The sequence below is a fragment of the Ylistrum balloti genome, unplaced genomic scaffold, assembly GCF_031769215.1.
Source record: "Ylistrum balloti isolate Yb309-2 unplaced genomic scaffold, AGI_CSIRO_Ybal_v1 Utg369700, whole genome shotgun sequence".
NCBI classification, from domain to species: domain Eukaryota; kingdom Metazoa; phylum Mollusca; class Bivalvia; order Pectinida; family Pectinidae; genus Ylistrum; species Ylistrum balloti.
Genome location: NW_026781931.1, coordinates 270,348 through 414,526, shown reverse-complemented (window position 1 = coordinate 414,526; position 144,179 = coordinate 270,348). Strand labels below are relative to the sequence as shown.

At 37.3% G+C, this 144,179-nt stretch overlaps 2 protein-coding genes across 2 annotated transcripts; both read left to right on the top strand.

Moving 5' to 3' along the window:
* Positions 1-40,866: 40,866 nt before the first annotated feature.
* LOC132565190 (platelet glycoprotein Ib alpha chain-like) lies at positions 40,867-41,562 on the top strand. Its single transcript, XM_060229821.1, has one exon. It carries the CDS (start codon positions 40,867-40,869, stop codon positions 41,560-41,562), a length of 696 nt encoding a protein of 231 aa, XP_060085804.1.
* An 11,270-nt stretch (positions 41,563-52,832) lies between these two features.
* LOC132565180 (synaptotagmin-like protein 4) lies at positions 52,833-142,378 on the top strand. The gene is made up of 12 exons (XM_060229809.1): positions 52,833-52,957; positions 54,855-55,067; positions 60,245-60,363; positions 109,472-110,569; positions 126,728-126,912; positions 137,138-137,245; positions 137,601-137,785; positions 139,306-139,408; positions 139,722-139,883; positions 140,268-140,497; positions 140,870-141,078; positions 142,236-142,378. The coding sequence occupies exons 1-12, from the start codon at positions 52,833-52,835 to the stop codon at positions 142,376-142,378; spliced, it is 2,880 nt and encodes a 959-aa protein (XP_060085792.1).
* The last annotated feature ends 1,801 nt before the right edge of the window (positions 142,379-144,179 follow it).

The window sequence follows — 144,179 nt, the reverse complement described above, 5'->3', positions numbered from 1 at the left end:
TTCATAGCAGTTTGTATAGAATTTGTCAGGCCCACTAAACTTTGGAATCCATCTTGTTTTTGTGATAAAGTTGATATGATATCCCAGTGGTATTCTCTGGAACATGATTTTTTTATGAAAGCTAAGCATGCTGTTTGTGTGTGTATTACATATATACACCTTGACGATTCATAAAATAGAAGTTTGTATAACACAGCCGGTAGAAGATTAGAATGTGTCGTTTCGATGACTACATGGTCACCTTTATCAAACAAATGACCAGTGTGGAGCTTACTACGACTGATGTATGCGGTGCATGAGATGGTAAGGAATTTACCAGCTTTTTCACCTGCACTATAATCCTATGTACAGTAAGGTTGAAAATAGTGTGACGATATGGTAACCAGATTATAGACCAAAAAATACACCAGATGGTAACAATGTACCGAGGCATGTTTTACAGATCCCAGAGAGGAATAAGAATGAACTTATCACAGTATGTTTTCATGTATTTACATTTAGACAGTAAAGTATGACTTTAATTGACAGTTGTAAGTGAGTAAATCTGATTTTTATTTTGGCGTCAATGTTATATGCAGATTTGTTCAGCAAGGATCAGAAGATATTGACAATCTAGATCAAATGGAACTTTACTTCCTCCTTTGGAAAATTAAAAACAGTCCTTAAATTGACAGTCATATGTTATCAAAAGTTGAATACTTTTTCCCCTCTTCAGTTTGTCATGACATTTTTCTTAAATGATACAAAAATCTTTTGAATTTGCTTGAATATTTGATTTTCAACATTCTGTTTCATTTGATCAAGGTAATACATCTATATGTACTATAGCCACGAGAGTGTTTTCTTCACCATCTGTCACAAGGAACATTGCAATATAACTGGCCTTCCTACCTCTACATGTCATACAGAATGGTAATACATGTGTTGATATGTGCAGCTCCTCACTGTAATATATTCACTATCCACAGCTGTTCAATGATGGACACTTGGAAATTGTACTGAGGATGGACATCCATTTGTATCTGAAGTGAAAGAAATTCCAGGTTAATCTACCTGTATGATACACAGACAGTACCTGTATGATACACAGACTAACAGGTACATGTACCTGTGTAATACAAGGACAGTACCTGTATGTTACACAGACAGTACCTGTATGATACAGACAGTACCTGTATGATACACAGACAGTACCTGTATGATACACAGACAATACCTGTATGATACACAGACAGTACCTGTATGATACAGACAGTACCTGTATGATACACAAACAATACCTGTATGATACACAGACAGTACCTGTATGATACAGACAGTACCTGTATGATACACAGACAATACCTGTATGATACACAGACAGTACCTGTATGATACACAGACAGTACCTGTATGATACAGACAATACCTGTATGATACACAGACAGTACCTGTATGATATACAGACAGTACCTGTATGATACACAGACAATACCTGTATGATACACAGACAATACCTGTATGATACACAGACAGTACCTGTATGATACAGACAGTACCTGTATGATACACAGACAATACCTGTATGATACAGAGAGTACCTGTATGATACACAGACAGTACCTGTATGATATACAGACAGTACCTGTATGATACACAGACAATACCTGTATGATACACAGACAATACCTGTATGATACACAGACAGTACCTGTATACAGATATGATACACAGACAATACCTGTACATACACAGACAGTACAGACAGTACCTGTATGATACACAGACAGTACCTGTATGATATACAGACAGTACCTGTATGATACACAGACAATACCTGTATGATACACAGACAGTACCTGTATGATACAGACAGTACCTGTATGATACACAGACAATACCTGTATGATACAGACAGTACCTGTATGATACACAGACAGTACCTGTATGATATACAGACAGTACCTGTATGATACACAGACAATACCTGTACGATACACAGACAATACCTGTATGATACACAGACAGTACCTGTATGATACAGACAGTACCTGTATGATACACAGACAATACCTGTATGATACACAGACAGTACCTGTATGATACAGACAGTACCTGTATGATACACAGACAATACCTGTATGATACACAGACAGTACCTGTATGATACAGACAGTACCTGTATGATACACAGACAGTACCTGTATGATATACAGACAGTACCTGTATGATACACAGACAATACCTGTATGATACACAGACAATACCTGTATGATACACAGACAGTACCTGTATGATACACAGACAATACCTGTATGATACACAGACAGTACCTGTATGATACACAAACAGTACCTGTATGATACACACACAGACAGTACCTGTATGAAACACAGGCAGTACCTGTATGATACAGACAGTACCTGTATGATACACAGACAATACCTGTATGATACACAGACAGTACCTGTATGATACACAGACAGTACCTGTATGATACACACACAGACAGTACCTGTATGATACACAGACAGTACCTGTATGATAACAGACAATACCTGTATGATACACACACAGACAGTACCGGTTTGATACACAGATAATGCCTGTATGATACACAGACAGTACCTGTGTGATACAAGATGGTTGTGTAAACATGAGGAGTAAATACAGGATAAGATGGTAGTGTAAACATGAGGAGTAAATACAGGATAAGATGGTTGTGTAAACATGAGGAGTATATACAGGATAAGATGGTTGTGTAAACATGAGGAGTAAATACAGGATAAGATGGTTGTGTAAACATGAGGAGTATATACAGGATAAGATGGTTGTGTAAACATGAGGAGTATATACAGGATAAGATGGTTGTGTAAACATGAGGAGTATATACAGGATAAGATGGTTGTGTAAACATGAGGAGTATATACAGGATAAGATGGTTGTGTAAACATGAGGAGTATATACAGGATAAGATGGTTGTGTAAACATGAGGAGTATATACAGGATAAGATGGTTGTGTAAACATGAGTATATACAGGATAAGATGGTTGTGTAAACATGAGGAGTATATACAGGATAAGATGGTTGTGTAAACATGAGGAGTATATACAGGATAAGATGGTTGTGTAAACATGAGGAGTAAATACAGGATAAGATGGTTGTGTAAACATGAGGAGTATATACAGGATAAGATGGTTGTGTAAACATGAGGAGTATATACAGGATAAGATGGTTGTGTAAACATGAGGAGTATATACAGGATAAGATGGTTGTGTAAACATGAGGAGTATATACAGGATAAGATGGTTGTGTAAACATGAGGAGTATATACAGGATAAGATGGTTGTGTAAACATGAGGAGTATATACAGGATAAGATGGTTGTGTAAACATGAGGAGTATATACAGGATAAGATGGTTGTGTAAACATGAGGAGTATATACAGGATAAGATGGTTGTGTAAACATGAGGAGTATATACAGGATAAGATGGTTGTGTAAACATGAGGAGTATATACAGGATAAGATGGTTGTGTAAACATGAGGAGTATATACAGGATAAGATGGTTGTGTAAACATGAGGAGTATATACAGGATAAGATGGTTGTGTAAACATGAGGAGTATATACAGGATAAGATGGTTGTGTAAACATGAGGAGTATCTACAGGATAAGATGGTTGTGTAAACATGAGGAGTATATACAGGATAAGATGGTTGTGTAAACATGAGGAGTATATACAGGATAAGATGGTTGTGTAAACATGAGGAGTATATACAGGATAAGATGGTTGTGTAAACATGAGGAGTATATACAGGATAAGATGGTTGTGTAAACATGAGGAGTATATACAGGATAAGATGGTTGTGTAAACATGAGGAGTATATACAGGATAAGATGGTTGTGTAAACATGAGGAGTATATACAGGATAAGATGGTTGTGTAAACATGAGGAGTATATACAGGATAAGATGGTTGTGTAAACATGAGGAGTATATACAGGATAAGATGGTTGTGTAAACATGAGGAGTATATACAGGATAAGATGGTTGTGTAAACATGAGGAGTATATACAGGATAAGATGGTTGTGTAAACATGAGGAGTATATACAGGATAAGATGGTTGTGTAAACATGAGGAGTATATACAGGATAAGATGGTTGTGTAAACATGAGGAGTATATACAGGATAAGATGGTTGTGTAAACATGAGGAGTATATACAGGATAAGATGGTTGTGTAAACATGAGGAGTATATACAGGATAAGATGGTTGTGTAAACATGAGGAGTATATACAGGATAAGATGGTTGTGTAAACATGAGGAGTATATATATTATTTTATTGGCTGGTGATAATTTATTAGCTATCTTTTGATATTGAATAATCTTAAATGAATGTCCACAGTAACCGAGTCAGTTGTTAACATTTTTTTTTTATCTTGATTCGTATCGAATTAAAAAACAAAACTGTTGAAGTATTGGCTATACATATTTGGGATTGGTCATAATAAAGATTAAGCAGGATTACAAACTTACAATAAAATCTCTTGTTGTTTCTGGCACTGATTCAGTAATACACTTCCTAGATTACAGACATAGGATTTCTGACATTTAAAGAGTACACAGGGGCTTGTTAGGGTCGTTATATAGTTACTGGGCTTTCGTTTTTCCATGCAACTAAATGCCAAATTATTGACTAATTATCTCCCCTTGAATGTGACTAATCATTTCATCACATTAATAACGGAAAATTTATTGAGTAATTACAGATACTTGTGATGTGAACACATGATAATTGGGTGTTGTAATTAAAGAACATTTCTCACTTAAATGTAATTTATTTGTTTTGTTGGAAATGAGGACATTGTACTTAACAGCCAGAAACCATTCCTCTAATCAAAGTCAATATTTAAATCTAGTGTCATGACCTTGCCCTTCGAGTATGATTTAGGAAGAAAGTCTAAGAATTTTTTATTGTATGGAGTCTTTATATACTTTTCTTTGTCAGACTTAAGATCTGAGTCTCTGCTCCATTTCTGTGGTCACCATGGTGATGTCACTGTTATTGGTGAGTGTGTGATGCCATTTCTTTACCTATTTCTGACATCTATAAGCTATATTACATAAGAAAATACACAAATATATTCCACGGGTATATTCACCGAATAAAACATCCATCCTGTAATCAAATGATATGTACTACCATCATCAGTCACTACTTTCTCCATCACCATAAGTTACCACTAACATCATATACCCCACGTTAATTTTGGTTTTTTAAATATTGATGCCATTTCCCTACTCTGGCCATGTACAAACACTAATAGCAATAGACATCCTGACTCCCAGGATCTATACAAACTATACAGAAACTGCCTAAATTCCATAGGCCAACCAGAGTATCATTAGGTAATTTAGACAAATGACATTTCTTTGATAATTCTACACATGATGTGACTCCATATTAACTAGCCATTATGGTGTTTTAGTAGAAGAAATAGTTGTGGTACATTGGTAGTGTATTTTGGTATTTAGACATGATTGAGTCCTTGTTATAAGTATGGGTTGAGTTAGGAATGTCGGAGTGATACAGCCATGTTTGGAGGAGACAACTGCTCTTACTGTTGATAATAAGATGTGAGTACTCTCACTGGTCTCATCATTTTCCTCAATATTCTTGGAATACGATTTGATTTGTTTCCAGCCTGCTAACAAGAGGTTTGTACATCATGACATCTTTAGGTTGTCTCCCTGGATGATTAACTTAAATCCGTTTTATCAACATTCCAAATGTCTATTATGTGAATCAAAGGGTGACCTGATTCTGTTGAATGACTTTGATAATTATTTTATTATCTGTTGGTGGTAAGTCATGTGTAAAGATTCATTCATGGTTTCAGTCTTGCCAGTGTTTACTGGTGCATATGCTTTAAATAACTTCCGTCTTATTTGAATGGAAATGTTGGTTTTAGATAGTTAAGAATAAAGACATTACGATTTGTGATTAAGATGGAGGTGATTGTTTCAGATCTTGAGATATATCTGCTATTTGTTCAGGATGGACTGTGTGTTGGTTTCTAATACCATGGTACACGTACATGGTCAGGGTGTATCTCAGTAAACAAAAGTTGTTGTCTTATAATGTTAGATTAAGATTTTTTGTAAAAATATTAATTTAGGAAAAAATAAATCTTGTCAAAAGGTATGTGAACCTTTGGTTGTTTTGGTGATTTGTTTTGTTGTTATGGTGATATGTTTTGTTGTTATGGTGATACGTTTTGTTGCTGTGGTGATATGTTTTGTTGTTATGGTGATATGTTTTGTTGTTATGGTGATATGTTTTGTTGCTGTGATGATAAGTTTTGTTGCTGTGGTGATACGTTTTGTTGTTATGGTGATATGTTTTGTTGCTGTGGTGATATGTTTTGTTGTTATGGTGATATGTTTTGTTGCTGTGGTGATATGTTTTGTTGCTGTGGTGATATGTTTTGTTGCTGTGGTGATATGTTTTGTTGCTGTGGTGATATGTTTTGTTGCTGTGGTGATATGTTTTGTTGTTATGGTGATATGTTTTGTTGTTATGGTAATATGTTTTGTTGCTGTGGTGATATGTTTTGTTGCTGTGGTGATATGTTTTGTTATGGTGATATGTTTTGTTGTTATGGTAATATGTTTTGTTGCTGTGGTGATATGTTTTGTTGCTGTGGTGATATGTTTTGTTGCTGTGGTGATATGTTTTGTTGTTATGGTGATATGTTTTGTTGTGGTGATATGTTTTGTTGTTATGGTGATATGTTTTGTTGCTGTGGTAATATGTTTTGTTGCTGTGGTGATATGTTTTGTTGTTGTGGTGATATGTTTTGTTGTTATGGTGATATTTTTTGTTGTTATGGTGATATGTTTTGTAGTTATGGTGATATGTTTTGTTGTTATGGTGATATGTTTTGTTATGGTGATATGTTTTGTTGTTATGGTGATATGGTGATATGTTTTGTTATGGTGATATGTTTTGTTGTTATGGTGATATGTTTTGTTGTTATGGTGATATGTTTTGTTATGGTGATATGTTTTGTTGTTATGGTGATATGTTTTGTTGTTGTGGTGATATGTTTTGTTGCTGTGGTGATATGTTTTGTTGTTATGGTGATATGTTTTGTTGTTATGGTGATAAGTTTTGTTATGGTGATATGTTTTGTTGTTATGGTGATATGTTTTGTTGTTATGGTGATATATTTTGTTATGGTGATATGTTTTGTTGTTATGGTGATATGTTTTGTTGTTATGGTGATAAGTTTTGTTGTTATGGTGATATGTTTTGTTGTTATGGTGATAAGTTTTGTTGTTATGGTGATATGTTTTGTTGTTATGGTGATACGTTTTGTTGCTGTGGTGATATGTTTTGTTGTTATGGTGATATGTTTTGTTGCTGTGGTGATATGTTTTGTTGTTATGGTGATATGTTTTGTTGTTGTGGTGATATGTTTTGTTGCTGTGGTGATATGTTTTGTTGTTATGGTGATATGTTTTGTTGCTGTGGTGATATGTTTTGTTGTTATGGTGATATGTTTTGTTGTTATGGTGATATGTTTTGTTATGGTGATATGTTTTGTTGTTATGGTGATATGTTTTGTTGTTATGGTGATATGTTTTGTTGTTATGGTGATATTTTTTGTTGTTATGGTGATATGTTTTGTTGCTGTGGTGATATGTTTTGTTATGGTGATATGTTTTGTTGTTATGGTAATATGTTTTGTTGCTGTGGTGATATGTTTTGTTGCTGTGGTGATATGTTTTGTTGCTGTGGTGATATGTTTTGTTGTTATGGTGATATGTTTTGTTGTGGTGATATGTTTTGTTGTTATGGTGATATGTTTTGTTGCTGTGGTGATATGTTTTGTTGTTATGGTGATATGTTTTGTTGTTATGGTGATATGTTTTGTTGTTATGGTGATATGTTTTGTTGTTATGGTGATATGTTTTGTTGTTATGGTGATATGTTTTGTTGCTGTGGTGATATATTTTGTTATGGTGATATGTTTTGTTGCTGTGGTGATATGTTTTGTTGCTGTGGTGATATGTTTTGTTGCTGTGGTGATATGTTTTGTTGTTATGGTAATATGTTTTGTTGCTGTGGTGATATGTTTTGTTGTTATGGTGATATGTTTTGTTGCTGTGGTGATATGTTTTGTTGTTATGGTGATATATTTTGTTATGGTGATATGTTTTGTTGTTATGGTGATATATTTTGTTATGGTGATATGTTTTGTTGCTGTGGTGATATGTTTTGTTGCTGTGGTGATATGTTTTGTTGCTGTGGTGATATGTTTTGTTGCTGTGGTGATATGTTTTGTTGTTATGGTAATATGTTTTGTTGCTGTGGTGATATGTTTTGTTGCTGTGGTGATATGTTTTGTTATGGTGATATGTTTTGTTGTTATGGTAATATGTTTTGTTGCTGTGGTGATATGTTTTGTTGCTGTGGTGATATGTTTTGTTGCTGTGGTGATATGTTTTGTTGTTATGGTGATATGTTTTGTTGTTATGGTGATATGTTTTGTTGTTATGGTGATATGTTTTGTTGCTGTGGTGATATGTTTTGTTGTTATGGTGATATGTTTTGTTGTTATGGTGATATGTTTTGTTGCTGTGGTGATATGTTTTGTTGTTATGGTGATATATTTTGTTATGGTGATATGTTTTGTTGTTATGGTGATATGTTTTGTTGTTATGGTGATAAGTTTTGTTGTTATGGTGATATGTTTTGTTGTTATGGTGATATGTTTTGTTGTTATGGTGATATGTTTTGTTGCTGTGGTGATATGTTTTGTTGTTATGGTGATATGTTTTGTTGCTGTGATGATAAGTTTTGTTGTTATGGTGATATGTTTTGTTGTTATGGTGATATGTTTTGTTGTTATGGTTTGTTGTTATGGTGATATTTTTTGTTGTTATGGTGATATTTTTTGTTGTTATGGTGATATGTTTTGTTGTTGTGGTGATAAGTTTTGTTGTTATGGTGATACGTTTTGTTGCTGTGGTGATATGTTTTGTTGCTGTGGTGATATGTTTTGTTGTTATGGTGATATGTTTTGTTGTTATGGTGATACGTTTTGTTGCTGTGGTGATATGTACCCTGACTTCTTCGCTCGGAACATCAGAACACATTTACTGTACCACAGGGATGTCAACTGAGTTATGCTGTTACCACAAGCAATATTGAAATGGAACAAAAAACTGAATCGTTCTTAGAACACTGCCAGGTGTTCTTCTGTTGAAAGTTTTTAAGTACAGATATGCTCATATAACATCATCACTCTCCAAAACAGTAATATTGTGTTGGTGTTGTGGGTACTGAATGGTACCTCACCAGACCTAAGCTTATTGTTGATAGAACTATTTTACTTACACAATTTTGAAAAGGTTTCATGCTTCATATAGGAAGTTATTAAATGTTTGTAGTATAGTGATATACAGATGAAAATTGTCGAAACTTTCCTGGAATAAATTTGAGATACAATGTATTACCAACCAAGAAATGTTATTTTACTGTCGGTTTTAAATTCAAGATGGTAACCATCTTGAAAAGCTTCCACTTCTTCTCCAGTGTACTGTCTAGTTGGAACACAATATACAATATTTGTTCTCGAGTGCTGTGAATAGTCACTGCCAACAGAACATGTTTAACCCATGCTTATCCTGTGATATTTACCCTCGAGGTGCTGCCATCCTCTATCCTATTGTGCCAGATTTGTGCCCGTCAGTTCTCTGGGCTTATTTTGTACAAAATAAAGAAAATTATTTCCACGTGGTGTAATTACTATTTCTTAGCAACAAGGTTAAGGCCATCCACTTGACTGAATCCTGGCAGATGAGGTGCTGTATCAGAATGACCATATTAGGTTATTGAAGAGAAATAATATTAGATTGAATCTTCAGGGAAATAAAGGGTCTTACTCTTACAACATATGTAATTGTCTTTGTTGCCAGGTAACTGGACAGTGTCCAGATGCAGTGTAAAGACTGAGTAACCTTATTTGGGTATGATGAGTTGAGGCACTCTGACCTACGTGACTGAAGTGTCATGTGTACTGTGTTACTGAGGATTGTCTCTCATTGTGGAATGGTGCTCCCAAGTTCCTCTTATTGATTAACACTTCAAATAAAGGTCACAATTAGCTAGCTCTGTTATAGACTTGGTAGATTAGTCGTTAATATCAAGAATGAAATATAGAAAAAGGAGGGATATTTACAAGTTAACACCTCAAGTCAGATTGTCTTATCACATTCTATCATACTGTATCACAGTTTTTAGAGTTACCAAGTCACTTAGAAGGAGGTCATTGTCAGACATGTAATCCAGATGTCATTGTCAGACATGTAATCCAGATATCAGACATGTAATCCAGATGTCATTGTCAGACATTTTCCAGATGTCAGACATGTAATCCAGATGTCAGACATGTAATCCAGATGTCATTGTCAGACATGTAATCCAGATGTCAGACATGTAATCCATATGTCATTGTCAGACATGTAATCCAGATGTCAGACATGTAGTCCAGATGTCAGACATGTAATCAAGATGTCAGACATGTAATCCAGATGTCAGACATGTAATTAAGATGTCAGACATGTAATCCAGATGTCAGACATGTAATCCAGATGTCATTGTCAGACATGTAATCCAGATGTCAGACATGTAATCCAGATGTCATTGTCAGACATGTAATCCAGATGTCAGACATGTAATCCAGATGTCAGACATGATGTCAGACATGTAATCCAGATGTCAGACATGTAATCCAGATGTCATTGTTAGACATGTAATCCAGATGTCAGACATGTAATCCAGATGTCATTGTCAGACATGTAATCCAGATGTCAGACATGTAATCCAGATGTCATTGTCAGACATGTAATCCAGATGTCAGACATGTAATCCAGATGTCATTGTCAGACATGTAATCCAGATGTCAGACATGTAATCCAGATGTCATTGTCAGACATGTAATCCAGATGTCATTGTCAGACATGTAATCCAGATGTCAGACATGTAATCCAGATGTCATTGTCAGACATGTAATCCAGATGTCAGACATGTAATCCAGATGTCATTGTCAGACATGTAATCCAGATGTCAGACATGTAATCCAGATGTCATTGTCAGACATGTAATCCAGATGTCAGACATGTAATCCAGATGTCATTGTCAGACATGTAATCCAGATGTCATTGTCAGACATGTAATCCAGATGTCAGACATGTAATCCAGATGTCATTGTCAGACATGTAATCCAGATGTCAGACATGTAATCCAGATGTCAGACATGTAATCCAGATGTCATTGTCAGACATGTAATCCAGATGTCAGACATGTAATCCAGATGTCATTGTCAGACATGTAATCCAGATGTCATTGTCAGACATGTAATCCAGATGTCAGACATGTAGTCCAGATGTCAGACATGTAATCTAGATGTCATTGTCAGACTCCTAACCAAGAGGTCAATGAGAAAATTGTTAGAAATGTCAATACATAGTATATAGTGAACTTATAGAAAGATGTTGGATGGGATGCACACTTTTGGCAGGATGTTTTGGTTTTTGTGTCTAATGTTGATGTTTTTCAGTTAAACCAAGCAGAAAATTTTTTAAATAATCTTTTTATTTTTTTCTTTATTCTGAAATAATTTGATACAAATATATATATTTTTGAAATATACCAGCCAAATCAAATTGTGGATTTAGCTCAGTTTCCTGTTCAACAAACAATCTTTAGTGACTTGCTGGGTTTAAAAAAAAAAAAAATTTTTTGAGTCTCCTGGCTGATTTCTTAGGTATCTCATTTTCTTGTAGAATTTTTGTGACATAAAACATTTAACAAGGCTGTTTTCCACCTTATGACATTACAGGATTTGTTCATGGAAATTAACAGCGATCCTTGTCATTTGTGGTGTGTTTGTTATAACACTATTTGGAAGACTGGTTATTCCTGTTGAAATACGAGAACCACTAGGCTTTGTATGTGACTGTGACCCAGTATTATATGTATGTCTGAGACGGTTGATTCAATTCCAAAGAAAAATGAATGAATTCCAGACTACAAACTTAGTATATTATAGGATTTACAATTGTATTCTATTCAAGTTTATGTGTTAAATGTCCTGAGGTCAGTGTTACAAAGTCCCTGTTGATAAAAGACGTAAAAACAAGTCCTATTATTGCTGGGAAAGCCTTGGGATATACAACTAGTGGGCTGACAATACAACTCTCTCTACTTTTACAGTGACGCTAGTGAACCTGACATTGGAACACCATTGGTGATCAGTGGCTATCCCAGGAAGAGGAGCTGGATTAGGATTCAGATGTACTGTTTTCTGGAATATTAGACATCAACAATATTCTGTGGAATTAAATTACCAGGAATTGTATCTATTGTTTGTGAATGGCAGTACCTGGAGTGTTGGTATATAGATATTTCCAGTATGATATCAAGGTAAGTACATTTATGTTAAAGTTTGTCCTTTCTTAAACTTTAAAGATTCATATGACATTTGAAATGGTTTAGGTACAGAGAAATGTTATCGGTTAGGATTGTGACAAAGATATAAATTCTAGATCATAAATTCTCTCATAACCATTAATTTGAAGTAATGACACTTGTATTTGCTAGGTCAAGTATTAATTGTATGCTCTAAAAGTGTTCTGTTTAAAAAGCAAAAGGCTATTGATGTCTTTGTGATGGCAGATCAGAGCGGTTATGATATAAATTGTTCTATAAAATATCCTGCCTTACAATATATAAAACAAAAATAACAATCATATTAACTTTTGCCTGCTGATCGAGAGAGTAACAATGCTTTGGTAATACTTACTGGGAACTGAAGTATGAAGAATGTCACAGGTTTACTTTACACACAATATACCCGGAAACATGTTCAGATAACCTTCATATGACCTTCACACGATATGTTGACATTATATAAGACCAGTTAGTGTAACGTGGTATTTAATTTCCTGTTTCAGAAGACTACCTTTATAAGTTGTTATACTCAGCTTATTTAGACGTGCAGTATAAGCTGTTATACTGTTAACATTTTTTTACTGTATTTAGACGAGCAGTATAAGCTGTTATACTGTAAACAGGTTTTTTACTGTATTTAGACGAGCAGTATAAGCTGTTATACTGTAAACAGGTTTTTACTGTATTTAGACGAGCAGTATAAGCTGTTATACTGTAAACAGGTTTTTACTGTATTTAGACAAGCAGTATAAGCTGTTATACTGTAAACAGTTTTTACTGTATTTAGATGAGCAGTATAAGCTGTTATACTGTAAACAGTTTTTTTTACTGTATTTAGACGAGCAGTATAAGCTGTTATACTGTAAACAGGTTTTTACTGTATTTAGACGAGCAGTATAAGCTGTTATACTGTAAACAGTTTTTTTTACTGTATTTAGACGAGCAGTATAGGCTGTTATACTGTAAACAGGTTTTTACTGTATTTAGACGAGCAGTATAAGCTGTTATACTGTAAACAGGTTTTTTACTGTATTTAGACGAGCAGTATAGGCTGTTATACTGTAAACAGGTTTTTACTGTATTTAGACGAGCAGTATAAGCTGTTATACTGTAAACAGGTTTTTACTGTATTTAGACAAGCAGTATAAGCTGTTATACTGTAAACAGGTTTTTTACTGTATTTAGACGAGCAGTATAAGCTGTTATACTGTAAACAGTTTTTTTTTACTGTATTTAGACGAGCAGTATAGGCTGTTATACTGTAAACAGGTTTTTACTGTATTTAGACGAGCAGTATAAGCTGTTATACTGTAAACAGGTTTTTTACTGTATTTAGACGAGCAGTATAAGCTGTTATACTGTAAACAGGTTTTTACTGTATTTAGATGAGCAGTATAGGCTGTTATACTGTAAACAGGTTTTTACTGTATTTAGACAAGAGCAGTATAAGCGAGCAGTATAGGCTGTTATACTGTAAACAGGTTTTTACTGTATTTAGACAAGCAGTATAAGCTGTTATACTGTAAACAGGTTTTTTACTGTATTTAGACGAGCAGTATAGGCTGTTATACTGTAAACAGGTTTTTACTGTATTTAGACAAGCAGTATAAGCTGTTATACTGTAAACAGGTTTTTACTGTATTTAGACGAGCAGTATAGGCTGTTATACTGTAAACAGGTTTTTACTGTATTTAGACTAACAGTATAAGCTGTTATACTGTAAACAGTTTTTTACTGTATTTAGATGAGCAGTATAGGCTGTTATACTGTAAACAGGTTTTTACTGTATTTAGACTAACAGTATAAGCTGTTATACTGTAAACAGGTTTTTACTGTATTTAGACGAGCAGTATAGGCTGTTATACTGTAAACAGGTTTTTACTGTATTTAGACAAGCAGTATAAGCTGTTATACTGTAAACAGTTTTTTACTGTATTTAGACGAGCAGTATAAGCTGTTATACTGTAAACAGTTTTTTACTGTATTTAGACTAACAGTATAAGCTGTTATACTGTAAACAGGTTTTTACTGTATTTAGACTAACAGTATAGGCTGTTATACTGTAAACAGGTTTTTACTGTATTTAGACTAACAGTATAGGCTGTTATACTGTAAACAGGTTTTTACTGTATTTAGACTAACAGTATAAGCTGTTATACTGTAAACATTTTCTTATTTGGTTAAATTTTACATCAAGCTTGAAAGTAGAGGAATATTTTATGACTTTATTCAGTCTGTCAGAAAAGTGAAAAAAAAAACCTCTCCAAAACTAACAAAACAGAGACCAAGTTATATAATAGGGATAGTGGTATATACAGGGCTGTACCACACAGTAACATTGGTAAAATCTGAGATATATAATAGGGATAGTGGCATATACAGGGCTGTACCACACAGTAACATTGGTAAAATCTGAGTTATATAATAGGGATAGTGGTATATACAGGGCTGTACCACACAGTAACATTGGTAAAATCTGAGATATATAATAGGGATAGTGGTATACACAGGGCTGTACCACATAGTAACATTGGTAAAATCTGAGATATATAATAGGGATAGTGGCATATACAGGGCTGTACCACACAGTAACATTGGTAAAATCTGAGATATATAATAGGGATAGTGGCATATACAGGGCTGTACCACACAGTAACATTGGTAAAATCTGAGATATATAATAGGAATAGTGGTATATACAGGGCTGTACCACACAGTAACATTGGTAAAATCTGAGTTATATAATAGGGATAGTGGTATATACAGGGCTGTACCACACAGTAACATTGGTAAAATCTGAGATATAAGTCATATACTGTAGGTGTTTTAGATCACACCTGATGTATTGATACAGTTCACAGCTGGTGATACCTGTCTACAGAATGTGGATTGCCTGCTGCTTCGTGTAGTGGATATATTTACTGTTGACAGTTTATTATCCTTAGTTGTATTAGAATTCTCAAGTCCATAGTGATCAACTGAATCAGAATTCACAAGTCCATAGTGATCGACTGAATCAGAATTTAATACCCCAGTTAATGATCTCTACAGACTTCTGTGGGGCTGTCCATCTGTCCATTGGTTTATAGAACATATACTTTTGTAGTAATTCATGTGTAGTCTCGAGGATTTGTACAAGTATCATGGAGAAAATGTGTGTACTAGAGGTGACATGTATTTCGACCTTCAGTCTGGTGTGCTATATCATGCAAAGTCTATAATACCTGGGGCAGTACCAGCTTGTGAAAATCTGTTGCACACTACAGGATGGTCACTTTGACCTATATCTTGGCAATTGACCTTCATGTAGTGACCTTTAATTGAGGAGCATTGGCTATATTTTAGATAAATAATGTGTTACATATATGCATGTACCAAAACTAGGTCACTTAGGAATTCATTTTGACCTTTGACCTTCATAGGGCATGTAATTAAGTTTTTAATTTTATGAAGATGAGGATACTAATTACAATAACAAGTTTTTATCTAGACCAGTACAAAATGTACATATTATTTCTGTGGAAGAGAAAGAAAGATATATGACAGAGTTCTCATGGTGTAGAATATAGTTTTGTTTGTGGTAGGTTTCAGGTTAAAGCTGTTGCTTCAGTAATTACTGCTACATGTGAATTGGTATAGGTAATGAGAGACAGTCGTTTGTCATTGTTATTTGTAATTAACATTATTACCTGTACTGGGCTACTGTAGAAATCAATCCATCACGAAGGACTTCAGTTGCCAAGCGTTAAGGTCTCTGCAGCGTCTTTATCACCATCCTTTCCCCTCTGGGTCACCGTTTCAAGGTGTTTGTGGGGCAGTAAGAAAGTATGACCGGTTCAAGGTGTTTGTGGAGCAGTAAGAAAGTATCACCGGTTCAAGGTGTTTGTGGGGCAGTAAGAAAGTATCACCCGTTCAAGGTGTTTGTGGGGCAGTAAGAAAGTATCACCGGTTCAAGGTGTTTGTGGGGCAGTAAGAAAGTATCACCGGTTCAAGGTGTTTGTGGGGCAGTAAAGAAAGTATCACCGGTTCAAGGTGTTTGTGGGGCAGTAAGAAAGTATCACCGGTTCAAGGTGTTTGTGGGGCAGTAAGAAAGTATCACCGGTTCAAGGTGTTTGTGGGGCAGTAATAAAGTATCACCGGTTCAAGGTGTTTGTGGGGCAGTAAGAAAGTATCACCGGTTCAAGGTGTTTGTGGGGCAGTAAGAAAGTATCACCGGTTCAAGGTGTTTGTGGGGCAGTAATAAAGTATCGGCTGCAGGTTGGTGATTTTTTTCTCCAGAAACCCTTGTCTTTCCTCCACCTTAAATGGTCATTAGTAGGACGTCAAGCAACAGTAAACAAAACTAATCCATCGGGCAGCTACAAAACATTTGGAAGCTAAAGACAATCACCCTCCTTGTGAAGTTTATACTTTAGTAAAGGTAGATTAAAAGAAATGGATATGTAACAGTGACTGAAAACTATCAGAAGAGGTGGGGGGGGGGGGGGGTTGTGCTCTGTTGAGAGTTATATGTTTTATTAGTGATGTCTAAAATGGGTAAGGTGATTTTAAGGACCATATAAGTTTATAAACTACAAAACAATAATGACATTGCTTATTGTTATATTGAACAGTTGTAATGTCACATGTGTCAATACATCCTGGTCTGAACTTCACCTAAACCAATTTGTATGTCATTTGTCTTCTCTTCAACATCTTTTTACTGGAAATTGGATGAAATACCTAGTTTCAATATACACAGGTAATTACACCTCCAAAGTGTGTTACAGATGACTTTCTAATAAGTATGATATGTTATAACATTCGGGTCAAGTTTCAAGGTCACAAAAAGGTAGTGATTGATCCTTTATATCAGGTCAAGGTCATATGTCAATGTCAAGCTGTATGTATGAATGTATGTATGGATGGATGGATGGATGGATGGATGGACGGACGGACGGACGGATGGACGGATCGTAATATTTCATCTGATGTTTGTCTTTGTAAAGATGTTTGATTCTGGACACACTCATGTGGATACTTTATAGAGTACATCCTGACATGTACAGTTAGGCTGGAGTGTTGGATGTTTACTCTCCTGATCTGTTTATATGTCACCATTTTAATGTCAAGCACTGTAGAGTGGTTTCCTTGAGTTTAGATAGAATGATACATAAATATTGTATAATGATGATTGTCATGAGACCATACCATTGACAGAGACGACATTCATGTACTGTAAAGCCTTGGACTGGACTGTGTCTATCTAGACATGCAGTACCAAATGTATTATGATGTGTTGTTATGACAAATTAATTTTCTTTGACGATGCAAACACTATCTACATGATAATAACATTCCTTTGTAACATATATTTGTAGTGTTCAGCATATTTTTCTTCTTTGTCAATTTTTTTCGCTGTTTTCTCAGATGAGAAAGTTTACCTGCAATTCCTGAAATTTTGCCTTGCCTAACAAATTCCTTTAATTTAGTTTAAGCTAATTTGCTTCTAGAAAGTCAATTAAATGTAATATCTATTAACTCATGTACAGTGTAACATGAGAAACTCTTTGTCCTGTAGGACATGGTTATTGTTCTCAACAATTATCATTGCTTCATTTGTCTCTGATTGGTATCTATCCACACCTGTGGAGGAGATCTGTGTGGGATGTATTTACATGGTCGAGTGACAATCATTGATTTGTATAGACTTTTCAGAACTGGGAGAGGTTCTGCTTGGTAACTCTGCAGTAATTAGACAGAGTTGAAGGGAAAGTAGACATAAAATATGTAGTGTTGACAATTTTTATTTCATCTTTGGTGGAGCAGACAAATATTATGTTACACCAAAACAGAAATAAATAATGTATGTACTGATTAGTGTTACAAAGCATGTAGGACATGGAGGTAGAAATTCCTGTCTGATGAGTGGGTATGGTGCTGATGTCAGTGAATACACATCTGTAACTGTGTCATCAAATGGAAAGACAACTGGGGAGGGGCAGGGAGGAAAGGTGGGGGGAGGCTGTAACATTTCTTTAGTATAGCAGAACCTGTCTTATCTGGACTGTAACAGTCCTTCAGTGCAACAGAACCTGTCTTATCTGGACTGTAAAAGTCCTTCAGTGCAACAGAACCTGTCTTATCTGGACTGTAACAGTCCATTAGTACAACAGAACCTGTCTAATCTGGACTGTACAGTCCATCAGTACAACAGAACCTGTCTAATCTGAACCGTACAGTCCATCAGTACAACAGAACCTGTCTTATCTGGACTGTACAGTCCATCAGTACAACAGAACCTGTCTTATCTGGACTGTAACAGTCCATTAGTACAACAGAACCTGTCTTATCTGGACCGTTATAGTCCTTCAGTGCAACAGAACCTGTCTTATCTGGACTGTAACAGTCCATTAGTACAACAGAACCTGTCTAATCTGGACTGTACAGTCCATTAGTATAGCAGAACCTGTCTAATCTGGACTGTACAGTCCATTAGTACAACAGAACCTGTCTAATCTGGACTGTACAGTCCATTAGTACAACAGAACCTGTCTAATCTGGACTGTAACAGGCCATTAGTACAACAGAACCTGTCTAATCTGGACTGTACAGTCCATTAGTACAACAGAACCTGTCTAATCTGGACTGTTACAGTCCTTCAGTGCAACAGAACCTGTCTTATCTGGACTGTAACAGTCCATCAGTACAACAGAACCTGTCTAATCTGGACTGTACAGTCCATCAGTACAACAGAACCTGTCTAATCTGGACTGTACAGTCCATCAGTACAACAGAACCTGTCTAATCTTGACTGTAACAGTCCATTAGTACAACAGAACCTGTCTAATCTGGACTGTACAGTCCATCAGTACAACAGAACCTGTCTAATCTGGACTGTAAGTCAGTCCTGGACTGTAGTCCATCAGTACAACAGAACCTGTCAGAACCTGTCTAATCTGGACTGTACAGTCCATCAGTACAACAGAACCTGTCTAATCTGGACTGTACAGTCCATCAGTACAACAGAACCTGTCTAATCTGGACTGTACAGTCCATCAGTACAACAGAACCTGTCTAATCTGGACTGTACAGTCCATCAGTACAACAGAACCTGTCTTATCTGGACTGTAACAGTCCATCTGTACAACAGAACCTGTCTTATCTGGACTGTACAGAACAACAGAACCTGTCTAATCTGGACTGTACAGTCCATCAGTACAACAGAACCTGTCTTATCTGGACTGTAACAGTCCTTCAGTACAACAGAACCTGTCTAATCTGGACTGTACAGTCCATCAGTACAACAGAACCTGTCTAATCTGGACTGTAACAGTCCATCAGTACAACAGAACCTGTCTAATCTGGACTGTACAGTCCATCAGTACAACAGAACCTGTCTAATCTGGACTGTAACAGTCCATCAGTACAACAGAACCTGTCTTATCTGGACTGTACAGTCCATCAGTACAACAGAACCTGTCTAATCTGGACTGTACAACAGAACCTGTCTATCTGGACTGTACAGTCCATTTAGTACAGAACCTGTCTTCTCTGGACTGTAACAGTCCTTCAGTACAACAGAACCTGTCTAATCTGGACTGTAATCCATACACAGAACCTGTCTTATCTGGACTGTACAATCAGTAAACTGTCTAATCTGGACTGTACAGTCCAATCTGGACTGTACAGTCCATCAGTACAACAGAACCTGTCTTATCTGGACTGTAACAGTCCATCTGTACAACAGAACCTGTCTTATCTGGACTGTACAGTCCATTAGCAGAACCTGTTTATCTGACATCCTTCAAAACCTGTCTTCTCTGGAAAGTCATAGTCTTTTAAATGTCCTCAATTGTGATTATAACTTATAGTCCTTCATCACAATTTGATTATAATTACACAATGACGGCAGAAATTAAATCTTTAATTGTCCATATTGTCAATATATTAGTGGATTGTAACATGTAAGATTGATGTTTAGTGGTTAAAAAAACATTCATTTGTGTGCAGGTTGAGACATCTCATAACCTCAACAAAAAGCATAGAAAACTTTTAAATGTCCTCATATTGTATTTAAAGTTTAACTTATTCCTTCAAAGAAGACACAATCTTATATTATGAAATCCTGGTTTACTTGTTATACTTGATAAATTTAAAACTTCTCTATATTAAAGATTCTATGATAGGAAATGTGAAAGGTTATATTGTAATGGGTTCTAACACCATACACAAGAGCCAACCAGATTTTCTGTGTTTTTCAATTTGTTTAACCTTTTCTTAAATACACCATTGATCTTTCTACAAGTAATGTCTGATCTGAGGAGAAATGGGAGTTGGTTAAATTAGTATAGATGTAATTGAAGTTTATAGAATAGAGCCAATCCTGAAATGTCGCATGTGTAGACTATAGGATTCCGGATGAGGGTAGCAAATGATTGTATAAATATGGGTCCCTGGACACATTTGATGCTAAATATTAGGTAAATCGTGGGCGACTTGTATCTACGTTATATAACACGAGTCTTTTGCTTACCAGATATACAGGTGACTCAGGAAGATAGAAATGTAGAAACAAAATATTTGTAGTCAGTGTTTGTCACATACATCACAAGTCATTGTAAATTTTGATTTTTCTATTTCATTTCTAACGATGTAGTTAACACTTTTAATGACATGTATATATGTATATAGAACTATTTATATTTACAAAGGATATCTAGATGGAAATGATGGTCAAATATTGATGATAAATAAAGTATCTATTTTATGGTATAATGATGGCCCAACAATTGATAGAGAAATTGCTGACCTTTAGTTTCACCTGATGTCCAGGTGTTTCTGATGGTAGATTATCACAGCCTAAGGACAGGTAGTTTACACACACAGCAGTGGACATCTTATTACAATAAACAGGTAGTTTACACACACAGCAGTAGACATCTTGTTACAATAAACAGGTAGTTTACACACACAGCAGTGGACATCTTGTTACAATAAACAGGTAGTTTACACACACAGCAGTGGACATCTTGTCACAATAAACAGTTAGTTTACACACACAGCAGTGGACATCTTGTTACAATAAACAGGTAGTTTACACACACAGCAGTGGACATCTTGTTAAACAGTACACACACAGCAGTGGACATCTTGTTACACAATACACACACAGCAGTGGACATCTTGTTACAATAAACAGTTAGTTTACACACACAGCAGTGGACATCTTGTTACAATAAACAGGTAGTTTACACACACAGCAGTGGTTATATGACACACACAGCAGTGGACATCTTGTTAATAAACAGGTTACACACACAGCAGTTACATCTTGTCAGTACCCACACACAGCAGTGGACATATACACACACACAGCAGTGGACATCTTGTTACCATAAACAGGGGTTATATGATCAATTAAAATTACATAGTGTCAGTACCCTATACACAGACTTAAACTTAAGGCTGTAGGCTGATATACCATTCCAGGATTTTGTGTTACTAGTACTGCAGGTTTTTTCGTTTTAAAAAAGTCTGCTTGAAATTAATGAGTTTGTGTTGTTAGGTATGGAGTCCGCTTGGTGTTTTTGTTACCAGTTTCATATATCAGCAACAAGTGCAGCACACACAGAATGATGGAGACTATTATTTGGTGCTAGACATGTATTGTTATTTCTATAGCAGTCGGAATCTCAGAAACATTCAGAAACCGATTTAAAAATCAATATCTTATTGTCAACTTCCATTTTCAGTGCAATACATACACTGAACATAGATTCCGAATGTCAACAGATTTCCGTACCATGCTACATCAGTGCATAAAAAGTTCATTTGAAGAAATAATGTAGCTTGTCTGTATAAACTAGATATTGTTGGAATGGAATTTAGATGTGTTGAGTGAAGTGAAGCACCAGACAATCCTAAGACAAAAGACTGGGGGCTTTCCTTCTTATTTAATCTACACTGTTCCTTTGACATTTAATTCTTGAGGAATGTTACCCCAAGTTTTATAATAATAGAATGCCTTTGTGCAAGTCTGAGCTTTTCTCATTTTGTTGAGGACAAAGCAAGACATATTCTCCTCCTCTCATATCCTTGAGTTGGTAGTGAGACATATTCTTCTCTCATATCCTTGAGTTGGTAGTGAGACATATTCTCCTTCTCTCATATCCTTGAGTTGGTAGGGAGACACATTCTCCTTCTCTCATATCCTTGAGTTGGTAGTGAGACACATTCTCCTTCTCTCATATCCTTGAGTTGGTAGTGAGACACATTCTCCTTCTCTCATATCCTTGAGTTGGTAGTGAGACACATTCTCCTTCTCTCATATCCTTGAGTTGGTAGTGAGACACATTCTCCTTCTCTCATATCCTTGAGTTGGTAGGGAGACACATTCTCCTTCTCTCATATCCTTGAGTTGGTAGGGAGACACATTCTCCTTCTCTCATATCCTTGAGTTGGTAGGGAGACACATTCTCCTTCTCTCATATCCTTGAGTTGGTAGTGAGACACATTCTCCTTCTCTCATATCCTTGAGTTGGTAGGGAGACACATTCTCCTTCTCTCATATCCTTGAGTTGGTAGTGAGACATATTCCCCTCCTCCTTCTCTCATATCCTTGAGTTGGTAGGGAGACACATTCTCCTTCTCTCATATCCTTGAGTTGGTAGGGAGACACATTCTCCTTCTCTCATATCCTTGAGTTGGTAGTGAGACACATTCTCCTTCTCTCATATCCTTGAGTTGGTAGGGAGACACATTCTCCTTCTCTCATATCCTTTATTTGGTAGGGAGACACATTCTCCTTCTCTCATATGCTTGAGTTGGTAGTGAGACATATTCTCCTTCTCTCATATCCTTGAGTTGGTAGTGAGACATATTCCCCTCCTCCTTCTCTCATATCCTTGAGTTGGTAGTGAGACACATTCTCCTTCTCTCATATCCTTGAGTTGGTAGGGAGACATTCTCCTTCTCTCATATCCTTGAGTTGGTAGGGAGACACATTCTCCTTCTCTCATATCCTTGAGTTGGTAGTGAGACACATTCTCCTTCTCTCATATCCTTGAGTTGGTAGTGAGACACATTCTCCTTCTCTCATATCCTTGAGTTGGTAGTGAGACACATTCTCCTTCTCTCATATCCTTGAGTTGGTAGGGAGACACATTCTCCTTCTCTCATATCCTTGAGTTGGTAGGGAGACACATTCTCTTTCTCTCATATCCTTGAGTTGGTAGTGAGACACATTCTCCTTCTCTCATATCCTTGAGTTGGTAGTGAGACACATTCTCCTTCTCTCATATCCTTGAGTTGGTAGGGAGACACATTCTCCTTCTCTCATATCCTTGAGTTGGTAGTGAGACACATTCTCCTTCTCTCATATCCTTGAGTTGGTAGTGAGACATATTCTCCTTCTCTCATATCCTTTATTTGGTAGGGAGACACATTCTCCTTCTCTCATATCCTTGAGTTGGTAGGGAGACATATTCCCCTTCTCCTTCTCTCATATCCTTGAGTTGGTAGTGAGACACATTCTCCTTCTCTCATATCCTTGAGTTGGTAGTGAGACACATTCTCCTTCTCTCTATCCTTGAGTTGGTAGTGAGACACATTCCCCTTCTCCTTCTCTCATATCCTTGAGTTGGTAGTGAGACATATCTCCTTCTCTCATATCCTTGAGTTGGTAGTGAGACACATTCTCCTTCTCTCATATCCTTGAGTTGGTAGGGAGACACATTCCCCTCCTTTCATATTGTTGAGGTGAGGCTGGCTTGATTTTAATCAAGTATTTTTTTCTCTGACAGAATATTCCAGTATAATTATGTCAATGCTTCTCTCATATCTTTGAGGGCTTATACACTAAAACTTATAACAATGTGAATAAATTGTCAACTATTTCTCATGTTACATAAAAATCTACCCATATTTACCATATATAAGATCCCAAGTCTTTTTTTATATGTAATAAAGTAGTATTTACTATTATCTAAGTCGATATCAAATGAAGTATGTATGTAAATGTTGTCTGCGTATATCGTCGTAAATGTCCTGTAAGGTACTCGGTAATGTGTCTCAGTATTCATTAACACACTTCACCTATTGTATACTGTGCTTCCATTAATATTGTACACATTGCAATGTTTTCATACATTATGACCACGAATAAAGCAAATATTGTTGTGACTTTTATCACCTCCCATTTTACTACGGAATGTTGTTTTCTGTTGATCAGTGTAAAGAGGAGATTCATCACAGGTGGGTAAGGCTGCATTATATCTTTTCATCATTCTACATTGAACTGTCTTACTCTGGAGTGTTAAGAAATCTTTGTGTGGAGAAAATATTTGCATGTTTGAAGCAGGTATATATATATGATTAGCTCTATACAATGTAAAACTTCCTACGTCCTTGACTTATATACATACTTTGAGTGAAATTTGAAGCAGCCGGGTACTGCTATTTATAGAATGATTTTAATCTAAATAATAGGTTAATATTTAGGACAGGTTGAATTAATGTCTTTAGATCAATATGACATTTTCGCTGATAGTCTTAGCTTAGACCTGGACAATGAAATATTGGAGTCTTAAGTCTTGAAATAGTAGCTGTTCGTGACAAGTTGTGGATATAAAAATCCTGGAATGTCTATCGTCTGTACAGAGCTTGTAGATTGATTATTCTGGAACATTGTTGTAGTGTAAATCATAAGTTTGGAGATCTACTACTCCTGTCTGTAATGTTCTATCATAACAGACATGCACCTCTATTGGTCACATGGAAAAAACCCTTACAGACGTGCACCTCTATTGGTCACATGGAAAAAACCCTTACAGACGTGCACCTCTATTGGTCACATGGAAAAAACCCTTACAGACATGCACCTCTATTGGTGATATGGAAAAAAACCCTTACAGACATGCACCTTTATTGGTGATATGGAAAAAACCCTGACAGACATGCACCTTTATTGGTGATATGGAAAAAAAAACCTTTCAGACATGCACCTTTATTGGTGATATGGGAAAAACCTTACAGACATGCACCTCTATTGGTGATATGGGAAAAACCTTAGACATGCACCTCTATTGGTGATATGGGAAAAACCTTACAGACATGCACCTCTATTGGTCACATGGAAAAAACCCTGACAGACATGCACCTCTATTGGTGATATGGAAAAAAACCCTTACAGACATGCACCTTTATTGGTGATATGGAAAAAAAAACCTTTCAGACATGCACCTTTATTGGTGATATGGGAAAAACCTTACAGACATGCACCTCTATTGGTGATATGGGAAAAACCTTACAGACATGCACCTTTATGGGTGATATGGAAAAAACCCTGACAGACATGCACCTCTGTTGGTGATATGGAAAAAAACCCTTACAGACATGCACCTTTATTGGTGATATGGAAAAAAAAACCTTTCAGACATGCACCTTTATTGGTGATATGGGAAAAACCTTACAGACATGCACCTCTATTGGTGATATGGGAAAAACCTTACAGACATGCCCCTTTATGGGTGATATGGAAAAAACCCTGACAGACATGCAACTCTATTGGTGATATGGGAAAAACCTTACAGACATGCACTTTTATTATGCCCCCGCCATTTATGGCCGGGGGCATATAGCGTTGCCCATGTCCGTCCGTCCCGTCCCGTCCCATCGTGTCGCGTCCCGTCCCGTCCCGTCCCGTCCCAAATCAGTATATACCACCTAACAACTTCATTCAGAAGGCAATTTTCATGAAACTTCATACAAATATCAAGTACGGAAAGACCTCATGCAGTTTTGAATTTCTCGGCATTCTATAAAAAGATGGCCACCAGGGGGAGATAACTCAAAAAAGAGGAACATCATCTTATTTCTACATAATTTGGTACTTGTGGGTTTTAAGGCATAAGGAACTAATATACTCCCTCATTTTTTCCAGAGAACAAAATTCCAAATTCATGTACGTTAAATCAACTTGTCAATTTAAGTATGAAACTTAAGTTGTACATAGTTGCATACAAATTAACAAAATCATCTCTTTCGGACCTTTCACTATTATTTCACATGGTGGGGGGGGGGGGGGGGACATGTCTTACAGACATTTTCTAGTTGGTGTTATGAAGAAAACCCTGACAGACATGCTCACTACTGTTACTATGAGAAACAGTTTAACACTCCTTCCCAACATAACCTGTTTATGTAGGTATTTTCCTCATCACATTTTATAACTGAATTAGCGTTATTGGTGAGGTGATGTGTACCCCTATTAACATTCTTGCTGTCTATATACCCTCTTTGTTTTGTATAAAATATTTACTCATTTTTCGTGCTATTGGATAACCTATGTCAATCTAGAAGAATTTCCAAGTTTTTCGGAAATACTACAGGACACACAAAATTACCAAATATTTTGGGTGGGTGTTACACATTTAAATGTCATGACTCTGTGTTGTTGACCTCAAATTGGTATTTTGGGTATTGTCAGAATGTCACATTCTTTGGTATTATACACTGGGTGACATTACAAAACATACTGAGTCTTACAGGCAACCCTCTGTGGTAGACCATTCAGTGAATGACATTACGTGATGTTTAGTATTACAGGTTAGAATGTCACATTGTGGTATTCTACAGTGAGTGACATTATGTGATATTTAGTATTACAGGTTAGAATGTCACATTGTGGTATACTACAGTGAGTGACATTATGTGATATTTAGTATTACAGGTTAGAATGTCACATTGTGGTATACTACAGTGAGTGACATTACGTGATATTTAGTATTACAGGTTAGAATGTCACATTGTGGTATACTACAGTGAGTGACATTACGTGATATTTAGTATTACAGGTTAGAATGTCACATTGTGGTATACTACAGTGAGTGACATTATGATGTATATGTCACATTGTGGTATACTACAGTGAGTGACATTGTGTGATATTTAGTATTACAGAATGTCACATTGTGGTATACTACAGTGAGTGACATTGTGTGATATTTAGTATTACAGGTTAGAATGTCACATTGTGGTATACTACAGTGAGTGACATTACGTGATATTTAGTATTACAGGTTAGAATGTCACATTGTGGTATACTACAGTGAGTGACATTACGTGATATTTAGTATTACAGGTTAGAATGTCACATTGTGGTATACTACAGTGAGTGACATTACGTGATATTTAGTATTACAGGTTAGAATGTCACATTGTGGTATACTACAGTGAGTGACATTGTGTGATATTTAGTATTACAGGTTAGAATGTCACATTGTGGATACTACAGTGAGTGACATTGTGTGAGTGACATTGTGTGATATTTAGTATTACAGGTTAGAATGTCACATTGTGGTATACTACAGTGAGTGACATTGTGTGATATTTAGTATTACAGGTTAGAATGTCACATTGTGGTATACTACAGTGAGTGACATTGTGTGATATTTAGTATTACAGGTTAGAATGTCACATTGTGGTATACTACAGTGAGTGACATTACGTGATATTTAGTATTACAGGTTAGAATGTCACATTGTGGTATACTACAGTGAGTGACATTGTGTGATATTTAGTATTACAGGTTAGAATGTCACATTGTGGTATACTACAGTGAGTGACATTATGTGATATTTAGTATTACAGGTTAGAATGTCACATTGTGTCACATTGTGGTAGTGAGTGACATTAACTGATATTTTGAGTATTACATGTCAGACATTGTGGTATACTACAGTGAGTGACATTGTGTGATATTTAGTACATTGTGTATGCTACACATTGTGTGTACAGTGAGTGACATTGTGATTTCTGTGTGTGGTACCCAACAGTGAGTGACATTACAGGTATTACATTAGAATGTCACATTGTGGTATACTACAGTGAGTGACATTACGTGATGTTTAGTATTACAGGTTAGAATGTGGTATACTTGTGTGATATTTATACATTTAGAATGTCACATAATACATTGTGTGATACCATACAGTCAGTGACATTACCAGATGTTTTCAGCATCACATTTCCAAATGTCACTCTGTGGTATACCCAATAGTGGGTGACATTACCAGATGTTTTCAGCATCACATTTCTGAATGTTACTCTGTGGTATACCCTTCAGTGAGTGACATTACGTGATGTTTTCAGCATCACATTTCCAAATGTCACTCTGTGTTATACCCAATAGTGAGTGACATTATGTGATATTTTCAGCATCACATTTCCAAATGTCACTCTGTGTTATACCCAATAGTGGGTGACATTACCAGATGTTTTCAGCATCACATTTCTGAATGTTACTCTGTGGTATACCCAATAGTGGGTGACATTACCAGATATTTTCAGCATCACATTTCCGAATGTCACTCTGTGGTATACCCAATAGTGAGTGACATTAGGTGATGGGTATTGTATAGTGGTGTATCACACTGTTGTTACCCTACATTGAATGTTAGAGACATGTTGAAGAGCCACTATCAGTAGAGAGTGTCCTCACACTAATCAGTTGTTCCACAGCGAGAGGATGTCCAACAAGGGATTTAACACAGTGTATCTGATATCGCGGGTGTATTGGCCTGCATACCTGTGTGCTATACTGCTGATTACAGGTATGCCAGGTGGACCGTTCACTGTGACATCACAACATTTACCTGTGCTTCCACGTTTACCAGTATGACTTATATATAGACACAATTTTGTATTTAACTTCGTGTCTGTTTTGTAACAAACAACAATTCTGGGAGGATTACTTTTGAATGGGTGTAACTTGTGTTGGTGTGAAGTTTACAGGTGTATGTACCTGTGGAAGTTAACGAGTTGTCTACGGATGTGTGAGAGGCTGATGAATTTACTTATGGTTAACATCTTTATTTCTCAACTTTTTAACTTCGGATGACTGGATTAATGTCATTGGATCTTTAGAGACGACACTGACTATATAGCAGGTATGTACAGATCAATACTTGTCTCTTTTAAAAAGTTAACTTTTAGCTGACCAGGTAACAGTGATGATACTTGCCCATTAGGGTCCCATTCTTACGATACTGTTTCTAAACAGGAGATTTATCTGACGATGTATACAATAAGAGTCAGATTTAGGAATTGTAGGTCTGTGGACCTGTAAGATAATAAAGATACATAGATTTAATAAGGTACTAGGTAAGAGATGACAAAATGTTATAATTTTGATTAGGTTTTAGAGATACTCAGATATATTGTAAAAGACTTCCATGTTCAGTGTACTGGTTAGGTGGCTTGTCATGGTAGACTTTTTAAAAGATAAAAGTTTGTAACTAGTCAAGGTTCTATACCACAACACTAACAATACTCTTATATTGCTATTATTGACCTGTGTAATATACTCAGGTAGGATGTCACCTGTAATCTAAACACCTGTAATCTACACACCTGTTGATAAAGGTAAACTTCTCCAGGTCATTTTATATTAAAAATCGGGCAACATATTGCTGTATATATAATTTGGAAATATACATTCTATTGAACGGATAGCTTTGTCACTGTTTATATTTAATAATCACTTTAAAAACATACTGTATTTTATCTGGCAGGTTTCCTTCATAAATTTGAATTGTTCTGTATGATATAATTCATTGTAGTGTTAATGTGTTAGTAAATAACTGCTTCAGTATGTTATAATCATTTGTCTGGTAATTGTATACGTAACCCTGCTGAACTCAGACAGATGTGACCTCTGTGTCATTTGGTTGGAAATATCGCAACAAAATAATGGGGATCAGACAACTTAGTGCTACAACTTTAAACCACATCAGGATGTCAGCAAATGTACAATGGGGTTAGTGAGTAGGCCTGCCTCATATGTCATAAAGGAGAACTCCATATCTTGTATGTAATACTGGAGTTCTCCATATCTTGCTTGTAAAACTGCAGAACTCCATATCTTGTTTGTAAAACTGCAGAACTCCATATCTTGTTTATAAAACTGCAGAACTCCATATCTTGATTGTAATACTGCAGAATTCCATATCTTGTATGTAATACTAGAGAACTCCATATCTTGTATGTAATACTGGAGACCTCCATATCTTGTTTGTAAAACTGCAGAACTCCATATCTTGTATGTAATACTAGAGAACTCCATATCTTGTTTGTAATACTGGAGACCTCCATATCTTGTATGTAATACTGCAGAACTCCATATCTTGTTTGTAATACTGCAGAATTCCATATCTTGTATGTAATACTAGAGAACTCCATATCTTGTATGTAATACTGGAGACCTCCATATCTTGTTTGTAAAACTGCAGAACTCCATATCTTGTATGTAATACTGCAGAACTCCATATCTTGTATGTAATACTGGAGACCTCCATATCTTGTTTGTAAAACTGCAGAACTCCATATCTTGTTTATAATACTGCAGAACTCCATATCTTGTATGTAATACTGCAGAACTCCATATCTTGTATGTAATACTGGAGAACTCCATATCTTGTTTGTAAAACTGCAGAACTCCATATCTTGTTTATAATACTGCAGAACTCCATATCTTGTATGTAATACTGCAGAACTCCATATCTTGTATGTGATACTGGTGAACTGGATATCTTATTTATTATACTGGGGACATTCATATTTCATGTAATACTGGAGAATTCTGACCCAAGTTCACAGTTGCAGGGCTTCATGATAATGGGAAAAAATCCTGTTTTTAGCTGAGTTCCAATTTTTTCAGCAAAACAGTGATTGAAGGCACAGAGCGTGAATGTGACAAATGAAGCATCAAATTTAAACAGATTTCATATGTAGATTCCAGTTAAATTTTGAGTTTGTTTAGAAAAACACCACTACAGGCAAGTGGCCACATTATCATATGAAGGTATTGTGTTGTCTAAAACACATTTAGGTCATGTGATCTATATTTAGATTATTTGTTTTCCTTAATGTATTTAGGTCATTTATTATTTGTAACATGTTTAAGTCATGTATTCTCTGTAACATATGTAGGTCACATGATCTCTGTAACTTAGTTTGAACTGCATTCTGATTGGCATTGGAAGTGTATTTTCTACGTTGTTTTTCTGTCTGATATTGATAATGTACCTCCAAACATGAAAAAACACAATTAATGAAATTACTCGATTGACCTGAGGTCTGATAAGCTTTGTCTACTGTGATCCCTAATCGAAAGCCAAAATGTAAACAGAAAACAGAACTGGTTGAGGTCACAGACACAAGGGGGTGATCATCAGCTGTAGACTGACAGTATATTATTGTAGTTATGCTTCAGGTCTGTTTTTGGCACACTACATAGCTTAGCTACAGTTGCATGGCAATGAATCACCCCAGTCAGATTGTCCAGCACCCAGACATTCACATCAGCTAGTTCTCACCAAATTCTGTCAGTTTCATTCACAACCTGGTCAGTGACATTCTGTTAGGTTGATGCCAATTTCTCGGTGCCAACCTCATTTCAGTGTAGGAAGGGATGTAAACTGATTTGAATTTGACTAGTGATATAGTCCGGGTTACCTACATGCCAAGGAGGAGGTGTCAACCATTGTCTGAATATAGCCGTCATTATCAGCACTTTCTACATGTACTTGTCGTGTGCCACGTGTACTTTCCAAACTTTACAAATGAAATATCAAAATTCTGCTAATAGATCTATATCTATGTCACACTACAACAATACAGATCGTAAAAATAAATTCAGATTGTCCAAGATCAGTAGACATGTGAAGTTTTTGTCATACAAAGAGCTGCTTACTGGTCATACTTAAAATAAGGGAAAGGTTGAACTCTGCCATAAGGTGAGGTTCTCTTTCTGCTTTTCATAGATGTAGTCTTCAAACATAACATTTCTACAGAAACATGACCATCTACTGGGAAAATTAAATTAATTTGCCATTTGTTTTCCTTTGTGTTACAAAAATCATTGATTCAGCAAAACTGTTCAGAAAATCAAAGTGAAAGAAATGTTCTATCAGCATACGATGAAACTTTTCAGGTACAATGTATATGTTGTGGTTCCTTAAACTGGTTTATTCTGTTAAAACAGCAAGATTTGCTTCCATCCAACTTTTTAGTTCTTCTGTTGCCAATGATTGAATGTGGAGGAATGGTGAGGGGTGTTGTAACACAGGAACACTAAATTTACTTTTGTTTTAATTTTAGATTTAAGTGAGAGCTCATCTTTCCCATTACACAGGAACACATCTGATTTCATTTTCAAAATTGAGAGAGGAAAATTAATAAATTGGAAGCTGCAGTCAAAATTATTAATGTAAAAATTCATTGTTTGAATTTGGTTTGTCTTTGTGTGTATACAGAAATTTATTGACAACCATTGATGTACTGTAGTGTTGTGACAGTGTTTGTTATACTGTTCACAGAAGAGTTTTCTTCCTTTAGTGACATTGACTTGATTGAGTCAAAAGACTCCATGTGTCTAAAAAATTAGGATTGATTCACTTTTAGGAAAAGCTGTCAAAGTTGAAGGTCATGGTTAGAGATAATTATTTGTTGGACAAGACAGTAACTCCTTGGTTATTGATAGACATGACGGTTGTATTAGATCTCCAGCGTTAGAGGGTTCTGTGGCAAAAGTCAAACATTAGCTCACAGAAGCCATTTATCATCTTCAAACAACCCATCTAATTGTACAACGAGAGATGATAATGATAGTACACTTTGGCAGAAGAATTCTCGGCTTCCTCAGAGAAATATTTTTATTGATACCTAAGCATGTTTTACAATTAATGTGTTTATGTTTCAGATATTATGCAAATCAAACATGTATGTGATGTCTACAGAAATCATTGGGATTTTAGATTAGCAAATAAAAATGTTTTTGATTAAATGAATAAATAAAATCAATAGATTAAATAAATACTAGATTATGTCCATGTAGCCGTAACTAACAAGCTGTAGTGTCACAGTTTATACAAAAGGACCAAATTTGCTTTCCATACAAATGATACGTTACTGAAACACAATAATTAGATATTTCCTAGATGAAAACAAAAGCAGATGTGATGGAATGAAAGTGATGTTCTGACCTCTGATTGTCTGTTGAGCTAAAATTAAGTACTCTGTTCCACGAATGATGATTTTATCAAGAAATTGTTGGGTTATGATATTGCCCACATGTCCCGGGAGTAAGATTCAAACTTTTATATGATTAGGAAAGGTCTACATCATCTACTGGTAGAGGTAGAGAATCGTGTGTATTAGCAATTTGCTGTGGTATTATGAGCAATATAAATACTTCATCATCCCGGGCAGAACTGTGACAGTCTTGGTTTGAGAATTGTTGTGTACAACATTTAATGGACATCTGCAGACTTCAGACCAACAGACAGTGACTCTACAGAACAACAGACAGTAACTCTACAGAACAACAGACAGTGACTCTACAGAACAACAGACAGTAACTCTACAGAACAACAGACAGTGACTCTACAGAACAACAGACAGTAACTCTACAGAACAACAGACAGTGACTCTACAGAACAACAGACAGTAACTCTACAGACCAACAGACAGTAACTCTACAGAACAACACACAGTAACTCTACAGAACAACAGACAGTAACTCTACAGAACAACAGACAGTGACTCTACAGAACAACAGAAAGTGACTCTACAGAACAACAGACAGTGACTCTACAGAACAACAGACAGTACTTCTACAGAACAACAGACAGTGACTCTACAGAACAACAGACAGTGACTCTACAGAACAACAGACAGTAACTCTACAGAACAACAGACAGTAACTCTACAGAACAACAGACAGTAACTCTACAGAACAACAGACAGTAACTCTACAGAACAACAGACAGTGACTCTACAGAACAACAGAGAGTGAATCTACAGAACAACAGACAGTTTCTCTACGGAACAACAGACAGTAACTCTACAGAACAACAGACAGTCGCTCTACAGAACAACTAGACAGTGACTCTACAGAACAACAGACAGTAACTCTACAGAACAACAGACAGTGACTCTACAGAACAACAGACAGTGACTCTACAGAACAACAGACAGTGACTCTACAGAACAAAAGACGGTAACTCTACAGAACAACAGACAGTAACTCTACAGAACAACAGACAGTAACTCTACAGAACAACAGACAGTAACTCTACAGAACAACAGACAGTGACTCTACAGAACAACAGACAGTAACTCTACAGAACAACAGATAGTGACTCTACAGAACAACAGACAGTAACTCTACAGAACAACACACAGTGACTCTACAGAACAACAGACAGTAACTCTACAGAACAACAGACAGTGACTCTACAGAACAACATACAGTAACTCTACAGAACAACAGACAGTAACTGTACAGAACAACAGACAGTAACTCTACAGAACAAAAGTGACTGTACAGAACAACAGACATTAACTCTACAGACCAACAGACGGTAACTCTATAGAACAACACACAGTAACTCTACAGAACAACAGACAGCAACTCTACAGAACAACATAAAAGTGACTCTACAGAACAACAGACAGTGAATCTACAGAACAACAGACAGTAACTCTACAGACCAACAGACAGTGACTCTACAGAACAACAGACAGTGACTCCACAGACCAACAGACAGTGACTCTACAGAACCACAGGCAGTGACTCTACACAACAACAGAAAGTGACTTTACAGAACAACAGACAGTGACTCTACAGAACAACAGAAAGTGACTCTACAGAACAACAGACAGTAACTCTACAGAACAACAGTCTACCTTATACATTATACTGTGTATCTTGTGGGAGTCATTATCATTCATTGTTTTTTGTTGTTTAGTATGGTATTGACCCCTAGTATTTATGTTAGTGTTTCAAATTTCCATGTATATGTTACAACTAGGTCAGTTATAATTCTTTCAAAATTATCTATATTTCTTCTAATGATGCTATTTTGGGAAGCTTACAATAAGGTAATATATATCCTTTAACCAGCTAAGGAATAAAACTAGAGGTTATAAGATTAATCAGAGAACATGTGATTAAAAACACAGGTCACATATATGATTAGCCTGCCATGGTAAGCTATTCAAATTGACCTATGTCCTTGGTTCATCCATCCATAAACACATCTTATTATTATTATTTCTTGAGAAGTATTAAATGGATCTTTCTCAGATTTCATGTGAAATTGCTTGTTAGTACCTGGTTGTGCCTGTTTTGGGACTGATCAGAAAACAAAATGGCTAACAGATGGATGGCCATCTTGGATTTTGACAATGGAAAGTTGTCTTCACTACTTCTGGAGAAATACTGAAAAGATCTTTCACAAATTTTATATGTGTGTTCCCCTTGGTCCCTAGTTGTGTTTTTTTTTTATTTGAAACTGATAAAACAATGAAAGTGACTTACTGGATGCCATCTTAGATTTTTACTATCAAAGTGTGTTATTGCAACTTTTTGAAAAGTACTAATTTCAAGTGTATGTTTCCCATGGTCCCTAGCCCCATTTGAATTTTTGAACTGGTCAGAAAAAAAAAAAAAATGGCAGACAGGCAACCATTTTGGATTTTGCATTGAAAGATTAGTATCACTTTTTCTAAAGAGTAATTTTTCAAATTTCATATAATTAAAAGCATTAACAGAGGAAAGAAGGGAAAAGATTAAACTTTTAAAGAAAAACATAAAGGTCAATGATAGGCAACAACATCTCTCTTGGATCTCTTGATAACTGAAAAATCATCTTGTTATACCTTAGGTCAAAGTTCACATCCATTAGATCAAAGATGATGAGACTCAACCCAGGGGATGTAAGATGAATTCAGGGGTTATGAGCTGAAACAGGATTGTGAGATGAAATCATGCAGTGGTTAATGTGAGATAAAACCAGGACTGTGAGATGATACCACACAGTGGTTAATGTGAGATAAAACCAGGACTGTGAGATGATGCCACACAGTGGTTAATGTGAGATAAAACCAGGACTGTGAGATGATACCACACAGTGGTTAATGTGAGATAAAACCAGGACTGTGAGATGATACCACACAGTGGTTAATGTGAGATAAAACCAGGACTGTGAGGTGATAATACACAGTGGTTAATGTGAGATAAAACCAGGACTGTGAGATGATAATACACAGTGATTAATGTGAGATAAAACCTGGACTGTGAGTGGTTAATGTGAGATAAAACCAGGACTGTGAGATGTTACCACACAGTGGTTAATGTGAGATAAAACCGGGACTGTGAGATGTTACCATGCAGTGGTTAATGTGAGATAAAACCTGGACTGTGAGATGATAATACACAGTGATTAATGTGAGATAAAACCTGGACTGTGAGATGATACCACATAGTGGTTAATGTGAGATAAAACCAGGACTGTGAGATGTTACCATGCAGTGGTTAATGTGAGATGATCCAGAGGTATGTTATATGAGGTGCTGGCTGATGCAGGAAGATAAAACCAGAGCTAGATGACAGTTGGTTTAGATAGGAGTTTGACCTCATTGTAGGGTCACTGTGACATGAGATATTTACAGATAAGTTTTATCAAGTGTTCCTGTTTATATGGGAGGCCTAAAATCTGAATATGACTTCTTAAACATATTTCCTCAAATAATAAGATAATATACACTTATTTTCTTAACCAAAGAAATAACCTAAAGCTATTGACTGGGAGGATTTCCATTGTGGTGTGACATTCCCAGGGTTGTAACTGTACATAATGACCCCAGTCTGTGAATAGAATTCTGAATGAGACAAATGGATGTGGTATACCAGTCAACCAGTGTCTCCCGAGTAGCACAGAAATACAGCAGCAGAACATACTAAGCACTATTTACTTGTAGTTCACACTAATTTTATGTTAATCTTTGTAATTGTTTTCCTGTTTTTCTATCTCAAGCCTGACAGATTTCAGATACATATTACTAGAAGGTCTGAAGTGAGGTTGATTCTAACGTGATATAAGGGGACTTATCAGGTGTTAAGGTGAAGGAAAGGAGACTTACCAGGTGTTAAGGTGAAGGAAAGGAGACTTATCAGGTGTTAAGGTAAAGGGGGACTTATCAGGTGTTAAGGTGAAGGGAGGGAGACTTATCAGGTGTTAAGGTGAAGGGAGGGAGACTTATCAGGTGTTAAGGTGAAGGGAGGGAGACTTATCAGGTGTTAAGGTTAAGGGAGGGGGACTTATCAGGTGTTAAGGTGAAGGGAGGGAGACTTATCAGGTGTTAAGGTTAAGGGAGGGAGACATCAGGAGTTAAGGTTAAGGGAGGGAGACTTATCAGGTGTTAAGGTTAAGGGAGGGAGACTTATCAGGTGTTAAGGTTAAGGGAGGGAGACTTATAAGGTGTTAAGGTGAAGGGAGGGAGACTTATCAGGTGTTAAGGTGAAGGGAGTGAGACTTATCAGGTGTTAAGGTGAAGGGAGGGAGACTTATCAGGTGTTAAGGTTAAGGGAGGGAGACTTATCAGGAGTTAAGTTTAAGGGAGGGAGACTTATCAGGTGTTAAGGTTAAGGGAGGGAGACTTATCAGGAGTTAAGGTTAAGGGAGGGAGACTTAACAGGTGTTAGGTGAAGGGAGGGAGACTTATCAGGTGTTAAGGTTAAGGGAGGGAGACTTAACAGGTGTTAAGGTGAAGGGAGGGAGACTTATCAGGAGTTAAGGTTAAGGGAGGGAGACTTATCAGGTGTTAAGGTTAAGGGAGGGAGACTTATCAGGTGTTAAGGTTAAGGGAGGGAGACTTATCAGGTGTTAAGGTTAAGGGAGGGAGACTTATCAGGTGTTAAGGTTAAGGGAGGGAGACTTATCAGGAGTTAAGGTTAAGGGAGGGAGACTTATCAGGTGTTAGGTGAAGGGAGGGAGACTTATCAGGTGTTAAGGTGAAGGGAGGGAGACTTAACAGGTGTTAAGGTGAAGGGAGGGAGACTTATCAGGTGTTAGGTGAAGGGAGGGAGACTTAACAGGTGTTAAGGTGAAGGGAGGGAGACTTATCAGGTGTTAAGGTGAAGGGAGGGAGACTTAACAGGTGTTAAGGTGAAGGGAGGGAGACTTATCAGGTGTTAAGGTGAAGGGAGGGAGACTTATCAGGTGTTAAGGTGAAGGGAGGGAGACTTATCAGGTGTTAAGGTGAAGGGAGGGAGACTTATCAGGTGTTAAGGTGAAGGGAGGGAGACTTAACAGGTGTTAAGGTGAAGGGAGGGAGACTTATCAGGTGTTAGGTGAAGGGAGGGAGACTTATCAGGTGTTAAGGTGAAGGGAGGGAGACTTATCAGGTGTTAAGGTGAAGGGAGGGAGACTTAACAGGTGTTAAGGTGAAGGGAGGGAGACTTATCAGGTGTTAAGGTGAAGGGAGGGAGACTTATCAGGTGTTAAGGTGAAGGGAGGGAGACTTATCAGGTGTTAAGGTGAAGGGAGGGAGACTTATCAGGTGTTAAGGTGAAGGGAGGGAGACTTATCAGGTGTTAAGGTGAAGGGAGGGAGACTTATCAGGTGTTAAGGTGAAGGGAGGGAGACTTATCAGGTGTTAAGGTGAAGGGAGGGAGACTTATCAGGTGTTAAGGTGAAGGGAGGGAGACTTATCAGGTGTTAAGGTGAAGGGAGGGAGACTTATCAGGTGTTAAGGTGAAGGGAGGGAGACTTATCAGGTGTTAAGGTGAAGGGAGGGAGACTTATCAGGTGTTAAGGTGAAGGGAGGGAGACTTATCAGGTGTTAAGGTGAAGGGAGGGAGACTTATCAGGTGTTAAGGTGAAGGGAGGGAGACTTATCAGGTGTTAAGGTGAAGGGAGGGCGACTTATCAGGTGTTAAGGTGAAGGGAGGGAGACTTATCAGGTGTTATCATAAGGTGTTAAGGTGAAGGGAGGGAGACTTAACAGGTGTTAAGGTGAAGGGAGGGAGACTTATCAGGTGTTAAGGTGAAGGGAGGGAGACTTATCAGGTGTTAAGGTTAAGGGAGGGAGACTTATCAGGTGTTAAGGTGAAGGGAGGGAGACTTAACAGGTGTTAAGGTGAAGGGAGGGAGACTTATCAGGTGTTAAGGTGAAGGGAGGGAGACTTATCAGGTGTTAAGGTGAAGGGATGGAGACTTATCAGGTGTTAAGGTGAAGGGAGGGAGACTTATCAGGTGTTAAGGTGAAGGGAGGGAGACTTAACAGGTGTTAAGGTGAAGGGAGGGAGACTTATCAGGTGTTAAGGTGAAGGGAGGGAGACTTATCAGGTGTTAAGGTGAAGGGATGGAGACTTATCAGGAGTTAAGGTGAAGGGAGGGAGACTTATCAGGTGTTAAGGTGAAGGGAGGGAGACTTATCAGGTGTTAAGGTGAAGGGAGGGGGACTTATCAGGTGTTAAGGTGAAGGGAGGGAGACTTATCAGGTGTTAAGGTGAAGGGAGGGAGACTTATAAGGTGTTAAGGTGAAGGGAGGGAGACTTATCAGGTGTTAAGGTAAAGGGAGGGAGACTTATCAGGTGTTAAGGTGAAGGGAGGGAGACTTAACAGGTGTTAAGGTGAAGGGAGGGAGACTTATCAGGAGTTAAGGTTAAGGGAGGGAGAATGGTGGATTTATGCAATCATCTAAGTTTCACAGTTTAAGATCAGGATCATCATCCTATAAGTTTAATCACTCAATGTTATCATCTTAAGGTGTAGCCAGTACTTAGAAACGTGTTGACTGAGATGAAGACAATCCTGAATATGATCAGTCCAGAGGTTAATGGTAGAGTTGTTTCATGTATACTCAAAGCAGATACCAGTAAAACTATCGATAAGGCATGTTCTTCTTATACAATTAAGAAATGATGAATTTTGCAAAAACAAAATTAATCCTGCTTAGGAATTCTGTTCATATCAAAACTTTAATGAATTTTTGTGTTGTACATCTTGTCACGCTTGCATCAGATTATTTCTGACATTTTACACGATTGTTTAACAGAAAATTTCTGAAAACTCCACCTAGTGATCTGATGTGAGGAGAATATGCTGGTAACAGGTGTAGGTACTCCCACTTCATACTCATATAATCCTGTATATCAGTCACTGTGTGGGACCTTATACTAGTGTACATTATAATTCTATTGTTTATCAGTCACTGTGTGGGACCTCATACTAGTGTACGCTATAATTCTATTGTTTATCGCTATAATTCTATTGTTTATCAGTCACTGTGTGGGACCTTACTAGTGTACGCTATAATTCTATTGTTTATCAGTCATGGTGTGGGACCTTACTAGTGTACGCTATAATTCTATTGTTTATCAGTCATGGTGTGGGACCCCAACAGTGAAATAGTTACATCAAACCTTACTAGTGTACGCTATAATTCTATTGTTTATCAGTCATGGTGTGGGACCTCATACTGATGATGGATTTTTTTTACTGTACCAAATAGTTACACCAAACCCAAACAGTGAAATGGTTACACCAAACCCCAACAGTGAAATAGTTACACCAAACCCCTACAGTGAAATAGTTACACCAAAACCCAACAGTGAAATAGTTACACCAGTCCCCAACAGTGAATTAGTTACATCAAACCCGAACAGTGAAATAGTTACAACAAACCCCAACAGTGAAATAGTTACACCAAACCCCAACAGTGAAATAGTTACACCAGTCCCCAACAGTGAAATAGTTACACCAAAACCCAACAGTGAAATAGTTACACCAAACCTCAACAGTGAAATAGTTACACCAAAACCCAACAGTGAAATAGTTACACCAAACCCCAACAGTGAAATAGTTACATCAAACCCGAACAGTGAAATAGTTACACCAAACCCCTACAGTGAAATAGTTACACCAAAACCCAACAGTGAAATAGTTACACCAGTCCCCAACAGTGAAATAGTTACATCAAACCCGAACAGTGAAATAGTTACAACAAACCCTAACAGTGAAATAGTTACACCAAACCCCAACAGTGAAATAGTTACACCAAAACCCAACAGTGAAATAGTTACACCAGTCCCCAACAGTGAAATAGTTGCACCAAACCTCAACAGTGAAATAGTTACACCAGACCCCAACAATGAAAAAGTCACACCAAACCCCAACAGTGAAATAGTTACACCAAATCCTATCAGTGAAATAGTTGTCACATTTTCCTGAAAGTGAAATTGGCTGAAATACCTTCATATTGACAAGGATTAAATGAAAACGACTAATTATCTTAGCAGTTTAGCTGATGGGTTTATGACCTTACAGTTGGGTGGTGGCTTGTCAGATTACTAATTGTTAGTAGTCCAGGGTATTATTCCACTGTGTCATATTATTACAAATTAGCTGTGACTGAGGTTTATTATCTCATTAATTAAACATTTATAAGCTGCTGGCAGACAGGGGATTCATTTCTGATGATCTTTATTAGATATCATTGTATCAAAAATACACAGGATTTACTTCTACATCGCGCTATTGATATTTTCATGGAAAATCATTCAATTTTCACCTATTGACATCGACAATGACCTCTGACCTTATATTCTTACCTACCCTACGTGATATAATTGAAAATGCATTCCATGTGCATAGAATTCTTATCTCACACCGAGTATAAGTCTGAATCAGGGACAAATATCAATACCTATAAATTAGAATATCTCAGGTGTTATGATAAACCTGCTGACAAAAACACATGGTGGGATTACACCCTCTCACTCGTATAAGTTAAAAAGCTGATGGGTAGATGTCTACGCTGACAAAGATTATCTCAGCTAGGCCATCAAAGATATGTAAGTAAATAGTGTGAGAATTTTATTTCATTGACAGGCATGACAATAGCAATGTATTTACACTTATGTGTAGATTTTCATCACTGTGTACTGAAATATTTATATCTTCATGTCCTCGCTATTTTTTGGTAAGGTTGAATTTAGTGATACCCTTATACATGACATTGTGTCCTGTTACAGCCCATTGTACCATGTCCTTTACAGCCCATTGTACCATGTCCTTTAAAGCCCATTGTACCGTGTCCTTTACAGCCCATTGTACCGTGTCCTTTACAGCCCATTGTACCATGTCCTTTACAGCCCATTGTACCATGTCCTTTACAGCCCATTTTACCATGTCCTTTACAGCCCATTGTACCATGTCCTTTACAGCCCATTTTACCGTGTCCTTTACAGCCCATTTTACCGTGTCCTTTACAGCCCATTGTATCGTGTCCTTTACAGCCCATTTTACCGTGTCCTTTACAGCCCATTTTACCATGTCCTTTACAGCCCATTGTACCGTGTCCTTTACAGCCCATTTTACCATGTCCTGTACTGCCCATTGGACGGTGTCCTACCTCAAACTTATTTCCTCATTCATACACGCATTGATAGAAAACCATTGCATCAGTCTATTCAATGACTTCACTCTATAGGACTTCAGTTCTTAAAGCAATTTGGTAAGACTATATCTAGAGTTCATTTCCACTAATAACTTTGAATGAGTATGTTTTACGAGGTTCTATGGTGAAGGTCGAGGTGTACTAATAAATTTTTTTTCGAAAAAAACTTTTAACCAGTTCTGGGACATCCTTAACTAGGAACTTAATTTCTAAAGAGATTTTAATCAAACTGTTTTATGAGAATATCTCAGGATTCAAAGATCAAGGTCATGCTATTAATAGAAGTTTATTACACAGAAGTACTAATATGCATGAAACCAAGAACATTCATGTCTGTAGACACTTTCTGTGGTTGTAATTTTGGGTCATATTTTAGCTTGTCTATTCAGAGAATGGCGGGGGGAGTAGGGAAATGGGGAGGGGGGCACAAACATAGTCACCCTGGTGTCAGCAGCAGCCTCTTAAAATGTTGGAAGATTTTCCTAGCAGTATTATACTGGATCATCATTATCAGAAAGTGTTGATTGTTAGAAGATTAAAGCATTTATATAAATCATTATATGTCAAACCATATTTTTCATTTCTATAGGGCCCAAAAGCGGTAACTTTCTATTTGTGAATTTTGTGAACAAGTCTTAAATTAAATTGTCCTGCAAGTTTTTCAAGTAGTATTGGATCACTTAAATGTTAAGGGAGTGTTGATAATCAAATAATTTGTTATTGATTACAATTTTTATCAATAAGAAGAACCACATCCATCATATTTATGAGGCAGAGCAGAAGTTCATTTCTATATCAAACTTAATGAGATTGATATTAAGGTTTTCCAGCAAGTCTTTTACATGAAGTATTAGATCACCGATGCCAAGAGGCTGTTGATTATCAAATAGGATTAATATGATTTGATTTCAATTTGTTCATGTTTATGGGGCCAAATATTGTACATTAATGCCCAGTACAAGTAATGACAAGAATGTATACTCTTATTGTGCAAGCCTAGTCATCACAAGAAATAGTTGTAACAAAAATATTGGGGTAGGCAAACTTTAATTAGATACTTTGCAATGTAATTGGAAATATACTGAGAGGAAAAAGAAACGCAATTAGCAGAAAGTTAATATTGTAAATTAAATCCTTGATATACACCCTTGAAACTTGACAAATGTGTGCATTTGAGTTAGGTCCCTATGGTACCGTATTAAAATCACCGATGCATAACTAAAATGCACACACTTCTTGTACAAAAGAATAAGAGACAAAAGCATGATATCTCGAACCCAGTATAAAGGATTGGTTCAAAATCTGTGTGTGCGAATCTTCAGACATATCCATCTTGATTTCCCACATTTTAAACATAAACAATTCACAGTAAAAAATGCCACGACTGTCCGAAGTTGACGGGGCTCGTGCCATTGCACTTCTTATGCAAGGTACCCCGCAAAATCAGGTCGCTAATCAATTTAGAGTCCATCCATCGAACATTTGCCGTCTCATCCAAAGACTACATGCTACCGGAAGGATTGCAGACTGTCCCCGAAGCGGTTGCCCTCATGTGACGATGCATCAGCATGATAGGGCAATGAGACTTTCGCACCTACACAATCGCACGGAAACAGCAAGGAACACAATTGGGTGTCATCATGTTCCAATTGATCCAAAGACAGTGCGTACTTGCCTGTGTGCCTTCGGTCTAAGATTGCTGCGGCCATATGTTCAACCACAGCTTAATGCGAGGCGACGTGCCAGACGAATGCAATGACTGAACGCACATTCTGTAAGACGCTTCCCAGTGCAATGTTGGAGAAGGGTCCTGTTCTCAGATGAGTCAGGTTTTCGCTTTACCGGGCTGACGACCGACGTGTCTATAGACGTACCCACGAGCACTATGCAGATGCTTGCGTGATAGAGAATAACTGCTTTAGAGGAGGATCGGTCATGGTAAGGGGAGGGATTGGGCATAGTAGCGAGGGTTTGTTGTGGTTATCTCGCAGCAAACAATGTCCCCACCCTAGACTGGCCCCCATAGAGCCCTGACCTCTCCCCAATAGAACATTTATGGGACGAGTTGGACAGAAGGATAAGACGTAAACCGAATCCTCCAATCAACGTCGCTCAGTTGGTGTTGGCGCTGGATGAGGAATGGAATCGTATACCAACGAGGAGGGTCAATATCAATTCAATGCACAAAAGGGTTCGTGCAGTAACTGCAGCTCAAATTTGAAAGGTTTACTTAACGTACACAAATGAAATTCTCTTAGATGACAGAGTGGTCAACTATCTTCCAGTTACACCATAATTATATTCTAAAACCCATTTTCCCGTAGTTGACCTTGAAATTCCTAATTGCGGTTTTTTTTTCCTCTCAGTATATGTTGTCGAATATACAAAATCTTCAACAATAATCCTTTACAAAAGCATAACACATTATCTTCATATGTAAGCAAGGGAGAACTTTAAAGAAAAAATGGGTGGGAAATCCAGACTGGTACTGTAACTTCTCTTAAAAATAAAGATGAATATAATATTTTCATCGACAAGGGAAGTAACTCTAATTTACAAAATTCCCACTTATAATGTCTCTTATGAAAAACAGAGAGATTATTTGATGAAAGATAAAAAAAAAATAATTTAACAGGTGCTATGTTATTTTTTCCTAAGAACTCCATGTAAATGTTTCTCAGTTTTGTCCACCTTGATGTAAAGATGGGAAGGGGATAGGGGAAGGAGACCTAATGCAACAGTGGTTATATGTTGGTTGTGCTTACACAAGTTCAGAGGCGTGATCACTATTTATTTGTCAATTTGTCATTAAAGAATCGAGGAAAGGAACTTTAGGTGTTGTAATGGGTCCTAACGGGTCCATCAGGTTGATATATTGTTTCTGTCTAGTGTGAAATAGTAACAGCCTGTTCATGTGACTTTTTTTCTAGCTGTTTAAGAGAGAAAGCTGCTTAAGTGCAGTGAGGAGAGTCTGATGATGTAGCGGAGTCAGACTGGTGTCTGGTCAGGGTTTTAGAGTGTCTAGTGTCTATACATAGTGGGAGAGTCTGATGTTGTAGCTGAGCCAGACTGGTGTCTGGTCAGGGTTTAGAGTGTCTAGTGTCTATAGGTAGTGAGGAGAGTCTGATGATGTAGTGGAATCAGACTGGTGTCTGGTCAGGGTTTAGAGTGTCTAGTGTCTATACATAGTGGGAGAGTCTGATGTTGTAGCTGAGCCAGACTGGTGTCTGGTCAGGGTTTAGAGTGTCTAGTGTCTATAGGTAGTGAGGAGAGTCTGATGATGTAGCTGAGTCAGACTGGTGTCTGGTCAGGGTTTAGAGTGTCTAGTGTCTATAGGTAGTGAGGAGAGTCTGATGATGTAGCGGAATCAGACTGGTGTCTGGTCAGGGTTTAGAGTGTCTAGTGTCTATACATAGTGGGAGAGTCTGATGTTGTAGCTGAGCCAGACTGGTGTCTGGTCAGGGTTTAGAGTGTCTAGTGTCTATAGGTAGTGAGGAGAGTCTGATGATGTAGCTGAGTCAGACTGGTGTCTGGTCAGGGTTTAGAGTGTCTAGCGTCTATACATAGTGGGAGAGTCTGATGATGTAGCTGAGTCAGACTGGTGTCTGGTCAGGGTTTTAGAGTGTCTAGTGTCTATAGGTAGTGAGGAGAGTCTGATGTTGTAGCTGAGTCAGACTGGTGTCTGGTCAGGGTTTAGAGTGTCTAGTGTCTATACATAGTGGGAGAGTCTGATGATGTAGCTGAGTCAGACTGTTTTCTGGGCAGGGATCAGGGAGTGTGTCTATGATACTGAGGAGAGTCTGATGTTGTAGCTGAGTCAGACTGTTTTCTGGGCAGGGATCAGGGAGTGTGTCTATGATACTGACAAGAGTCTGATGTTGTAGCTGAGTCAGACTGTTTTCTGGGCAGGGATCAGGGAGTGTGTCTATGATACTGAGGAGAGTCTGATGTTGTAGCTGAGTCAGACTGTTTTCTGGGCAGGGATCAGGGAGTGTGTCTATGATACTGAGAGAGTCTGATGTTGTAGCTGTCAGACTGTTTTCTGGGCAGGGATCAGGGAGTGTGTCTATGATACTGAGGAGAGTCTGATGTTGTAGCTGAGTCAGACTGTTTTCTGGGCAGGGATCAGGGAGTGTGTCTATGATACTGAGGAGAGTCTGATGTTGTAGCTGTCAGACTGTTTTCTGGGCAGGGATCAGGGAGTGTGTCTATGATACTGAGGAGAGTCTGATGTTGTAGCTGTCAGACTGTTTTCTGGGCAGGGATCAGGGAGTGTGTCTATGATACTGAGGAGAGTCTGATGTTGTAGCTGAGTCAGACTGTTTTCTGGGCAGGGATCAGGGAGTGTGTCTATGATACTGAGCTGTCAGACTGTTTTCTGGGCAGGGATCAGGGAGTGTGTCTATGATACTGAGGAGAGTCTGATGTTGTAGCTGAGTCAGACTGTTTTCTGGGCAGGGATCAGGGAGTGTGTCTATGATACTGAGGAGAGTCTGATGTTGTAGCTGTCAGACTGTTTTCTGGGCAGGGATCAGGGAGTGTGTCTATGATACTGAGGAGAGTCTGATGTTGTAGCTGAGTCAGACTGTTTTCTGGGCAGGGATCAGGGAGTGTGTCTATGATACTGAGGAGAGTCTGATGTTGTAGCTGAGTCAGACTGTTTTCTGGGCAGGGATCAGGGAGTGTGTCTATGATACTGAGGAGAGTCTGATGTTGTAGCTGAGACTGTTTTCTGAGGGATCAGGGAGTGTGTCTATGATACTGAGGAGAGTCTGATGTTGTAGCTGTCAGACTGTTTTCTGGGCAGGGATCAGGAAGTGTGTCTATGATACTGAGGAGAGTCTGATGTTGTAGCTGAGTCAGACTGTTTTCTGGGCAGGGATCAGGGAGTGTGTCTATGATACTGAGGAGAGTCTGATGTTGTAGCTGAGTCAGACTGTTTTCTGGGCAGGGATCAGGGAGTGTGTCTATGATACTGAGGAGAGTCTGATGTTGTAGCTGTCAGACTGTTTTCTGGGCAGGGATCAGGGAGTGTGTCTATGATACTGAGGAGAGTCTGATGTTGTAGCTGTCAGACTGTTTTCTGGGCAGGGATCAGGAAGTGTGTCTATGATACTGAGGAGAGTTGTAGCTGATGTCAGGGAGTGTGTCTATGATACTGGGAGAGTCAGGGATCAGACTGTTTTCTGGGCAGTGTGTCTATGATACTGAGGAGAGTCTGATGTTGTAGCTGTCAGACTGTTTTCTGGGCAGGGATCAGGGAGTGTGTCTATGATACTGAGGAGAGTCTGATGTTGTAGCTGAGTCAGACTGTTTTCTGGGCAGGGATCAGGGAGTGTGTCTATGATACTGAGGAGGGTCTGATGTTGTAGCTGTCAGACTGTTTTCTGGGCAGGGATCAGGAAGTGTGTCTATGATACTGAGGAGAGTCTGATGTTGTAGCTGAGTCAGACTGTTTTCTGGGCAGGGATCAGGGAGTGTGTCTATGATACTGAGGAGAGTCTGATGTTGTAGCTGAGTCAGACTGTTTTCTGGGCAGGGATCAGGGAGTGTGTCTATGATACTGAGGAGAGTCTGATGTTGTAGCTGAGTCAGACTGTTTTCTGGGCAGGGATCAGGGAGTGTGTCTATGATACTGAGGAGAGTCTGATGTTGTAGCTGAGTCAGACTGTTTTCTGGGCAGGGATCAGGGAGTGTGTCTATGATACTGAGGAGAGTCTGATGTTGTAGCTGAGTCAGACTGTTTTCTGGGCAGGGATCAGGGAGTGTGTCTATGATACTGAGGAGAGTCTGATGTTGTAGCTGAGTCAGACTGTTTTCTGGGCAGGGATCAGGGAGTGTGTCTATGATACTGAGGCAAGTCTTATTGGTGTATCATTTTATTAGATATAGCTTTCACATGTTTGGCCCATGAATATGAATACACAAGTTAGCATACATTCCAAATGTAATGAAATCCATGTATGCCTGCAAATATAATTTTTGGGATATAAATCTAGAAATATTTGAAATTATTGTTGTCAGAATATGTCAGTTTATTAAGTATAGACATAAATATGACGACAATATTGACCTTCAGGCCTAAGATGTGTAAAAATTATTCTAATTATGGTGAAACTTCATGGTTAATTACTGGAATACTCAGCCCTGAGACAAATACATCTCTTATAGAGGTATGTACAACATGGTTAATACAGGTTAGACCATTTACAAACCAATCCATAACCAAGAAGTACTAACAAGGAATTCATTTATTGTACACTTTAAATAATGGAATGTTCGACTGTCAGGAATCACTTCTCACTAAAGGTCATTTGAAATGTTTCCTAGAAACATAAAAGGGCCCTTGATAAATACCTGATGTTTGTTCACTTCACATGATATTTAAAACATTACAAATGACACACTGCAATAAATAGGAGACAGATGTTCATATCCCACAGGGTTCTATATATTGTATTTCGTTCAGTATCGGTGTACTTTTGTCACTACAGAGAATATGAATTTCTCTTTTATTTCATTCTGTCTGTAATTACAATATTGATCTAATTTTAATTTCAAATAAGAAAAAAAAAATGTGTACATTTTGTACATAAATTAACTCACTAGTGACAAGAAATATTGGTCCCCAGGGTCTGGTGTTGGTATCAACTCAACCAGTTGACATTTAGCCACTTAAACATCATCCCTGATAGTTAACTGTTTGAACAAGTTTCAAATTTACTCAAATTTAAAAATGTGTTAGAACTGAGAAAAATCACAGAATGTGGAGTTATTGTAGTAGACTGGTTGTCAACAGGATTGGTGAGGATATGATTCTGTTTGACCTTTGAGTGTACATAGACAATGGTGTACTAATTGGCCAGTTGATTGGTACTGCTGAATATTATGTGCCTATAATGAGTCTGTACAATTGTGTTCTTGGCTTTGGACATGTCCCAATCGACTAGTCACATCCCATCACTCATCCGTCCTCTAAATTAGTGTTTGTCTGGTACTGAGAGCACTGTCAATAGGATCCACCTTTTATTATGAAATTTGAAGTATTTTGATTGGAGCTGTATGTGGATTTTACCTGAGATTCTATTCACAATTAATTGTTGTATTGTTTAATCAATAGACATGTTCTCATTAGCTCCTAGCTGTAGATTAATTAGTGTACAGTGTTCAGGGATAGCACGAGAAGTGTTGTATTACTTGTATGGGTATTCTACACAGCATGGTATCATTCCAGTGTCATCATTTTTCTACTGACTTTGATAAAACTGGATGCAAATGTCACATGTGAGATTATTTACACGGCTAAAGCTACCATTTACTGAATATTGAACTGAATATGTGTGTATTTCATCTTGTCCGAGTCAATCTGATCATGTTTATGATATTGACAGTAAAATAACAATAATGCTACAGTATCATTACATTACAAGTGTCTTTGTTTCTCACATGTTTCCGGTGTTTCTAGCCTAGTGAGATTCTCTTAACATTATATAATGACGAAGACACATTAATTTTCTTATAATTTGGTTTGATGTTTACATTAAATTTTCTATAAATTACTTGTAAGGCAAGTAAAATTGAAATGAACAGTATTTCTACCATGATCTCCAATGAAATTTTAAAAATAGAAGAACACATAAGAACTATTCCACTAATATAAGAAGTCGTGAGGGAAATTCTGTTTTGCCAATGGTAACTGGTTTTATTTTCTATAAATATTTGTTTCATGCCTTGGTTGTAAATTTGTGTAGCACAGAATGTGTCTATGTTATGTTCACAGTTAATGAAAGTGATATACAGTCGTATGTCAGTTAGGAACCAGGATATGGCCTAGCTGTTGTATACAAATTGTGGCTATGTTACCACATCAGCAGTATCAGATGCTACACTGAGGTAGATGTTTAAAGATAAATATCACCGTAAAGCCATTAAGTTTTTATTTTGTGCAGTATTTATGATATGAAAAATGAAGAATTTGATTAAGATTTTTGAAGTGCAATAGTAACTGTGTTTGTTTATCTTTGAAATATTTTACTTGTTCAGTAATCAATAATTTTGGGATTGTAAGCAGTTATTTACTTATATATATCAGGCTTTGATGATGTTGTTGTATAAGGTCCTCGGTTACCCTGCTGTTTATTATGAAGACTATATGTCAGCAATATTATTGTAACATGGTCATTTATATGCAGGGGTGGATACGGTATTTCATTGTGATTTATTAACCAAGCTGTATAAAGTGGTAGCTGCAATGGTAGCTGCATCAGAAATGGGGCATACGCTACAAAGTCATGGATTAATCTAGAGTTTGGGAAATATTACCCATTGTGGAAGAAGGTAAATTTTTAGGTTATTTTGAGAAATGGAAGAATTTCAGACATTCAGTTAATAAGTGAGATAGGATAAATATGACATACATGAAGATTACAGGAATGAAATATGACAATGCTGAGGTTAGACTGATATTTCTTTTTCATGATCGCATGATTTGAAAACATGTTAAATAAAAACATATTAATTAGCTCTGTTTTTGGGAAAGTTTTTATTATATTAGGAAATTTCTACTATGATTTCAGTATATTTTCTTTATGAGTAATTGTTTATATTGAGAGGAGGAAACAAACCACTTGTGGAATACAGCCATTTTCTGGTAGTAAAATTGGTCTAGATTAATCACTGTATGTTTTCTTTTACAGCTCACAAGGTTTTCTAATCTACTTGGATATGCTTGTTTCATGTTTTTTAAGAAAATGGTTTCTTTTGTACAATCCCTTGTTACTGACTTTCTGTGTAGCTCGAGGGGGCTACTACTGCACAAGAAATGTGCATTTTTATAACATACTGTAAAAATTCTAGATATCGCGCCCAATTGGCAAATTAGAGCAATGATGGGTTTGTGTCTCCACAGTTATTTGTAGATATACAAACAACATGCCAAAATTACAATCAGCATCGTCATATTATTGTACATTACTTTTGATGTCAAAAATGCTAAAATAAGATTACTACTAAAAACATACAGAATATCAGCTGTATCAAGTCCTGTAATGTTTATTGATATTTCATATTACTTACATAATCATGTCCTAACCTGATGTAGGGTTGATTAGACTCGTGTGTTTTGTTTGTAGCCCGACATATGACTATAGGTATGGATATATCACCAATGATGTTAAGGAAATATATACATCTCATGAATTTCTTCTCTGATAGGTAATTTTATAGGTAAATCTAAACATGCTTTTTAATTGAGTTAGTATATTTGGATGAAAATACCTGAAGTAATTTCCGTACTAAATAAAAAAAACCCCAACATTTTAATTAATTGTGTATCTATTTAATTTCATGTCTTGAATAGATATGTGTTGACTTGTTGTGATCAATTAGAGGATTACATTATCTATATGTATATAGGCACAAGGTTTTGATTAAAGCCCTGAGGTGAGGAGAAGTATAGACAGCAGGGAATCTGTGACAACCGTATAAACTCAGTCAGCTAGAGTGTTGTCCTATGTAACCTCAGGTGAGGTACGTAAATTGACACTCCGTATCAGAGGCGGTTTGCGTTTCTCAGGAAGCTCAGTAACAGACTGGTTTGTGCTGACATCGTTGTGTCCTTGGGAAAGAGACTTTGCCTTCATTGCTCTGTATGGCATGTGATGGGCCTTTCTTATGTTGTTCAGTGAGGTTCCTTACAGCTCCATATTGACACTTATTACATGGTTTAGGAGTTTACATTCTCAAACAGTTTGTGTAATATGAATATATGGACTTGCTCACCTTCCATGTAACATGGAGATATGGACTCTCCACCTTTTGTGTTACTCAGATGTATGTTTTTCCAACCTTTTGTTTAATAGATATATGTAAGCACATGACATAGATACCATTTTCTATATAACTGTTCCTATGTAAATCCATATTTTCTTTTATTCACAGGGTAAACATGTGTTATTTCTCAGTAACAAACATCTGAAGGAAGGAACACCTGGACTAAGCACACCTAAGTCTCCAGGTGTCCAGTGTCCAAAGGTGTGACAACATGGAGAAGATGACCATGGATAATTTAATTGATGTGGATGGTCTGTCGGAGGAGGAGCGTGCTGTTATTCTCAATGTCCTCAAACGTGATGAGAACCTCCGCCAATCAGAGAACCAGAAAATTGGGTAGGTTTATTATCATCATGATGTTAACAGTTGTCTCCCTGGTAGCCTACTGTTAGTTTTTTCCTGTGGTAGCATACTGTTAGTTGTCTCCCCTTGTTAGCCTACTGTTAGTTATCTCCCCAGGTAACCTACTGTTAATTGTCTCCCTGGTAGCCTACTGTTAGTTGTCTCCCTGGTACCCTACTGTTAATTGTCTCCCCTGGTAGCCTACTGTTAGTTGTCTCCCCTGGTAGCCTACTGTTAAATGTCTGCCCTGGTAACCTACTGTTAAAGATCTCACCTGGTAGCCTACTGTACATTGTCTACCCTGGTAGCCTACTGTAAATTCTCTCCCCTGGTAGCCTACTGTTAAAGATCTCCCCTGCTAGCCTACTGTACATTGTCTACCCTGGTAGCCTACTGTAAATTGTCTACCCTGGTAGCCTACTGTTAATTGTCTCCCCTGGTAGCCTGCTGTTAATGATCTCCCCTGGTAGCCTACTCTAAATTGTCTCCCCTGGTAGCCTACTGTTTGTTGTATCCCCTGGTAGCCTAGTATTAATTGTCTCCCCTTGTAGCCTACTGTACATTGTCTACCCTAGTAGCCTACTGTAAGTTGTCTACCCTGGTAGCCTACTGTAAATTGTCTACCCTGGTAGCCTACTGTAAATTGTCTTCCCTTGTAGCCTACTGTACATTGTCTACCCTAGTAGCCTACTGTTAGTTGTCTCTCCTGGCAGGCTATTAATTGTCTCCCCTTGTAGCCTACTGTAAATTGTCTCCCCTGGTAGCTTATTGTTATTTGTTTCCCCTGGTAGCCTACCGTTAGTTGTTTCCCCTGGTAACCTAATGTATATTGTCTCCCCTGGTAGTCTACTGTTGAAATAAATACTATAAGAAAAAATTATTCCTGATGTACAACATCTGTTATAAGCCACATAGATTTCTGTACTGTTGTCAGGTGATGTGATAAAGACAATCGAATTACTGAGTAAATTGAGGTGCGTGCCATGGTGCTATGTCTATTATTTCTCCCACCTTGTCTCAAATTTTCTTTAGCCTTTAGCATGTGGCTCTGAATGGATATATACTTCAAGTTCCACCAGAATGGCGGTTGGGGATTATATGAATATCAAATTTGTCAGTGAATGACCTTGCTAAAGTGTCAAGGTCACAAGGGTCTCACAAGAAACTTTCAGATTGTCTTGATGTACTGATTTATGATATCATTTCCTTATGGAAATGGAAAAATTAGATAACATGAATATAAAACTAAATACACTTTAATAAAGATATATTTAATCTCACATAATCTGCCCTATCCAGAAAAATTGCCTTTACTGAAAGAAAATTATTGCAAAATACAAAATATTGGCTATTGAAGATGGTCTATAGCTGATTTTCAAATATGAAAAACCAAGACCTCTCTCAAACATTTATGTGATCCCAATGTCAAGACCACACTTAATGATTTTTATCATATGTAAGCGATTGTGTAAGCAGACCTGCCTCATTCATGTTGGATTCATGAACTTCACAAAGGCTCATGTAAAGCATGTGGTTAGTCAAGTTGACCTGTATCAAAGCTTCTTACTACCTGTCTTATCAAGGTACTGGATCATATGTATGAAAATTTCAGTTAGTCTGAAGTCAAGATGAAATATGCTGAGGATAAAAATGCGAGAAGTATTGAATATTTCCTGTCTATATATCAAACTGAATGTAGACCCACTACAAAACTGAAAATTAGGGACATGTCTGACCCCTTCATCAACTACTAACCTTAATTTTACCCTTCCTTTTGACTGAAGGTGATAGCTTTGAATCATATTTTGTATCAGCTTTGATAAATATGTTTGACTGAATCAACAGTTGTCATCAGTTGCCATGGGGACTCACAATTTTATGCTTGTTACAGGCAATTACGGCTGGAGATCCAGTCCATACGAATGAAAAGTGTCCTTAGGGATGGGGATGACCTGTCTAAAATGTGTGCCCGTTGTCATGGTGAACTTGGCTTCCTGTTCAACAGAGGCGAGATTTGTCCCTCTTGTCATTTTAAAGTGTGCAAGCTTTGTCAAGAGACCTTACTGAATGGCAAGTGGCTGTGTTCCTTGTGTTACAAACAGAGGTAAGTAATATATGATATCCATATTACAGTGTTTAGGAAACTTACCCCATGCCTGGTAATAAACCCACCAATACCTATTGCTGAACTAACAAACCATTACCTTGTAGTAAGCCCACCCCCTACTTTTGACCCTGGGCTTATTAAAGGATAACATTACCAGTTATATAAAACATCAGAAATAAACCAATAATAAATATCATATAATGCTTTTTTCTGACATCTCTGATGCAACCCTTGTGAGCAATGCTCAGCATACCCAAGGATCTCTTTATCCAAATGAAGACAAAGGATCTAGTTATCCAGGTGAAGGAGCAAGAATCTATTCATCCAGGCAAGGAGACAACAATCTATTTGTCCATGCGAGAACCCAGGATTCATTCATCAAGGACAGGGACAAACAGGCTATTTATAGAATTTATGGGCCATGGATCTATTCATCAAGAGATGAGTCTGGGATCTATTCATCCAGATGAGGACAAAAGATCTAGACAAAGGATCTAGTTATCCAGGTGAAGGACCAAGGATCTATTCAGGTGAGGGCAGAGGACTTGGTCATCAAGGCCAGGATCTATTCCTCCAGATGAGGGGCCCAGGATTTATCTATCCAGGTGAAGGACCCAGGATTTATTTATTCAGGTGAAGGGCCAAGGATGTTTTCAGGCAAAGCTCAAGATTCTATCTATCCACGCAAGTGCCAAGATTCTATCTATCCACACAAGGGCCAAAATTCTATCTATCCACACAAGGGCCAAGATTCTATCTATCCACGCAAGGGCCAAGATTCTATCTATCCACACAAGTGCCATACAAGGGCCAAGATTCTATCTATCCACACAAGGGCCAAGATTCTATCTATCCACACAAGGGCCAAGATTCTATCTATCCAGACGAGGGTCTAAGGATCTATTTATCTAGTTAAGGGCCCACGATTGATCTTGGAGGGGGTCCAGGATCTATTAATCTAGTTAAGGGCCCACGATTGACTCATCAAGGAGGGAGTCCAAGATCTGTTTATCTAGTTAAGGGCCAGGATTGATTTATCTAGAAGGGGGTCCAGGATCTATTTATCTAGTTAAGGGCCCAGGATTATTCATTAAGGAGGGAGTCCAGGATCTGTTTATCTAGTTAAGGGCCCAGGATTGATTTATCTAGAAGGGGGTCCAGGATCTATTTATCTAGTTAAGGGCCCAGGATTATTCATCAAGGAGGGGGTCCAGGATCTATTTATCTAGTTAAGGGCCCAGGATTGATTCATCACGGAGGGGGTCCAGGATCTATTTATCTAGTTAAGGGCCCAGAATTAATTTATCTAGAATGAGGTCAAGGATCTATTTATCTAGTTAAGGGTCCAGGATTGATCTTGGAGGGGGTCCAGGATCTGTTTATCTAGTTAAGGGCCCAGGATGGATTTATCTAGAAGGGGGTCCAGGATCTATTTATCTAGTTAAGGGCCCAGGATTATTCATCAAGGAGGGGGTCCAGGATCTATTTATCTAGTTAAGGGCCCACGATTGATTCATCAAGGAGGGAGTCCAGGATCTGTTTATCTATGTGAAGGTCAAGGATCCACTTATTCATCATATCAATTTGTATTTGTAAATCCCAGATGTATAGAACATGTTTTCTGTAAGTAGTAACTGGAGGAAACCAATAGACATTTCGAAAATGATATGAAATAAATTTAGTAAGGTTGGTGTGAGTTGTTCTAGCTTGAAAAATTGTTCGTGCTCCATAAATGTGTAGGAAATCCTCGTTACCCTAAAACTGATTCTGATCTGAAGCAATTGGAATGAAATGCTTCTTTTCTGCCAATTATAAATGATAACCCATTCAGTTGATAGTATTTCTTTTAGAAGCTTGAATCTGTATGATTGAAGAAGAGAGATTGTTGTCCTGTTGATGAATCAGCTGTGACTATTGTGTATAAAAAAGTACAACCTTTGGGAATGAAAAACAAGCTTTGTGCTTTGCCACTTTTTTCCTTAATATTGATTTGTTATTGTAAATGCTCAGTGGAGCTCTAAACAGATTCCATTAAAGTATTTGTACCTGTTATCTACAGCACTACAGGTATCGGGTGCAGGGGGTATAACTCTTCCATCCTTGTTAATGTTTGGCTTATACATACACATCTTATGTACTAAAGCATTGATGCCTTGATGAAGTCAGGAACTCTGGTATTGTTTCCACAATGGAATCCAAATTACTTTACAGAAGTTTGATCAGTTTGGGAATTTGAATGAGAATGGTAAATAATATTTGTGGTATTTAAGCAGTGTTTGGTTGGAAGATAGCTATTAAAAGGTGTATTCCCAAGATTTTTCTGACTTCAACAAAGGTCAAGGAAGAGACCAACTCAAAGTCTTTGTGGTTTTTTTTCCACAGCAGAATCTAATATATGTACATGAGTTTCCCAAGAGTAAAGCTTTAAATGATAACCTAAATTATAAGTAAATATCTGGTCGTTTACTTGTACAGCTTTCATTCAGAGAGATTGTACTGCTGATGTCATGACTGGTCAATGTGAACTGTTTTATGTTGTACTTTATGCTCATTGAATAAACAACAGAACATTATGAAATTTAAGCTGTCTGTTCTGCCATCCATCTATAATCCAATGACATGTTTGAGTCATACATATCAATTTCTGATCACTTAGCTCAGCGTCAAGGTAGCACTGAGGCATTACAGGTCAAATTCATTGTCCTAGAGCAAACTTTATTCAGTTTAAGGTCAATAAAATGTCATATTCAATAAAGCTAGGCCATGTGTTCTGAATCATGAATTAAGTCACATTCACAATGGGGTCAAACACAAAGTAGATTGTTCATCAAGGCTAAAGAAATTTTAGCGCATCATATCATCACATGGTGGGCTATTCAAATTGTCTTGTGGCTGTCCACGTTTTCCTGAAAAGTGTTGGATGGATCACAATTCCATATGGAGGTACCCCTTGCTCCCCAGTTGTGCCACTTTTATTTTCGGGATTTATCAAAAAAAAAAAAAAAAAATGGTTGACTGGTGGTGATTTTTTATTTTGACAATGAAAATTCTGTTATCACTTTTTCGTGAGAAATACTTGATGGATCTTTCTCAAATTTTATACAGATATCCCCCTTGGTCTGCAGTTGTGCCCTTTTGATTTTTGACAGATCAGAAAAACCAATTAAGCGACAGATCACCATCTAGTATTCAATATATAAAGATTATTATATCTATTTCTTAAAGAGAATTTTCAAATTTCTCAAAATTTAAGAACAAATAAAGTCCAAACAGTAGTGGATGTCATGATCCCCTTGGGATCTAATTTGTTTGTAATAAAGAATATAAAAACATATGTTTGCTTGTCTATACACTTCATTTTAAAATGGCTTCTCAGCAAGTACAGACCAACAAATAAATTCATTTATCATTAATTTTTCTGAGACATTAATTTTTGATGATTTTGTGAGTACTCAAAATCCCTGAATTTATATGTTCATGAACTGTTGAAATAGGTTGAAGAAGATCCATTCAGTTTAATTTATCCATGAAGTCAATTGTGAATTCGCAATTATTACAATCTCCTTTTGTCTGGCATTTGGCATCATGTGTTCACGTCGAGACCTTGCAGCCTCTTGTATTCAGTATAACTTACCTGAGGTGATGTCAAGCCTTAACAGCCTCTTGTATTCAGTATAACTTACCTGAGGTGACGTCAAGCCTTAACAGCCTCTTGTATTCAGTATAACTTACCTGAGGTGACGTCAAGGCTTAGCAGCTTCTTGTATTAAGTATAACTTACCTGAGGTGATGTCAGCCTCTTGTATTCAGTATGACTTACCTGAGGTGATGTCAAGCCTTAACAGCCTCTTGTATTCAGTATAACTTACCTGAAATGATGTCAGCCTCTTGTATTCAGTATAACTTACCTGAGGTGACATCAAGGCTTAGCAGCCTCTTGTATTCAGTATAACTTACCTGAGGTGATGTCAAGCCTTAACAGCCTCTTGTATTCAGTATAACTTACCTGAGGTGATGTCAGCCTCTTGTATTCAGTATAACTTACCTGAGGTGACATCAAGGCTTAGCAGCCTCTTGTATTCAGTATAACTTACCTGAGGTGATGTCAAGGTTTAACAGCCTCTTGTATTCAATATAACTTACCTGAGGTGATGTCAAGCCTTAACAGCCTCTTGTATTCAGTATAACTTACCTGAGGTGATGTCAGCCTCTTGTATTCAGTATAACTTACCTGAGGTGACCTCAAGGCTTAGAAGCCTCTTGTATTCAGTATAATTTACCTGAGGTGATGTCAGTCTCTTGTATTCAGTATAACTTACCTGAGGTGACATCAAGGCTTAGAAGCCTCTTGTATTCTGTATAACTTACCTGAGGTGATGTCAGTCTCTTGTATTCAGTATAACTTACCTGAGGTGACATCAAGGCTTAGAAGCCTCTTGTATTCAGTATAACTTACCTGAGGTGTTGTCAGTCTCTTGTATTCAGTGTAACTTACCTGAGGTGATGTCAGCCTCTTGTATTCAGTATAATTTACCTGAGGTGATGTCAGCCTCTTGTATTCAGTATAACTTACCTGAGGTGACATCAAGGCTTAGAAGCCTCTTGTATTCAGTATAACTTACCTGAGGTGATGTCAGCCTCTTGTATTCAGTATAACTTACCTGAGGTGATGTCAGCCTCTTGTATTCAGTATAACTTACCTGAGGTGACATCAAGGCTTAGCAGCCTCTTGTATTCAGTATAACTTACCTGAGGTGATGTCAGCCTCTTGTATTCAGTATAACTTACCTGAGGTGACATCAAGGCTTAGCAGCCTCTTGTATTCAGTATAACGTACCTGAGGTGATGTCAGCCTTTTGTTATCAGTATAACTTACCTTAGGTGATGTCAAGGCTTAGCAGCTTCTTGTATTAAGTATAACTTACCTGAGGTGATGTCAGCCTCTTGTATTCAGTATAACTTGCCTGAAGTGATGTCAAGGCTTAGCAACCTCTTGTATTCAGTATAACTTACCTGGGGTGATGTTGAGGCTGCTAGGCCTCTAGAAGAAATCATGATGAATCTAATGTCCTTTTATAAAAATCTCATTCAAATACCTTACTAGTTTAAGATAGGTTTAAGTGCAAAAGCAGGATAAGTAGTATAAAAAACACAATCTGTTTATTTGTCTGCAGGCAGCTGAAATGGCTTCAGCAGGGTGGAATGCAAAGTAACACAGGACTGAAGCGCTGGCCTTCAGGAGCAGACCTGGTCAAGGCATCCATACGTAAAACTTTCGTCATTGCAGATCCAGGTGAGTCCTGATGTACCAATTACATAAGCATCTGATCAAAAGAAGAATATCACATAATCCTATTGTAGCCAGGTCCAAGTTCAAAGGCTGGTTAGAGATAACTAGTAGTTAATGAAAATTTTCAGACATGAATCAAACAAAGTTGGAACCATTCTTTTTCATTTTACAGCTCTAGGTTTATGGAGACAGATCAGATTGATATGTTTTTAGTGTGAATTTCGCATTTAACACTTTTTTTGGTTCTGTGGTAGCAATTTAAATTTTTTTCACTATTCACTGGTTAACTCTATCTAACCTTTGGTCAGCCAGGGCGTGGTTACACCTCTGTTGTGATACCAAACTCCATCTTTTGTTAGTTTAAGTACCCCGATTGGCTTTGTGAAATCTCTGATAACCATTCTTGCTGTGGCACCTTTATAGAAAGGAAGACACACTACAAAGTGAATCAGTTGATTTGGATCAATTCAGAGAGAGTATCACACATATCATAATATCATGAATGAGACCCAGAACATATTTCATTGTCATTCTTTATAAATAGATCCTAGATATCATTTGTACCTCTGTATCTTATACAATCTGTAGCTGTGTTCTGTTCAATTGATATCTAATCACTTCTGGGAATTGAAAAACAGCTTTGAGGAATTCTAATTAAATATTAAAGCTGCTGTGTTAAATTACATAGCTTGATGGTTTTATTGGTGCAGAATTAGACAATTTCTGTTAGAGATTTCAGAGCTGTGAATTAGACAATTTCTGTTAGAGATTTCAGAGCTGTGAATTAGACAATTTCTGTTAGAGATTTCTGAGCTCTGAATTAGACAATTTCTGTTAGAGATTTCAGAGCTCTGAATTGGACAATTTCTGTTAGAGATTTCAGAGTTCAGAATTAGACAATTTCTGTTAGAGATTTCAGAGCTCTGAATTGGACAATTTCTGTTAGAGATTTCAGAGCTCTGAATTAGACAATTTCTGTTAGAGATTTCAGAGTTCAGAATTGGACAATTTCTGTTAGAGATTTCAGAGCTCTGAATTAGACAATTTCTGTTAGAGATTTCAGAGCTCTGAATTAGACAATTTCTGTTAGAGATTTCAGAGCTCTGAATTGGACAATTTCTGTTAGAGATTTCAGAGTTCTGAATTAGACAATTTCTGTTAGAGATTTCAGAGCTCTGAATTGGACAATTTCTGTTAGAGATTTCAGAGTTCTGAATTAGACAATTTCTGTTAGAGATTTCAGAGTTCTGAATTAGACAATTTCTGTTAGAGATTTCAGAGTTCTGAATTGGACAATTTCTGTTAGAGATTTCAGAGCTCTGAATTGGACAATTTCTGTTAGAGATTTCAGAGCTCTGAATTAGACAATTTCTGTTAGAGATTTCAGAGCTCTGAATCTATTCTGTACAATGTTTTATCAAAGGATTTATCAGAGTATTGAAGTTTCTGAACATGTTGTTGGGTGTGAAATATATAACATTTTTCATCGATAAATCATCTATATTTGAAAGCATTGCTCTCATTCAACATCATACACATGTATTATTCACACTTTCGGCATCTGAAACATTAACTTTGTAGTCCACTGTACCATACTGGCTGTCTGTGTTGATAAATTTCATATCATACCAACTAAATTAATTTGTAAATGAGTTGGTTGGTAATTAATATGTAAATGATTTGGTTGGTAGATATACCAGTATGGACTGGTTTTTTATGATGTAAATTGAGGTACTGGAAACCAGTTCTTTAATAAGTTCCCTTGTACAGACAATTCATATAGAATATTTAATCATATCTGTATTATACACTGTAATACAAGGGAGATAACTTCACTGATTGTTATAAAGGTTGATTCATGTGTATAACCCTATACTATATCTGTATAACCCTATACTCTATCTGTATAACCCTATACTACATCTGTATAATCCTATATCTGTATAACCCTATACTCTATCTGTATAACCCTATACTACATCTGTATAACCCTATATCTGTATAACCCTATACTCTATCTGTATAACCCTATACTACATCTGTATAACCCTATATCTGTATAACCCTATACTCTATCTGTATAACCCTATACTACATCTGTATAACCCTATATCTGTATAACCCTATACTCTATCTGTATAACCCTATACTCTATATAACCCTCTACTATATCTGTATAACCCTATACTATATCTATATAACCTTATATTGCTATAATGAATGTGACATTTGAAACAGGTAACACCTCTAATATGGTCTGTGGGATATTGATGACATCATTAGAATTTTTTTTAATGACTACCAATTTTTTTAATTGCGCTGAGATTTAATGAATGTTAGCTAACAATGAAAGCAGGCTTGACAACAGAAATCAATACATTGGGCAGCTGTACTGGTATTTAGTGACAACTGTAGGTATAATGTTGGATTACCATTTTCATCACCAAATCATGCACAGGGGAATTATCTCTTATCTACAGTATCAGAATATGTAATAAATATGTCGACAGTGATAATTAGTTGGTAGGACTGTAAATAGGTCCCTGGATAGGGCGTGATGAGGTCACAAGCATTAGCAATGATTAAATGAGATTAATGTTACTTTGGCTGATTATACCAGGCTGTGCACCCATTTCCTTAGAAAACTCCCATGGACTGACACCCAAGTTCGGTCATTGCGAATGATTTTATTCCATTTGATGAAGATATTCAAATTTACTTCATTTTATTTTTATTTATCCTCAAGTTTTCCTTTGAAGATATATATCATTTGATATGAAGTTGATAGATTTAAATCTCTTTTTCAAAAGTATTACCAAACACGTGGTGTCAGATGATATACAAGAAATCTCACTTAAACTGATAATTCCACTGTGAGGCCTTTTTGATCTAAGTACCTAGACAGACATTTTGGGAAATAGCTTAGTCTTCTTTTACATGTTAGGTATTAGTTCAATAAGATAACATCAGGGATAATCAGTAACCCCAAAAGGTCATGATCGGCTGATTTTGAATATTCCAGAGTATGGAAACCCTGATTCTGAAATTGTGCATAGAACAGCACTTAATTCTTGTGTTTTTGTTTGTTTAAATCTGTATATGTTAGAATAGGGATAATTCCACGAAGTGTTTTGAAAATTTTGTTGATATATCATCATGATACTGATGCAAATAGAGCCTTTTTACTGTTTCAGCTACGTTACCAGTAAAACTCAATTTGTGGTAGTATAATCATGATACACGGTCATAAATTTCAAAATGCAGTAGCTGGGTTATCACCTAGATATATTAGCAGTGAATGGACTAAGGAAGCCATCCAGCAGGTAGTATTTTATCACTAAATCAAATGTATTTCCTACGTTTGAAATTTTTATTTTTGATCATGTTCTGTTAAAGGTAAAGCAAGGGCAATTTTATTTTACAAATACCTAGTTAAGGCAAACAAATTCTGTCTGATCAAATGCCTGTTATAATAGCAACAAATCCAAATATGATTTACAAATTACATATCTGAAAAGTAAGGAATGGAACTCTTTAGCTGAAAAATTGATTAGAAGATAAAAATTAAAAAAAAAAATGAGAATAAAAATCAAAGAGAGTTTTGAGATGCTGAACTGTTATGATTTGAATGTAAATTTTGAACACAAGAGACCAACATCACTGCTACACTGGTATTCAGGTGGTAAAACCAATTAAAAGAAAAGTGATTTGATACCAGAAAAACCCATTATATTTGCTGGAAACTGTTACATGCGCAAAGAAGACTGTGGAGACTATGAATATTTTATTTCAAAACTATCAATTTCCTATGCACACAATGACCTAGCCAGTTCTAAAGAGATTATGGATACTGTTTGATTTGTGATGGTCCCTAGTTAGATATTGACCAGGGTAGACTACTGTGGTGTCTATACTACAGTGTTGTCAGTACTGTTGCAGGCCTCCATTGTCCAGACAACCACTAAACACACAATTTCCTTTTAGCACTGCTCATTTCCAACTTGTTCAAGACTAGTGTTAACACTGACAATACCCAAGCTCATCATGTTCGAAAAGAGAATCGCAGTCAATGCTGCAAACAAGTGCTATTAGTGTCATCCACTAGGGATAAGATTCTGTGATATTGATTTCAAACAGCATAGATCACTTCCAGGGGAAACAACCAATCAGAAAACGGCTCTCATCTAGCTTTTGGTAATGAATACATACTACAAAAGGAGTTTGCATGGTGGAGTACAAATGTCTCCAACACTCAGGTGATGTGGAGTGATGAAATTAGTCATATTTAATTAATAACAGTTGTTCTGTTCTGGAAAGTATAGAAGTCTTCTTTCACTCAATTAGTATATCACTAAATTATGGCTGTGTTGACAACCTTTCCAATGGATATTGTCATGGGACACTGCCTCTCGTCAACCACAAATGGATTACTATCAGATACGAAGATAAACAGAATTTGAAGTGTCTATACTGCTTCCTTATCACCCTGTTCTGTTAACACATCTAACACAATGCTGGAGCGATTTCGAATGCTAATTTTGGAAGCCACCGCAGCCCCTCAAGGTTTGTAAAAAGCACCTGTTTTTATCTACATAGACCTGACAGTTGTCCTTTGATGTCACTGACAGTGTCCAGGTGTCAAATATTACCATGATGACACTGACAGTGTCCAGGTGTCAAATATTATCATGATGACACTGACAGTGTCCAGGTGTCAAATATTACCATGATGACACTGACAGTGTCCAGGTGTCAAATATTATCATGATGACACTGACAGTGTCCAGGTGTCAAATATTACCATGATGACACTGACAGTGTCCAGGTGTCAAATATTATCATGATGACACTTACAGTGTCCAGGTGTCAAATATTACCATGATGACACTGACAGTGTCCAGGTGTCAAATATTACCATGATGACACTGACAGTGTCCAGGTGTCAAATATTACCATGATGACACTGACAGTGTCCAGGTGTCAAATATTACCATGACAACACTGACAGTGTCCAGGTGTCAAATATTACCATTATGACACTGACAATGTCTAGGTGTCAAATATTACCATGATGACACTGACAGTGTCCAGGTGTCAAATATTACCATGACGACACTGACAGTGTCCAGGTGTCAAATATTACCATTATGACACTGACAATGTCTACCATGATGACACTGACAGTGTCCAGGTGTCAAATATTACCATGACAACACTGACAGTGTCCAGGTGTCAAATATTACCATTATGACACTGACAGTGTCCAGGTGTCAATTATAAACCATATAAACGGAAAGACACTTGTTCTAACATTGATATCCTGCATGGTGTCTCACACAGGATGTGTGTCTTAATGATAAAGAGGTGAGAGAGTTATCCCACAAAAGTGTTCCACATAGGGCACCTTTATATATGTAAGATACACATATCTCATATAGGCTATCATGTCACCAATGTTACCTGTAGATAATGAAGCCACCTCCATTACCTGTACTTAATGAAGCCACCTCCATTACCTGTATTTAATGAAGCCACCTCCATTACCTGTACTTAATGAAGCCACTTCCATTATCTGTACTTAATGAAGCCACTTCCATTACCTGTACTTAATGAAGCCACCTCCATTACCTGTACTTAATGAAGCCACTCCCATTACCTGTACTTAATGAAGCCACTTCCATTACCTGTACTTAATGAAGCCACCTCCATTACCTGTACTTAATGAAGCCATTTCCATTACCTGTACTTAATGAAGCCATTTTCATTACCTGTACTTAATGAAGCCATTTCCATTACCTGTATTAAATGAAGCCACCTACATGATAAAGTCTGTCCCGCAGAATCCTGGCTGTAGTGTGGTACAATTTGTCCCTTAGAACACTTCCTGTATTGAGGTACAATTTGTCCCCTGGAACACTGGCTGTATGTGGTACAATTTGTCCCCTAGAACACTGTAGTGTTGTGCAATTTGTCCCCTAGAACACTGGCTGTAGTATTGTACAATTTGCCTCTAGAACACTGGCTGTATATTGAACAGTTGTCCCTAGAACACTGGCTGTATATTGAACAATTTGTCCCCTAGAACACTGGCTGTAGTGAGGTACAATTTGTCCCCTAGAACACTGGATGTATGAGGTACAATTTGTCCCCTAGAACACTGGCTGTAGTGAGGTACAATTTGTCCCCTAGAACACTGGCTGTAGTGAGGTACAATTTGTCCCCTAGAATACTGGCTGTATGTGGTACAATTTGTCCCCTAGAACACTGGCTGTAGTGAGGTACAATTTGTCCCCTAGAACACTGGCTGTAGTGAGGTACAATTTGTCCCCTAGAACACTGGCTGTATGTGGTACAATTTGTCCCCTAGAACACTGGCTGTAGTGAGGTACAATTTGTCCCCTAGAACACTGGCTGTAGTGAGGTACAATTTGTCCCCTAGAACACTGGCTGTATGTGGTACAATTTGTCCCCTAGAACACTGGCTGTATGTGGTACAATTTGTCTCCTAGAACACTGGCTGTAGTGAGGTACAATTTGTCCCCTAGAACACTGGCTGTATGTGGTACAATTTGTTACCTAGAACACTGGCTGTAGTGAGGTACAATTTGTCCCCTAGAACACTGGCTGTAGTGAGGTACAATTTGTCTCCTAGAACACTGGCTGTATGTGGAACAATTTGTCCCCTAGAACACTGGCTGTAGTGAGGTACAATTTGTCCCCTAGAACACTGGCTGTATGTGGTACAATTTGTCCCCTAGAACACTGGCTGTATGTGGTACAATTTGTCCCCTAGAACACTGGCTGTAGTGAGGTACAATTTGTCCCCTAGAACACTGGCTGTATGTGGTACAATTTGTCCCCTAGAACACTGGCTGTAGTGAGGTACAATTTGTCCCCTAGAACACTGGCTGTAGTGAGGTACAATTTGTCCCTTAGAACACTGGCTGTATGTGGTACAATTTGTCCCCTAGAACACTGGCTGTATGTGGTACAATTTGTCCCCCAGAACATGAGCCGTATATTAGACATACAATTTGTGTTGGCTATATTAAGGAGATAATGACTGGATCGAGTAGGATGTGGTATGTAGGCTAATGACCAGTATATTATTTCTCTGAGAAAAGAAAGATCAATTTCATGTTGGGAAAAGAGTGATCAAGTCGACCATTTTTATCATTGAGGTGAGAAAAGAGTGATCAAACCAACTGTTAAATGATTTATGTGAGAAAAAATCTTCTTTCATCAGAACGACAACATGAAAGAAATTAGGAAAACCTTACAAAGAATAGACTGCGTTTGTCTTTGTTTAACCTTATTATAGAGTATGCTACATTCTGTTAATTACCTGGAACCATTTTGCTGTTACATTTCATCTGTCATTGACGTTATTTACGACCCTCTCGGGTTGGAATTATTTACCACTCTCCAGGATGTAATAAAAGTGCAAGGGATTGATTGTGAAAATCATAGTTGTGACTTTCAATCTATATACATCCTTTTTGTTAAGGTTTCGGTAAAGTTGGAAAAATTTGAACCATTTTTCTTTGAATTACTTCAATTTTTATCAATGTTTGAGATGGTGTTGCAGGGCTGTTTAGTTATGTTGTCAGAATAGACCAAACATGATGCTTTACTTTATAAATGATAGGTATAGGCCCAGGGTGATCTCAGAGGTGGAGTACGTTCACTCAGACAGGACAAACAAATGTCATGGGGGTTGTTGACTAAGGTCACGGAGACTTTGTTTATAAATACTCGATAAACCCACAGACGAGTATAGGTTATTTACTGCTCTGTTCATCATCATAATGGAGGACTGCATCCCATTGTGCTCAGTATTTGACATGAATGCTGGTAAATAGACTATAATGAGAAGAGGAACGATAGTTGTAATTTAAAATATTGGCTTTGCATGTGAAAGCAGACATAACGCTATTGATCTTTATTACTGGAAAATCAATATGTATGATATTGTCCAAAACATACATCATAAAGGTTTCATGAGTATGGATTGCTCTGAGCAGCTGAGTGCTAAATCTAGTGCTGCTGTACTGTTTAAAATTTGTTTAATTTGTGTGAATAACATACCCAAGGGGGTTTCTCTAATAGAAGTTGAAATGGTAGTAATGACTCTTTGATGATGGTTCTTTACGGAAAAAAACTGTGGGTTTAAAAGGGAAACAAACATCTTTACATCCCTATTAAAAACTGGTGTGACTGGATTTTGTAACAATCCTGTTAAAAGTTGGTGTGACTGGGTTTGTAACAACCCTGTTAAAGCTAGTTTGACTGGGTTTGTAACAATCCTGTTAAAAGCTGGCGTGACTGGGTTTGTAACAATCCTGTTAAAAGCCAGTGTGACTGGGTTTGTAACAATCCTGTGAAAAGCCGGTGTGACTGGGTTTGTAACAATCCTGTGAAAAGCCGGTGTGACTGGGTTTGTAACAATCCTGTTAAAGCTAGTTTGACTGGGTTTGTAACAATCCTGTTAAAAGCTGGTGTGACTGGGTTTGTAACAATCCTGTTAAAAGCTGGTATGACATAGTTTTTAACAACCCTGTTTAAACTGATGTGACTTAGTTTGTACTGTCCTATTACCATAACTCTGGTGTGACTGAGTTTGTACCCAGTAGAGAGAGTTCTACCCTTTGAGGGGAACTAGGTCACCCCCTCATGTTGCCAGATAACATACATTGGTCGATGAGACAAGGCTTAGTGATGGAAACAGTCATGGAGACAAAAAACCTGTAACAAACCAGCCCATCAACCAACATACATGTTTATTGTGCAGGTAAATATGTACATTCTGTGTTACAGAATAGCTGTAGTACTATATGTCTGTAGAGTACAGTATTAAGTGAGTTTCCATAGAACTGTTGAAGGTTACAGCCAAGCTTGCCTCTGATGTGATAGTTTTTTGTCGCCATCAGGTTCTGGTTTTGTGTCCTAGTCTTCTGATACTTGGGTGTGAAAGCAATGTCTTATCCTGATTTAGCTTCCATGGATTGGCATTTCTCCAGGGGCTGATGTCGGTCAGACCATCTAAGACTACTCCAATTGTTAGTTGATCTTGTCAACTTTTGTATCTGGTGTCTGCAGCCAAACTCTTACTGGGTGGATGATAGTTACATCTCACCATTTGGTTTGAAACTAAGAAAGTACTTCATTAGACAAGAAGCAGTGATTCTGTACCTACAGGAAACATAAAAACAAGGACAAAGGGTCAGGAGGTTCTGTACCTACAGGAAACATAAAAACAAGGACAAAGGGTCAGGAGGTTCTGTACCTACAGGAAACATAAAAACAAGGACAAAGGGTCAGGAGGTTCTGTACCTACAGGAAACATAAAAACAAGGACAAAGGGTCAGGAGGTTCTGTACCTACAGGAAACAATAAAACAAGGACAAAGGGTCAGGAGGTTCTGTACCTACAGGAAACATAAAAACAAGGACAAAGGGTCAGGAGGTAGGCTTATTACAGGATATTAAATTCCGGGAGTCAACACATTTACCTTGAATTACCAAAATTAAGGAATAATCTTCTCATTAGACAACGAAAAGCCAGGTAATAACATCTAATAAAACTGAGTCCAGTATATTACTTGATGCTCCAGGAAAGTAAGACAGCCCCTGATATGAAGTATTGCCTGTTTGTATTATAGGAACGGCCATATTTGTGAAAACTATTCTATTTTTGGAACCTTAGTTGCTGTTGTGTCTGAAATTTATCTTATTTACTGAGTATCTCATGAATTCTGCTCATACACTTATATATATACTGTATATATTTTAAATTTTATCTTAACCAGCCTCTCCTTATATCTGAGATGTGATCACCATATTTATCCATCAATGACCACGTGTCTGCTAATTAGCCTATCCATATCGTTTCCTCTTCAGTAGAACTACAAATGGATGGCATTTCATTGTCCTGCAGTAGGGTCATGACCCCTGACTTTGAGGTAGATAATTTGACCTCTTGAGTTATGATAAGTACAGTAAACACTGCCTTTTTATCTAGACAGACTAGTCCTGTCATCCATTTTATCTATCTTCTCCGACAGTACTCTATGACTTTTCAGTGGTGTTTCACCTGCATGGTTTCTAAACATAAGTTGTGGCATTTTCCAGGGTTTTTTTAAAGTCTTCTTTTTTGTTAGAATTTGTTTGATTCTGTGAATTCAGAAAGTAAATCTTTAAGGAATAAAAACAGTTAATGCTGAATTGCAGACATGCTGATTGATTTTGTAGGACTTCTGTCTGAGGAATAATGACCTAGCTAGGTCGAATGGAACTCTTCAGTAAAAAAAGGTTCAGAAGACAAAATAGAATACATTAGGACTGATGGGAGTGTTGTACGATAATAATGGTCCTTAACAGTATGTCTGGCCTGCTTCTTAGAATGTATAAAAACCTCCATAAAGTTTGATTCAAGACAGATACGTAAGGGAAATTCTAAACCACAGAGTGAATCAGACACATTTAGGTTTTTTCAGGCAAAATTTCAGCCATGTTAAATCAGTTTACAGTCAATGTTTTCAATTTATTCAAAAAATTTTTCATACCTTTCCAAATCTCCTCCAAAAGTACCTGAGTTTGGGTTTCTGTTCACTCCTCTATTGTTTTATTCATTAACCTGATCAATTTACACTTCCTAGTAACTGATGTTTTACACTTTGTTTCTAAAATCAGCAATTCTCATTAGAATTTAAAGAAGTTTGTGTGATTAGTTGGTGTTAAATTAACGGTGGTACAGAAACATCATTCTCCTGATGTCAACACAAGTCTGCTGCTGGTTGATTGTATAAGTACATCAATATTTATTGTATAATAGACTTATAAACAAAAAGTACAGCAGGATTGAACATTTTGTCACACTGATTCACTCTAGTTTTGTATCAATGTTAATATGTCTTAGCTTCACTGATCTTCTTTGTTTTGTTTGAAATATTCATTGTCCTGTTAGAGTGTTCCATGAACGTCGCTTTTAAGTTTATAACAACAGATAAATAGTTAACAAGAGTTCCATCATGTCACGTTATTTGTCCAGATGTATATAGAGATGAAAGACTCGTTTTGCAGTAAGTGTGTCAGATCTTTGATATGTCCTGTGTTAAATTTCTGTTGTGGAACTTTGCTTAGATACAGCTTTAGGTATGAGTATATTAGAGTACAGAAGCCTCCACAGTATACGTTTGTTGACAGTCAGGTGGCAATATCAATACTTGTTTTGGGGGAGTGTCTTTGACTTCTCTCAAATTAACGTGAAGTGTTGGGGAAGTGTCTTTGACTTCTCTCAAATTAACGTGAAGTGTTGGGGAAGTGTCTTTGACTTCTATCAATTTAATGTGAAGTGTTGGGGAAGTGTCTTTGACTTCTATCAATTTAATGTGAAGTGTTGGGGAAGTGTCTTTGACTTCTATCAATTTAATGTGAAGTGTTGGGGAAGTGTCTTTGACTTCTATCAATTTAATGTGAAGTGTTGGGGGAGTGTCTTTGACTTCTATCAATTTAATGTGAAGTGTTGGGGAAGTGTCTTTGACTTCTATCAATTTAATGTGAAGTGTTGGGGAAGTGTCTTTGACTTCTAGCAATTTAATGTGAAGTGTTGGGGAAGTGTCTTTGACTTCTAGCAATTTAATGTGAAGTGTTGGGGAAGTGTCTTTGACTTCTAGCAATTTAATGTGAAGTGTTGGGGAGTGTCTTTGACTTCTCAATTTATCAAATTTAATGTGAAGTGTTGGGGAGTGTCTTTGACTTCTATCAATTTAATGTGAAGTGTTGGGGCAGTGTCTTTGACTTCTATCAATTTAATGTGAAGTGTTGGGGTGTCTTTGAGTGTCTGTTGACTTCTATCAATTTAATGTGAAGTGTTGGGGGAGTGTCTTTGACTTCTATCAATTTAATGTGAAGTGTTGGGGGAGTGTCTTTGACTTCTATCAATTTAATGTGAAGTGTTGGGGAAGTGTCTTTGACTTCTATCAATTTAATGTGAAGTGTTGGGGAAGTGTCTTTGACTTCTATCAATTTAATGTGAAGTGTTGGGGGAGTGTCTTTGACTTCTATCAATTTAATGTGAAGTGTTGGGGAAGTGTCTTTGACTTCTATCAATTTAATGTGAAGTGTTGGGGGAGTGTCTTTGACTTCTATCAATTTAATGTGAAGTGTTGGGGAAGTGTCTTTGACTTCTATCAATTTAATGTGAAGTGTTGGGGGAGTGTCTTTGACTTCTATCAAGTTTAATGTGAAGTGTTGTTGGGGAGTGTCTTTGACTTCTATCAATTTAATGTGAAGTGTTGGGGAAGTGTCTTTGACTTCTATCAAATTAATCAATTTTAATGTGAAGTGTTGGGGGAGTGTCTTCTTTGACTTCTATCAATTTAATGTGAAGTGTTGGGGAGTGTCTTTGACTTCTATCAATTTAATGTGAAGTGTTGGGGGAGTGTCTTTGACTTCTATCAATTAAATGTGAAGTGTTGGTGTAGTGTCTTTGACTTCTATCAATTAAATGTGAAGTGTTGGGTGAAGTGTTGGGGAAGTGTCTTTGACTTCTATCAATTTAATGTGAAGTGTTGGGGGAGTGTCTTTGACTTCTATCAATTTAATGTGAAGTGTTGGGGGAGTGTCTTTGACTTCTATCAATTTAATGTGAAGTGTTGGGGGAGTGTCTTTGACTTCTATCAATTTAATGTGAAGTGTTGGGGGAGTGTCTTTGAAGTGTTGGGGAAGTGTCTATCAATTTAATGTGAAGTGTTGGGGAGTGTCTTTGACTTCTATCAATTTAATGTGAAGTGTTGGGGAAGTGTCTTTGACTTCTATCAATTTAATGTGAAGTGTTGGGGGAGTGTCTTTGACTTCTATCAATTTAATGTGAAGTGTTGGGGAAGTGTCTTTGACTTCTATCAATTTAATGTGAAGTGTTGGGGAAGTGTCTTTGACTTCTAATTTAATGTGAAGTGTTGGGGAAGTGTCTTTGACTTAATCAAATTGAAGTGTTGGGGAAGTGTCATGAAGTGTTGGGGAAGTGTCTTTGACTTCTATCAATTTAATGTGAAGTGTTGGGGAAGTGTCTTTGACTTCTATCAATTTAATGTGAAGTGTTGGGGAAGTGTCTTTGACTTCTATCAATTTAATGTGAAGTGTTGGGGGAGTGTCTTTGACTTCTATCAATTTAATGTGAAGTGTTGGGGGAGTGTCTTTGACTTCTATCAATTTAATGTGAAGTGTTGGGGAAGTGTCTTTGACTTCTATCAATTTAATGTGAAGTGTTGGGGAGTGTCTTTGACTTCTATCAATTTAATGTGAAGTGTTGGGGGAGTGTCTTTGACTTCTATCAATTTAATGTGAAGTGTTGGGGGAGTGTCTTTGACTTCTATCAATTTAATGTGAAGTGTTGGGGGAGTGTCTTTGACTTCTATCAATTTAATGTGAAGTGTTGGGGGAGTGTTCTTGACATACATCAAATTAACGTGAAGTGTCTTTGACTTCTATCAAATTAACGTGAAGTGTTGGGGAAGTGTCTTTGACTTCTACCAAATTAACGTGAAGTGTTGGGGGAGTGTCTTTGACTTCTACCAAATTAACGTGGAGTGTTGGGGGAGTGTCTTTGACTTCTATCAATTTAATGTGAAGTGTTGGGGGAGTGTCTTTGACTTCTATCAATTTAATGTGAAGTGTTGGGGGAGTGTCTTTGACTTCTATCAATTTAATGTGAAGTGTTGGGGAAGTGTCCTTGACATACATCAAATTAACATGGAGTGTTGGGGGAGTGTCTTTGACTTCTATCAATTTAATGTGAAGTGTTGGGGAAGTGTCTTTGACTTCTATCAATTTAATGTGAAGTGTTGGGGGAGTGTCTTTGACTTCTATCAATTTAATGTGAAGTGTTGGGGAAGTGTCTTTGACTTCTCTCAAATTAACGTGAAGTGTTGGGGGAGTGTCTTTGACTTCTATCAATTTAACGTGAAGTGTTGGGGGAGTGTCCTTGACATACATCAAATTAACGTGAAGTGTTGGGGAAGTGTCTTTGACTTCTATCAATTTAATGTGAAGTGTTGGGGGAGTGTCTTTGACTTCTATCAATTTAATGTGAAGTGTTGGGGGAGTGTCTTTGACTTCTATCAATTTAATGTGAAGTGTTGGGGAAGTGTCTTTGACTTCTATCAATTTAATGTGAAGTGTTGGGGAAGTGTCTTTGACTTCTATCAATTTAATGTGAAGTGTTGGGGAAGTGTCTTTGACTTCTACATCAATTTAATGTGAAGTGTTGGGGAAGTGTCTTTGACTTCTATCAATTTAATGTGAAGTGTTGGGGAAGTGTCTTTGACTTCTATCAATTTAATGTGAAGTGTTGGGGAAGTGTCTTTGACTTCTATCAATTTAATGTGAAGTGTTGGGGGAGTGTCACTTACTATCAATTTAATGTGAAGTGTTGGGGAAGTGTCTTTGACTTCTATCAATTTAATGTGAAGTGTTGGGGAAGTGTCTTTGACTTCTATCAATTTAATGTGAAGTGTTGGGGAAGTGTCTTTGACTTCTATCAATTTAATGTGAAGTGTTGGGGAAGTGTCTTTGACTTCTATCAATTTAATGTGAAGTGTTGGGGAAGTGTCTTTGACTTCTATCAATTTAATGTGAAGTGTTGGGGAAGTGTCTTTGACTTACATCAAATTAACGTGAAGTGTTGGGGAAGTGTCTTTGACAGACATCAAATTAACGTGAAGTGTTGGGGAAGTGTCTTTGACTTCTATCAATTTAATGTGAAGTGTTGGGGAAGTGTCTTTGACTTCTATCAATTTAATGTGAAGTGTTGGGGAAGTGTCTTTGACTTCTATCAATTTAATGTGAAGTGTTGGGGAAGTGTCTTTGACTTCTCTCAAATTAACGTGAAGTGTTGGGGAAGTGTCTTTGACTTCTAGCAATTTAATGTGAAGTGTTGGGGAAGTGTCTTTGACTTCTATCAAATTAACGTGAAGTGTTGGGGAAGTGTCTTTGACTTCTCTCAAATTAACGTGAAGTGTTGGGGGAGTGTCTTTGACTTCTCTCAAATTAACGTGAAGTGTTGGGGGAGTGTCTTTGACTTCTCTCAAATTAACGTGAAGTGTTGGGGGAGTGTCTTTGACTTCTATCAATTTAATGTGAAGTGTTGGGGGAGTGTCTTTGACTTCTATCAATTTAATGTGAAGTGTTGGGGGAGTGTCTTTGACTTCTCTCAAATTAACGTGAAGTGTTGGGGGAGTGTCCTTGACAGACATCAAATTAACCTGAAGTGTTGAGGAAGTGTCTTTGACTTCTATCAATTACAATGAGAAGTGTTAGGGGAGTGTCCTTGACAGACATGAAATTAACGTGAAGTGTTGGGGAAGTGTCCTTGACAGACATCAAATTAACGTGAAATGTTAGGGGAGTGTCCTTGACAGACATCAAATTAACGTGAAGTGTTTGGCTTGACATTCATCCATTTAACCCTCTTTTTATTTGTGTAATTGCTGTAACCAGTTTTTCCTCAATTTTCTAATGATCTGGCTTCCCCTTCTTCCTGCACTAATGCTTTCTGTAAGGTATGAAACATCTGGCATGGTTTACTCTTTTATGATACAATGACATTGAAGGTAGAACCACACCAGAGTTTGTCTGATATATCTCATATAGACCAGCATTACTGAGAAATATCAGAAAACAATGGTTGGGAAAACTACATAATTATTAACAAATTCTGGCAATAATGCTACATTTTACAGCCATTAGATTGAAATAAGATTGTGATAATATTGAATTGTATTATTTCGAAGTAGACTTGATCATAACATACTTCTGTTCACTAATATTACCCAAGTTTAGAATCTATAACTAAACATGTTTCTGTAGGTTTTGTATAGGAGTAGTTTCCAGCTCTTTTTCCAGACAATATTTATCTTGCTTTGAAGCAGAAGTAAATCTGCTATATTTCTTCAGCAATGAGCCAAGGGTCCAGCTGTACCACAATACTTCTGACTCCGAGTCTTAGGATAGCTTATTATAGGATAAGGAAAATACCGATATTGATAACTGATCTAGGCTGCAATAGATTTGGTTTATGATAGACATGGACATATTAGAGGATAAATCATGTTGTACAATCCTTCCATATACAAGAGTTTTCATTATTCTCTAGAAAGAATCTAGAAGGAGAGCTTTGTTATGTTGTCATTTCCATCAGTGTTCAGATATGATGTGTAGTTTGTAGAAATCAAATTTGTTGTAGCTGGAGATCGTAGTGTGTAGAACACAAATAAGGACAAAATAGAAATTTGTATGGCTTTGGACCATTGTTGTTTGGTGAGAAAATATTATTACATGTTAATGGATTTTTATAAATGGCAGATTTTTTTTTCTTTGAATTAATATTTTGTCTTATATCATTTTTTAAATGTTAGTAAATAAAAAAAATCATAGTATCAAGTTAGCTAAAATAGCTGAAGTGCTTTGTTCAGAAAGTAAGTATAAAAGGAGATTTTGAATATTTATCAGGATCAGTTACAAAAACTTTAAAGGTTTTGGCAATATCTCACTAGTTGGTTATGAGAAATAATTATTGTTGAATGAGAAGTTTATAAGTCTATTAGATAGTTGTATATATTCCTTCATACAAAGTTATGATGAACCACTCCAGTTATCTCCCCTTCATAGCAATATCCTGGAACTGTGTAATCATTTACTATGTTTCAACAGCTAAATGTCAGATGTCAACATGCTCCTTCTGTGGGTATGGTTATCAAGCACTGTAGGAAAAACAGTGTGTGATGGGCGCTGTGTTGAGATAGCTGCAATGAAGCCATTTGTCAAGAACATGGAACAGTGAGTTATCAATTATTAACACAGGGTTTATCTGAAATGGTGGATTACCGCCCATAAACATGTTCTGACCGTAAGACTAATACCTCACGAGGTCGGTCATCAGGTCATTCTGTATCTGCAACTTGTTTACAAACTCAGGTCATTGATAACACTCTAATTCTTAGAGGCAATGGAACTTTTGATTAACCATGCATAAAGCAGGACACGCTGGTAAATTCTATTAAAGTCATTGAAATGAATTGTATTTAAATTACAAAGATGGATTTGCTGTCGTCACTTATATCATATCAAGATTGATATATTTACTGATTTGTTCACAGCATTTTTAGCCTACCATCATCAGATAACTTAAATCCTTAAGTGGAGTGGTTCATCATAACTTTGTGTGAAGGAATATAAATATGATATAAAGTCTTAAATTTCATACATAGGTTCCACTTAATCCCTTGTTGTGCCCATGTAATTTTTGGACTGATCAGAAAAACAAAATGGCCGAAAAGGCGGACATCTTGGATTTTTACTTGAAAGGATTGTTGTTACTATCACAGCATAGATCTTTCTCAAATTTCATGTGTATGCTTTCCTTGATCCCTAGTTGTGCCTGTTTGATTTTGGTACTGATCAGAATAAAAAAAATGACCCACAAGCAGCCATCTTGGATTTTGACTTTGAAAACTTATTATCGTTATTTCTTGAGAACTACTTGATAGATCTTTCTCAAATTTCTTGTATAAGTTCCTTTATGTCCATAGTTGTGCCTGTAAGAGTTTGGGACTGATCGGAAAAACAAAATGGCCAAAGGCAGCCATCTTGTTTTTTGCCTAGTAAAGATTGTTATTTCTATTTCTTAAGAAGTACTGAATGGATATCTCTCAAATTTCAAATGTATGTTCCCTTTGATCTCTCCTTGTTCTCGTTCGATTTTGGGACCGATCAGAAAAAAGCAAAATGGTTTCCAGGTGGCCAGTTTGGATTTGGCAGGTAAAGATTATCATCACTATTTCTGCAAAGGAATGTTCAAATGATCCAACATTCAAAGAGCATATGAAGATCAAACAATGGTAGGCACCAAGATCCCTCTGGGATCTCATGTTTGTGACCAAGATTGTTTTGTCTTTTAACTGAAACTGGAAATTCCAAAAGTCTTGATTAAGAGCACAGAGATAGCTTGATATGTAACTATAGGTGAACACTCTCCAGAATTGTATAGAAGACAAATTGAGAAATTGATTTTACTACTTTGATCTAGACTGAAATGTTTAAAGTTTGATTTATATAAAAATTTATAAAAGTGTAAGTTTTCACTTTATCCAATACCTGTTTCAGCAGTATTTAAAATAAAGAAATCAGAACGAAATTAATGCCTTTTTTCCCCCTTACTGTTTTTGTATGTTTGAAAGCTTGTTAGATGCAAAGTGATGATAAGCTGGAAACAGATTATATGTGATCTTGTTGGCAGTCTAGTGTTCCTCAGGGTCTACAACGAAAAATCAACCTGGGCATGACATTGAATAATAAAAATTTTATTTTGAGTACCAAATATATTGATGTTCTGTGGCAGCACAGCAATAATGAAATAAAAAAAATTGTATAAATCTAATTGAAAATTCTGTTTAATTAAAACTGGATGAATGTCATTTCATGTGTTAAAGTGTGTTTGAGGTTGTTCAGGTGCATTTTTGTGGTTCTATGGATTTTTCTGTGTGTTAGCATATAATGGCTTTTACTGGAGGCAACAGTTTGTCTGAAAGGATAGAGAAATCAAGTAATTTTTTCATCTTATCGTACACCAGGCTGTTCATAACAATATGTACATAACCTTTAAATGAGATAGAAAAGAACAAATGCAACAGTGTCAAGACACAATGATAATTTGATCTTTAAAACAATGCAACATTTCAATATGGAACAAAAGAAATACTGTGGAGAGTTGTGTGTTCTAAGATAACAGACAATTCCCGTTGACTGTGTCAGTACACAGACAATATATGCTACAGTATAACCAAACAGACAAGATATCCTACAGTATCAACACACAGAGACAAAATATACCACAGGATCAACACACAGAGACAAAATATACCACAGTATCAACACACAGAGACAAAATATACCACAGTATCAACACACAGAGACCAGATATACCATAGTATCAACACACAGAGACCAGATATACCACAGTATCAACACACAGAGACAAAATATACCACAGTATCAACACACAGAGACAAAATATACCACAGTATCAACACACAGAGACAAAATATACCACAGTATCAACATACAGAGACAAAATATACCACAATATCAACATACAGAGACAAAATATACCACAGTATCAACACAGAGACCAGATATACCACAGTATCAACACACAGAGACAAAATATTCCACAGTATCAACACACAGAGACACAATATACCACAGTATCAACACACAGAGACACAATATACCACAGTATCAACACACAGAGACACAATATACCACAGTATCAACACACAGAGACACAATATACCACAGTATCAACACACAGAGACAAAATATACCACAGTATCAACACACAGAGACACAATATACCACAGTATCAACACACAGAGACAAAATATACCACAGTATCAACACACAGAGACAAAATATACCACAGAGACACAGAGATATACCACAGTATCAACACACAGAGACAAAATATACCACAGTATCAACACACAGAGACAAAATATACCACAGTATCAACACACAGAGACAAAATATACCACAGTATCAACACACAGAGACAAAATATACCACAGTATCAACACACAGAGACAAAATATACCACAGTATCAACACACAGAGACAAAATATACCACAGTATCAACACACAGAGACAAAATATACCACAGTATCAACACACAGAGACACAATATACCACAGTATCAACACACAGAGACAAAATATACCACAGTATCAACACACAGAGACAAAATATACCACAGTATCAACACACAGAGACAAAATATACCACAGTATCAACACACAGAGACAAAATATACCACAGTATCAACACACAGAGACAAAATATACCACAGTATCAACACACAGAGACAAAATATACCACAGTATCAACACACAGAGACAAAATATACCACAGTATCAACACACAGAGACAAAATATACCACAGTATCAACACACAGAGACAAAATATACCACAGTATCAACACACGGAGACAAAATATACCACAGTATCAACACATGAATTTTTTAGGTCATCTGACCCTTGCAATCGTCTTTTGTCCGGCGGCGTCCGGCGTATACATTTTCAAGTTCTACATGTCTCATGGAGCTGAAACTTACCTGAAATGATCGTGACATGATCCTGACCAAAGTTTGTTAATTTCGGGTTGGTCCGAAATCCAACATGGCTGCCATGGCCGCCATCTTGAAAACACATTTTCGACTTCTTCTCAAGTTCAAAATTTGAAATCTTGAATTTTATGTCAGATGACCGTTAAGGACCATGGGCCTCTTGTTTTTTTTTACATATCTTTGGAAGAGGTTCAATAAATTAGGCAGATTGATAAAGTTTTATTACACAGGATAACATAGAGTTGTTACATTTATGTAGCTGTTATCACCCAGATAGAGGTATAATTCTCTTCTGGTGGTACACAGAGATACAGTAACACTTTCTGTAGGATATGTGCTCATCAACTGTCTATATAAGGACTTTTCTAGAAATAAAATATGACTTAAATCCATCAGGAATTCATAACAGATGACATTTATAACAGTTTTGACATCTATCCATAAATATTCTTCTCTGAAGCTGGTGCCATTTCTGGAAGCACTCTGAGAATTATGTTAAGACCTTGTGACAGTAAGAAGGTTGTAAACCAGTATTTAATTGATATGTCCATTGGTTTCCATGGGGAAATTCCCTGTTGTCATGGAGACACGAAGTGGGCAATATGAAATTTGTTTTCATGACAATTTGAATTTGAATACAGTATACATATAAAAGCTGTTGTGAAGAAGTCTGCCTTCTTATTTAATTTCCCAACATAACTCATTAACTCAATTTATGAGATGTTTGCATATTTATGTTTGTGTATGCCTCTGCTGTGAAATGTTCAGTGTCACTCCTAGCGTTCATTCCTGTATACCATCATCTTGTCATAATTTGGCTTCTGCTAACTTACTCTTTGATGGATGAAAATATTGAACTGAAAATTGGTGTCAGAATTGTCTGATGAGGAGATTCAGGTCAGTTTGACATTTAGTCCCTGTCATTGTATTGTTCCATTCGTTTTGATCCTTAAGGTTAGAATTTTTCAAGAAAATCTCTGTTGATGCTAAATTTCTCAAAGCTGCATGGCTATATTGAACTCAAAATTCAGTATGAGTATAGTTATGTTCTTGCTTCCATGCATATAGTCAAGTGATTTTATGTGTATGCAATCAGGAATGAATTAGATATGCAGCTTTCTACTCATGAGATAGGGGTGCCCCAAGAATTAGTGAGAAATTAAATAATTTGGCAAAATATTTTGTCAATTTGCATTGATGTGCATGCAGCAGCATATTTGCATTAAGTCTGTCTCACCTGTAGTTAATTAAATGTGGTCATTCACTTGGACATTCCTTGTTAATATCCAATAATGATTTTAACTATATAAGTTTCACCAAAAAACTTTGCTAATATCCAATAATGATATTAACTGTATAAGTTTCACCAAAAACCTTTGCTAATATCCAATAATGATTTTAACAGTATAAGTTTCACCAAAATCCTTGCTCATATCCAATAATGATTTTAACTATATAAGTTTCACCAAAAAACCTTGCTAATATCCAATAATGATATTAACTGTATAAGTTTCACCAAAAACCTTGCTAATATCCAATAATGATATTAACTGTATAAGTTTCACCAAAAACCTTGCTAATATCCAATAATGATATTAACTGTATAAGTTTCACCAAAAACCTTGCTAATATCCAATAATGATATTAACTGTATAAGTTTCACCAAAAACCTTGCTCATATCCAATAATGATATTAACTGTATAAGTTTCACCAAAAACCTTGCTAATATCCAATAATGATATCAACTTTATAAACTTTATCACAGACCTTCTCAAAAGTTACATGTAGTGATATTGATGGTATAAGCTTCTTCATAGACTTTGCCAATAACCACTAATGAAAATTCTCAATGAACTTTTACCCAAGACTGTATTGATTTTAGCAGACCAATCGATGTGTGTGCTAATGGCTTTATATCACATGTCTGTCAGAGTTACGTATTAACTTGCCCATAAAAGAGATGGTGGGCAGATCACAGTTTATGATGTTGCTGCATATTGCATTCATTTACATGGAATACAGACGCATAATGTAGAAAGTTGGGCATATTACTGACACGCACTGCTTTACTCTTCGGAGATGTCTTCTGTCGTTAAATTCAGGCGTCAAAACTCCACTGAACAGTAGATATACCCTCTGACTTGTAGCCAAGGAGTCAAACAAACTTACCACATTTATCTTATGATAAGCCCAGTTGATGCTGCTTTTTACAGGACAATGTAATGACATTGGTAGTTATTCTTATGGAACAACGAAAGATACAGTATCATTAACAGGCAGGGCTATATAGCTGGGTACATAAGTCTGGGTATCATTAACAGGCAGGGCTATATAGCTGGGTACATAAGTCTGGGTATCATTAACAGGCAGGGCTATATAGCTGGTACATAAGTCTGGGTATCATTAACAGGCAGGGCTATATAGCTGTTACATAAATCTGAGTATCATTAACAGGGCTATATAGCTGGGTACATAAGTCTGCGTAACATTAACAGGGCTATATAGTTGGGTACATAAGTCTGGGTATCATGAACAGGTAGGGCTATATAGCTGGGTACATAAGTCTGGGTATCATTAACAGACAGGGCTATATAGCTGGGTACATAAGTCTGGGTATCATTAACAGGCAGGGCTATATAGCTGGGTACATAAGTCTGGGTATCATTAACAGGCAGGGCTATATAGCTGGGTACATAAGTCTGGGTATCATTAACAGGCAGGGTTATATAGCTGGGTACATAAGTCTGGGTATCATTAACAGGCAGGGCTATATAGCTGGGTACTTAAGTCTGGGTATCATTAACAGGTAGGGCTATACAGCTGGGTACTTAAGTCTGGGTATCATTAACAGGCAGGGCTATATAGCTGGGTACATAAGTCTGGGTATCATTAACAGGCAGGGCTATATAGCAGGGTACTTAAGTCTGGGTATCATTAACAGGCAGGGCTATATAGCTGGGTACATAAGTCTGGGTATCATTAACAGGCAGGGCTATATAGCTGGGTACTTAAGTCTGGGTATCATTAACAGGTAGGGCTATATAGCTGGGTACATAAGTCTGGGTATCATTAACAGGCAGGGCTATATAGCTGGGTACATAAGTCTGGGTATCATTAACAGGCAGGGCGGTATAGCTGGGTACATAAGTCTGGGTATCATTAACAGGCAGGTCCGTATAGCTGGGTACATAAGTCTGGGTATCATAAACAGACAGGGCCGTATAGCTGGGTACATAAGCCTGGGTATCATTAACAGGCAGGTCCGTATAGCTGGGTACATAAGTACACCAGCTTCATATCCCTATGGCAACTGTATGTATTGAATAATTTATCATAGCAAGGTAATTTATATTAGTCTTCAGAGTGTTTAATTTTAGAAAGCTCATTTTAGTCATTAAATTCTTTTTTGCAATCTGTAACACAACCATTCTACAGTCAATATTATTGTTTTAAGGGGCATTTATCACAAGAGGTAAGGTTAAGCAAAGAATTTACTGTGTGTGGTTTCATAACTGAATAACAGAAAATTGTAGCAGTGTTAGTATAAGGATAAAATTACATATTGTTATTAGGTAGTGGTATGTGTATCAATAGCATAGGTGCTTCTTTTTAAAGATACTTTGTATGAAGCCTGTTACCTCATTCTAAAGGCACTTTGTACAGAGTCTGATGCCTCATCCTGATGGCACTTTGTACAGAGCCTGATGCCCCATCCTGATGGCACTTTGTACAGAGCCTGATGCCCCATCCTGATGGCACTTTGTACAGAGCCTGATGCCTCATCCTGATGGCACTTTGTACAGAGCCTGATGCCCCATCCTGATGGCACTTTGTACAGAGCCTGATGCCCCATCCTGATGGCACTTTGTACAGAGCCTGATGCCCCATCCTGATGGCACTTTGTACAGAGCCCCCATCCTGATGGCACTTTGTACAGAGCCTGATGCCTGATGGCACTTTGTACAGAGCCTGATGCCCCATCCTGATGGCACTTTGTACAGAGTCTGATGCCCCATCCTAATGGCACTTTGTACAGAGCCTGATGCCCCATCCTGATGGCACTTTGTACAGAGTCTGATGCCTCATCCTGATGGCACTTTGTACAGAGCCTGATGCCCCATCCTGATGGCACTTTGTACAGAGCCTGATGCCCCATCCTGATGGCACTTTGTACAGAGTCTGATGCCCCATCCTGATGGCACTTTGTACAGAGTCTGATGCCCCATCCTGATGGCACTTTGTACAGAGTCTGATGCCCCATCCTGATGGCACTTTGTACAGAGTCTGATGCCTCATCCTGATGGCACTTTGTACAGAGTCTGATGCCCCATCCTGATGGCACTTTGTACAGAGTCTGATGCCCCATCCTGATGGCACTTTGTACAGAGCCTGATGCCCCATCCTGATGGCACTTTGTACAGAGTCTGATGCCTCATCCTGATGGCACTTTGTACAGAGTCTGATGCCTCATCCTGATGGCACTTTGTACAGAGCCTGATGCCTCATCCTAAAGGCACTTTGTACAGCCTGATGCCCCATCCTAAAGGCACTTTGTACAGAGCCTGATGCCTCATCCTGATGGCACTTTGTACAGAGTCTGATGCCCCATCCTGATGGCACTTTGTACAGAGTCTAATGCCTCATTCTAAAGGTACTCTGTATGGAGGAGGAAATGCAGATTTACAGTGGTTTACAAGAGTACATGAATTGTGAATGGTCTGACTTGGTTTGTACCTTAAATGAAGCCAAAGGCACTATAATATCATGGTGGGATCGTCAGCCATTGATGTGTTTAATCAGCTATACCTTTTTGTTTTTTCATCACCATCATGACTTTGCTGTCTAGTTTAAATCTCAATCAGCCATCAAGTTAGCTGAGTTTTGTCTTTTTTAGCCTTATTACTGAAAAGCTTTTAAAAAAATTGGTCAGTCATGCAGGGTGATGATACATCAGTCTTAAGAGATATGTGGTATTTGTAGGGAAGAGATATGTGGTATTTGTAGGGAAGAGATATGTGGTATTTGTAGGGAAGAGATGTGTGGTATTTGTAGGGAAGAGATATGTGGTATTTGTAGGGAAGAGATGTGTGGTATTTGTAGGGAAGAGATGTGTGGTATTTGTAGGGAAGAGATATGTGGTATTTGTAGGGAAGAGATGTGTGGTATTTGTAGGGAAGAGATGTGTGGTATTTGTAGGGAAGAGATGTGTGGTATTTGTAGGGAAGAGATGTGTGGTATTTGTAGGGAAGAGATGTGTGGTATTTGTAGGGAAGAGATCTGTGGTATTTGTAGGGAAGAGATGTGTGGTATTTGTAGGGAAGAGATGTGTGGTATTTGTAGGGAAGAGATATGTGGTATTTGTAGGGAAGAGATGTGTGGTATTTGTAGGGAAGAGATATGTGGTATTTGTAGGGAAGAGATATGTGGTATTTGTAGGGAAGAGATGTGTGGTATTTGTAGGGAAGAGATATGTGGTATTTGTAGGGAAGAGATGTGTGGTATTTGTAGGTGATTTACCGTGGAAAGTCAATGTTATCATGTCATCAGATAGACATTTTTATTTTTCTCTCTTCTTTCCTTCCTGTCATTCTGTTATCGTTCTTACCTATTATTTTTAGTTTGTATTAAACAGTAGGTGATATGAAATTTTAAGTTGAATTGCATGCAAATTAATTTGTTCGCTGAAGTATGTCGCCATTGTAATAACATTTCTTTATAAGATGTTTTAATACAAGTTCGAAAATCATTTCACATAACCAGTCTTAATTCGTCAGTGAACTTGTCATACATGTCAAATACAACATTGTTTTAAGCCATCATTAAATGAAGCACTGACAAAAACTTGTCCACAAAGATGATCTTTGTTTAACACAAATACCAGCCAACCAACACCATCTTCGTGGAATAGAGACATCACTTTTCTACAAAGGCTTTTCATACATGTCACATTACAAAGAAATCCGCGAGTTCAAGATTGGAAATATTTGAGTTCTGCTTTCCCATGTATTCATAATTCATTTCCTATCTGGGATTCTATAGCAGATAAAGTGTTTGTGTAGAAAACAATTGTAAATATCATACATTGTGTAGAAAACATGATTGTAAATATCATACATTGTGTAGTAAAACGTGATTGTAAATATCATACATTGTGTAGTAAAACGTGATTGTAAATATCATACATTGTGTAGTAAAACATAATTGTAAATATCATACATTGTGTAGAAAACAATTGTAAATATCATACATTGTGTAGAAAACATGATTGTAAATATCATACTTTGTGTAGTAAAATGTGATTGTAAATATCATACATTGTGTAGTAAAACGTGATTGTAAATATCATACATTGTGTAGTAAAACATAATTGTAAATATCATACATTGTGAAGAAAACAATTGTAAATATCATACATTGTGTAGTAAAACATAATTGTAAATATCATACATTGTGTAGAAAACAATTGTAAATATCATACATTGTGTAGAAAACATGATTATAAATATCATACATTGTGTAGTAAAACATGATTGTAAATATCATACATTGTGTAGAAAACATGATTATAAATATCATACATTGTGTAGTAAAACGTGATTGTAAATATCATACATTGTGTAGTAAACATAATTGTAAACAACAATTGTAAATATCATACATTGTGTAGTAAAACATAATTGTAAATATCATACATTGTGTAGAAAACAATTGTAAATATCATACATTGTGTAGAAAACATGATTATAAATATCATACATTGTGTAGAAAACAATTGTAAATATCATACATTGTGTAGTAAAACATAATTGTAAATATCATACATTGTGTAGAAAACAATTGTAAATATCATACATTGTGTAGTAAAACATAATTGTAAATATCATACATTGTGTAGTAAAACATAATTGTAAATATCATACATTGTGTAGTAAAACATAATTGTAAATATCATACATTGTGTAGTAAAACATAATTGTAAATATCATACATTGTGTAGAAAACAATTGTAAATATCATACATTGTGTAGAAAACATGATTGTAAATATCATACATTGTGTAGAAAACAATTATAAATATCATACATTGTGTAGAAAACAATTGTAAATATCATACATTGTGTAGTAAAACATAATTGTAAATATCATACATTGTGTAGTAAAACATACATTGTGTATTGTAAATATCATACATTGTGTAGTAAAACATAATTGTAAATATCATACATTGTGTAGAAAACAATTGTAAATATCATACATTGTGTAGAAAACATGATTATAAATATCATACATTGTGTAGAAAACAATTGTAAATATCATACATTGTGTAAAAACATATCATACATTGTGTAGTAAAACATAATTGTAAATATCATACATTGTGTAGTAAAACATAATTGTAAATATCATACATTGTGTAGTAAAACATAATTGTAAATATCATACATTGTGTAGTAAAACATAATTGTAAATATCATACATTGTGTAGTAAAACATAATTGTAAATATCATACATTGTGTAGTAAAACATAATTGTAAATATCATACATTGTGTAGTAAAACATAATTGTAAATATCATACATTGTGTAGTAAAACATAATTGTAAATATCATACATTGTGTAGTAAAACATAATTGTAAATATCATACATTGTGTAGTAAAACATAATTGTAAATATCATACATTGTGTAGTAAAACATAATTGTAAATATCATACATTGTGTAGTAAAACATAATTGTAAATATCATACATTGTGTAGTAAAACATAATTGTAAATATCATACATTGTGTAGAAAACATAATTGTAAATATCATATATTGTGTAGAAAACATAATTGTAAATATCATATATTGTGTAGAAAACATAATTGTAAATATCATATATTGCGTAGAAACATACCTTTGATATTTCTCAGTTTTGTAAAGAGAGAGAAAGAGAACAAGTTTTATTGAGGATGTAAGTAATACTGCTGACATAGAATCCTGTGATTCCTGTGTATGTATACATGTTAGCTCCAGTACCTATATCAGTGGGTATACCCTTCCTATACCTATCATTACACTGACATCTGTAGGATCTTTACTTCTGCACTGTTGGGATTCCTGTGGGACTTTGTTGCAGCTTGATTGGTTTTCTGTAGTTACCTTATCTTATCTGTATGCAGAAGATATTGTCCTCTACCATAGCTTTTTGTTCTGAAATCTCCAGAGCCTTGTCTATGTGTTTTGAATATGTATTAACTGGCTTGATTAGAGGGCACTGTGAGCATATGCATATTGCATACAGATGTACAGAATGACATGGTGCGTTCCACTTGCATGAACACTTGAAGTATTTGCGTTTTGCAGTTGTCATGGTGACATGCATTGAATGATGGATAGCATTCATCGTTTATCTTTGTCTGATTGTGTGTTGTGATCAATAGGTTTCAGTTACTCATGAAATATGGAGGATCTCCATTGACAGCATCAGTCAATATCCTTACATTCTTTCATCTGTAGCCTTGTCTCATTTAAGTAATTGAAAACAGTTTACAAACAGCATGATGAGAGCAATATTCAAAATGCATTTGCGAAAATTCAAATATTTTTTTAAAGATTGTAATGTATAATTCTTAGCCCAGTATTATCAAATGGTTGGCTATTCAAATTGCCCTATGCCTGTTGTCTGTTGGTCTGTTATCTATTCTTTTTAACACTATTCCTTGAGAAGTGCAGGATGGATTTGCCTCAGGTTTCATATGAAGTTCCCTCCTGGTGTTTATTTGTGCTTTTTTTTAATTTTGGAGTGAACAGAATAATGGAAAAGCTAACTGGTGGCCATCTTGGATTTTGACTTTGAAAGTTTGTTATTGCTACTTCTTCAGAAGTATGTGATGGATCTTTCTCAAATTTCACATTTAGTGTCCAAAGTTTTGTCCTTTTGATCCAAATTAATATTTGAAATAAGAAGTACTAATAAAAGAATTAAAAAAAAAAAATAATAGATAAATAAAATAAAAAGAAAGAGAGAAAAAAAATTTTGGTTTTTTTTCATTGCAAGAGCAATTGTCTTCAAAAGAAAAGTTTACATTTGTGTCAAAAAAATTTCAAACATTGATTTATTGCAGTAAAATTTTGTAATTTTGAAATGCACAACTGAGCTGTGCAGAAAGCCTGGTGTTAGTGTCTTTCTATCATTAGAGATTGTATGTCAGAAGACTATTACTGAAGTGGTTTCAAGGACATGAAGTTATGATATAAATTTTGATAGGAGAAAATCATTCAGATATTGTCAGCAAGTCTCTTCTCTCAAAGTGTAAGTGCTAACAACATGTTTAAAAGCCATACATACAAATTGTGTCAGAGTGTTTTTTAATTTTCTTTTTATTCTGACACAATGAACACATTCAGAATGCTAACATCACTTCAATCACAGACTCTTTCCCATACACAGTAAATTAAATCTCCATTACATTGGCGTATTTGGTTTTACAGAGGGGAAATCCACATCTCTGATATTGGACAGAATATTCATTAAAGCTATCACTACTCCCTACATTGAGTATTGTTGTACAGAGGGCAGAGCACAGCAGACGGTGTGTCGCTGACCCTTGGCGTCGCTAGCGCTCAGCCAGTTATTTCATGTATACTTGGTTTGGTTTTGTGGATTACCACAGGCAAGAGTATGTGAAAATCACTTGATAAGTGCCCTTTTGTCTTATATATTCCATCCAGACTTTTCTGCTCTGGAGAAGAGAATCTGTTCATGAGTGACAATGGCAGCCACAACGGGCCCATATCCATGAAACTATTGTGACAACCACCGTTTACTTTTTCATGGATCGAAATATGCATTATAGCATTTATCTTGGAATCAGTCATTTTTAAGCTTAGGCGGTCCTTAGGTTTGAGGCACAAGAATGTGTTTATTTTACATGATGTAACCAAAGCTTAACGTATGTGGTTAGCTTTGTTCTATTGTTGTCGGGTGATTGGCACCACAGCTGCAGAGCTCACTCACCCAATCAATCACCCACAGTCAGCTTGATGAAGAGCAGAAACAAGTTGGAAATGGATTACAACAAATTTCATAAAAGCCTTATTTCACACTTTTGGAATTAATTAGAATAATTCCTAAGGATACGTATTGTGTGCAGTTCTGAGTCTTGTTCTCTGTCTACACATATTCCAAGCCAAAGCTGGCCGAATGTGTCATGGGTGGAGTTTTGAAAAATGTCCGAAGTACCATGTAAGTATTTCTTTTTAACATTACACTCTAGAGATTAGAAGATGCTGTGTTATGTATATTATTGTCATCAAATAAGAAATGGGACAGAGGGCTGATGATGAACACATGTACTTGTAATTACCTTATCTTTGAGCTATGCATCATATCACCCTAATTGTGGTTAGCACAAATATACATATACAGACATTCTGTTGTTGGATGAATTGATCTATAAACGTGGTGAATGTAATACTTGTTCCCTTACTCAATACCTGTTCCCTAACACCTGTTCCCTTACTCAATACCTGTTCCCTAATACCTGTTCCCTTACTCAATACCTGTTCCCTAACACCTGTTCCCTTACTCAATACATGCTCACTAACACCTGTTCCCCAATACCTGTTCCCTTACTCAATACCTGTTCCCTAACACCTGTTCCCTTACTCAATACCTGTTCCCTTACTCAATACCTGTTCCCCAATACCTGTTTCCCAAAACATGTTCCGTTGCTCAATACCTGTTCCCCTGTACCTGTTCCCTTACTCAACACCTGTTCATCAATACATGTTCTGTTGCTCAATACCTGTTCCCCAATACCTGTTCCCTTACACAATACCCGTTCCCCAATACCTGTTCCTTTACACAATATCTGTTCTCCGATACCTGTTCCCATACTCAACACCTCTTAACCCCTTCCTTATACCCACTCTCATAGTCTGGCCTTGTAATATTGTCTGATCTCCCTCATCCCTGGAACAGGTTCATTAGTCTGATTGGGGGTGACAATGGTACAGTATGATGTGGTCCAGTAATCCTGACAATGAATGGTATATAAGAAACCAAACAATGTAAATATCACCTATCCTAGTCAGCAATGTACATATCACATATCCCTGATGTCAGCGATGTACATATCACATATCCCTGTAGTCAGCGATGTACATATCACATATCCCTGTAGTCAGCAATGTACATATCACATATCCCTGTAGTCAGCGATGTACATATCACATATCCCTGTGGTCAGCGATGTACATATCACATCCCTGTAGTCAGCAATGTACATATCACATATCCCTGTTGTCAGCGATGTACATATCACATATCCCTGTAGTCAGCAATGTACATATCACATATCCCTGTAGTCAGCGATGTACATATCACATATCCCTGTAGGCAGCGATGTACATATCACATATCCCTGATGTCAGCGATGTACATATCACATATCCCTGTAGTCAGCGATGTACATATCACATATCCCTGTAGTCAGCGATGTACATATCACATATCCCTGTAGTCAGCGATGTACATATCACATATCCCTGTAGTCATTGATGTACATATCACATATCCCTGATGTCAGCAATGTACATATCACATATCCCTGTAGTCAGCGATGTACATATCACATATCCCTGATGTCAGCGATGTACATATCACATATCCCTGTTGTCAGCGATGTACATATCACATATCCCTGTAGTTAGCGATGTACATATCACATATCCCTGTAGTCAGCAATGTACATATCACATATCCCTGAAGTCAGCAATGTACATATCACATATCCCTGTAGTCAGCGATGTACATATCACATATCCCTGATGTCAGCGATGTACATATCACATATCCCTGTTGTCAGCGATGTACATATCACATATCCCTGTAGTTAGCGATGTACATATCACATATCCCTGTAGTAAGTGATGTACATATCACATATCCCTGTAGTCAGTGATGTACTTATCACATATCCCTGTAGTCAGTGATGTACATATCACATATCCCTGTAGTAAGTGATTTACATATCACATATCCCTGTAGTCAGCAATGTACATATCACATATCCCTGTAGTAAGTGATGTACATATCACATATGCCAGTAGTCAGTGATGTACTTAGCCCATAGGGACAAATATGGTCCTGGGGAACACATGCAGTTGTACAGGACAGATACAGTTCTACAGGACTGATACTTAGGCCATAGGGACAAATATGGTCCTGGGGAACAGAATTGTCCTAATATTAAATCATGTGAGGGAATTAATATTGTTATACAGTCATGTCCTGAAAAGAAATCACTTTCCCTGCTTTTGTTACTGCTTCAATGTAATGTTAAAAAGTTGAACTAATGAATCATTTTGATAAGTAAAGATTTTAGATTTTGTCTAGAAAGGAGTATCATGTTAACAGTTAATGACATGATTCTGTGTCATTGATTCTGTGTCGTTGATTCCATGTTGTTGATTCGGTGTCCTATTGTATATGTTGTCATATTTTTATTGCGGATATTTATGTATAACTGCTGATTCATGGTGAGAAAACCAATCTTGTCTTATAATTCAGAAGTTTGTTTTGAAAATAAAACCAAATATATGAAAATAAACCTGTTAATATATCTTAATTACAAAAGATTATTTGTTTGAACTTCAATATTATAGGAAAAGATGATTTTGTCTACATTTTTTCTGAAGATCTGCAATAACTCAGGTGGTTGGAATGTTTTTTTCTCTATGGAGGGTCAGGTGATGGTTCACAGTGTTCATTGCTCCCTACCCCAATTAGATTGTGTTTCGTTAAAAATGAACCAGTCTGTGCTGACATGCTGGTGTCCTTGGGCGAAACATTTCATGTTAATTGCTCTGAATTGTGTGGGACAGGCCTCTCATGGGCTGTTCAGTGGAAGTAGCCATCAACTACAACAAGGAGATCCTGCCTTTTAAAACGGTGGGTTATAAATCTGGCAAAACTTCATTGTCAAAAACATTAATATTTAGTATCCAGTGGGAAATAATTGAACCGCAAACCCTGTGTAGGTAGTGTTTGTGATGATGTATCGTTAAGGTTGTTGATGGTGACATGTTATTATTAAATATATGGATGGTGACATGTGTCATTACAAATGTTGATGGTGACATATTGTCATCAGATATATGGACAGTGACACATGTCATAACAAATGTTGATGGTGACATGTCATCAGAGATGTGTAAAGTGGTATGTCAGTAAAGATGTTGGTGGTAACATGTCATCAGATGGATATGGATAGTGACACGTGTCATTTCAAATGTTGGATGTTATATGTCATCAGAGATGTGGATAATGACTTATGTTAATAAGGATATTGGTGGTGACATATGTCATTACGGATGTTTTGGAGACAAGTAATCTGAGATGTAGGTGGGGACATGTCAGTTCAGAAAGTGTTAATGACATGTCATTTGGATGTGGATGAATGCATGTCTTGACAGATATATATGTTAAGCTGGCAACAAGAAAACCTGCAAATAAACACATTATTGCATTGTCACTTTCATCAACATTAATATTTTATGGGTGAGATCCTAGTCTTGTGCGGGCTGCTCTTGGATAAATGTCTGCATGTTTTTTATTTGGAGTTAAAAATACCACATCAGACAGACAGTACATAGTCAGTTCTCCATGGAAGGTGAAGCTTGTATCATAGGATGCCCTTCTCGACAGAGTACACAGAAGATGTTGAAACAGGCTCAGTTGATCTTTTAGTGCATTTTTGTCCTGCAAGAAGAATGGCACAGTCCATATTTGGAAGTTATATGTGCTATGTGGATTATAGTTGCATCTCAATGAGGAAAGTATGTGTCTTGTGGATGCTGCGTTTGACACACTTCATTGCACTAATTCACAATATAGTGGAGTAGAAATGTGAAGTCATTACTTGGGAAATAATTTATCTTAATGGGGTACATAAATCTATGAATGATTTATTTAGGGTTGGTCTTCAGATAATTGTTACAGGTCCTGAATTTGAATCGGACTACATAATATGGATTCATGTATTTGTTGCTATTAATGTCCAGTGAGAACTGTGATACTGTCAGACAGGGTTATGTGAAGTTGTACTATACAGAAATACTGAATTAATGTCCAGTGAGAGCTGTGATACTGTCAGACAGGGTTATGTGAAGTTGTACTATACAGAAATACTGAATTAATGTCCAGTGAGAGCTGTGATACTGTCAGACAGGGCTATGTGAAGTTGTACTATACAGAAATGCTGAATTAATGTCCAGTGAGAACTGTGATATATTACTATCAGACAGGGTAATGTGGCGTTGTACTATACAGAAATACTGAATTAATGTCCAGTGAGAACTGTAATATATTACTATCAGACAGGGTTATGTGGTGTTGTACTATACAGAAATGCTGAATTAATGTCCAGTGAGAGCTGTGATATATTACTGTCAGACAGGGTTATGTGAAGTTGTACTATACAGAAATACTGAATTAATGTCCAGTGAGAGCTGTGATACTGTCAGACAGGGTTATGTGAAGTTGTACTATACAGAAATGCTGAATTAATGTCCAGTGAGAACTGTGATATATTACTATCAGACAGGGTTATGTGAAGTTGTACTATACAGAAATGCTGAATTAATGTCCAGTGAGAACTGTGATATATTACTATCAGACAGGGTAATGTGGAGTTGTACTATACAGAAATGCTGAATTAATGTCAAGTGAGAACTGTGATATATTACTATCAGACAGGGTAATGTGGAGTTGTACTATACAGAAATGCTGAATTAATGTCCAGTGAGAACTGTGATATATTACTGTCAGACAGGGTTATGTGAAGTTGTACTATACAGAAATGCTGAATTAATGTCCAGTGAGAACTGTGATACTGTCAGACAGGGTTATGTGAAGTTGTACTATACAGAAATGCTGAATTAATGTCCAGTGAGAACTGTGATACTGTCAGACAGGGTTATGTGGAGTTGTACTATACAGAAATACTGAATTAATGTCCAGTGAGAACTGTGATATATTACTATCAGACAGGGTTATGTGGTGTTGTACTATACAGAAATGCTGAATTAATGTCCCGTGAGAACTGTGATATATTACTATCAGACAGGGTTGTGTGGAGTTGTACTATTCAGAACTAGGCTCTTAATAATTATCACATTATCACAACGTCATTATTTTTTATGTAAAAAAACCAGTTAGTATGATAGGAAATTGTTACTTATTGTTCAGGTATATATTTCAAAATACTCCCTGCAACAAAGTCAAGTGAAGTGAAGAAAGTCTGTCTGTACAGCTTTCTGTCTGTCCAGAGAAACATTTTGTCCAGACAACCCCTCCTAACATTGTGAATCAATTTCCATGAAACTACATGGTAATGCAGTTTTTTTCAGCAGAACTTTTAGTTATTGGTATAAGTTATCTTAAGGATGAAAATTCTGTAAATATTACAGACACTGCCATGTTGTGTTGCTATTCTGTTCAGCAGGCCTTTTAGAACCCTATTTCCTGTTTTTGACCTAGTTTGACATATAATATCATTTTACATCTGACCAATTTTCTGTTTTTTAATTTTTTTAGTCTTATGAAATTACTGACCTGGAGTTTAATCACAGTGACCTATATTGTTCTATATGATCAAGTTAATTTGACTATGACCTAGTTTTATGCATGTCTCTTTCAAAGTAACAATATCATAACTTCCTTTGTGCATTTTTATATAATTTAAACAAAATGCATTTTATTAGCAATAATAAATATCACTAATGTTCCTACTACACTGGTTAAATGTTCCATTTGTGGAAATTTAGAAATAAATTTGGTTCCTGACAGACATTAATCATATTTGTTATTCCAGAGAGAAGTCTAAATTTGTGAGTGTTTTGAAACCTGGACTCCAGAGTCCTTAACATGTTAACCTTGATTTGTAGCGTAATAAATATGGTCAGTTTAATTACAACCTGTTGCGAGGGAATCAGAAATTATGCAGATCTCATATTTCTATGTCATATGTAATTAATCCCAAGTGGTTTCTGATGCTGTGATTTCATTAATATTCAGGAATGAATCAGTAACTATGGATTGGTATTTACAATGTTGTGCAGCGACATTTTCTGGTTAGTGCCTCGGTTCATTCATCAAATGAATTTGATTTAGTGAGAATGCATGATAGTAAAAGCATGTATTTGGGATTTTTTGGTGTTTTGAAATTGGATTTTTCTGTATATAAACAAGGGTATGTTTCTGACATGTATAAACTATGAAAATGACTTGAGGTCACTTACATTAGACAAAATGGCTGTAGCTGGAATTCGTTTCAAAATTAACCAATTGTCATACCACATCAGAATTATTTCAAGGACTTTACTTCATCCAAATTTGACAGTTTTCATTGAAATGGCAAATGACTTTTTTCTGACAATTTGCAGTTTTAGATTTCAAACGACCGTTGAAAACGCCCTCAAAACAAGGTTCAGCTGTGAAGGGCCATGAAAATGATGAAAAAGCTTTGTAAAACTTTAATTTCAATGAGAGGCCTTGAATTTGGGAAAAGAAGCCTTAAATTAGATGGATTATTCAATATAGATAATTTCCATATCAATTCCTTTTGTGTTTTATTGATTTTGTCCTAATAATTAACAGAGCAGTAGGATTTTGTCATTTTTGGATTTCCCCTTCCATGTCAAATTTGATTGTATTCAATATAAAGTGTGTATTCCAAGTGCAATGTTCCTGTATGGAAAATTCCTACTGGTTATATATTGTTATTAAATGCTTCAAACTTATCACATTAGTTTTACAGTAAAGTGATTGGAAAATTACACTTTGTTGCAAGGTGTAAAGTGACCATACTTGTTGCTAGGTGTAGAGTGACCATACTTGTTGCTAGGTGTAGAGTGAAATAATACTTGTTGCTAGGTGTAAAGTGAAATAATACTTGTTGCTAGGTGTAAAGTGACCATACTTGTTGCTAGGTGTAAAGTGAAATAATACTTGTTGCTAGGTGTAGAGTGACCATACTTGTTGCTAGGTGTAAAGTGAAATAATACTTGTTGCTAGGTGTAGAGTGACCATACTTGTTGCTAGGTGTAAAGTGAAATAATACTTGTTGCTAGGTGTAGAGTGACCATACTTGTTGCTAGGTGTAGAGTGACCATACTTGTTGCTAGGTGTAAAGTGAAATAATACTTGTTGCTAGGTGTAGAGTGACCATACTTGTTGCTAGGTGTAGAGTGACCATACTTGTTGCTAGGTGTAAAGTGAAATAATACTTGTTGCTAGTTGTAGAGTGACCACACTTGTTGCTAGGTGTAGAGTGACCATACTTGTTGCTAGGTGTAGAGTGACCATAGTAGTTGCTAGGTGTAGAGTGAACTCATACTTGTTACTACGCGTAAAGTGAACCCATACTTGTTGCTATGTATAGAGTGAACACATACTTGTTGCTAGGTGTAAAGTGAACCCATACTTGTCGCTAGGTGTAGAGTGAACCCTTACTTATCGCTATGTATAGAGTGAACACATACTTGTTGCTAGGTGTAAAGTGAACCCATACTTGTCGCTAGGTGTAGAGTGAACCCTTACTTATCGCTAGGTGTAGAGTGAACACATACTTGTCGCTAGGTGTAGAGTGAACCCTTACTTGTCGCTAGGTGTAGAGTGAACACATACTTGTCGCTAGGTGTAGAGTGAACCCATACTTGTTGCTAGGTGTAGAGTGAACCCATACTTGTCGCTAGGTGTAGAGTGAACCCATACTTGTCGCTAGGTGTAGAGTGAACCCATACTTGTCGCTAGGTGTAGAGTGAACCCATACTTGTCGCTAGGTGTAGAGGGAACTCATACTTGTTACTACGCGTAAAGTGAACCCATACTTGTCGCTAGGTGTAGAGTGAACCCATACTTGTCACTAGGTGTAGAGTGAACTCATACTTGTTACTACGCGTAAAGTGAACCCATACTTGTCGCTAGGTGTAGAGTGAACCCATACTTGTCGCTAGGTGTAGAGTGAACCCATACTTGTTGCTAAGCGTATAGTGAAACCATACTTGTTGGTAAGCGTAGAGTGAAACCATACTTGTTGGTAAGCATAGAGTGAAACCATACTTGTTGCTAAGCGTAGAGTGAAACCATACTTGTTGGTAAGCATAAAGTGAAATCATACTTGTTGCTAGGTATAGAGTGACAATACTTGTTGCTAGGTATAGAGTGACCATACTTGTTGCTAGGTATAGGGTGACCATACTTGTTGCTAGATATAGAGTGACAACACTTGTTGCTAGGTATAGAGTGACCATACTTGTTGCTAGGTGTAGAGTGACCATACTTGTTACTAGGTGCAGAGTGAAATCATACCTGTTTATTAAAGTCATATCTATATTGGTAGGTTAATTATGTAACCTTAAGCAATGTGTTCTGTTCATGTGAAAGGAAGGAAGTAACACATCTACAAGAGATGACTGCTGTCTTGTTTGCTTTAATGAAATTTATTTCTCCTTTTGTCTGAAAAGGATAAAGGTTACTTGACATCAACAGATATTATGGTGTATTAGAAAAAGTATTTTCTGTCTAAGTTTAGCAGTGTGTTTTGTGAATCAACGTAGAAATTGGCATTTGCAGCTATTGCTAAATCAACCAGACTAATTTTGCTTGTGAACTCTCCTGGGTCCTGCTTGCCTGGATCACTGCTTGTCATGGCTGCTACATACAATAAAACCAAGTTCTGGTCCTCGTCACATGAAAACAGAATTGAATTTCCTGTCATTTAGAGACGTAAGAAATTGCTGTGTCACAGAAGAAATGGAAGCTGAGAGGGTTTCATTGAAGTCACTGTTCCTTGATCAGTTATAATAGTCACAGATAACAAAGAATGTGCCAGAGGATTAATATTATTGTTAGATCTGTGCAGTGTCTCTGACAGCTGGGAGGAGACAGTAGCAGACTGGAATGGCACGTAACATATAGATTGTTTATGATATAGGTGAAGTTACTATAGTCATGTCAGTGTTTCCTTGTCCTAAGCTTTGTGATATCACCATATTACACAATGCAGCTATGAGATCTGACAATAAGACTGATCTAATTTAAAAATATATATTTCCTACGTTAGTTACAGCTTTTCCATTTGTTTATATGATAATCCTACAGAAGATGATTTGATACAGAAACACTACTGCATCTGATAAATGTGTAACAGGAACCCACTAACAGCATAGATATTTCTACACTTAATAGAAGTAAACAGATTGACAATTAAAAAAAATTCTCAAACCGTTTGATTGCCATTTTCCCACACAAAAATATCAGGATAGATTCAAGTATCATTGTTCAAAGCTGTACACAATTCAGTTTTCCTCAAGAAAGTAGCTGTGGGAATTTGACTGTTAAATGTTTGTTAGAGACTAATTGTGGAGAACTGTTGTTGAACTAGTTGTGGAGAATTGTTGTTGAACTAGTTGTGGAGAACTGTTGTTGAACTAATTGTGGAGAACTGTTGTTGAACTAGTTGTGGAGAACTGTTGTTGAACTAGTTGTGGAGAATTGTTGTTGAACTAGTTGTGGAGAACTGTTGTTGGAGACTAGTTGTGGAGAACTGTTGTTGAACTAGTTGTGGAGAATTGTTGTTGAACTAGTTGTGGAGAACTGTTGTTGGAGACTAGTTGTGGAGAACTGTTGTTGGAGACTAGGTGTGGAGAACTGTTGTTGGAGACTAATTGTGGAGAACTGTTGTTGGAGACTAGTTGTGGAGAATTGTTGTTGGGGACTAGTTGTGGAGAACTGTTGTTGGAGACAAGTTGTAGAGAACTGTTGTTGGAGACTAGTTGTGGAGAACTGTTGTTGGAGACTAGTTGTGGAGAACTGTTGTAGTAGACAAGTTGCGGAGAATTGTTGTGGAGACTAGTTGTGGAGAACTGTTGTTGGAGACTAGTTGTTTAGAACTGTTGTAGGAGACAAGTTGTGGAGAACTGTTGTTGGAGACTAGTTGTGGAGAACTGTTGTTGAACTAGTTGTGGAGAACTGTTGTTGGAGACTAGTTGTAGAGAACTGTTGTTGGAGACTAGTTGTGGAGAACTGTTGTTAGGGACTAGTTGTGGAGAACTGTTCTTGGAGACTAGTTGTAGAGAACTGTTGTTGGAGACTAGTTGTAGAGAACTGTTGTTGGAGACTAGTTGTGGAGAACTGTTGTTGGAGACTAGTTGTGGAGAACTGTTGTTGGAGACTAGTTGTGGAGAACTGTTGTTGGAGACTAGTTGTGGAGAACTGTTGTTGGAGACTAGTGGTGGAGAACTGTTGTTGGAGACTAGTTGTGGAGAATTGTTGTTGGGGACTAGTTGTGGAGAACTGTTGTTGGGGACTAGTTGTGGAGAACTGTTGTTGGAGACTAGTTGTGGAGAATTGTTGTGGGAGACTAGTTGTGGAGAACTGTTCTTGGAGACTAGTTGTGGAGGAAATTTGTAGGGAAATAAGAGAAGACCAATTCACTCATGTGATGGAATTGAATTCAGTTATGACAACTTTTAATTTATTGTGGTGCAGTAAGACCTGTTTGGAACTAGTGTCATGTTCGGTTCAAAGTGACGACATTCCTTATATATTTAATATGACACTGATGAAGAGCTCAAATATAGCAATTTTTTAAATTATTTTCTAACCATTTGGCTTATTTGGGAATGTATATATTGAAATTTATGCAATAGAAGCATTGTATATCAAAAGCTAGTTTTTTGTCACAGATCAGCATGATATGATTATGTCAGTATGTATGCCTGGGATTTGCTTTAGTGTTTTGTATTTAAGTGAATAGTTTTGGTAGGAACTACAGAAAACAGTATAGATGTCAGATTTAATGGTTCAACTCTATTCTCCAAGGAACAATATCTGTTTAGGAATCAAAACGTAATGTAAATTTAAATTTCTGAGAATTAATCCCTCAATAAGGTTTCACATGCAGGTAGGTATAACATAATATCTGTGACATCCAGCCAGTAGTGTATGGTACAGACTATTGATGTTGTAATGTGTAGACTGATGGAACTGGAAGATTCCATATATCAATACTGGTGAAGCACTCTGTGTCCGATATCAAATAGATATCAAGGTCAGAGAGCAAAAGAGCAAAAGGTCAGAGGGCAAAAGGTCGATGGTCATACAGTGTGTTTGTTTTAATGGAAAAGATGGGATATCAAAATTTCAATTATTTTGTGCAGTTATGTAGATTGTTAATTTCTTTTGTTTGGAGTACAATATATACTGATAAAGTTGTTCATTTCCATTATATATAACGGCAAGTGTGAGGAGTATATGCTGATTAAGTTTGAATTGGTACAACAGTGCAACAAATGTTGATGAACTGCTTAAAGCAATATAAATCTGTACGATAAGGGTTAGATGTTCTTTACAGCATTAATGTTGGATTACAGAACACTTTAAAACTTTGAAATCAAAGACATTTATCTACATTAATAAAGAACAAACCGTGTATCCTAATGACAAACAGATCTATACTAAGTGAATCACAAAACAAACACATCCCATGTATCTCTATAAGTGGTGTACCTAGATACATCACAAATTAGTCAACCACTCTTGTTGATAAAAGTGTATACTGCTTGTCAAACTCTCTTGTTGTTGATAAAGGTGGACACTGTTTGTCAAACTCTCTTGTTGTTGATAAAGGTGGACACTGTTTGTCAAACTCTCTTGTTGTTGATAAAGGTGGACACTGCTTGTCAAACTCTCTTGTTGTTGATAAAGGTGGACACTGTTTGTCAAACTCTCTTGTTGTTGATAAAGATGGACACTGTTTGTCAAACTCTCTTGTTGATAAAGGTGGACACTGTTTGTCAAACTCTCTTGTTGATAAAGGTGGACACTGTTTGTCAAACTCTCTTGTTGATAAAGGTGGACACTGCTTGTCAAACTCTCTTGTTGTTGATAAAGGTGGACACTGCTTGTCAAACTCTCTTGTTGTTGATAAAGGTGGACACTGCTTGTCAAACTCTCTTGTTGTTGATAAAGGTGGACACTGTTTGTCAAACTCTCTTGTTGTTGATAAAGGTGGACACTGTTTGTCAAACTCTCTTGTTGTTGATAAAGGTGGACACTGCTTGTCAAACTCTCTTGTTGTTGATAAAGGTGGACACTGTTTGTCAAACTCTCTTGTTGATAAAGGTGGACACTGTTTGTCAAACTCTCTTGTTGATAAAGGTGGACACTGTTTGTCAAACTCTCTTGTTGTTGATAAAGGTGGACACTGTTTGTCAAACTCTCTTGTTGTTGATAAAGGTGGACACTGCTTATCAAACTCTCTTGTTGTTGATAAAGGTGGACAAACTCTCTTGTTGTTGATAAAGGTGGACACTGCTTGTCAAACTCTCTTGTTGTTGATAAAGGTGGACACTGCTTGTCAAACTCTCTTGTTGTTGATAAAGGTGGACACTGCTTGTCAAACTCTCTTGTTGTTGATAAAGGTGGACACTGCTTGTCAAACTGTCTTGTTGTTGATAAAGGTGAACACTGCTTATCAAACTCTCTTGTTGTTGATAAAGGTGGACACTGTTTGTCAAACTCTCTTGTTGTTGATAAAGGTGGACACTGCTTGTCAAACTCTCTTGTTGATAAAGGTGGACACTGTTTGTCAAACTCTCTTGTTGTTGATAAAGGTGGACACTGCTTGTCAAACTCTCTTGTTGCTTGATAAAGGTGGACACTGCTTGTCAAACTCTCTTGTTGTTGATAAAGGTGGACACTGTTTGTCAAACTCTCTTGTTGTTGATAAAGGTGGACACTGCTTGTCAAACTCTCTTGTTGTTGATAAAGGTGGACACTGCTTGTCAAACTGTCTTGTTGTTGATAAAGGTGGACACTGCTTGTCAAACTCTCTTGTTGTTGATAAAGGTGGACACTGTTTGTCAAACTCTCTTGTTGTTGATAAAGGTGGACACTGTTTGTCAAACTCTCTTGTTGTTGATAAAGGTGGACACTGTTTGTCAAACTCTCTTGTTGTTGATAAAGGTGGACACTGTTTGTCAAACTCTCTTGTTGTTGATAAAGGTGGACACTGCTTGTCAAACTCTCTTGTTGTTGATAAAGGTGGACACTGCTTGTCAAACTCTCTTGTTGTTGATAAAGGTGGACACTGCTTGTCAAACTCTCTTGTTGTTGATAAAGGTGGACACTGTTTGTCAAACTCTCTTGTTGTTGATAAAGGTGGACACTGTTTGTCAAACTCTCTTGTTGTAAAGGTGGACACTGTTTGTCATATAAAGGTGGACACTGTTTGTCAAACTCTCTTGTTGATAAAGGTGGACACTGCTTGTCAAACTCTCTTGTTGTTGATAAAGGTGGACACTGCTTGTCAAACTCTCTTGTTGTTGATAAATGATTGTCAAAATAACTTGTTGTTGATAAAGGTGGACAAACTCTCTTGTTGTTGATAAAGGTGGACACTGTTTGTCAAACTCTCTTGTTGTTGATAAAGGTGGACACTGCTTGTCAAACTCTCTTGTTGTTGATAAAGGTGGACACTGCTTGTCAAACTCTCTTGTTGTTGATAAAGGTGGACACTGCTTGTCAAACTCTCTTGTTGTTGATAAAGGTGGACACTGTTTGTCAAACTCTCTTGTTGTTGATAAAGGTGGACACTGTTTGTCAAACTCTCTTGTTGTTGATAAAGGTGGACACACAAACTGCTTATCAAACTCTCTTGTTGTTGATAAAGGTGGACACTGTTTGTCAAACTCTCTTGTTGTTGATAAAGGTGGACACTGTTTGTCAAACTCTCTTGTTGTTGATAAAGGTGGACACTGTTTGTCAAACTCTCTTGTTGTTGATAAAGGTGGACACTGCTTGTCAAACTGTCTTGTTGTTGATAAAGGTGGACACTGTTTGTCAAACTCTCTTGTTGTTGATAAAGGTGGACACTGCTTGTCAAACTCTCTTGTTGTTGATAAAGGTGGACAAAGGTGTTTGTCAAACTCTCTTGTTGTTGATAAAGGTGGACACTCTTTGTCTGTTTGTCAAACTCTCTTGTTGTTGATAAAGGTGGACACTGTTTGTCAAACTCTCTTGTTGTTGATAAAGGTGGACACTGTTTGTCAAACTCTCTTGTTGTTGATAAAGGTGGACACTGTTTGTCAAACTCTCTTGTTGTTGATAAAGGTGGACACTGTTTAAAGTCAAACTCTCTTGTTGTTGATAAAGGTGGACACTGTTTGTCAAACTCTCTTGTTGTTGATAAAGGTGGACACTGTTTGTCAAACTCTCTTGTTGTTGATAAAGGTGGACACTGTTTGTCAAACTCTCTTGTTGTTGATAAAGGTGGACACTGTTTGTCAAACTCTCTTGTTGTTGATAAAGGTGGACACTGCTTGTCAAACTGTCTTGTTGATAAAGGTGGACACTGCTTGTCAAACTCTCTTGTTGTTGATAAAGGTGGACACTGCTTGTCAAACTCTCTTGTTGTTGATAAAGGTGGACACTGCTTGTCAAACTCTCTTGTTGTTGATAAAGGTGGACACTGTTTGTCAAACTCTCTTGTTGTTGATAAAGGTGGACACTGTTTGTCAAACTCTCTTGTTGTTGATAAAGGTGGACACTGTTTGTCAAACTCTCTTGTTGTTGATAAAGGTGGACACTGTTTGTCAAACTCTCTTGTTGTTGATAAAGGTGGACACTGTTTGTCAAACTCTCTTGTTGTTGATAAAGGTGGACACTGCTTGTCAAACTCTCTTGTTGTTGATAAAGGTGGACACTGCTTGTCAAACTCTCTTGTTGTTGATAAAGGTGGACACTGTTTGTCAAACTCTCTTGTTGTTGATAAAGGTGGAAAACTCTCTTGTTGTTGATAAAGGTGGACACTGTTTGTCAAACTCTCTTGTTGTTGATAAAGGTGGACACTGCTTGTCAAACTCTCTTGTTGTTGATAAAGGTGGACACTGCTTGTCAAACTCTCTTGTTGTTGATAAAGGTGGACACTGTTTGTCAAACTCTCTTGTTGTTGATAAAGGTGGACACTGCTTGTCAAACTCTCTTGTTGTTGATAAAGGTGGACACTGTTTGTCAAACTCTCTTGTTGTTGATAAAGGTGGACACTGTTTGTCAAACTCTCTTGTTGTTGATAAAGGTGGACACTGCTTGTCAAACTCTCTTGTTGTTGATAAAGGTGGACACTGTTTGTCAAACTCTCTTGTTGTTGATAAAGGTGGACACTGTTTGTCAAACTCTCTTGTTGTTGATAAAGGTGGACACTGCTTGTCAAACTCTCTTGTTGTTGATAAAGGTGGATCTCTTGTTGTTGATAAAGGTGGACACTGTTTGTCAAACTCTCTTGTTGTTGATAAAGGTGGACACTGTTTGTCAAACTCTCTTGTTGTTGATAAAGGTGGACACTGTTTGTCAAACTCTCTTGTTGTTGATAAAGGTGGACACTGTTTGTCAAACTCTCTTGTTGTTGATAAAGGTGGACACTGTTTGTCAAACTCTCTTGTTGTTGATAAAGGTGGACACTGTTTGTCAAACTCTCTTGTTGTTGATAAAGGTGGACACTGCTTGTCAAACTCTCTTGTTGTTGATAAAGGTGGACACTGTTTGTCAAACTCTCTTGTTGTTGATAAAGGTGGACACTGTTTGTCAAACTGTCTTGTTGTTGATAAAGGTGGACACTGTTTGTCAAACTCTCTTGTTGTTGATAAAGGTGGACACTGTTTGTCAAACTCTCTTGTTGTTGATAAAGGTGGACACTGTTTGTCAAACTCTCTTGTTGTTGATAAAGGTGGACACTGTTTGTCAAACTCTCTTGTTGTTGATAAAGGTGGACACTGTTTGTCAAACTCTCTTGTTGTTGATAAAGGTGGACACTGTTTGTCAAACTCTCTTGTTGTTGATAAAGGTGGACACTGTTTGTCAAACTCTCTTGTTGTTGATAAAGGTGGACACTGTTTGTCAAACTCTCTTGTTGTTGATAAAGGTGGACACTGTTTGTCAAACTCTCTTGTTGTTGATAAAGGTGGACACTGTTTGTCAAACTGTCTTGTTGTTGATAAAGGTGGACACTGTTTGTCAAACTCTCTTGTTGTTGATAAAGGTCAAACTCTCTTGTTGTTGATAAAGGTGGACACTGTTTGTCAAACTCTCTTGTTGTTGATAAAGGTGGACACTGTTTGTCAAAGTCAAACTCTCTTGTTCTCTTGTTGATAAAGGTGGACACTGTTTGTCAAACTCTCTTGTTGTTGATAAAGGTGGACACTGTTTGTCAAACTCTCTTGTTGTTGATAAAGGTGGACACTGTTTGTCAAACTCTCTTGTTGATATTATGGGGAGATATATTTTCTCTTTTTTTCGTATTTGCTCAAAGAAACATAACATGTCACATGTTTAATTGGAGAGAGATTTAGAGTTTGGTATGTGCTCTTATAAATATCAAGATTAGAATTTATCTGACAAAGTCATGTAGTGTTTAGCTGTAAATCCTCAATGATTGTAGACTCCAAGGCCTACTGTATTAGTCTGTTGGCTACCAGTTTAAAAAGTTGCATCCAAAGTTTTGTATGGAGACAATGAACACTATATACATGACCTTGTGTGTGACCTTGAGAGTGTTTTGGCTCTTTGATCTTCTAATAGGGTCTCCAGTGACACTCCAGAAGAAAAGCAGACCCACATTAAAACAATTGGTGTACACCAGGTCTGGTATGGAACCAAGTCCCAAAGGGTTTAATGGTTTTGTTACCCTACATTTTAACCCCAATACTACATGTAGAGAGGATCAAAAGTGTTCAATGCAATAAAATGTTTAGAATAATTCCTTTTTTAATTTTGAAAATGGATTTGATCTTTGACCTTTGAGTTTATGACCATCACTGATTTGACCATAACAGTTCTTTGTCTTATATTTATTTTGCATTGGTCTTTGTTCATATTTTGAGGATATTCATTGCCTTGGGCTCATTGCGAGACTTTGATGACACACTTTTAAATAATAAATACACTGGATACTAAAACCGTATTGATTCTTACAGTTACAGTTAAGTGGAAACATAGCCTGAATTTTGTGTCACCAACATAAATTGCCATACCTGCCAACTTTCATATTGTATCTATTAAATAATAAAGTTCATAAAAAATTCTTTGTATGGGAAAGTATGATCCAATGTAGTAACCTTGGATAGTTTACTTAGATATCCAAATTAAACTTGTCACTAGCGACTGGTACCTTACTGTTGTTGTGACTGGATATTTTGTATTGATTGTTGTTGGATGGGGAATGTTTCCTAGAAATATTGGGAGAATGTTATAAAACCACTGCCAGTTTATACTGGTACACATGGTAGTGTGGGTTGTCATAGCAATAGTAGAAAAGACAGTGTCCAATGACTACCAGGGGAGATCTAGACCGTGAAACATAAAGACTTCCGAAGTATGTGTGGTTATAGTATCACACCACAGGTGCCCATAACATATCCTCATCCTTATATTTATAACTTTGTGGTGTCCTTTTTTGTTTCTTGCTATTTAGCATTCACTTAGTTTCTAACCCTAGGGTGATTCTTGTCTTTATGTCAAACTGTTACATACTTAGGATGTCGTGTGGTAAATATCACCATCTCAGGTTCATAAATCATCCTATTCACCTGACAACAGGTCAATAATTGACACTTTATCTTAATTACTCTATACAGCATGCAATGGGCCTCCTGTATGTTGTTCAGTGAAAAAGACATCTACTAATTCAAAGAGACCAAAATGAGTTATTCTTATTTATAAAATTTGTAACAAGAAAATTTATATGTATGTTTCTTGATTCAACAGTAGTTCTACTGTTGTGATCTAACTGTCCGTACCACAGACACTTGTATCATGGTGAAACACTAATAACTGGTCAAGACTGTGGTAGCATGTTAATCAGTAGATTTGGAATCTCTAACAATACACAATAAGGAGGACTGCATCATTTGGAATACATATGTCTCGGCCTGTAAACTAGCAGAAAATAAACACTACATATATTGATATTGATGTAACTGGAGTTAAGAGAAACAGAAGGACCTCCTATCAGTTTCTGCTCAGCCTGTAAACTAGCAAAAAAAAAAGAGAAACAGAAGGACTTCCTATCAGTTTCTGCTCAGCCTGTAAACTAGCAAAAATAAACACTACATATATTGATATTGATGTAACTGGAAAGAGAAACAGAAGGACTTCCTATCAGTTTCTGCTCAGCCTGTAAACTAGCAAAAAAAAGAGAAACAGAAGGACTTCCTATCAGTTTCTGCTCAGCCTGTAAACTAGCAGAAAATAAACACTACATATATTGATATTGATGTAACTGGAGTTAAGAGATACAGAAGGACCTCCTATCAGTTTCTGTTCTCTTTAAATTATTCACGAGGACTGTTTCCCTGTAGTTTAAATATTTCATTATTACATGCTCTCAGCTTGAAATGGCCGACATTTACTCACGACACTAGGAAACCATTCAAAATCCATTACAGGCTTGACTTGGGATCAATGGCCAATATTTCAGTGACAAATTGTGATCTTAGTGTTGCCTATGATCAGTTTACTTGTTTATCAGTACAGATTTTTTTGGAGATTTTTTTGGAGACCACTGATTAATTCATTAGTGTGAAGAAGACATTGATATCACATAGTTAAGATTTTTACATTGACATCACTTTGGTAACATTTATACATTCATGTCAATGTACATTGTAAAGATTGTTTCACACATCATACATTTTGTATTTTTATGCCACCAGATCAAAATATAGGGTGGCATGTTGTTTTTCTGCTTTCTTTCTGTTTGTATGTCTGTTGCCAACACTAATTTGTCCATAACTTCTTGCTCTGTATTCACTAGATTCTGCTAGAACCCATTAATTAGGTTTATATAGATGATGAATACATGTTATATTTTATGTTTCTTAGGTGCAGAATCTGATCCTGGGACTGAGACAGGATTCAAGCTGAATGGCGCAACAGTCAGGAACGGATCTATTCATAAAGATAAGACACCACAAGATGCTGAACGCATTGAGTATCCTAAAGATTCTGACAAACGTAAACTCACACAATTGTTTGATGCATTTAAAATGCAAAAAACGATGGACAGTCCAGAGAGAAGGCTCCAGCAGCAGACATCAGTTCGTAGGGCAACGTCACGGAGATATGGAACAGATACAGAGTCAAGTTCCTCATCGGAGGAGGATGTGTCATCATCGCTTCCAGCATCAATGTTAACAACTGTATCTGTGCAGAGTTCACCAGCATCCTCTAGGGTGTCTGGTTACAACACAACTGCATCAGAATTTGAGGAGATACATGTTAGTGATTCTGTGTTACATAAAACTTCAGAAAGTGCAAATAGTAGTCCTCGCAAATCCTTACAAAGAAAACATTCGTATGATTCAGATCAGACTATACATTCAGATGATGCGCCATTTTCAAAAAGTAGTACAGAAACACAAATAAGAGTTGAAGTCCATTCAGATGCCTCATCAACACAAAGTGCAGACATTTGTCGGCCGAAAACTTCTCCTTCAAAAAGTGCATCATCTAATTCTCAAAATAGCTATAGCAAAGTAAGACATTCAAACAAAGAGGGATATACAGGTGTAAAAGTGACAAGAAAAGAAAGTTCTTCTTCACAGCGTTCCACATCACCAGAAATGGGAGGCATGCGACATGTGCAGGTCTCTCGACAATCTGTTCTTCAGCCTGGAAGGTCACCGTCTCCTTATTCTTTTGATAGTATTCCGTCTTCCCATGCCAATTCTCCATTACCACGACAACGGATTTTTGACCAAACTTTGGATTATCCACTTCAAAAAAATTCCTCAGAGGATACTGATTCGTTGTCACGGTTTAGTGGTACAGAATACAGTGGTACAGAGTCATCCTATCATATACCAGAGGGCAGTAGTGGGGGTGATGACCTCATGATGGATATCTCAAAAGTGAAAATTCATAAGTTGTCAAAGAAAATGGAAAATTCTAGATCCAGGTCACCACATTCACCAAACACAAGTAAGTAGTGATTTATGTAACACTTATATATATTACTTATCTAGGGTAGGTCATTTATACACCATAATATCTCATTAACACAGCTTAGTACTTCAGTGGGAATATGGCAGTATCATCTAATGTGTCTGGGGTAGCTCACAGGTGTGTTGTTTATACATGTAGTGTGTTTTATGCTCTCCTATTACTTCTTCTCTAATGTTGGTTATTCTAAATTGTTATGAAATTGAATTTTCAAGGGCAGGTTAAGGTGTAGTGTAATCATTATTGATCTGCAGAACAGCAGTAGAAAATATGTGTAAACAACAAGTAAAATAAAACCAATGAAACTAGGTGGAAATAGGAAGAAAGTGAAGATTGACATTGAGGCCCCGTATAGTACAAGGAGAATAAGACCACGTGTTCAGGAAGGGCAAGCACCTGCTGCTTTGAATGCCACCTGTAATTTGAAGACCAGGTTACACAACAGAAACACAGTACACTAATAAGCATAATACAAGCTGGTTATCACTTTGTAAAAAACATTTATCTGGTTATAACAAATTTCCATTGAGATGATGATGACGACCTTCTGAAAGCTAGATCTATGAGTATTGACGTTTTAATTTATACAACTGTACTTGATATATAATAGCATTAGAATCAACTGTTACATGTAAACTCTATGTGGTTGCAGGTAGTATTAGGGAATAAGAGAATTCAGAGAATAAGAATGATCATTTTTATCAAATTCCTTAAGTGTAAGGGATTCAATATTCATAGGTATAAATGTGAGGTCATCATTTTCAAATTAAAGAGTGTAAGTAACATTGACATGCTGGTAGAAAAGACGACACAATATAATCAGAAATACAGGTAAAACAGAAATGGCTGGTAGATATGTTTATCAAAGACAACACAATATTATCAGAAATACAGGTAAAACAGAAATAGCTGGTAGATATGTTTATCAAAGACAACACAATATAATCAGAAATACAGGTAAAACAGAAATGGCTGGTAGATATGTTTATCAAAGACAACACAATATTATCAGAAATACAGGTAAAACAGAAATGGCTGGTAGATATGTTTATCAAAGACAACACAATATTATCAGAAATACAGGTAAAACAGAAATGGCTGGTAGATATGTTTATCAAAGACAACACAATATTATCAGAAATACAGGTAAAACAGAAATGGCTGGTATATATGTTTATCAAAGACAACACAATATTATCAGAAACACAACATACAAAAATAAAACAGAAATGGCTGGTAGATATGTTTATCAAAGACAACACAATATTATCAGAAATACAGGTAAAACAGAAATGGCTGGTATATATGTTTATCAAAGACAACACAATATTATCAGAAATACAGGTAAAACTGAAATGGCTGGTAGATATGTTTATCAAAGACAACACAACATCATCAAAAATACAGGTAAAACAGAAATGGCTGGTAGATATGTTTATCAAAGACAACACAACATCATCAAAAATACAGGTAAAACAGAAATGGCTGGTAGATATGTTTATCAAAGACAACACAACATCATCAAAAATACAGGTAAAACAGAAATGGCTGGTAGATATGTTTATCAAAGACAACACAACATCATCAAAAATACAGGTAAAACTGAAAAAAAATATTTTGTTAGCTTTACTGATTAGACCAGGTCACCTAATACTATACAGAGCCACAACATCACAGGTTTAATGGTATCAGATATTGTAGTATGAAATGGCTTCATTGATCATGAAGGCACTACAGTGTAAATCAATGGGAGATGGAATAGAGTAAACAGAGACGAGAAGACTACACAGACATGGCAGTAATGGACGATCCTTGTTAGATAATAATGCAAATCAGAACATCATTGTCAAATTTTTATGCCCAAAGCAGCATATTTTGTTTCCTAGAATGTAGTTTTTTTAATGATTTTTATATCATTAACAATATTATACCAAAAACATTGTACACACAACATTGTCATGTTGACTTCATCCTTCAGTTGTATATATATCTGTGTATGTATATATGACATGTTTTCTCAAGGACATCTCAATGCAGGATGGTGTTTGTCAATAAAATTGAAACACAATCAGCAGATGGAATGTATAAAAATAGCTTTAGTTACTTTAGAATTGCTCTAGGCTATTTCTAAAGCAATGATTATTTCCATGGAAGCAGCTTGTGTATTTCGGTAATGATATTACAGCATTCTAAGGATTTTCTTTGTGAATTTTACGTGTATAGCTGTAGGAAATAGAATTATATCACAATCAAGATTACTGTCAATAACATGTTGTTTTTTTAAATGTGATTCTTAATTGTAATGTGACAGACGATGTGTAGCTAATTTGTGACTGCTGTGAACCTGTAGTTATCATGTAAACTAATTAATACTGTTTTCTTAAATACTTTTATCATTGGAACATTCATTCTTTTGACTTTTGTGTATTTAACAATACACTGTCTAGTTAGATTAATACCACTGAATCTTTTATTCAAATCTATAAGACAACTTAAGGACTGAATCCTTTAGTTTCCATAAACCTGGTTACCTAGAGGTCCAATACAGATCTGTAGTTACCTGGTTACCTAGAGGACCAATACAGACCTGTAGTTACCTGGTCACTTAGAGGACCAATACAGATCTGTAGTTACCTGGTTACCTAGAGGACCAATACAGACCTGTAGTTACCTGGTCACTTAGAGGACCAATACAGACCTGTAGTTACCTGGTCACTTAGAGGACCAATACAGACCTGTAGTTACCTGGTCACTTAGAGGACCAATACAGACCTGTAGTTACCTGGTCACTTAGAGGACCAATACAGGTCTGTATTTACCTGGTCACTTAGAGGACCAATACAGGTCTGTATTTACCTGGTTACCTAGAGGACCAACACAGATCTAAAAGTACCTGGTTACCTAGAAGTCCAATACAGATCTGTAATTAACATGGTTGCTGGGAGGCCCAAACAGATCTAAAAAAATCCTGGTTACTGTTTTCACATGTCCAGTACAGATTTAGATTTACATGGTAACTTATACCACAAGACCAGTGAAGATTGGTGTGACTGGAGGTAGAGTCTCTTCTCCATCTTCCTGTATATAAAATTACAGCCTCCTCCCCATCTTACTGTATATAAAATTACAGCCTCCTCCCCATCTTACTGTATATAAAATTACAGCCTCCTCCCCATCTTCCTGTATATAAAATTACAGCCTCCTCCCCATCTTCCTGTATATAAAATTACAGCCTCCTCCCCATCTTACTGTATTTGTAGTTACAGCCTCCTCCCCATCTTACTGTATTTGTAGTTACAGCCTCCTCCCCATCTTACTGTATTTGTAGTTACAGCCTCCTCCCCATCTCCCAGTATTTGTAGGTACAGCCTCCACTTCATCTCCCTGTATTTGAAGTACAGCCTCCTCCCCTTTCCCTCTGCATTTGTAAATACTAGGAGTAAAGCCTCCTCCTCTCTCCCTTTACATTTGTAAATACTTAGGGTAAAGCCTCCTCCCCTTTCCCTCTGCATTTGTAAATACTAGGAGTAAAGCCTCCTCCTCTCTCCCTTTACATTTGTAAATACTTGGGGTAAAGCCTCCTCCCCTTTCCCTCTGCATTTGTAATTACTGGGGGCAAAGCCTCCTCACCTTTTCCTTTACATTTGTAAATACTGGGGGTAAAGCCTCCTCCCCTTTCCCTCTGCATTTGTAAATACTGGGGGTAAAGCCACCTTGCGTATCCCTTCGCATTTGTAAATATTAGGGGTAAAGCCACCTTGCGTATCCCTTCGCATTTGTAAATATTGGGGGTAAAGCCTCCTCCCCTATCCCTCTGCATTTGTAAATACTGGGGGTAAAGCCTCCTCCCCTTTCCCTTTACATTTGTAAATATTGGGGGTAAAGCATCCTCCCCTATCCCTTTACATTTGTAAATACTTAGGGTAAAGCCTCCTCCCCTTTCCCTCTGCATTTGTAAATACTAGGAGTAAAGCCTCCTCCTCTCTCCCTTTACATTTGTAAATACTTGGGGTAAAGCCTCATCCCCTTTCCCTCTGCATTTGTAATTACTGGGGGCAAAGCCTCCTTACCTTTTCCTTTACATTTGTAAATACTGGGGGTAAAGCCTCCTCCCCTTTCCCTCTGCATTTGTAAATACTGGGGGTAAAGCCACCTTGCGTATCCCTTCGCATTTGTAAATATTAGGGGTAAAGCCACCTTGCGTATCCCTTCGCATTTGTAAATATTGGGGGTAAAGCCTCCTCCCCTATCCCTCTGCATTTGTAAATACTGGGGGTAAAGCCTCCTCCCCTTTCCCTTTACATTTGTAAATATTGGGGGTAAAGCATCCTCCCCTATCCCTTTACATTTGTAAATACTTAGGGTAAAGCCTCCTCCCCTATCCCTTTACATTTGTAAATACTGGGGGTAAAGCCTCCTCCCCTATCCCTTTACATTTGTAAATACTGGGGGTAAAGCCTCCTCCCCTATCCCTTTACATTTGTAAATACTGGGGGTAAAGCCTCCTCCCCTATCCCTTTACATTTGTAAATACTGGGGGTAAAGCCTCCTCCCCTATCCCTCTGCATTTGTAAATACTGGGGGTAAAGCCTCCTCCCCTATCCCTCTGCATTTGTAAATACTGGGGGTAAAGCCTCCTTGCCTATCCCTTCACATTTGTAAATACTGGGGATGGAGCCTCCTCACCTTTCCCTCTTCATTTGTAAATACTGGGGGTAAAGCCTCCTTGCCTATCCTTGTTTAGGTGTGAGAGAGGACAGATAGAGGCCCGCTAGTACCTGATCTGTCCTCTGTTACACATATTGTATAGTTTGATACTTATCTCTAACTTAAATCAAAGCCTCCTCATCCCCTTGATACAGTCTCCTGTTGTAGCGAAAAGCTTGGAGAAATGTGTTTCAGCAAAACTTCCATTGGGAGTGCTTAATGTCACCATATCTCTTTGGTCAAATCAAAAGATGCAAGAGAGATACAACTATGTAGACAATTAGTCTATACATACTAGTAATGCATTTATCATCTATTCAACTTCTAAACCTGCTCTTTAATAAGTTTTGTTTTCTTAACATTTGATGTCTGGACATGCTTTAGGTTTTCTGTGGTTACATTGATTTTTCAACAAAGATTTTTTTCTTTTAATTCGTAACTCAATTTTTTTAATGTCAGGTTAATTGTTTTTGATAAAACAACTTTTCATGAATATTTCTGTAGGGTTTGTTTCATTTCATTTTTTGTAGATGTTCCAGAAATGATATTTTTTTTAATTTGCTGCTAAAATAGATTAATTACGGTTTTCTGAGCTATGAATAAGACAACTACTACGTTTGGCTGACAGAGAACATGGTTGATTTATTATGTTACATTATCATACATACAAAAATACATAATTAATGCCTGGTAAAATATAAAATGTTCACAATTGCGTTTTATCTCAGTGAGTCAATATTGTGTGTTTTATATAAGTGAGTCAATATTGTGTGTTTTATATAAGTGAGTCAATATTGTGTGTTTTTATATCAGTGAGTCAATAATGTGTGTTTTATATCAGTGAGTCAATATTGTGTTTTATATCAGTGAGTCAGTATTGTATGTTTTATATCAGTGAGTCAATATTGTATGTTTTATATCAGTGAGTCATTATTGTGTTATATATCAGTGAGTCAATATTGTATTTTAGATCAGTGAGTCAGTATTGTGTTTTATCTCAGTGAGTCAATATTGTATGTTTTATATCAGTGAGTCAGTATTGTGTGTTTTATATCAGTGAATCAATAATGTGTGTTTTATATCAGTGAGTCAATATTGTATGTTTTATATCAGTGAGTCAGTATTGTGTGTTTTATATCAGTGAATCAATAATGTGTGTTTTATGTTTTATATGTTTTATATCAGTGAGTCATTATTGTGTGTTTTATATCAATGAGTCAGTATTGTGTTATATCAGTGAGTCAATATTGTGTGTTTTATCAGTGAGTCAGTATTGTGTTATATTAGTGAGTCATTAATGTGTTTTATCAGTGAGTAAATATTGTGTGTTTTATATCAGTGAGTCAATATTGTATGTTTTATATCAGTGAGTCAATATTGTATGTTTTATATTAGTGAGTCAGTATTGTGTTTTATCAGTGAGTCAATATTGTATGTTTTATATTAGTGAGTCAGTATTGTGTTTTATCAGTGAGTCAATATATAGTTTAGCATATGTAATTGGAATGTTATTCAGACATTATATTGTAATTTTATAATCATGAAGACAATATTTTGTATTACATCATATTTATGGACCTTTGTTGAAGTCAATATGATGAAAAAATGTTGACCAAAGATAAATCATAGATACTTTTGTACACATCTACCTGTAATTAGCAATCAACCTCTCCCTTGTTCCCTCGCACTTCTCGACCAAAATCAACCTAACTCTCTCTTCCTAGCACACATCTCTACCAAAATCAACCACAAAGAGTTTAAATACCTTGATCTTGATTTAATAGAGAAAATCCATCTCCCTGTAAATGAAATCCACTTCCGAAATCTTTTCACCTGCAATCCTGGTAAGGAAATGAGTTCTCACACCAACATGTAAAGAAAGACTTTACTGAAAAAGCAATTCACTTGATTGTGTCAGAAAATCATGTAGAACAATGAAAAGCTACTTTGGATGCAGCTCTGTATTACATCATCACTATCACAAAAAGAATAATTTATCTTTCATTTCCTTTTGTTTATTGTATAAAACAAAGGTGACTTCCTCATTCCTGTTACCAGATGTTTTTAGAGTATTTTTGTTTAATTATGATACAAACAAACTGTTTTTCAATGTCATGTATAATATATGCCAAAGCTTAATAATTAGCCTCAAGACACAACAATTAGTGGAATTGTTGTCACTTTGATCCTCTTTTATGTTGCTGTCAGATTCACTCAAGTGTTTTATGACAAGTAGTATTGCAATATCCTTAACTGATACTGAATTAAGCTTTCTGTTGATTAAGTTTTTTGGTAAAATTCATTATTTGTGTCACAGCAACACATCTAGTTTTACTGTGTGGCATTCCATTTTTGAGTTTTAATGAATTGATTCATGTTTGTTTCCTTTCTTCATTTGCATGTCAATGTTGTATCTGTTGCCAGGTTCCTCTCCACAGCTTGCTGAAAGAGGGGCTAACTGTGGTAGGGGCGGGGCTGTAGGGGGCTCGGCATATGATCAGATAACAGCATCCAAAACTCAGTCAATCACAAATGTCTCGCAATCTCCCCAACAGGTAGAGGAGTTAGTTCAGACTCAACAGTCCTTAACTGTAAATACGTCACAGTTCACTGATGGTGAACCAGTTGCTCCAGTGAGACGAAAAGTCAAGATTGAGGTTACCGACTCCATTAACCCACCAAGGAAGAGAGATTCTGCAGAACCAAAGGTAGTGTCTTCACCAGACAAAGTGAAACATTCTGATGATGCAGATCTTATTACTCCACCACCAAGGAAGTCAAAGCATGTTAAAGAAGCTGAATTAGCTGCTTCACTAAGGAAAATACATAATACAGAGGCAGATAGACCTGAAGCCCCACCAAGGAGATCTAAGGTTTTGGAAGGTTTTAAACCTATCTCCCCACCAGGAAAATCGAAGAATGCTGACAGGTATGAAAACAATTCAGAACGAGGCTCCATGGTTGTCCAAGACCCTGATCCAGTCCCCCCACCACGGAGAAGGAGCATGCGAAGGAGTCGTGAGGATGTTCCTTCTCCTCCATCTTCAGTCCCATCATCTCCGGTCAGCTACTCAGGGGAGGATTCCTCGAGTGAGAGAAATTTGTCTATTAGAGATGCTAAACGTCTTTTTGAGGAGAAAGAAAGAATACAAAGGTTGGGAAGGTCACCAAGAGCATCACCAAGAGGACACCATGACAGCTTTTTTAATGACAGGATCTGGCAAGAAGAGACTATGACAGTAGCATCCACACCTTCCTCAGCCCCAGATGACGACTTCGAGGCATTGTTTAGCAAAGCAGTAAGTGACCTTGAAGTGCCTGAATCTCCGTTACCAAAAATACGGTCACGATCAGGTTCAATGAGGTCAAGGTCAGGATCAAAATCAAAGAAAAGGCCAGTATCAGGAGAGTTTGAATCGGATTCTGAGTCTAGAAAAAGGTCATCAACAAGTGAGCTCTCAATTGTTACGGAGCCTGAAAGTGAATGGCTAAATGCTACAGTACCACCTGACACCTGTGATCTGGATGAGATCATAGATTCTATAGGAGAAAAGCAAGTGGCCTCATTACCAACGATCAAATTAACTGAGGCTGATGATGACCTGCCACAAAAAAGTGATCTTGAGCCAAAATCAAAGGACTTGCAAAGCAGAACTGAGGAAGTTGGCAAGGTGTCTTCACCTCACAATGAACCCCATATGACTACTGACACTAACCTTGAAGGAGAGAAAGAAGAATCAGATGGTCATATTGAAGTGGAAGATTCCCCTGTGAAAACCTTAGATTTGAAGGTTGAGGTCACAGGTCATTGGAGTCAAGAATCAGATGGTGAGAATCAACACCAATTTTATACAGAGGAACAAGAAATCAATGTTGAGAATGAACATTCCATGTCTGGTAACTTATGGCAATTTAAGGAAAACTCCACAGAAAACGACTTCAAGAATACTTTTGGTTCACCATTGGAAAATAATAACAATGGCCAGTTTCTGGAAGCAAGGACCACTGTACGAGCAGCCATGGCAGAGCTATCTCATAGTGATACATCGTCAGACATCCTTAGTGTTATAGCTGAGGATACAGAGCCAAGTGAAACCAGCACCAGGAGCTGGGAGTCTGGTGGTCAGTGTAGCACTGTAAGGGCTGCATCAGGAATGGACAGTGATTGCGATCGTACTATGGAACACATTCCCATGGAAACGATTCTTGTGGTGAGTCAGAAACGAAGTGATGATGTGGATATTAAAACACCACTTACTGTAAAGGAAACTGTCGATCAGGTTACAGAAAAGATACATACTGAGGACACTGCTGATACTACTATTACAACTAGTTACCATAGCAATGAGGAAATCAAGAAAGTTAGTGCTGATAGGGAACAGAAGAAAACAGAGGATATTCCTAAGCCAGGCACATTGTTAGCATTGACAAGAAAAGCTGAGAAGCAAGAAGACAATGGTATGGGGGTGCCAAGACACTTGGAACCAGAGATTACCATCAGAGAAACATCACAATTGGAGACAGAGGGTACTGTCAGTAAAAAGGTGTTCCGAGAGAAACTTGTCAAGCAGTGGTTGGAGGCAGAGGTTCATAGTTCAGAAGGTCAAACTGACTGCAAAATACAAAAATCTCTCAGTCAAGAGTCTGATCCACAGTTCCCACATAGCCCTGCCCTTGGCCCCTACCACACAGGCCAGACCAGCACCCCAGGGACCCACCCACTTGATTCCACCCAGATACCAAGCCTTCCTATTGCTTCTCTGACTGACACAGATCCAGGTATCACCATTGTTTCATTGGTTTTGCTCTATAATCAGTGAAATGACAAGTGGTGAGGGGTCCCTCCTGTTTGCACTGCTTTCCATGCGCACTAACTTCTACCTTTAGATTTTGTCTCATGAAACTTTTATGTAGAATTTTGATACTTGTAGAACCTATGTTAATTGTAGATTATTTCCTCATGTTCATACTCTTACACACTCTTCTGCGTGTTTGTAATTTATGTTTAAAACGGAATAGTCATTGTTTAGAACCAGGAGAAAAGGTAGTCCTGTACCTATTTGTTTGTATCGAGGAGGCAGTTTTTGGGACAAATATACTAACTTAATTCCATCTAAATTAGAAATTATTGGTAATTGTACTAATTATTTCAACTAATTACTAAAACTAGGTATTTATTAACACTAAGACATAAGTATAGATCTGTCTAGCCCAGCTCTATAAAGCATTATTAACAAAATTACTCAGAATTCACAAGATTTATCTTCCTTAAAATACCATTGCAATGTACATTTAAAATGAACATTGATTTCCTTTTTCATTTCCATTTTCATTTGGATTCACTTAAGATTGCATCCTACAAATGAAATGTACCTTTGTATAAAATACATATGTTATAATGAGTAAGACTAGCATCTTTGAACAACTAGGCTCAGATCTTGTCATACTTTGTAGTGTTTGCACATCATGCATGCTTGTATGTGTACTTGTAGTTTGTGATGCATGCTGGTATAATTTGTGATGCATGCTGGTATAATTTGTGATGCATGCTGGTATAATTTGTGATGCATGCTGGTATAGTTTGTGATGCATGCTGGTATAGTTTGTGATAATTTTTGATGCATGACAGTATTTTTTAATGCATGTTTATACTAGAAGCTTGCATCATGCTGAATTATCAGTCTACAACAGAAGATGAATAATCTTGAATATAGTTCACAACAAAATGTTGCAAAAGTAAATACAATATCTATTAGATCTAGAGACCAGTTGACAGTGTATGCTTTGTCTCGCTCAGTCACTCAAAACTTACTCAGCTTTAACTGTGTATGCTTTGTCATGCTCAGTCACTCAAAACTTACTCAGATTTAACTGTGTATGCTTTGTCTTGCTCAGTCACTCAATACTTACTCAGATTTAAGAATTTAGCATCGTACTTCACTTAACAAAATATTCAAGTTATTGACGTACTATATGTATCTATATCCAACTCAACAAAGTCAAGCTAGATTTCCCAACAGAGCAGCAGATACCTAAATGGATTGACAACTCTCTTCAGTTTCAATTTCACTTCAAACTTTATTCTTATTGTTTAAAGTTAGAGTTGAAAAAGTTCATAGAAACCGTGTTGGGAAGCTTTCCACCTCACAAATTATATTTGAAAGGGGAGATAATTACAGGCTGTTTGTCCGCCTGTCATTAGGTTGTCTGGAATTATGATGCCTACTCGCTTAAGTAATCAGTTGGAACTTATGTCCTTACTTAGCCAGTAACTAACTCAGACAGTTTCATGTTTGTCAGTGATTACATCTCATTACTTTTTTTTTTCATTTTGGTGATTATTTAGAGATACGCCCCTTTTGTAATGTTAGGTCAAAATTTTCATAATTAATGTTAGGATTTTAAGAATTTTACCCGTCGGTGCTAGGAATAGTGCAGTTGGACTCTGACCTTGTGCCATATTACTGATGGTCAACTACCAGCACCTGAAGTCAGATATTTTTTTACTCTACCATGTGAAGACATGAAATGTCTGTATAACTTTACCTTGAGATGATTGTGATTATCTAGTGAAACTAGTAATGAACCAAATTACTGATATCACCTTTTGACCTTCAAATGCCCTTTATTTTACAATATTTACTCTGTTATACCATATCACAAAGGAGGCACTGTATAGAAACTATATACTCACAGCAATCATACATAATGTCCTTATGTTTAGCAATATAGACATTCACAAAACACTTGTATCAGATTGAGTGCCAAGTTTGATCAAATTTCCTGGGTTGATTAAGACAAAATTAACGGTGATTATTTTCAATTTGAACTTAAGGAGTACAGCGATGTTATTTGTTCAACTGACAAAGGCTTACAGGGCTTTGGACAAGAAGCTTATAATTCTATTTAAAACTAATGTAGATCAAATGGCTAAAACAAAGTGAAACAGATGTATTGTAAAAGCTCCCGGCCTGTTAAGTATTGATTGTAAGATATATGTCATGTAAACACTGGAAGTATTTATAGTAAAGACAGAAACCATCGACTGTCGATGCAAATTTCTAAAAGTTGAGATATGAAGGGGTATGAATTATTTAAAAGATAGTCTTAGTTTGGGTCCAAACAGAACTGTTAAAACATGGTCATGCAACTGTAGGTTTCCTACACAGAATTTTGTCTTCCCTGGAATATATTATGACTACCCCAACAGAATCTGGGTGTTTGTTTTCATCAGTCTGATATCATGTCATTTCCCTCCATCAGCTGTTTGGATGTTTGTTACTTACATCATCTGTCTGTTTAAGTCACTAAACCACACTGTGTCTATTGTCTCAGTAACTACCGACGACCTGTGTCTGTTGTCTCAGTAACTACCCCACCCTGTGTCTATTGTCTCAGTAACTACCCTGCCCTGTTTCTATTGTCTCAGTAACTACCCCACCCTGTGTCTATTGTCTCAGTAACTACCCCACCCTGTGTCTATTGTATTAGTAACTACCCCACCCTGTGTCTATTGTCTCAGTATCTACCCCACCTTGTGTCTATTGTCTCAGTATCTACCCCACCCTGTGTCTATTGTCTCAGTAACTACCCCACCCTGTATCTATTGTCTCAGTAACTACCCCACCCTGTGTCTATTGTCACAGTAACTATCCAACTGTGTGTCTGTTGTCTCAGTAACTACCCCACCCTGTGTCTATTGTCTAAGTAGCTACCCCACCCTGTGTCTATTGTCTCAGTAACTACCCTACCCTGTGTCTGTTGTCTCAGTAACTACCCCACCCTGTATCTATTGTCTCAGTAACTACCCCACCCTGTGTCTATTGTCTCAGTAACTACCCCACCCTGTGTCTATTGTCTCAGTAGCAACCCCACCCTGTGTCTATTGTCTCAGTAACTACCCCACCCTGTGTCTATTGTCTCAGTAACTACCCCACCTTGTGTCTATTGTCTCAGTAACTATCCAATAGTGTATCTATTGTCTCAATAGCTACCCCACCCTGTATCTATTGTCTCAGTAACTACCCCACCCTGTGTCTATTGTCTCTTTAACTATCCCACCCTGTGTCTATTGTCTCAGTAACTACCCAACCCTGTGTCTATTGTCTCAGTTACTATCCCACCCTGTGTCTATTGTCTCAGTAACTACCGACGACCTGTGTCTGTTGTCTCAGTAGCTACCCCACCCTGTGTCTATTGTCTCAGTAACTACCCTGCCCTGTTTCTATTGTCTCAGTAACTACCCCACCCTGTGTCTATTGTCTCAGTAACTACCCCACCCTGTGTCTATTGTATCAGTAACTACCCCACCCTGTGTCTATTGTCTCAGTATCTACCCCACCTTGTGTCTATTGTCTCAGTATCTACCCCACCCTGTGTCTATTGTCTCAGTAACTACCCCACCCTGTGTCTATTGTCTCAGTAACTACCCCACCCTGTGTCTATTGTCACAGTAACTATCCAACTGTGTGTCTGTTGTCTCAGTAACTACCCCACCCTGTGTCTATTGTCTAAGTAGCTACCCCACCCTGTGTCTATTGTCTCAGTAACTACCCTACCCTGTGTCTGTTGTCTCAGTAACTACCCCACCCTGTATCTATTGTCTCAGTAACTACCCCACCCTGTGTCTATTGTCTCAGTAACTTCCCCACCCTGTGTCTATTGTCTCAGTAGCAACCCCACCCTGTGTCTATTGTCTCAGTAACTACCCCACCCTGTGTCTATTGTCTCAGTAACTACCCCACCTTGTGTCTATTGTCTCAGTAACTATCCAATAGTGTATCTATTGTCTCAATAGCTACCCCACCCTGTATCTATTGTCTCAGTAACTACCCCACCCTGTGTCTATTGTCTCTTTAACTATCCCACCCTGTGTCTATTGTCTCAGTAACTACCCAACCCTGTGTCTATTGTCTCAGTTACTATCCCACCCTGTGTCTTTTGTCTCAGTAACTACCCCACCCTGTGTCTATTGTCTAAGTAACTACCTCACCCTGTGTCTATTGTCTCAGTAACTACCCTACATTGTGTCTACTGTCTCAGTAACTACCCCACCCTGTGTCTACTGTCTTAGTTACTACTCTACATTGTGTCTACTGTCTCAGTTACTACCCTACATTGTGTCTACTGTCTCAGTAACTACCCTACATTGTGTCTACTGTCTCAGTAACAACCCTTCATTGTGTCTACTGTCTCAGTAACTACCCTACATTGTGTCTACTGTCTCAGTAACTACCCTACATTGTGTCTACTGTCTCAGTAACTACCCTACATTGTGTCTACTGTCTCAGTAACTACCCTACATTGTGTCTACTGTCTCAGTTACTACCCTACATTGTGTCTACTGTCTCAGTAACTACCCTACATTGTGTCTACTGTCTCAGTAACAACCCTTCATTGTGTCTACTGTCTCAGTAACTACCCTACATTGTGTCTACTGTCTCAGTAACTACCCTACATTGTGTCTACTGTCTCAGTAACAACCCTTCATTGTGTCTACTGTCTCAGTAACTACCCTACATTGTGTCTACTGTCTCAGTAACTACCCTACATTGTGTCTACTGTCTCAGTAACTACCCTACATTGTGTCTACTGTCTCAGTAACTACCCTACATTGTGTCTACTGTCTCAGTAACTACCCTACATTGTGTCTACTGTCTCAGTAACTACCCTACATTGTGTCTACTGTCTCAGTAACTACCCTTCATTGTGTCTACTGTCTCAGTAACTACCCTACATTGTGTCTACTGTCTCAGTAACTACCCTACATTGTGTCTACTGTCTCAGTTACTACCCTACATTGTGTCTACTGTCTCAGTAACTACCCTACATTGTGTCTACTGTCTCAGTAACTACCCTACATTGTGTCTACTGTCTCAGTAACTACCCTACATTGTGTCTACTGTCTCAGTAACTACCCTACATTGTGTCTACTGTCTCAGTAACTACCCCACCCTGTGTCTACTGTCTCAGTAACTACCCTACATTGTGTCTACTGTCTCAGTAACTACCCTACATTGTGTCTACTGTCTCAGTAACTACCCTACATTGTGTCTACTGTCTCAGTAACTACCCTACATTGTGTCTACTGTCTCAGTAACTACCCTACATTGTGTCTACTGTCTCAGTAACTACCCTACATTGTGTCTACTGTCTCAGTAACTACCCTACATTGTGTCTACTGTCTCAGTAACTACCCTACATTGTGTCTACTGTCTCAGTAACTACCCTACATTGTGTCTACTGTCTCAGTAACTACCCTACATTGTGTCTACTGTCTCAGTAACTACCTCTCAATGACTTCAGAGTATTTATAGCTTGTTTCACTTTAGCTTTAGTTTATAGTTGTATTGAATCAGTCAGTACTACTAGATGACAGTTTTAATTTAGTCTCTTTTATATTTTATTTCTGAATTAATGAGATTATACATGCTGTTTACCTGGTGTTGAGTTTAAAATGGCTCTGTATTACACATAGTCTATATTTGTACTATGTGTAAAAAATCAATTTCTCTTTTGTGACATAGTACAAAGTTCGATAAAATGCATTTGTTTGTTTGTTTTGACTTAAAATGCAAACTGCAATTTATTTGCTATTGTGGCCTTTTAATCCTTCAGCAGATGAGTGTACCAGAAATATTGTTGTAAACAACAAAAATACTACTGATTAACCCATTGCTAATTTAACTGTATCTGTTATGTACGTTAAATCCATCACATAACTTGTTAAGGATCTAGGTTCTACACTAGCAAGTCAGCAAATTAGAGACCATAACTTCAGTTTAGATATGTTGGTGTTTAAAAAGCACAGTCTGCTGTAAGAGTGACATATGACTTCCGACAATGCAGCTAGGAGATAATTAAAGGCACGCTGGATGCTGTCAACTGTTACCATTGCGGACTTAGATATATGTGTTCATAAACCACGAGCTTTGAGATAATTTGGAAGTTTTTAGACCAGAAATCATGCTTGCTTGAATCCTTCCATGGTGGATATAAGATGTGAAGGCCATCACAAGTGACTTTAGGATCATTGATTATTTCTATACAGCTCGTCTGACATATGTTCTGAGGAAAACCTCAGATAATGGTTCTTGACTTAACAATATCTTTCAGAGTTTAAGTGCATTTTCAAGATGGTGTAAGGTTCATTATCCAAAAAATTCAACTGAGATTCTTCAAAGATTTTCCCTTGCTTGTCATCGCCCATTCTCTCACTCCTTTTTTAGCTTGCAGCTTATCTAGAAAACTTTCCAATTGATCCGTGTTTTTAATGAATTATTTTTTATATCCTGCTGTATCATACGCTTGCAAAAATGATATGCACGGAATCCTATTAACAGCGCATATTGATTTCACTTTTCAGCATCATAGAGATTTAATTTTAATACAAAGGCATGGGTGATCAGAAGGGTTTTGTTGCTGTTACAGAGAAGGACGTCCCACCCAAACTGTCACCGCGAGCCAGTTCTGAGGGATCTGGGAGCTTGGAGGACAGTGGCCATGTCAGTGGCACATCCACACAGGACAACACACCTGAACACCGTCGAACAGATAGCATACAGAGTCAGATGTCAGTGCCCTCTACATTGTCAACAGTTACAGATGCCAGTAATGTAAGTACCCAGTAGAGGAAAGCTCCCACCTTTGTACCTTCTAGTACCTATATATAGACACTTTGCTTAGGTAGACATTTTTATATTACTACTGTAAATGTGTTATATTAAAAATTTAAGCAACATTTTGCATTAAACAAATACCTGAAAAACTTTACACAGGTGTGTAAGGAGAACTTTTCACACAGGTGTGTCAGAACTTTTTTACACAGGTGTGTCAGGAAAACTTTCATACAGTTGTGTCAGGAATACTTTACACACAAGTGTGTAAGGAGAACTTTACACTCAGGTGTGTCAGGAAAACTTTACACAGGTGTATCAAGAGAACTTTACACAAAAGTCTGTCAGGAGAAATTTTCACACAGGTGTGTCAGGTGAACTTTCCACACAGGTGTGTCAGGAATACTTTACACACAAGTGTGTAAGGAGAACTTTACACTCAGGTGTGTCAGGAAAACTTTACACAGGTGTATCAAGGAACTTTACACAAAAGTCTGTCAGGAGAAATTTTCACACAGGTGTGTCAGGTGAACTTTCCACACAGGTGTGTCAGAAAACTTTACACAGGTGTGTCAGGTGAACTTTTCACACAGGTGTGAAAATAGATAGCATCTGCAGACAAGCTACCTAATAGACACATGATAGTGTAGCCCAACAGAAATGACATTTGGACAGTAGATAGTGTCCACCAGTGAGCAACCAAAGGGTCACATGATAGTGCAGCCCCACAGAAATGACACTAGGACAGTAGATAGTGTCTACCAATAAAATACCTAAAGGTCACATTATAGTGTAGCCCCACAGAAATGACACTAGGACAGTAGACAGTGTCCACCAATAAACTACCTGATAGACACAGGATAGTGTAGCCCCACAGAAATGACACTAGGACAGTAGATAGTGTCCACCAATAAACTACCTAATAGACACAGGATAGTGTAGCCCCACAGAAATGACACTAGGACAGTAGATAGTGTCCATTACTGAACTACCTTAAGGTCACATTGAAGTGTAGACCGCAGAAATGACACTTGGACAGTAGATAGTGTCCACCAATAGACTACCGAATGGTCACAGGATAGTGTAGCCTCACAGAAATGACTTGGTCTTCAAGACATTCCAAATGGTCTCAAGGGACCACAACCATTGGAAATATATTGTAGATTTCCACAATAATATCAGTTTGCTTTGAAGGGCATACACAAACATCAATAATAACATAGTTTTCAACAGACGAAATTAAATACTAGATGTACTTTGAGAATTCACCAGAGATAGAGTATTGTATTGACAGACCGACATTTGTTTTGTATTTCATGAACCACCCTATCAACATCAATTGGCACTGCACTCAACAAGTTTGCAGCAGATTGACCCTAATGTATCCTAAGGGAAGCTGGTGGTTTTGGAGCTGACACCAGAGCTTCCACATCACTAACGCACCAACAAACAATAAAATAAAGCAAATCTGCAAACCTGTTTTTTGACATAAAAAAAGCATGATGCAAATAGTTAATTGAATAAATTCTTGTGTACACAGAGAACATTGTAGAAAAGATAACAATACATATTATCTCATATGGCTATAGATTTAATCTCACTGACACAGTCATGGCAAGGAACAAAACAATTTTTAATTGACAACAACGCTATATCAAACACTAGAGGGCTTAAAATGCTGTATATTGTGGTCTGCAAGCCATGTAAAGTGTGTTGTGAAGGATGACATTAGTAACAGCAGACCCAATAAAAGATGACATTAGTAACAGCAGATCCAAGAACAGATGACAGCAGTAACAACAGATCCAATAAAAGATGGCATAAGTAACAGCAGATCCAAGAAAAGATGACATTAGTAACATAGTAACAACAGATCCAATAAAAGATGACATTAGTAATAGCAGATCCAATAAAAGATGGCATTAGTAACATAGTAACAGCAGATCCAATAAAAGATGACACTAGTAACAGCAGACCCAATAACAGATGACATTAGTAACAGCAGATCCAATAAAAAATGACCTTAGTAATTAGGAATAGTAACACCAGATCTATGAAAGGGTGACATTAGTAACAACAGTTATATGGAAGGAGAAGAATTGTAAATATATGCATATATTTTGGATTAGTTACACTGGCCAGAAGGAAATTGGTAGGAAAGTAAATGTGATTTTAAAGTTCTTTCATGTCATAGCACAACACAAGTAATTAGATATATTATTGTTCAGATAGAATTAGAGTTAATATCAAAAGTGATCACATGACTTTTCATCCGTTACAGATTTACAGGGCTACATGTACATACAATGGTGATACTAGATTTACTGAATTCCTTATTTTGTAAGATTTATCCTTCACCACTTCAAACCTTCATAATTTCTCAGTTTTCTGTTATCTATATTAGATTTGACAGATCAAAGTCACCCCTATAATCATAAGAACTGATTTGTAGACACAAAGATTGCAAAATTAAGAATATAAACTCTAGACACGAAGTTTTGAAAAATTAAGTTGTACCAATAGGGTTTGGCTGTTTGCCATTGACTCTTATTCATTGTAACAAAAAGAATTATTATGGTGATTGGATATTGAAATATGACATGAAATATTGTTTCATAAGGGGGCGTGACACAGGATATTGTTAGGGGGTTGGGGGCGTGACACAGGATATTGTTAGGGGGTTGGGTCATGACACAGGATATTGTTAGGGGGTTGGGGGCGTGACACAGGATATTGTTAGGGGGTTGGGGGCGTGACACAGGATATTGTTAGGAGGTTGGGGGCGTGACACAGGATATTGTTAGGGGGTTGGGGGCGTGACACAGGATATTGTTAGGAGGTTGGGGGCGTGACACAGAGTATTGTTAGGGGGTTGGGGGCGTGACACAGGATATTGTTAGGGGTGGGGTCATGACACAGGATATTGTTAGGGGTGGGGTCATGACACAGGATATTGTTAGGGGTGGGGTCATGAAACAGGATATTGTTAGGGGTTTGGGTCATGACACAGGATATTGTTAGGGGTGGGGTCATGACACAGGATATTGTTAGGGGTAGGGTAGCATGACACTGGATATTGTTAGGGGTGGAGTCATGACACAGAATATTGTTAGGGGTGGGGTAATGACACAGGATATTGTTAGGGGTGGGGTAATGACACAGGATATTGTTAGGGGTGGGGTCATGACACAGGATATTGTTAGGGGTGGGGTCATGACACAGGATATTGTTAGGGGTGGGGTCATGACACAGGATATTGTTAGGGGTTTGGGTCATGACACAGGATATTGTTAGGGTTGGGGTCATGACACAGGATATTGTTAGGGGTGGGGTAATGACACAGGATATTGTTAGGGGTGGAGTAATGACACAGGATATTGTTAGGGGTTGGGTCATGACACAGGATATTGTTAGGGGTGGGGTCATGACAAAGGATATTGTTAGGGTTGGGGTTATGACACGGGATATTGTTAGGGGTTTGGGTCATGACACAGGATATTGTTAGGGGTTTGGGTCATGACACAGGATATTGTTAGGGGTGGGGTCATGACACAGGATATTGTTAGGGGTGGGGTAATGACACAGGATATTGTTAGGGGTTTGGGTCATGACACAGGATATTGTTAGGGGTGGGGTCATGACACAGGATATTGTTAGGGGTGGGGTCATGACACAGGATATTGTTAGGGGTGGGGTTATGACACAGGTAAAGTATTCATTGTTCTGGATTCTATTTCTGCTTCTATCACTGGTTGGCCATCATCAATACAACCCACCGGCCCTCCAACTCATAAAACTTCTGGAAAAGTGCTGGATGGATCTTTCTCAAATTTCATATGCAGGTTCCCCTTGGTCCCTAGTTGTGCATTGTACCTTTTTTGGGCTGATTCGAATTCAAGATGGCCGACAGGCAGCCATCTTGGATTTTGGATGTAAAAGTTTGTTACTGCTATTTCTTGGAAAGTACTGGATGGATCTTTCTCAAATTTCATATGCAGTTTCCCCTTAGTCCCTAGTTGTGCATTGTACCTTTTTTGGACTGATTCAAATTCACGATGGCCGACAGGTGGCCATCTTGGATTTTGGATGTAAAAGTTTGTTACTGCTATTTCTTGGAAAGTACTGAATGGATCTTTCTCAAATTCCATATGCAGTTTCCCCTTGGTCCCTAGTTGTGCATTGTACCTTTTTTAGACTGATTCGAATTCAAGATGGCAGACAGGTGGCCATCTTGGATTTTGAATGTAAAAGTTTTTTACTGCTATTTCTTGGAAAGTACTGGATGGATCTTTCTCAAATTTCATATGCATGTTCCAAGTTGTGCATTATACCTTTGTGGACTGATCCGAAATCAAGATGGCTGACAGGCAGCCATCTTGGATTTTGAGAGAAAAATCTTGTTACTGCTATATCTGAGGAAGTACTGGATGGATCCTTCTGATATTTCATAGATATTGGTTTCCCTTGGTCCCTAGTTGTGCATTGTACCTTTTTTGGACTGATTTGAAATCAAGGTGGCCCACAGGCAGCCATCTTGGATGTCGACAGTAATACAGCACAAGCATATTGTCCATTATCCACCTGTAACTGACTGCTATCTAATAATACTTTGGGATCTTTTTCAAATGATATTTGCTAATAGGTGCTTAATAAAAATATCTTGTGCCATCATTGAGTACATTCAATAAAGACCAGTTCATGAACATTTACAACACCTGTAACAAACAAAAAAAAATAAACAAATCTTCAAGAACTGAAAACAGATCCTCAAATGGTGGGCGCCAAGATCCCTCTGGGATCTCTTGTTATAAAGTTGACTTAATTATAAGAAATTGCAAACAGATAAGGCCAGAATTAATGAACTGGTTCATTGGACAACAGTAGCATTTGTTTTGAAATTAAGTTAAAATCAAATTAAATTGAAAGACTGAAAAAAAGAAAAATCTTATATAAATAAAGGGAGGGAGTGCCTTTTTTATAGACTAAGGGGGGTCTTGGACAGACCATAGGTATGTCTTGAATAGACAAGGGGAGGTCTTGTACAGACCACAGGTATGTCTTGAAGAGGCTAAGGGGAAGTCTTGTACAGGCTACAGGTATGTCTTGAAGAGACTAAGGTCTTGTACAGACCACAGGTATGTCTTGAAGAGACTTAGGGTAGGATTGTACAGACTACAGGTATGTCTTGAAGAGACTAAGGGGAAGTCTTGTACAGGCTACAGGTATGTCTTGAAGAGACTAAGGTCTTGTACAGACTACAGGTATGTCTTGAAGAGACTAAGGGGAAGTCTTGTACAGGCTACAGGTATGTCTTGAAGAGACTAAGGGGAAGTCTTGTACAGGCTACAGGTATGTCTTGAAGAGACTAAGGTCTTGTACAGACTACAGGTATGTCTTGAAGAGACTAAGGGGAAGTCTTGTACAGGCTACAGGTATGTCTTGAAGAGACTAAGGTCTTGTACAGACTACAGGTATGTCTTGAAGAGACTAAGGTCTTGTACAGACTACAGGTATGTCTTGAAGAGACTAAGGGAGGTCTTGTACAGACTACAGGTATGTCTTGAAGAGACTAAAGTCTTGTACAGACTACAGGTATGTCTTGAAGAGACTAAGGTCTTGTACAGACTACAGGTATGTCTTGAAGAGACTAAGGGAGGTCTTGTACAGACTACAGGTATGTCTTGAAGAGACTAAGGTCTTGTACAGACTACAGGTATGTCTTGAAGAGACTAAGGGGAAGTCTTGTACAGGCTACAGGTATGTCTTGAAGAGACTAAGGTCTTGTACAGACTACAGGTATGTCTTGAAGAGACTAAGGTCTTGTACAGACTACAGGTATGTCTTGAAGAGACTAAGGGAGGTCTTGTACAGACTACAGGTATGTCTTGAAGAGACTAAGGTCTTGTACAGACTACAGGTATGTCTTGAAGAGACTAAGGTCTTGTACAGACTACAGGTATGTCTTGAAGAGACTAAGGAGAGGTCTTGTACAGACTACAGGTATGTCTTGAAGAGACTAAGGTCTTGTACAGACTACAGGTATGTCTTGAAGAGACTAAGGTCTTGTACAGACTACAGGTATGTCTTGAAGAGACTAAGGAGAGGTCTTGTACAGACTACAGGTATGTCTTGAAGAGACTAAGGTCTTGTACAGACTACAGGTATGTCTTGAAGAGACTAAGGGGGGTCTTGTACAGACTACAGGTATGTCTTGAAGAGACTAAGGGTAGGCTTGTACAGACTACAGGTATGTCTTGAAGAGACTAAGGGGAAGTCTTGTACAGACTACAGGTATGTCTTGAAGAGACTAAGGTCTTGTACAGACTACAGGTATGTCTTGAAGAGACTAAGGTCTTGTATAGACTACAGGTATGTCTTGAAGAGACTAAGGTCTTGTACAGACTACAGGTATGTCTTGAAGAGACTAAGGGGAAGTCTTGTACAGACTACAGGTATGTCTTGAAGAGACTAAGGTCTTGTACAGACTACAGGTATGTCTTGAAGAGACTAAGGTCTTGTACAGGCTACAGGTATGTCTTGAAGAGACTAAGGGGAAGTCTTGTGCAGACTACAGGTATGTCTTGAAGAGACTAAGGTCTTGTACAGACTACAGGTATGTCTTGAAGAGACTAAGGTCTTGTACAGACTACAGGTATGTCTTGAAGAGACTAAGGTCTTGTACAGACTACAGGTATGTCTTGAAGAGACTAAGGTCTTGTACAGACTACAGGTATGTCTTGAAGAGACTAAGGTCTTGTACAGACTACAGGTATGTCTTGAAGAGACTAAGGTCTTGTACAGACTACAGGTATGTCTTGAAGAGACTAAGGGGAAGTCTTGTACAGACTACAGGTATGTCTTGAAGAGACTAAGGGGAAGTCTTGTACAGACTACAGGTATGTCTTGAAGAGACTAAGGTCTTGTACAGACCACAGGTATGTCTTGAAGAGACTAAGGTCTTGTACAGACTACAGGTATGTCTTGAAGAGACTAAGGTCTTGTACAGACTACAGGTATGTCTTGAAGAGACTAAGGGGAAGTCTTGTACAGACTACAGGTATGTCTTGAAGAGACTAAGGGGAAGTCTTGTACAGACTACAGGTATGTCTTGAAGAGACTAAGGTCTTGTACAGACTACAGGTATGTCTTGAAGAGACTAAGGTCTTGTACAGACTACAGGTATGTCTTGAAGAGACTAAGGGGAAGTCTTGTACAGACTACAGGTATGTCTTGAAGAGACTAAGGTCTTGTACAGACTACAGGTATGTCTTGAAGAGACTAAGGGGGGTCTTGTACAGACTACAGGTATGTCTTGAAGAGACTAAGGTCTTGTACAGACTACAGGTATGTCTTGAAGAGACTAAGGTCTTGTACAGACTACAGGTATGTCTTGAAGAGACTAAGGGGAAGTCTTGTACAGACTACAGGTATGTCTTGAAGAGACTAAGGTCTTGTACAGACTACAGGTATGTCTTGAAGAGACTAAGGTCTTGTACAGACTACAGGTATGTCTTGAAGAGACTAAGGTCTTGTACAGACTACAGGTATGTCTTGAAGAGACTAAGGTCTTGTACAGACTACAGGTATGTCTTGAAGAGACTAAGGTCTTGTACAGACTACAGGTATGTCTTGAAGAGACTAAGGTTTTGTACAGACTACAGGTATGTCTTGAAGAGACTAAGGGGAAGTATGGTACAGACTACAGGTATGTCTTGAAGAGACTAAGGTCTTGTACAGACTACAGGTATGTCTTGAAGAGACTAGGGGGAAGTCTGGTACAGACTACAGGTATGTCTTGAAGAGACTAAGGTCTTGTACAGACTACAGGTATGTCTTGAAGAGACTAAGGTCTTGTACAGACTACAGGTATGTCTTGAAGAGACTAAAGGGATAATGTGAGACTATGTACAAACAAAGGGGAGATGTTAAATGTTAGATTTGTATGGCAAACCTGTTCACAGATATAAAACAAAAATATGATTTAAACTTAATACTCTTGCTGATTCTAAAGGAGATGATGAAGTTGACTTTCCTAGATAGCTTTATATACATTTGGGGCTTTTTAGAGAGATCAGAATGACAGAATGATAATCACTTTACCAGAAATTAATGGCAGTCTGGTATTGTGTTATAGAAAATCCTTCAGCTAACTCCAAACGTATGTGTCTCCACCAACAATAAAGTCCCTACAACAGAATGAAGTCACCGTATCATTTCCTGATGTTTATTATATCACGGTATAGCTACAATACAGTATGACACTGTTTCATATTATCTATAAGTAATTAAGTGCAAAGTCACAAACATGTTCCACTTTAACTAAAATTTTATATTTTTTCAAGTTTGCTCTGCTTGATGTATCACCTCTCATTTACAACATCATCTTAATTCATCAATGTATTGTTAGAAAAGAAACTGTTTTTATTGCTGCCAAACATGGTAAAAAAAATGGAAGAAAAAAACACATGATCATCTCTTCAAAGACATTCAGGAAAGAAATACTCAATACAGTAAATCTAATATCACCAGCTGAAACTCACAAGTCATGTGACATCACTGTCATGGTGATCGATTAAATAAAGAACCAGGCATTTCTCTTGGTAGGTCAAGATGAAATTGTCACTTGTACAATTCCAGGACAAAATCATGTTTTGTTGATAAACTTTGGAAACATCGGCGTCATCAATTGCCATCAGCCATTTGTCTTCCAACAAAAAAATGTGTTAACTGCTGCATTTGTGTGCCATGAAAAATGCTTCCAGGCCATTTAACGACATTTGAATTCTTTTACATCCTCCAAGATAATCAATCTTGTACAAATAGGTTTCATTTCAGCTGGCTTTCCTGTAAATATCTCTGGTTTTTATGGGCAGATTATCAATCATGGATCAAATAGGATTTCTCTGTAGCAAATGTGAAATAAAATGAGATAGGTATGAATATGGAGAGGTACATGTCTGTAGGCCATATTTCTAGCTTCCTTTGTTGAATGAATATGGAGAGGTACATGTCTGACGGCCATATTTCTAGCTTCCTTTGTTGAATGAATATGGAGAGGTACATGTCTGTAGGCCATATTTCTAGCTTCCTTTGTTGAATGAATATGGAGAGGTACATGTCTGTCGGCCATATTTCTAGCTTCCTTTGTTGAATGAATATGGAGAGGTACATGTCTGTAGGCCATATTTCTAGCTTCCTTTGTTGAATGAATATGGAGAGGTACATGTCTGTTATTTCTAGGCCATATTTCTAGCTTCCTTTGTTGAATGAATATGGAGAGGTACATGTCTGTAGGCCATATTTCTAGAATATGGAGAGGTACATGTCTGTTGAATGAATATGGAGAGGTACATGTCTGTAGGCCATATTTCTAGCTTCCTTTGTTGAATGAATATGGAGAGGTACATGTCTGTAGGCCATATTTCTAGCTTCCTTTGTTGAATGAATATGGAGAGGTACATGTCTGTCGGCCATATTTCTAGCTTCCTTTGTTGAATGAATATGGAGAGGTACATGTCTGTAGGCCATATTTCTAGCTTCCTTTGTTGAATGAATATGGAGAGGTACATGTCTGTAGGCCATATTTCTAGCTTCCTTTGTTGAATGAATATGGAGAGGTACATGTCTGTTGGCCATATTTCTAGCTTCCTTTGTTGAATGAATATGGAGAGGTACATGTCTGTAGGCCATATTTCTAGCTTCCTTTGTTGAATGAATATGGAGAGGTACATGTCTGTAGGCCATATTTCTAGCTTCCTTTGTTGAATGAATATGGAGAGGTACATGTCTGTAGGCCATATTTCTAGCTTCCTTTGTTGAATGAATATGGAGAGGTACATGTCAGTTGGCCATATTTCTAGCTTCCTTTGTTGAATGAATATGGAGAGGTACATGTCTGTAGGCCATATTTCTAGCTTCCTTTGTTGAATGAATATGGAGAGGTACATGTCTGTAGGCCATATTTCTAGCTTCCTTTGTTGAATGAATATGGAGAGGTACATGTCTGTCGGCCATATTTCTAGCTTCCTTTGTTGAATGAATATGGAGAGGTACATGTCAGTTGGCCATATTTCTAGCTTCCTTTGTTGAACACAGCCCCTTCTGCTCAATTTTTCATTCACATTGCTCATTAGAATCAAAATTCAGAATATTGCTTGAACTCCACTTGAACAAACCTTGCTTCATCCCTGTATGCTTGAACCCCATTTTGCTCTCTGCTTTGTAGAAGGAGGATGACAGTGAGGCTGATATAGATGAGCTAGTAGCTAGCCACAAGGCCACAACACAGAGTTCCTTTGGGAGTAGTCGTGGCAACCTTCTGTCCACAGTAGCTGTAAGTAGCACCGCTCTGTTTCTATGCTCTACATCCATTTGAAGCATTAGTTTAAATGACAAATAACTGTCCCAAGATAGGACTGATAACGCCAGCCAAAACAAGCACTCAGGTGTCTTATATATGTCTGGTGTCATCTGAAATCAAGCTTGTATGGAAAATATCCCTCCTAAGGAAGAGGTTCTATTTGTAAGTATGATAAAGTTTAGCGTTTGTAGTTGTGTACAGGAGAGCTCTGTTTTTACTTCCATTTTTTCCATTAGGAAGAAAAACATTGGTAAAATAATGGTATTAGGTTCTTCAGGCCTATTTATAGGTATAACACTCCTGATTGACAACTCATTGTGTGTTCTAGGACAGTCGCGAGAGTATAGCAAGTTTCTACAGCGATGCTGGTGGAGTGAATTATGGGAAAGTTCCTATAACGGGTGAGATACAGTTTGGCCTAGACTACAACTACCGCACAGGGTCACTGGAGATTGCTATTCGACAATGCAAGGACTTAGCACCAGCTGACCCAAAACGACACCGATCAGACCCGTACGTTGTCTCCTTGTAGAAAAGATTTCATAAACACTATTTGATACTAAGTCTTTGTTAAGGTTCATTTTTGTTTGTAAAATTCATCTTTATATATAAAAAATATAGAAAATTCATATTGCATCAGCTTTGAGGATAACTAGATTTGATGAGATGAGGTGTTTAGCCAGGCATATGTTACATGTTTATATACGTTTATCTGATCCATTAAAGATAAATAGGGTATTGGTACCTCAGTCAGTAGATCGTTAGCCTACGTAACCTCAAATGAAGATTCATGGTGTCTGGTTTAATGTGGCTTGTGCTTCTCAGGAAGCTGAGTAATGGATAAGTTTGTGCTATCATAGCAGCATCCTATAACAAGACACTTTGCCCTAATTGCTCTGGACGGCATGCAACAATCCTTCTGTATGTTGTTCAGTGAGACAACCACCAGTTAATACAAGGAGACCCCGCTCAAAATGACCCTGACTGTTCATCGGGTGATAAACCCAACAAAGTAACAAATGAACAATGATAAAAGTAGGTCAGCTGAGGGGTAAACATTGCAACAAAATTAGGTCTCAAGTGACCTATTTCCTTAATTGTGATGTCTGTAACATTGGTGGTTGTCATGAAACATAAGAATGTCGTGTTGGTAACATAACATAGAAACACGGACTGCAGTAGCACACCACTGTATCATTTCATGATAAGACCAGCAGCAACACCTTCAGTAGGTCAACAAAGGATATTGTGATATTAGACGGTTGTACACGTATCAATCCTCAAGTTATTAGATCAAGATTTCTAGGACTTATAATTTCCTCTTAATGACCTTGAAGTAAAATGACCTTGAAGTAAAAACCAGGGTAACTTTTTTACTATTTTATATTAAAGTTGGTACAATGTTATAAACATTGATCTGAACCTTTCTATTTAACTTCTCTAATAGTGTTCTGTAGGTGAGAGCCATTTTGTGTATACAGTTAACTTACCTGAAATGAAGACTGCATCTTCACCTATGATGGTGAGATGGGTGCCATTTTATGGACAGGGACAAGATGACAGTTTTAACAATGTCTGTCCTGTCCCTTCACCTCATTTTCAATTCTTCATAGTGAGATAGATGCCATTTTATGGACAGGGACAAGATGACAGTTTTAACAATGTCTGTCCTGTCCCTTCACCTCATTTTCAATTCTTCATAGTAAGATGGGTGCCATTTATGGAGAGCTACCACCAAGTCAATGTTATCACTCTAGAGATGAGTTACTTTGGTTTTGATCAAACTTTAAGTCAATGTCACCTATGATGATGTCTCAGATAGTTTTGTCTTTCAGGGTTCAAAGGTCACGTCCACTATTTCTATCTTTAGTTATCAAAACATTGATACATTTATGTATAGGAGTAGGACATTCATGCCTCACAATGACATTTTCTAGTTTATAAAAGTGTTAAGAAATGTTTCATTTGTGACTAATTAATCATATTGAAGATCTATTAAAACTATCAGCTATGTTTACATTCCTTGTTTACAGATATGTGAAGACTTACTTACTACCTGATAAAACACGCGGAGGAAAAAGGAAAACCAGGGTCAAGAAAAACACCCTTTCTCCAATTTTCGATGAAACTCTGCGTGTAAGTATTCGCAGATTAATGTCTTTGCTTAGGAGAGGGAAAAACAAATAAAAAATGATTTTAGCAAAATAGAGTTGATCTATATGTATGTCTGGAATGTAATGAGTTGCACCAGGAACTCTTTGTAGGGAAAAACATTCACAGGAAACGTTTTTCAGACTGATGAAGTATGCAATTAAGTTCTGTCTGGGAAATAACTGCTGCTATTGAAGCTGTACACTACAAGATCTATACTTAAATGGAGAAAAACAGTTAAAACACGACACATTAACGGGCCTGCCTGTCTTGAGTAATGCATCTTTTTGCCTTGTAGTATCTTATCTCTAAGAGTGAGGTGGAGAACAGGATATTGTGGGTCACCGTCTGGCATAATGACAGGTTTGGTCGCAATGATTTCCTTGGAGAGGTATCCATTAACTTTGACTACTTTCGATTTGGAGACTCTGCCCCAAAATGGTACACATTACAAGAAAGGGTAAGAAATTTCTACCTCTCCACTGCTTTATAGATTATCTGACCCAAAGTGTCAGGATGACTTATAGCCATTGTGATTTGTCCGTCATTTTGTGACAACATTGTGTCATGCAACATCCGCAAACTTTCCGTCAAATGACTTCTCCTCAATAACCAAAAGGCCTAGGGTGCTGATATTGGACCTGTAGCATGTTGTGATGAAGGACTACCAAGTTTGTTCATATATTTTGACCTTGATCTTCTTTTAAGGTCACAGGTGTTAAATATGTCTAAATTTTTTAAACAACTTAGTCTTGTAATAATTTCATGTCTAAGATAAGAATTAAAAGTTTGATAATTTATTTAAGCACAAGTCAATAAAGTATACCAATTATTTGACCACCAGGTGGAGACACAGACTACATCACTGCTGACTTACCAAGGTGATCTGATCCTGTCAATAAGGCTGGTATCAAAGGACAATGTTAAGGAGCTCCTCACATCCCCCACCAAGACCAAGAGGAAAAAGGCACGGCCAGATGGCCAATCAGGATATCAGTTACAGATCATGGTGAAAGAGGCAAGAAATCTCACTGCAGTGCGGTCCAATGGCTTCTCTGACCCATTCTGTAAAGCGTAAGTCTTCTTTATTTAAAACTTCTGCATAGCTTTATCTGTTACATAACAGGTACATTGAATACTGAACAAAAGGTTATTTATCATTTATTTTTATACAGGGGAAAAAATACGGGGGTAAAATATGGTCCTTATGATCAATCTCAATGGAACTGCATTAGTTACTTACCTGCCTTTAGACCTTGCTTGGAATAGCTTTTCAGGTGAAAATTCACAGTAATGGATAAAATGATGTCACCATCAATCTTCAAATCTTTGTAGTGTTTCCTTGCTCATTCAAACATAACATTCTATGACATTCGGTAAAAGTAAATTTTGTGAAAATCCAACTTCGGTGAAAAGGTGAAAATGATGTTCATATATGCCTTCCAGTTACCTGTTGCCTGACAAACACAAAGGACTTAAGCAGAAAACACCTGTGATAAAGCGAGACTGCAACCCTAAGTGGAACTACACATTCATATTTGATGATGTTAGACCAGAAGATTTGAAGGAGCGTGGTTTGGAACTTACTATCTGGGACCATGATAAGATCTCCAGCAACGACTTCCTGGGTGGAGTCAGACTCAACCTTGGACTGGGTATGTTACAAATTGTCATAGGAGTCAGACTCAACCTTGGACTGGGTATGTTACAAATTGTCATAGGAGTCAGACTCAACCTTGGACTGGGTATGTTATAGGAGTCAGACTCAACCTTGGACTGGGTATGTTACAAATTGTCATAGGAGTCAGACTCAGCCTTGGACTGGGTATGTTACAGACTGTTATAGGAGTCAGACTCAACCTTGGACTGGGTATGTTACAAATTGTCATAGGAGTCAGACTCAGCCTTGGACTGGGTATGTTACAAATTGTCATAGGAGTCAGACTCAGCCTTGGACTGGGTATGTTACAGACTGTTATAGGAGTCAGACTCAACCTTGGACTGGGTATGTTACAAATTGTCATAGGAGTCAGACTCAGCCTTGGACTGGGTATGTTACAAATTGTCATAGGAGTCAGCCTCAGCCTTGGACTGGGTATGTTACAGACTGTTATAGGAGTCAGACTCAACCTTGGACTGGGTATGTTACAAATTGTCATAGGAGTCAGACTCAGCCTTGGACTGGGTATGTTACAGACTGTTATAGGAGTCAGACTCAACCTTGGACTGGGTATGTTACAGACTGTTATAGGAGTCAGACTCAACCTTGGACTGGGTATGTTACAGACTGTTATAGGAGTCAGACTCAACCTTGGACTGGGTATGTTACAGACTGTTATAGGAGTCAGACTCAACCTTGGACTGGGTATGTTACAGACTGTTATAGGAGTCAGACTCAGCCTTGGACTGGGTATGTTACAAATTGTCCTCAGCCTTGGACTGGGTATGTTACAGACTGTTATAGGAGTCAGACTCAACCTTGGGCTGGGTATGTTTTAGGAGTCAGACTCAACCTTGGACTGGGTATGTTATAGACTGTTATAGGAGTCAGACTCAACCTTGGACTGGGTATGTTACAGGCTGTTATAGGAGTCAGACTCAACCTTGGACTGGGTATGTTATAGACTTGATTTATCTGTATTATAAAAAAACGTTTCCTTGTTATAATTATGAATAAAAAGAAAAGTAAAGATTTAAATCAAGACTGTTATGTTTGCTGTATTAGTATCTTCTCATCAAGGTCTTTCCTTAATCTCCATATATTTAATGTACTCCTTTCAATCTGATTGACAAAAATTTTTATTATTTCCAGGACGAAGTTATGGTAAAATTGTTGACTGGAATGATGCTAAAGGTGAAGAAATTTCAATATGGCAGGCAATGCTAGACCGGCCTGATTCTTGGATTGACGGTACCTTGATCCTACGACCAAATATGGACAAAAGGCGATATTAGTTTGTCTTTGAACAGATATTTGTTACATGACTTTGGATTGGATGAAACAGGGTTTTGATAAAAGTCTCTACCTTGAGTATGTGACTTCTGTTGTTATGACACTAGTGAGTTGATGGGGTAAAGACTAGTATTGCTTATGTTGACCGAACTCGCAGTAACCAAATAAAAACAATACCATATAAGGTGATATCTATTATGATATAGGGTAAGGGTGTAAGTGAAAAATATGGAATCTCAAGTGACATTTTGTTGATAATTTAACCATAAAATATGAGCACAGAAAACAGAACAAATACATACTGTTTTGACCAAATATGATTAAATCACTAGAACTGGAAACTGGCAGTGATTCCATATTTTATCCATAACATATGGAAATGATATGTGGAATACCTGTCGTAATAATTGTGTAGTTTTAAGCATCTTACTTTATTGGAAAGTGTACTCAATTTGTGGTAAGATACTGTAGTAGGCACTTCAGTGGTAAACATACTGAAGTAGGCACTTAAGTGGTAAACATACTGAAGTAGGCACTTAAGTGGTAACCATACTGAAGTAGGCACTTAAGTGGCAAACATACTGAAGTAGGCACTTAAGTGGTAATCTTACTGAAGTAGGCACTTAAGTGGTAACCTTACTGAAGTAGGCACTTAAGTGGTAACCATACTGAAGTAGGCACTTAAGTGGTAACCTTACTGAAGTAGGCACTTAAGTGGTAACCTTACTGAAGTAGGCACTTAAGTGGTAAACATACTGAAGTAGGCACTTAAGTGGTAACCATACTGAAGTAGGCACTTAAGTGGCAAACATACTGAAGTAGGCACTTAAGTGGTAATCTTACTGAAGTAGGCACTTAAGTGGTAAACATACTGAAGTAGGCACTTAAGTGGTAACCATACTGAAATCACTTAAGTGGTAAACATACTGAAGTAGGCACTTAAGTGGTAAACATACTGAAGTAGGCACTTAAGTGGTAACCATACTGAAGTAGGCACTTAAGTGGTAACCTTACTGAAGTAGGCACTTAAGTGGTAACCATACTGAAGTAGGCACTTAAGTGGTAACCTTACTGAAGTAGGCACTTAAGTGGTAAACATACTGAAGTAGGCACTTAAGTGGTAAACATACTGAAGTAGGCACTTAAGTGGTAAACATACTGAAGTAGGCACTTAAGTGGTAAACATACTGAAGTAGGCACTTAAGTGGTAACCTGAAGTAGGCATACTGAAGTAGGCACTTAAGTGGTAACCACTTACTGAAGTAGGCACTTAAGTGGTAACCATACTGAAGTAGGCACTTAAGTGGTAAACATACTGAAGTAGGCACTTAAGTGGTAAACATACTGAAGTAGGCACTTAAGTGGTAAACATACTGAAGTAGGCACTTAAGTGGTAACCATACTGAAGTAGGCACTTAAGTGGTAAACATACTGAAGTAGGCACTTAAGGCACTTAAGTGGTAACCATAAGTAGGCACTTAAGTGGTAACCAAATAGGCACTTAAGTGGTAAACATACTGAAGTAGGCACTTAAGTGGTAAACATACTGAAGTAGGCACTTAAGTGGTAAACATACTGAAGTAGGCACTTAAGTGGTAGGCATAATTACTTGAGTAGCTTTAAGATTTTTTTCTACAGTGCCTGGAAATAATCTATAAATACCATTCATCTTTATATAGGTGCCTCATCCTCATAAGTATTCAGTGAACATATAAGTAAACATGCATGTTTTATTTCATCTTAAACATATATGGCCAACTTTAACTCATAAACATTTTGTTAACTTCATCACAAACATCTTGG

Excerpts from the sequence above, each read along its gene's own strand:
- LOC132565180 (XM_060229809.1), top strand. The coding sequence starts at position 52,833 with ATGGAGAAGATGACCATGGATAATTTAATTGATGTGGATGGTCTGTCG. Across the intron at positions 52,958-54,854 it reads TCAGAGAACCAGAAAATTGG|GCAATTACGGCTGGAGATCC; the intron begins GTAGGTTTATTA and ends TGCTTGTTACAG. Across the intron at positions 139,884-140,267 it reads GGTACACATTACAAGAAAGG|GTGGAGACACAGACTACATC; the intron begins GTAAGAAATTTC and ends TTTGACCACCAG.
- LOC132565190 (XM_060229821.1), top strand. The coding sequence starts at position 40,867 with ATGGTTACACCAAACCCCAACAGTGAAATAGTTACACCAAACCCCTAC.